This window comes from Beta vulgaris, chromosome 2 (genome assembly GCF_026745355.1).
Source record: "Beta vulgaris subsp. vulgaris cultivar EL10 chromosome 2, EL10.2, whole genome shotgun sequence".
Taxonomy (NCBI): domain Eukaryota; kingdom Viridiplantae; phylum Streptophyta; class Magnoliopsida; order Caryophyllales; family Amaranthaceae; genus Beta; species Beta vulgaris.
Window position 1 is genome coordinate 44,933,498 of NC_079203.1, and position 130,282 is coordinate 45,063,779.

The 130,282-nt window shown below is 36.5% G+C and overlaps 5 protein-coding genes and 1 long non-coding RNA gene across 6 annotated transcripts; 3 read left to right on the plus strand and 3 right to left on the minus strand.

Annotated features, from left to right (window-relative positions):
- Positions 1 to 643: 643 nt before the first annotated feature.
- On the plus strand, positions 644 to 2,647 carry LOC125495081 (uncharacterized). Its single transcript, XM_048639795.2, has 2 exons — positions 644 to 1,936; positions 2,266 to 2,647. The coding sequence occupies exons 1-2, from the start codon at positions 808 to 810 to the stop codon at positions 2,277 to 2,279; spliced, it is 1,143 nt and encodes a 380-aa protein (XP_048495752.1). The 5' UTR covers positions 644 to 807; the 3' UTR covers positions 2,280 to 2,647.
- Positions 2,648 to 26,674: 24,027 nt separating this feature from the next.
- Positions 26,675 to 33,364, plus strand: LOC104885577 (leucine-rich repeat receptor-like serine/threonine-protein kinase SKM1). Its single transcript, XM_010670252.4, has 3 exons — positions 26,675 to 26,835; positions 28,309 to 30,966; positions 32,693 to 33,364. The coding sequence occupies exons 2-3, from the start codon at positions 28,428 to 28,430 to the stop codon at positions 33,046 to 33,048; spliced, it is 2,895 nt and encodes a 964-aa protein (XP_010668554.2). The 5' UTR covers positions 26,675 to 26,835; positions 28,309 to 28,427; the 3' UTR covers positions 33,049 to 33,364.
- Positions 33,365 to 49,696: 16,332 nt separating this feature from the next.
- LOC130590383 (uncharacterized) lies at positions 49,697 to 50,328 on the minus strand. Its single transcript, XR_008968184.1, has 3 exons — positions 50,290 to 50,328; positions 49,911 to 50,209; positions 49,697 to 49,826 (listed from the first exon to the last, which is right to left on the minus strand). It is a non-coding gene; the product is annotated as an uncharacterized LOC130590383 (long non-coding RNA).
- A 7,884-nt stretch (positions 50,329 to 58,212) lies between these two features.
- Positions 58,213 to 59,970, minus strand: LOC130590530 (uncharacterized). Its single transcript, XM_057393012.1, has one exon. It carries the CDS (start codon positions 59,968 to 59,970, stop codon positions 58,213 to 58,215), a length of 1,758 nt encoding a protein of 585 aa, XP_057248995.1.
- Positions 59,971 to 76,627: 16,657 nt separating this feature from the next.
- On the plus strand, positions 76,628 to 77,801 carry LOC130590623 (uncharacterized). The gene is made up of 5 exons (XM_057393106.1): positions 76,628 to 76,691; positions 76,775 to 76,948; positions 77,046 to 77,159; positions 77,245 to 77,314; positions 77,414 to 77,801. The coding sequence occupies exons 1-5, from the start codon at positions 76,687 to 76,689 to the stop codon at positions 77,549 to 77,551; spliced, it is 501 nt and encodes a 166-aa protein (XP_057249089.1). The 5' UTR covers positions 76,628 to 76,686; the 3' UTR covers positions 77,552 to 77,801.
- A 21,912-nt stretch (positions 77,802 to 99,713) lies between these two features.
- LOC104885558 (homeobox-leucine zipper protein ATHB-8) lies at positions 99,714 to 106,768 on the minus strand. The gene is made up of 18 exons (XM_010670237.4): positions 106,610 to 106,768; positions 105,278 to 105,534; positions 105,023 to 105,182; positions 104,649 to 104,752; positions 104,465 to 104,555; positions 104,064 to 104,273; positions 103,886 to 103,969; positions 103,620 to 103,775; positions 103,465 to 103,539; positions 103,076 to 103,182; positions 102,793 to 102,985; positions 102,369 to 102,554; positions 102,188 to 102,268; positions 101,945 to 102,079; positions 101,506 to 101,828; positions 101,282 to 101,387; positions 100,974 to 101,123; positions 99,714 to 100,103 (listed from the first exon to the last, which is right to left on the minus strand). Exons 2-18 carry the CDS (start codon positions 105,493 to 105,495, stop codon positions 99,957 to 99,959), a joined length of 2,526 nt encoding a protein of 841 aa, XP_010668539.1. The 5' UTR covers positions 105,496 to 105,534; positions 106,610 to 106,768; the 3' UTR covers positions 99,714 to 99,956.
- Positions 106,769 to 130,282: the final 23,514 nt, after the last annotated feature.

Below are 130,282 nucleotides of genomic sequence, written 5' to 3' on the forward strand. Positions count from 1 at the left end.
ACGTCGGTTTCGGTTCCTCCTCTATGACATCAAAATTTCGGTGAGAATGGCATCGCGACGTCGACGAGAACGGCTTGGCTCCTTATGGCGTCACGGCTCAAATTATAGGCAATAATGGCATCCCTTCTTCATGTTGTCACCACATCGGCTCAACTCCGGGCTCCAATGGTGAGGTGGATAATTACAGAAATTGCTCCGTCAATGTATTAAAGCATGGGCAGATGGCTCGGCTTCAAGGGTTGGGTAGGTTAGTCATCATGCCAGGAGATTACAAACCTGCGCAAAACAAAAACAAAAATGGAGAACAAAGAAAATAAAGGAAGAGATAAGTGCATTCTCCATGGCTCCGCGGCGGTAAAACATCAAAACGCTTGATGGTTATTGAAGATATGTACACTTATGTGTACACCTACACTTATGTGTACACCTAGGCACCAAGATATTTCTTTCTCTTAAAATATCTTTTCTCAGTTTTATGTTCCTAGTATTTTGTACTGATCCCTAGGTGGATTCTAGTCGTTATTTTGTCTTTTCTGTTTCTTGTCTTTATGTACAGCTTGCTTTTTCACCCTAGGTTAGCAAGCTTTCTGATAAAAAAGGTAGAAGAGGTAGGATTCTAGGCAGAGCTTTGTAAGGAGAAAAGCTCCATCTTTTCCTTGAAGGAATATATACAAAAACTACTGGAAAACTGATTTTCCAGATTGAAAAGAAAGTTAGAGTCTCTGATTCTTTTCATGGTATCAGAGCAATAGGGTGTCAAGATCCTTTCTTTAAAGTTTCAGAGGCTCTATCTTCCTGTTTTGAGTAATGGCAAAAGATAAAGGAGAACAATCTGGAAATGAGAATTCCAGTGTGAACCCTTACAAGGATCCCTTGTTTATAGCTGTTAATGATAATGGTTCTACTCCATTAGGAAGCATAATTTTTGATGGAACAAATTTTATGAACTGGAGTAAAAGCATTAGGATAGCTTTAGGAGCCAAGAACAAACTAGGTTTTCTTGGAGGGAAACATCCTAAACCTACTTCAGGTGAAGAAGAAATGCAGAAATGGGAAAGATGTGATTACATGGTGAGATCATGGATGTTGGCTACCATGAAATCAGATGTGGCAGCAAGTTTGGTGAATATGCAATCCACCAGACAGCTTTGGGAAGAGATTGTTGAGAGGTATGCACAGACGAATGCACCACAACTTTTCTCTCTCAAGAAGGATCTTTGGGAGCTGCAGCAAAATAATCTTAGTGTAAGTGAGTACTTCTGTAAGCTGAAGAGCATTTGGGACCAAATTGCAGATCTGGAAGGGATACCTGAGTGCACATGTGGAGCAATGGCAAAATGCTCATGTGATCTTGCAAAGAAACTGATGGAATTACAATCCACTGAGAGACTGATAAAATTTGTGATGGGTCTTAACAATGGTTATGACCAAATGAAGTCAAATCTTCTAAGCACTGACCCTTTGGTCACAGTGAACAAAGCCTATAATCTGGTTCTTCAGATTGAGAGGCAGAAGCAGATTACAGGTGAGATGACAGCAGCCTTGGAAGCCAGTGCTTTGGCTGTTAACAGACAAAATCAAAGTAGAAGTTTGGGACCATTGAAGAATTTTCAAAAAAAGGACTACTTTAAACAAATCAAGATAGAGAAGATGGCTAGATCTTGTGATCATTGTGGGAAGAAGGGTCACTGCAAGGAAGAGTGTTTCAAGATTGTAGGATACCCAGACTGGTATAAGAAGGGTGCTGAGCAATTTAAAAGTGCAGCAAATGTGGAAATGATAACACAGGACAACCCTCTTGAGTTCTCAACTCAGAATGGAGAAGGATATGGAGTCAAGCAGGATAGCAAGTTCATGAACAACTTGGTCCAAGAAGTCATCAAAGCAATGACAGAAAAACAAGGAGAAGCAAGTAGCAGTCAAGCAAACTTTGCAGGTAAATTTAGTATTTCTAATGCTGCTGTAAATAAAATTGATACAAAATCTGGTTCATGGCTCATAGACTCTGGAGCTAGTGATCACATGACAGGTAACAGAGAGTTGCTGTTGAATAAAAGAATCCTAAAAGGTAAGATAAAGGTAGGACTTCCAGATGGAAGCATGAAATTTGTGTCTGAAATAGGAGATGTGAGTTTAGATCATGACATTATTCTGAAGAATGTGCTTTATATTCATGACTTTAAACATAATTTACTCTCTGTTGCTAAACTACTAAGAGACAGAAGATTTCAAATGATTTTTAACAATTATGGATGCATCTTACAGGACCTTTCCATTAGGAAAAATGTCTTTCTTGGGAAACAAGAGAATGATCTCTATAAGCTACACAAAGATGATGCAGAGAAGCATGATGAAGTTTTATTGAGGACTACTAATGATGAGACTATGATGCACTGTAATAATGTAGCTAATCTAGATGTTATTCATGCTAGGCTAGGGCATGTTTCTTTATCCAAGATGCAACACTTAGATTTTTGCAAATGTAAGAACCTTAAAGACTACTTTTGTGATACTTGTTCTATTGCTAAACACCACAAGCTACCTTTCTCTCCTAGCAAATCTATTGCTTCTCACATTTTTGATCTAATTCATGTGGACCTATGGGGTCCTTATAGAACAAAAGCTATTACAGGTGCTAGCTATTTTCTTACTATTGTGGATGATTACAGTAGGGTCACTTGGACTCAACTGTTATCTAACAAGGAACAGGTAAAAAGCAGTTTATTAAACTTTTTTATTCATGTTGAAAACCATTTTGAAACCAAAGTAAAAACTCTTAGGAGTGATAATGGGACTGAGATATTCCAAGATGAATGCAGACAGATATTTTGTGAAAGGGGAATCACTCATCAAAGGAGTGTAGCAGGAGTACCCCAACAAAATGCAAGGGTAGAAAGGAAGCATAGGTTCTTGCTTGAAACAGCAAGAGCCTTGAAGCTACATGCAGGTATGCCTAACTACTTGTGGGGTGAGTGTATACTTGCAGCTACACACTTGATTAATTTGTTGCCAAGTGCTGTTATCAACTGGGATACACCTTACAAAAGATTAACAAACAAAGAACCCAATTATGAACATCTTAAAATAATTGGATGTCTTTGTTATGCTAGCCCACATCAAAAGCCTAGTGATAAATTTGCTCCCAGGGGTATCAGATGTGTAATGTTAGGCTATCCATATTGCCAGAAGGGTTATAAGGTGATGAACCTAGCTACCAGGCAGATATTTGTAAGTAGAGATGTTGTTTTTAAAGAGAATTTATTTCCCTTTTTACAGAACAACTCTCCTCATACAGGTATGGAAAAATCTCCTCACCAGCACATTCATGATTATGATGATGTTACTAACAATTTACATCCAGTGGATGATGATAGAGTCAATGAAGATGATTTTGCAGATACAGAACAGCTTGAGCAGGAAATGACTTATGAAGGTGAACCAAGTGGTTTAGAAACTCAGCCACCAACTGTTGAGAGAAGAAAGTCTTCAAGACAAGCAGAAATCCCACCAAGATACAAAGATTACATCTATGATATTCCAGGGAAGAACACTACAACTTCTCATGAGGTTTCTTCCTGTGCTATTGTTAACCAGATGAGACAGACTCAAGAGTTTGCTGAGGAATATTTGAGCTACATGAATAATGTACTCAGAATCAGGGAGCCTTTACATTATGCAGAAGCAGCAAGGGATGAAGGATGGACTCAAGCTATGCAAGAGGAACTCAAGGCCCTTGATGCAAATAACACTTGGGATCTGACTCATCTTCCAGCAGGAAAGCAAGCTATTGACAGCAAGTGGGTTTATAAAATCAAATTCACACTAAATGGTGAAATTGATAGGTTGAAGGCCAGGCTTGTGGCCAGGGGTGACAAACAAATTGAGGGAAAGGACTATAAACATACTTTCTCTCCTGTTGCTAAGTTCACCTCTGTAAGGGCTTTGATTGCTTTGGCTACCATTCAAGGATGGAATTTACATCATCTAGATATCAATAATGCTTTTTTGCATGGATATCTAGATGAAGAAGTTTACATGAAACCACCAAAAGGCTATGAACAAGGTATAGAAGGGCAAGTCTGTAAACTTAAAAAGAGCTTGTATGGATTAAAACAAGCCTCAAGACAGTGGAATCTTGAACTCACTAAATTCCTGCTTGAACATGGCTATACTCAATCTAAGAAAGATTATTCCTTGTTCTCTAAGGATATAGAAGGCACCTGGGTGTTTATTCTTATCTATGTTGATGATCTTTTGATCACTGGCAATGCTCTTCCTGAAATTCAAGCTATTAAAGAAGCTTTGGATATTGCCTTCACTATTAAAGACCTTGGAGCAATGAAATACTTCTTAGGTATAGAAGTGGCAAGAAATGAGAAGGGTCTCATGTTACATCAGAGGAAATTCATCCTGGACATCTTAAAAAGCACAGGGACTGAAAGTTGTAAACCTGTTAAATGTCCTTTTCCCAAGGGCATCAAACTCTCAACTGATGAAGGAGAGCTTCTTGAAGATGCTGAGCTCTACAGGAGTATCATAGGAAAACTGCTCTACTTAAATCTCACAAGACCTGACATTTCATATTCTGTTCAACAGCTTAGCCAGTTCATGACAACTCCTAGAAAACCCCATTTTCAAGCTGCAATTCATGTTATCAAGTATCTCTCAGGCACTATTAATCAAGGATTATTTTACTCAAGTGATTCTCAGCTCAAACTCACAGGCTTTTGTGACTCAGATTGGGGCAACTGTGCCTTCAGTGCTAGATCCTTAACAGGATATTGTGTTTTCTTAGGGAATTCTCTCATCTCCTGGAAGACAAAAAAACAAAAAACAGTTTCTAAATCCTCTACAGAAGCTGAGTACAGGTGCATGTCTCAGACTACAAGTGAACTGGTTTGGTTAGAAGGGGTGCTTAATGATCTTGGGATCAATGTTCCTAAACCTATTGATCTCTTTTGTGACAACAAATCAGCACTTTATCTTGCACACAACCCTATCTTTCATGAGAGAACCAAGCATCTCAAAGTAGACTGTCATTATGTTCGTGAACATCTCACTACTGGGTTCCTAAATGTGCTTCATGTGAAGTCTTTCCTTCAACTTGCAGACATCATGACTAAATGCCTCAGTGAACAGCAACACAAGCATCTTAGTTCCAAGTTAGGACTGATTACCACCAGTCCAACTTGAGGGGAGTGTATTGAAGATATGTACACTTATGTGTACACCTACACTTATGTGTACACCTAGGCACCAAGATATTTCTTTCTCTTAAAATATCTTTTCTCAGTTTTCTGTTCCTAGTATTTTGTACTGATCCCTAGGTGGATTCTAGTCGTTATTTTGTCTTTTCTGTTTCTTGTCTTTATGTACAGCTTGCTTTTTCACCCTAGGTTAGCAAGCTTTCTGATATAAAAAGGTAGAAGAGGTAGGATTCTAGGCAGAGCTTTGTAAGGAGAAAAGCTCCATCTTTTCCTTGAAGGAATATATACAAAAACTACTGGAAAACTGATTTTCCAGATTGAAAAGAAAGTTAGAGTCTCTGATTCTTTTCAATGGTTCTTCCTTCGTCATCTAGAGGCGGCAAACGTGGTTCGTTTGAGCTCTTTTGTTATCTTCTCCTCCTTCATGGCTTCATGATTACGGGAGAGTTGTATGGCTCCTTTGTCGTACCGCGGCTTCACGTCCTGGCGTGGCTCGCCTGAATACCACCATTGAGATGAAATAAAAGCCCTTCATACCTACTGTATATATAGAAGATATAAGGCCAGGATGGAACCCTCAAAAGGATAAGATTAAAAAAAAAAAAATCTTCAGTTTGTTATGAAGATATTCTGATGGGAGATTCTAGAGATGAGCTAACAGAGAAAGAAAAAGTCAACTTATGCTTATTGGTTAAGTAAATTAATGGGTTGTTCCAAAATGTAGGAGATTTGGTTATCAAAATCTAACCGTAAGGAAGTAGCCTATTTTCTATTAATTGGGAGTAAGTGTTCGAGACTCAATCACGCTTAAATACTCAAATATCGTGTATGTGATAAAGTCTCGAGGGGGCAATTTGTAGACGTGAAAATTTTATTATATGCCACGTCATACATTTAATTGACCTATTAAAGTCTTAAAGTCAAATGTTGACTTTTATTAATGGATGATCATCAAAATTAATTAATTTGGGCTTATTTCTAAATTAGGCCCATTTTAATTAATCATCATTGTTGGGTCATTAAATGAACGATGGGCTAATGAAAAGATTATGTCCATGAGGCCCAGGAAGCAGGATAGGTGGAAACCCTAATGTTTTCCTAACTCTATAAATAAAGCTCTCCTCTTCACCTGCTAGAGGAGAAGAAATCAGACTCCAGAGCCATCAAGGAGAAAAACATAAGGCACAGACTAAACTTCTCAGGTAGTCTCTCTACCAGTGAAGTTGCATCAGATTCTCTCCGAGAAGAAGAACAAGATCAACCTTGAGCAAGATCAAGCCCGAAGGCCCTTATTCAGGAAGATCATATTGGTTCGTGAGCAGCAATAAGTCAACATCAAATCATTTCTGCAAAAGAAGAACAACAAGCATTCAACGTGCCGTTCGTTCTACCCTAGAAGTTTTCTACCTTGGACGAGATCAAGCCTCGACGGCCCTCATTCAAGAAAGTCAAGTCAATAGTTCTTGAACTCACCAAATTAGTTCATGAATTAATTAAATTCAAGTGGAGATTGAATCAGAGGAGAAACATTAGAGATTGTAACCCAAACAAAACAAAATTAATAAAATATTATTTTGTTCACATCTTTTGACTCTCTATTTTGCAGATTTAAAATTTGTGTTTACACTATCACCTCAAAGAAAAAGGCACACGACTATTATTAGAATTTCTAGTCGAGGTAATAGAATTATTAGGTGGTGTTACGTTTGGAAAATAAACCTATAATATTATTAGTAACTTGTATGTCATATAAAAGGATGTTTTAGTGGATTGCCTAGTTTTCTTTTCTTAAAAAAAGCCTATAATATATCTTTTAATTGAAAACTTTCCTTCCTAATATTAGAGGAATATAGGTAGGAAAGTCACGAGAATTTTTATTTTTTTAAAGAGAAATTTCATTAATTTAGTGTCAAACGACTAGGGATGGCAGTGGGGCGGGTCAAGTAGGAGACCCGCCCCATCCCCGCCCAAGTGGGGTGGGGATGGGTCTAGGTTTGGTGGGGATGGGGCGGGGATGGGGATTAAAATCCTACCCGCAATGGGTGGTGGAGCGGGTGTGGATTTTATGCTATCCCCGCCCCATCCCCGCCCGCCCCGCTCCACCACCGCCCGCCTCACATATATATGACTAAAATTCTACTTATATACTTATATTATTAATAATTTTATCTTTAAAAATATAAATATGTGGGTATGACGCAGGTACGAAGTGGGTGCGGATACCCATGAGGGTGGTGGGGGTGGGGATGAAGTGGGTACGATGCGGGTATGAAGCGGGTGTGGGTACCCATGCGGGTGGTGGGGTGGGGATGGGTATAAATAAATACTTGGTGGGGCGGGGATGGGTCTGGAATTTTCCCCCGCAATGGGTGGTGGGGCGGGGATGGGGATTGAAATTTTATGCGGGTGCGGGTGTGGAGGTACCATCCTCCGCACCCGCCCCGCCCAATTGCCATCCCTACAAACGACGTCTACCATAGATATTAAAGAAAAATAAAATATTACACAAGGTTAAATTAAATTTGTATTCGAAGAAACTACAATGAACTAGATCGAGCAATACAACGCATCCCCTTATATTTGCTGAATCAAGCAGCTATTGATGAGTAAGTCTATTATTCTGACATAGTTTGGGAAGAGCATTCTTGATCAAGCAATGTTAACTGCATCCGATATTACAATACCTTTATGTTGAGTCTCAAACTTTAACCAATGAGAACCAATTTCTCATATTTAAAAGCAAATAGTACCTCACTCACAATTTCTATTGGGGAGAAGGAGATCTCCACAACAGAGACTAACAACCCCATAAAAAGGTTTGAAGAAATCTCATAATTAAAGATATATTCCCTCTGTTTTTTATCTTTCTCACTTGGAATCGTGACACTATTCATACATAGAGAGAATCTTCTCATTTTTTTGTTTAATTTATAAGAAAAAATATAGTCATGTGGGATCTTGTTTGATTCTTTTCAATTAGTACATTATTAATATTCAATCGTTATAATCTTTACTAATATATAGTGAAAGATATATAAGTTCAAAGAGGTGCATTGGAAAACGTGAACATAGGAAAGTGAGAATGATAAAAAAAATAGAGGGAGTACTAATTTATTCAACAAAACTAGTTGCTAATAATGATAAGTCGGTACAAGTAGTGGTCTACATAATGGTCTATTTAGTGGGATAACAAGTAGTGAACTACATATTGGGCATGTTCCTAATTTCTCTCGTTAGGGGCTCATAGTTAAGATGTTATTTAGCGTTTTGTATGCCTATTTAAATGCTGCTTTGTTTATTCATTTATGTATGAAAAATATATAATGTAGTCTTTTTAATTTCTCCAATTAGTTTATCTGTTTTCTCCTCTAATTAAAATTTCTACACTTTTGCTGAGGATGATAGTAAGCTCAGAAAAGCCATATCAGATACCATATACTTATTATTGCAAGATTTTCCTTATTTAGAACTTTCATATAATTGTAACATTACTAAAATTATGTTTTTTCTCCATCTCTTTCCTTATCACAAGGGTCCCTTTTTTCATTTTTCTATATCTCTCTCATCTCCTTAAAAATAGACCTGGTAATCGGACCAATCGGATCGGATTCGGACCGGACCAATTCAGGTCGGACCGTTTTCGGATCAAGTTACATTCGGACTGGGATTGGACCGGATCGTACCGTTTCGGATTGGGTCATCGTTCAGACTATTATTTCGGATCGGAATCGGACCGGACCAATTCAGATCGGACCGTTTTCGGATCAAGTTACATTCGGACCGGGATTGGATCGGATCGTTTCTGATTGGGTCATCGTTCGAACTATTATTTCGGATCGGAATCGGACTATGGTGGAATGAATGGAATACTTATGCCAATGATATTTTTTTTATATAAAAAAACGGGTAAGTTTCGGGTATTTCGGATCAAAGCCTAATCGAAACCAATAATTTCGAATCGGTTTACCTTCGGGTCGGATCGGTTTTAGATCGGATCAGTTTCGGATCGTGTAAGATTATATCGGATCATTCAGATTTCGGATGAGTTTCGGATCAAGATTATTTCGGATCGGGATTCGGACCAGATCGGGATCGTTTCGGATTCGGATCAAGGTTCGGACCGTCTCGTTCGGACCCAGATTGGACCACGGATCGGATATTTCGGACCGGATTTTCGGATCAGGACCAACTTTGCCAGGTCTACTTAAAAATATACAACCCTTATATGTTGCAATTATTAAAGAATGCAGGAAGTAAACAATTAATCACAGCAAAAGTTGTATCATTTGGGGGGGGGGGGGTTTAGAATGTGAATTTTGTGGACTTAAATAGAATTGTCGAATTAGTTCCATAAAACAAGTGAAGGATATCAGCTATGGTAGAGGGGTTTTGTGGACTTTCTTCTGAAGCTGTCAAAGAGAAGTTAATGCACTTATTATCATCTTCATCACAAATAGCCATGATAGGATATACACCCGACTCTCTTCGTCTCTAAGTAGACCTCTCATTTTTTGGACTCAAGTACTAAAGAGAAGTTCTAGATGGACCTTAGTGGCATAAAATTAGAATAAAAGAATTGGAGTTGATAATTCATTAATTATTGAGAAGAGAAAATGTAAATGGATGGGTCATATGATTGATTTATGAAAAATAATATTGTAATAAGAGACCTATGTCATATAAGAAAATGAAAAATATATTTGAGACAACCATAAATGAAAGAACGAAAAATCTATTGACAGACAGTGGGAGTAGATTCTATAAGCTTGCACAACAAACTTTGTGAGGAATTTAAGTATTCAACAAAACCACAAGAGAGCTTTCTTATAGTTGTGCTTTGAAAGGCAGAGCGAAACGAAGCGCTCAATGTCGAATATAATCTAAAGGATGAGAACTTGCCATTGTTAAAGGTTGCTTGAAATGCTTGTTGTCTACAAATGATTGGTAATATGGAAAATGATATACATAACCGGATAGCCCTTAGGGCTATGAATAATGTGCTTAAAATGGAAATAAAATATTGAATCAAGCATTTATTATTTCAGTTGATGTGAAAATGTGTTTTGAATTCTTAAACTGTTTTCATTTAAAGAAATGTATTTAATGCTTATATGTAGCCTTATGTATTTAATGCTTATATAGTATTACCCTGGTAATATTAACATGAGCGAGAATCATGGCTAATGTTATTCCTTATGTCCCAAATAAACTTTCACACACATTTGTATGTCCTAACGTTGACAAATTAGTCTTTTTCCAATAAAGTTGATGTTAGTGGTGTACATAATTGCATGCATATCATTTACTCCATTTTCTCGATCAATCGATCGTTTAGAATTTATTACTATATGGACTAACCTTGATCAATTCGACCTTCTTTAAACTTGTAAGTGCTCCAATTATCCTCCATGAAAATTTAAATCTTGGCTTGATTTTTAATTTCCGATGGATGATGTTAATAGGAAAGCATGTGAGAAATAACTCATAAATAAAGGAATTAAAATTTTTAATAATACTAAAATTTAAAGAATAAAAAAAATATTATAGGGATTTGATTGAAAATTCAACTTTCAATAAGCCTCTTGTCAATATGTACACCCGCTACCTTAGTTTGTATTGTGGAAGTTGTGCAGTTATTTGTGTTGCGTTTGGCCTCCACCTAAGCTATATTTGACACTACAAAAAAAAGCTCGTATAGCAACGGAAAGTTAGGGACGGATTAAAATCCGTCCCTAAATTAGGGACGGACTGTAGGATCCGTCTCTAATTAGGGACGGATACACAAAGCCGTCCCTAACTAGCGACAGATCCTAAAATCCGTCCCTAAATTTAGGGACGGATTGTAAAATCCGTCCCTAATTTAGGGACGGATCCAGAAATCCTTCTCTAATCCGTCCCTAAACAATTAGCTCCTTAAACCTTAGGGAAAACAATTGCCTTTAATGGGAAAAATTAGGGACGGAAATGAAAAACCGTAGCTAATTTAGCTACGGAAATGAAAATCCGTAGCTAATTTAGCTACAGAAATGAAAATCAAGCTACGGATTTTCATTTCCGTAGCTAAATTAGCTACGGTTTTTCATTTCCGTCGCTAACTTTAGCAGTTTTAGGGACTTTCTGGAATCCGTCCCTAAGTTTAGCGACGAATTTTGAAATTCGTCCCTGAATTAGCGACAGATTGTCAAATCCGTGCCTAACTTAGCTACGGATTTTAGAATCCGTCGCTAATTCTTCCAGTATATATAAACAGATTTTACCGATACATATTAACAAGTTTGTATGCAGAGTAATGGGTTGGACCTTTAGCTTATGACTTTGAGGTTACGAGTTCGATTCCGGGGAAGAGCGCATCCAGTTCGATTACGAGTAGGGACGGATAACAGTTAAACCCGTCGCTAGAAATTGGTGATTAAGAGTAAAATAACCACAACATTTTTTTTAGTTTCATTTTAGGGACGGATTTGTAATTTCCGTCCCTAAATTTAGGGACGGAAATGAAAATCCGTAGCTAAATTTAGCTTGAGAGTGAAGCTGAAGTTTTTCTCTTTGAAAATGCTAATAGCTTGAGAGTGCTTACTGTTTCTGTCTAGAAATTAAGGTTAATGGTCTGTGCTGAACAAGTCCTTAGGTCCGAGCAGGGCTGGTTATCAGTTCACCGGAAACCTGCAAAACACAGAAAAACTACCCCGGGGGTTGTTCCGGGATCGCCCCTCCGACGCTCAAGTCAGTTGATGATTGAGGTAGAGAGAGAATCTAGAGTGAGAAATTCAAGTTAGTTAGGTGAGTATTCAATACCTTTGCATTGATGGGACAAGAGGTATTTATAGTGGTGAGAATTTCCATAAGGTGGTGTGCTGGACATGACAGCTCACTTGGGGATTGGTGATACCTTTTCACAGGATGATTCTGGTGGGACCCACGATCCTTAGGTGGCAGTGCCACGTGGCATGATTCCCTTGGAAGGATTTAATAGGCCCAAACATTTAGCCCCACGCCAGGAAGGGGCAGAAGGGCCGTCCGACCGGGTGAAGCCCCTTGGTGGCGTAAATTCCTCTCATGCGACCGACCTCTGCAAAAAGACTAGAGGGGGACCAGGTCGGGCATGCGCCGACCAGGTTTGCATAATCAAAAGGATCTCTTGAACCGACCTCCATGAAAGGAGATTAGGGGGAGACCAGGTCGGGCTAACGCCGACCAGGGCCAGTTCGACCGAGAACTAGGGGACTTGACTGACCGACCGGGTTACTGAGAGGAGAACCGGGTCGGCTGAGAGGTTAGGGTGCCCCTTAGCTGACCGACCAGGTCTTGGGAGCAAGAGACCAGGTCGGCTGAGGGACCAAAGAGCCCCTTGACTGACCGACCAGGTCTTAGGAGCAAGGGACCAGGTCGGCTGAGGGGTCAAAGGGCCCCTTGACTGACCGACCAGGTCTTTGAAGCAGGGACCAGGTCGGCTGAGAGGCTGAGCCCCATGATTGACCGACCAGGTCTTTGACGAGAAGACCAGGTCGGCTGGGAGGCTGAGCCCCATGAGTGACCGACCAGGTCTTAGATGGACGGGTGCTGCTCGGACAGGGGCCAATATGCCCTGGAGAGACCGACCAAGTGCTCCTTAGCACTTAGCAACATTGGCTAAGTGAAGGGAACAAGCAGAGACCTGGTCGGGCAAAGGGTGATGGAGCCCCAACTTGACCGACCGTGTTATGGATTGACGGATGCTGCTCGGACAGGGGCTAACAAGCCCTGGAGAGACCGACCAAGTGCTCCCTAGCACTCAGCAACATTGGCTAAGTGAAAGGAACAGGCAGAGACCTGGTCGGGCAAAGGGTGATGGAGCCCAACTTGACCGACCGGGTTCTGGATTGACGGGTGCTGCTCGGACAGGGGCTAACAAGCCCTGGAGAGACCGACCAAGTGCTCCCTAGCGCTCAGCAACATTGGCTAAGTGAAGGGAACAAGCAGAGACCTGGTCGGGCAAAGGGTGATGGAGCCCCAACTTGACCGACCGGGTTCTGGATTGACGGATGCTGCTCGGACAGGGGCTAACAAGCCCTGGAGAGACCGACCAAGTGCTCCCTAGCACTCAGCAACATTGGCTAAGTGAAAGGAACAGGCAGAGACCTGGTCGGGCAAAGGGTGATGGAGCCCCAACTTGACCGATCGGGTTCTGGATTGACGGGTGCTGCTCGGACAGGGGCTAACAAGCTCTGGAGAGACCGACCAAGTGTTCCCTGGCACTTAGTGAAATTTGGCTAAGTGAAGGGAACGAACAGAGATGGCCATCTTGTCCGACCGGCGCCATGAGGAGACTGGCATTACACGACCGAGTGGGTGACATTGAGCTGGAAGTCAGTAATAGCCACATGGCACTCTTTAGCTGGGCAGTTGAGCTGGATGGGACACTCTGGAAATTTTGACGTTTCGTCTTCCAGGGGCCATGTGGAGGCATTTGATAGGCTTGTGAGGGGGCGCAACCCGAGGCAAGCTTATATATTGGTACGGAGAGGAGAGAGAAATCATTTGTGCAACTTCCTTCAAAATCTTCAAACTTTCTCTCTCTAAAAGCTCTCACTTCTCTCTAAGTTTCCGAGCAATTTCTCCAGTTTCCGTCGTCCGACCAGGTACGCTCTTGCTTTTTTAGTTTATTTCGCTTTCTTTTTAATAACCTCGGCCGACTCCCTTGTCTATACAATAATGGGAGAATCGTCCGAGTCGGTTACACCTCCGACCTCACCTCCCTACAATAGATTCGAGGAGGTGAGAGGTATGGGAATAACGAACGTTGGTGTCAACCATAATAAGTTGCCCCGACCCCTCGGCCGTCCCCGACGCGGTTCTGCTCCCGAGCCCCTCATCGTCAGTGGAGGAAGAGGCCGAGGGCGCTGTTCCCTTCCCCTGGGAGGTGTCCCTGGCCTTTCCTTCAAAAGCTAGCTACTTAGATAAATATCTTGATGATGGTGTAGTGAGGGTGACCATGTCGGACGGTGAAGAAGCGTCAACCTCGGGCCGACCAGAGTTTCCGGATCCGGATCCGAAGGGAGGACCTAGATCTAAGTTCCCTCTACCGGCATTGATGAAGGCAATCCTCGATGACCCGAGAGGGCAGGCTGCGAGGTTCCACATTAGGGACCCCTATATGCTTGTCCGACCGGAGGCCCATCAAACTGTTCTCACCCCCCCTCCGGGCTGCACCGCAGTGTATTACAAGTCTATGGAGATGGGGCTCCGATTTCCATTAACTCCCTTTGTGAAGGACCTTCTCAACGCCTACAATTTGTGCATAAGTCAAATCTCTCCGAATTCCTGGGGAAGTATCATCGCTGTTCAGACCTTATGTGCTATGCTGAGCGTCCGACCAACGATCAGACTATGGCGCAATATGTTCAAGTTGGTCGAGATGTCGGCCGGAGACAACGGTCCAGGTTGGTGGTATTTTCAAGCCCGACAGGGTTATAAGGTGGTGCTCGACCTGCCTACGTCTCAAAAAGGCTTTAGGAGGGAGTTTGCCTTCGTGTTTTTTGGAGGGGACTGGGGAATCCCCACAGTCCGACCGGATGTCGAGCCCAACCACGAACTTAACTTCAGGGTTCCTGAGATGTCCGAGGAAGAAGCCGTTGCGGCCATATACATGCAGAATGAGGCCCAAATTGTTCAAGGAGGGGAGGTGTACGTGGCCAGCAATTGGATTCCGAGCTGCCGCCTATTCAAGAGCGAGCATCTTCTGTCGGCTGTTGGACTGAGCCGGACATTCCCCCGGGGTAATCGGCCGAGGGGGTTACTTTACATGTTTTTCTTGTTTATGTTTACAGCATTATAACTATGTTTCTTTTTGCAGCTTGTTCTTTGACGCGCCTCCTGGAATCCGACCCCGAAATGGCTGAGAAACTTAACTACGCGGCAATGAGGGCGGCTCAACTGAAGGCTGAGCTAAAGGCTAAGAAGATTGGCATCCCCAAGAGCCCCAAGGTAGGTTTCTGCCTCTAGCCGAATACCATTACCCAATACCTCGATCTGACTCTGGTTTTTGCAGGACCCTTCGAAGCCTAAGGTCTCGAAGAAGAGGAAGGAACGGGATCCGGAGAAGGTGGCCAAGACCGCCAAGGCCTTAGCCAAAGAGCAAGCCGAAAAGGCCAAAAAGGCCAAGTCCGTCGAGGTCAACAGTCCCAGACCAGAAGACCGGGTGGAGAAGTCCGAGGGGACTCACATTTCTGTCCATTCGGAGGATTTCCGACCAGTTCAGAGTCCTCAATACACGTCGGCCGCTCGCGGCCCTCATGACGATCCGGAGGAGCTTAGCCTTGCCCTGGCTAGGCCCTTTGGTGAACTGGATGCCCACGGGCTCGACACTCGTTGGACCAATGCAGTTGAGTGCTTGTACAGCGCTCCCGACCGGGAGTACATTGCTCAGACCAGCGGTCCGGAAGAGACAAACGACCTGTTTCGCAGCTGGGCTGAGGTGAGTTACTTTCGGCTTGACTTTGTGGATTTTGTTTTTAAGTTTTTACACTGACCATTTGTTTTGTTATTTAGTTCTCCGCTCGGTTGGTCAATGTGGCCAGGAACAAGGTCCACGTGGCCGAGAAGGTTTCTGACTTGGAAGCCAAGGGCAAGAAACACTTCACTGCGCTCCATGCTGCCGAGCAGGCTCAGAGGGTAGCCGAGGCGGATCTTGCCAACGCCAAGCGATGCATTGCTCGGGACCAGGACGATTTCAAGGCCGAGCGGGCGCAGTGGGATGTGGCCAAGCAGAAACTCATCAAGGAGAAGGATGAGGCTGTGATCGCCAAGGTGGCGGCCGAGGCCCAAGTAGCGGAGGCGCAGACCAAAATCACTGATCTGCAATTCAAGCTGGCCGAGCTGGAGAAGGCCTCTAAATCCGAAGATGAATGGTTCGCGGGCTGGAAGGAGACCAAAGCCTGTGAATCGTTTGTCAACGAGGTCGGCTCTACTGCCCAGAAGATGGGAGTGGATGATGCCCTCAAGCGGATGAGGGCGGCCTTGGGAAGATCACACCCCTCTCTTCCCTGGTCCGAGGTGAAAGAAGCTATGATGCCCTTCTGAAGGAGGAGGACCAGTCCCTGCTCGCCGAGCTGCATATTGCCTTGTCCGATGAGGACGATGATGAAGATGATGGCGAGGAGGCTGAGGTCGCTGAGGGACAAGACCAAGGGGCAGCCAAGTCCGAGGAGCATCATGGAAGCACCAATGATCAGACTGACCCCCCGCACTTAGCCCCCATTATGTTGTATTTCTATTTCCTTTTTGCTTTTAACCTTGGTAGTACCAAGGTTTTAGGATGTAATATTTTTCTAACTTTAATGGAAGTCCTCTTTCTATTTTATCCGAGCACCTTTTATGTTTGTCAATTGCAATTTGCTTCGCGTCTTGATTCTCGAACTGGTTAAGTTTTGTCTGATAACGCTGGTCGGATTTAACTCGAACAACTCACGATTGAAACTGGTTAAGTTTCGAAAGATGTAGTTGGTCGGGTTAAATTCGAATAATTAAAACTGGCTAAGTTTAATCGGAACTTGAACAAATGACTGGTTAAGTCTTTTTATAACTTAGAAAATTGACTGGTTAAGTCTTACAATTTCAGCCTGGACTGATCCGAGTGGCTACATGCCATACCCGGCCAGTATCTCGCTATATGCCCCTAATTGCAATTGACTATACATAGTATTTCTTTAGATTATCCAGTTCCATGGCCGAGCAAGTGGTATGCCTTCAGGATTCTCGAGCTGGAATGTACCAGGCTTGATGATTTGGTTACTTGTAAGGACTGTCCCAGTTGGCCCCTAGTTTGCCTTTCAGATGTGATAGCCCCGTGGCTTCGACCTTTTGGACCACCCAATCTCCGAGCTGGATTGGCCTTGACTTGACTCGACGATTGAACTGCCGAGTTACTCTTTGCTTGTAGCGGATCGACCTTAACAATGAGTTGCCCCTTGTTTCTGGCAGCAGGTCGAGGTTGACAGGCTTTTCTTCTTCATTTTGCTCGAAGTCATAGAAGGTGATCCGAGGTGATGGGATACCGACCTCTACGGGTAGTACTGCCTCACTACCTAGACTAATCCGAACGGGGAGTGCCCGTTGCTTCCTTTACGTTGTCCGAGCAGACCACAAGACTCCAGGCAGGTCGTCCACCCAAGCCCCTTTTGCTGCGTCAAGGGATTTTTTGATCCCCTTGAGCACTATCTTTTGGCCGCTTCGCTTGGCCTTGGTTTGTGGTCGGGAAACGGCGAGAACCTGGTCTGTATTCCAAAACGAGCACAGTATTCCCGAGTTGGTCCGCTATTAAATTGCCGACCATTGTCCGAGACCAGGGCTCGGGGTACTCCAAACCTTGTGATTATGTTCCTCCAAATGAAGGCTTGGACTTGTTTGTCAGTGATGGAGGCAAGGGGTTCGGCTTCAGTCCACTTGGTGAAATAGTCTATGGCCACTATCAAGAACTTCCACTGACCGATGCTGGTGGGAACGGGCCGAGCAGGTCCATGCCCCATTTGTCAAATGGCAGAACTGCTTGAATGGGAGAGGGGGGTAGCTGGGGATCTGGGAATATCCGAATGGATTTGGCAAGATGGGCATCTCTTCACCAATTCTTGTGCATCTGCCTTGAAGTAGGCCAGTATACCCAGCCCTTAGAGCTTTTCCGCTATGGTTCTCCCCCCTTGATGGCTGCTACACGCCCCTTGGTGTATTTCCCTTAGGATGTAATTTCCTTCTTCAGGGGTTACACACTTCAGCAATGGGTGCGTGTATGACTTCTTGTAGAGCTGCTCGTCATGCCATAAGAACCAACCTGCTCGGTGCTTGATCCTTTCGGCTTCTTTGGCATCTGTTGGGAGGACTCCATCCCTTAAGTATCCGACCACCTCATCCATCCAAGTGGCCGTTCGGTCTAGAATCAATTGTTCCTTGGCATTTATGCTGGGCTGGCGAAGCACCTCCCACATGATAGTCCGAGGGGCTGACCCCTCTGCCGAACTAGCCATACGAGCCAGAGCGTCGGCTTGTTGATTCTCCGACCTGGGTATGTGGCTGATGCGGAAATGGGAGAGTTTTTTGATGAACTCTTGTGCCTTGGCCAGTACATTCTCATATTGTCCTCCTTGGCCTCGTACTCTCCCGAGACCTGACCGACTATAAGCTGGGAGTCTGATCGGGCCTCAATGGCCGTGGCTCCTGCAAGAATGCACAGCTGAAGTCCGAGGATGAGAGCCTCATACTGCTTCATTGTTCGACCCCAGGAATTCGAACTTGATTGCATACTCCATTTTTCTCCGACCGGGGGCTTAAGCACTAGCCCCGCCCCACATCCTGACTTGGTGGAAGAACCATCCACGTATAGTTCCCACTCTTCATTCTGGCCGACCGGGGGCCGAGTTGTGCATTCAGTTATAAAGTCCGCCAAGGCTTGAGCTTTGATGGCCCTTCTGGGCTCATATCTCCAGGCCGAAATCAGCCAACTGGTCAGCCCAATCCGTCATCCGACTGGAGTGGTTCCTGCTCTCTATGACCTTGCGGAGAGGCTGTCCGGTAAGGACCTTGATTTGATGGGCTTGGAAGTATGGTTTCAGCTTTCTACTGCCATGACGAGGGCGAAGACCATCTTCTCCACCTCACTATATTTGCTTCTCCCCCCGAAAGGCATGGCTTATGAAGTAGACCGGGTGCTGCGTCCCTTCCCTCTCGGCTACCAGAACGGCACTTAGGGCGTATTCGGATACGGCCAAGTATACAAACAATGTTTCCCCCGGCAAGGGGGACATGAGCTTGGGAGAGTTGATAGATGAAGTTTGAGGGAGCGAAGGCTTGCTCAGCTTCTTCGTCCCATGTGAACTCTTTTCTCTTAAGGGCCTTGAAGAAGAAAGGCTCTTATCAGCGACCGTGAAGGAACCGCCGAGGGCAGCTAGACATCCTGTTAGGCGCTGCACCTCCCTGACGTTCCGAGGGGACTTCATTTCCAGAACTGCCTTGATCTTGTCGGGGTTGGCTTCAATACCCCTTTCATCCACCAGAAATCCGAGGCACTTGCCCCCTTTCACTCCGAAGACGCACTTTTTAGGATTGAGCATCATGCGATACTTCCTCAGTGTGCTCAGCGTCTCCCTAGATCGTCTGGATGATCAGAGTGGGCCTTGCTTTTGACGATCATGTCGTCAACATACACCTCATGTTCCGCCCAACTGATCACTGAAAATTTTATTAACTGTCCGCTGTAGTGGCTCCGGCATTTTTCAGTCCGAATGGCATCATTTTATAGCAGTAACCCCTTGCGGGGTGGTGAAAGCGGTATGAATCCGATCATGTTCCGCCATGGGAATTTGGTGATATCCTGCATTAGCATCCATGAAGCTTAGAAGGGCATGACCAGCTGTCGATCGACTAACCTGTCTATTTTGGGCAGAGGATGGTTGTCTTTCGGACAGGCCTTGTTCAGGTCTGTGAAATCACGCACATGCGCCAAGCCCCGCTTGGCTTTTTCACCAGTACTACATTAGCTAGCCATTCCGAGTACTGGCATTCCTCAATGAATCCCGCCTCGAGCAGTTTTTTGACCTCCACTGCGGCAGCTTTGCACCTTTCCGGACCTTGATGCCTTAGCTTTTGCTTGACCGGCTTGTATCCCTCCTTAATGTTCAGCTCATGACACATAATTTTGGGGTCAAGTCCAGGCATCTCTGAGGCCTCATAGGCGAACATCTTGGTATTCCCTGAGCACTTGCACTACTTGTGCTCTTGTTTCTGGGTTTAGGGCCTTGCCCACTCTTACAGTCCGACCGGGTTCGTCCCGATCTCTACTTCTTCGTCTTCCTCAGCTGGCTGAGGTCGTTCGTACTGTTTGGGGTTTTCTGTTATGTACACCCCCAAGTTCCTTGGTGAATTTCTTCCCTTTTTCTCTTCTTCGAGTCCTCTTGGACGTCGATTTCAGTTCTGCTCTTTAAGCTATTAACATAGCATTCTCGTCCAGCCTGCTGATCTCCCTGAATTTTTCCGACCTTCCCCTCATCTGTTTCGAACTGCATGAGGAGTTGGTTGTGGAGATAGCAGCTTTTGTTTTGTTCAGAGTGGGTCGCCCCATTATTATGTTGTATGATAGGGGGATGTCGACCACTAGAAAGTCGATCGGTAGGCTTCTGCCTTTGCCTTTCTCACCCATCCGAGTGGGAAGCTTTATCGATCCTACGGGTTGTACCGAGTTACCCCCGAAGCCTATGAGTGGCTGGTCGAGTGGATTCATCCTCTTCGCTGTACTTCAGCTTTTTCAGGCATTCTAGAGTTATGATGTCAGCGGACGACCCACTATCAACCAAGACTCGCCTCACCCGGGAGTTGGCTACCTTGAGCTCGATGACCAGGGGGTCATCGTGGGGTACACTGACTGGTCGACTGGATTCCCCGAAGGTCATTACAGGACAGTCCGACCGGCTTGGTTTGACCTCGAGTACCTGGTGCTTGAGGTTTTGGAGATGAGCTTTCCTGGCTCGGCCGGTTAGGCCTCCCGAGGCGAAGCCACCCGATGACCCCAATGTAGCCTTCTGTATCCCCACTGTTGGACTGACCGACCTTCTGCTTTCCCTTCTCTTCACTCGTGTGCTTGAGGTAGCGGTTCAGCTTCCCCTGGTCAGCTAGATTGTCCAACCCCTTCTTCAGCTCCCTGCAATCTTTCGTGGTATGACCACATTCCCGATGGTATTCGCACCACTGGCTTTTGTCCCTCCGGTAGGCTGAAGTCCGGATGGGTTGGGGATTGGGCAGCATGGACTTGTGCTTGATGTCCACGTATATTTCTCTTCTGTTTTAATTGAAACGAGGGTCGTTTCCATGATCAGTGAACCTATCCGACCTACCGCCCTTTTCTGCTGTTTGGGCTGATCTCTTTGTTTCCTTCTTCCTTTCTCTTCTTACTTCCCTCTTCCGAGTGGCGGCAAATATCCGCCGCTTGGATAAATCTTTGAGCCTTTGCCATGGCCTCTGAGAAGGTTTTGACCTCACTCTCAGCCAATGTCCATCTTAGCCGGCCAGGTTGTAATCCGGACATGAGAGCAGCGAAGGCCACAGCATCCTGCAGGTCGGATACCTTCAAGGATTCCTCATTGAATCTTTTTATGTAGTCGGCTAGACTTTCATTCTTCTCTTGCTTGACCCCCATGAGGTGTAAGCTAGTTTTCTTTTGCCTCTTTCCGGCCACGAACTGATGGGTAAACATATCCTCGAGTACGGTGAAGTCGGTGATGATTCCGGCCGGCAATTCTTGGAACCAATTTAGCGCGAGCCCTTTCAGTGTGGTAGGGAAGAACCGACACCATGTGGCCTCGCAGCTGGTCTGCACACTCATCTGGGCCTTATACGTGGCCATATGGTCTTCTGGGTCGGTTAGGCCCGCGAATGGCTCAATCAGTGGCGTTTTGACTTTCCCCTGGGTAGGGGTGTCAATAATTTCTCGGCTGAACGGGGTCATGAACTTGAGGCTCCCGTTGCCGAGCCTTAGGGGTTTGGACTGAGCGGAATCACCATGCCCCTCACGCTGAGCAGCCTTGCGATCTAGGAACTGACGAGCATCATATCCCTGACTACGGCGTTTCTCATTAAGGATATTTCGAGCATCTTCCGATTTGCGGCCAGGATTCCCTCTTGGCGATCTGGAGACATGGGTCTCCTCCCTCCGGAGAGCTGCTTCCCGAGGGGCCGACCTCTCGCCCAGAGGTGGGCGCTCATCTTGCCGGGAGGGGGGCCTTTGAGACCGAGTTCTCTCCCGAGCAGCTGACCTTTGCCGGTTAGGCTGGTCATGAATGGAGCGAGGGTTTCGCTCTTCCCTATGAGAGGGCCTCTGGACGTTGTCATCACGTGGCTGGAGGTCGAGCTGATTAGGCCCTTGCCCTTGCTGGAGGGTGGTCAGCATTTGCATGATGCTTTGCTACAAGGTTTGTTGCAGCTGAGCTGCTATTAGTGCTATGTCAGCTGTGAGCAAAGGTTGAGGGTCAACATGCTGTATTTCCCGAGAGGGAGAGGGTTGAAGTTCCTGAGAGAGATCCATGTTGGGGTCTAGTGTATGAACTGATGGGGATCTAGTCCGTGCTGTCCTCCTTGGTTGGGGTGAGGGTTCCCTCTCGGTTCGCTGAGGTTGGGTAGATCTGTTACGGGCGTTTTTGGATGGTGCCATGGCTGACTAGCACTGTGGTTAAGTCCGGCTGAGCAGCAAGTGAATTTTTCAAAGTGGTGGCGAAGTAACTTTTTGTACTATCCCCACAGACGGCGCCAAACTGTTTCTGTCTAGAAATTAAGGTTAATGGTCTGTGCTGAACAAGTCCTTAGGTCCGAGCAGGGCTGGTTATCAGTTCACCGGAAACCTGCAAAACACAGAAAAACTACCCCGGGGGTTGTTCCGGGATCGCCCCTCCGACGCTCAAGTCAGTTGATGATTGAGGTAGAGAGAGAATCTAGAGTGAGAAACTCAAGTTAGTTAGGTGAGTATTCAATACCTTTGCATTGATGGGACAAGAGGTATTTATAGTGGTGAGAATTTCCATAAGGTGGTGTGCTGGACATGACAGCTCACTTGGAGATTGGTGATACCTTTTCACAGGATGATTCTGGTGGGACCCACGATCCTTAGGTGGCAGTGCCACGTGGCATGATTCCCTTGGAAGGATTTAATAGGCCCAAACACTTACCTTGCAGCAAACATCCCAAAAAAAAAAAAGATTGTTCCTTCTTATTCTGATAAGGCACCTATTGACCAGTTGACCTATCTACTATCACCTCAAAGAAAAAGGCACACGACTATTATTAGAATTTCTAGTCGAGGTAATAGAATTATTAGGTGGTGTTACGTTTGGAAAATAAACCTATAATATTACTAGTAACTTGTATGTCATTTAAAAGGATGTTTTAGTGGGTTGCCTAGTTTTCTTTTCTTAAAAAAAGCCTATAATATATCTTTTAATTGAAAACTTTCCTTCCTAATATTAGAGGAATATAGGTAGGAAAGTCACGAGAATTTTTATTTTTTTAAAGAGAAATTTCATTAATTTAGTATCAAACGACGTCTACCATAGATATTAAAGAAAAATAAAATATTACACAAGGTTAAATTAAATTTGTATTTATATATTCAAACTCCATGCCACTTGGGAAAAAAAAACAATTATGTTACCGTTTTTTAATGTAATTATACTTCATTTTATTGCTCTATTGTTGATCTTTTTTTTATCTTCCTCTATTTAAACATCTCAATTTCTAGGTCTATGTGCTGGTGCTCTACCATAACGGCTTGTTCAATAAAAAGTTATGAATGGTGAGAATGGTAACACATTATAGTGTAAATTTGTATTAAAAATTTAATGTCATTACTTATGGTAATGCTACTTCATCCCAATATATTCATTTTCTTCCTAAAATATCATTATTATCCAATACCACTTGGAAAGGTGGTACTAGGTGGTAATGAAAATTTTTAAAGGAAAATTGATGTTTTGTGATAAAGTTTCATTTTCATGCTCATTAACATAATAACTTCTTTATAAATTTACACTAATTATCATTATCATTACCAATACTTATAACAACTAAACGGGCAATAAAAATGTTGACCACAAACCAAACGAGCCGTAAAAGTGTGATAGTGTGATAGTTCACTCTCCAGTCTCCACTATAGAATCTCAACTTGGACTAGTTGCAGAATTCTTCAAGGTAGGGCGGGCCTAAACTTTACGGTTTTCATGTCACCCAAACAAAATTGAAAATACAATACGGATAATTTTTGAGTCTTGGGCTCATCACGCTCTTATAATGATGTATTGGATTGAAGAGCTTGGCCTTTTTATTTTATTTTTGGTGAGATAAGTGGTTGGCCAGTTGGCCTATTTTGCATTGCCTGCAATTGGGCTCTGTATGTCATGAAGGCATTGCTGTTTCTTTTGTTTGAACTAGTCATAGCCCACAATTGAGCTTTTCCTTCGGTCTTGTATCATTGTTTTTATGAAAAAAGGAAATGGGAACTAAATTTTGAAACGGAGGGAATACTAAACTATGATGCATTTTAGACGAATTATGTGTTGAAATGCAATTCATTTAGCAATAAAGTTTGGGAGATAAGCTAACTCATGCATTTAGGAGCAAGGGACTTTGGGAAGGAAGCCAACACTTTTATAGTTACAGTTTGACTTTTGTTTCAAAATACTACTCCCTCTATCTCAAAAATGTTGCTACATCTGCTTTTTCACAGTTTACGAGATACAACTTCAAATATTAATATTTTGAGTTACATATATGAAAAATATAAAAATTATATATTTGAAAAATACAAATTTGGACGAATCAAATAAGATCCAACATGACTATGTTTTTTCTTATGTATATCAACTAAAAGATAGTCAAAGTTACCAAGTGAATAGTGCCAACGGTCAAAATATAGCAACATTTTTGGGACAGAGGGAGTACTTGACAATGTTTGACTTTTGCATTATCCACACATTCTCCTTTGACTGTACTTGTTTTGTCATTTCTACGTAAGGAAAATGTAGCTATATAGAATCTCGTTGGATTTACCTCAACATATAGTTTTAAAATACCAATTATACATAATTTTTATTAATAGGGAATTAGTGATATTAATGAAAAGAAATATATATTGATAAGTGTGTTGAGGGAAATCTCAAATATTTTGAAATAAAGGAAATAGTATAGATATATATCTAGTAGAGATCAAACAATAATCAACAAGTTATACAATATGATTTTTTGTGAAGTGACTCAAATTAAGTGCATGATGACACAAGCTAATTATAGCATGATCCATCTAAGGTTAAACAAAAACATAAACTAATTAAAAGTACACTTTGGCTTTGTTATGTTGATTAAAATTTAAACACATAGATTAGTGGTCTCAATCTCAAATTCCAAAAGGGAGGCCATACATTGGAGACCATGCACTAAAGAGAGATAATGGAGATGATGAAATGCAGGGTGTTAAACCCTAGACAATGGCAAAGCATGCTGGGGTGTTTGACAAAGACCCTTCACTGTATATTCCTTCGAGATATAAAAGATGGTGGGCTCTCCTCTAACTACGCACGAGCATTTTCTCACTACTTAAAGCCAAAATAAATGGATATCTATACCATATATTATACAATATACAAAAGACATTCTACTTTTTCTTTTTATTCCTTTGCTTTCCCTTACTTTTCTTTCAACTCTTTCTACTATACCCTAACAATTACATCTACTTCCTATTTTGCCTCTCTACTATCTCAGTAGTTGCTTTTGTTGTATGATTGTAGTTGTACTCTACATTCTTTTTCATCTTTTTCTCTCTCTCTTGTTTGAGAGGAAAAACCCAAGTTTATGTAATGTAACTATGTAAGGTGAACGAAGTGTATTGAAGGGACTGGTTTTTGCAATATGTTTACATTATGCATCATTTTTACTATCTTTGTAGCTTTCTGACATGAATAAGTCCTATATGCCCCTACTAGACAATTATTAACGTAGGCTAATAATTGATATCGGAGACACTGGTCCTTTAAAGAGAACATATATGATGGTCAACTTATAGTCATAGCATAGTTAATTAGTAGTCACACATCGTGACATAAATATACCGTTCCATATGCGGGTAAAGGATCGAGGAGCATGCAAAAACATGCTAGTTAGGACTTGTATTCCCCAACTTATTTTCTGTTCTGTTCAGTTTAATTTTCTTCAGTTCTGGACAATACTTTTACTCTCACATATCACTATTCATTTCAGTTCAGTTCAGTTCAGTTCAGTTCAATTCACTTCAATTCAATTCAGTTCAGTTCAGTTTTAGCTGTTTTATGTCGAATAGAACAGACCCTTAGTTACAAACACGACTTCATGAAGGTGTGATTCATTGGATATGTTTAAACTTTTATTTACAAGAAATCTGTGTGTAGATACTACTGAAGATCTTAAGTATATCTTTGGTGTATAATAAACTTTCTACTATTGTTTACCCATGCTTTGTCTTGAATTGTATATGGATGATTCAATGGAGAACAGTAGGCAAAGATAAACAGTCTTACACATGATACTTTTACTCGGTACTTTTACAAAGGTTAGTTTACGATTACATTAAAGCCAAGTACAAGATTGAAGGCTAAACCAAAATATATACTGATCATTACTTTCCTAAACTTTGAATACCTTTTCAACGGTTCAAAACATAATTACAACTAAAACAAAGAAAATCTCCCTTATCATCACACCATTTTGATCAAAAGTTGAGTCAAAGGAGGATTTTGAGCAAATCTCAATCCGACAACATCGACAGAGGGCTTTTCCAAACATATGTCCCAGCAATTTTTGCCTCTTTCAATCGTTGTAATATTTATATATTCAAACTCCATGCCACTTGGGGAAAAAAAAACAATAATGTTACCGTTTTTTTTAATGTAATTATACTTCATTTCATTGCTCTATTGTTGATCTTTTTTTTTATCTTCCTCTATTTAAACATCTCAATTTCTCACCCTGTCCTTCATCACTTCTTCACTCTTTCTTCTCTTCTTCCTTGTCTCACAAAGTTTCACCTTTATTTTATTTCTCAAATATGCTAAAACTTGTTATAAGCTTTTTGGTGGCAATACTAGCTTTCAAGGTAAAATATCTTACAAAGCTTGCACTTATACTTTGTACAAGCTTGATTTGTTTGATGTGATGTTTTATGTTCTTAAGCATGGTAGGATGTTTCTTACATGTTTACATTTCATAATCATATGTAGAATGTCAAATTCAATTCCCTCCGTCTTAAATATGCAGTCAGGTTGATGATTTAGGCTTCGTTTGGTAGGGGGCGTAAAACGTTTTTCCGAAAAATTATTTTCCTTTATTTTCAGTTTTACATTGTTTGGTTGGCAAAAGAGTGTAAAATCATTTTCCCTTGGAGTAAAATTACTCTCCTAATTATAGAAAACCATTTTCCTTTCAAAATGAAGAGAAAACTGTTTTCCTTATCTCTCTTGTACACTCCTCTCACTACCTCCTTTCCCTTTTCATTTTCCTATTCTTTCATCATTTTTCTTACATAAAACCAAACAACAATAAATTAATTTTGAAATTGTATTTTCCATTGTAAATTGTTTTTCCATGAAAATCATTTTACAATGAAAATGTTTAACGTCCTACCAAACGGAGCCTTAGTGTATATGAATTTCGAACAAAGGTAGTATTATGATCGTCTTGTATGTACCTAATAATTGATATAATAGAAAGATTATAGTGCCTATTTTCTTGTTGTGTCTAAATTATACTCTATTGTGTGTTTAGCTGATATATTTTACAATCATATATTTGTATAAGTTTATAAATGGCACCCTAATTCAAGTACATTTTGTTTTAATGCAATACATATATATATTTTGATTATTCGACAGTATTCTCTTCATTTCATAATATGTTTTTGCAAAATATAAACATTGGTGAAACAAATTATGTCACCTTAAAACCTAAAGATGACATATCTATCTATATAAATATATTAAAAGGCGTGCGAAAACAAGAAACTGTGCCACGTGGCGCTCTTCTTAGGGAATTTTAGTTCATGTAATCCATGTACAATAAAAAAAATTAAAAAATTGCATAGTATAGGATTTGATCTCAAGACCTCAAATACATATACTAAAGTTTTAATCACTAAGCTAAGTTGTATTTAGTTTTATTATCATAAAGTATTATATTAATAAATGAATTTTTTTCTTGCCCGGAATATAGTCCGGGCCTAATAACTAGTGATACTATGAAATGGTGACATGATCATACATCTTCTCATCAAATGTTAATATTACTATACTACTACCTCTTATAAATCAATCAAGTCAAAATTGGCTTATTCCCTCTTCCCCCTTTTTCCTTGAGATGATATTCTCCATTACCTTGGGATGAGAAAAAGCCCAGAGTTTCCACTATCTAGTAGTAAACCAGAACAAAACAAAAGGAGAAAAAAAAATGTACCCTCTTTCACTATATGGAGCTAATTATATGCAAATATCAATATTATTTCATCACCTTTTGCTTTTTAATGTGTTTTATGGCAAACTTTATGTCTGATATAATTTCATGTCCTTTTGATCAGATCCAAGGCATAAAGAGGATGATTACACTCATCACTTCACTCTATTGAAGCTTCTCCTCGATCTGTTTTCTCTGATCTCAAAGTCTCATTTTCTCACCCTCCAAAAGTCCAAAAAGATAATGTTGCATATGAGAATGAGAAGATTATCAGAACTTACCATTTTTTTCTTCCTTTTTGTTTTCATTTCCTTTGAACTTTCCAATGGTAATGAAATTAACCATCTTTTAGCCTTCAAATCTTTGATAAAAGACCCAACTCATTCCCTTTCAAATTGGAATGATTCCACCTCATTATGCAATTGGAATGGAATTACTTGCTCACCCAAAAAAACCCATGTCCTTAATATCAACCTGTCTAGCAAAAACATCTCCGGCGAGCTTTCGCCTTCGTTATTTCGCCTTCGAAATATTGTTTCCATTGATCTTTCAGGAAATCAACTTCATGGAAATATTCCAGAAGGTGTATTTTCATGTATGTCACTCAACATTCTCAACTTAAGTAACAACAACTTAACGGGACGTGTGCCACGCACCGTGCAATATGGGACAGTGTTTGAGACTTTGGACTTGTCCAATAATATGATTTATGGTGACATTCCGGAAAATCTTGGTTTGTTGAACAATGTAAGGTATCTTGATCTTGGCGGGAATGCCCTTGTGGGGGGAATTCCGAAATCGATTTCGAATTTGACGAATTTGGAGTACTTAACATTGGCTTCTAACCAACTTTCTGGTGGTATCCCAAATGAGTTGGGGATGTTGAAGAATTTGAAGTGGGTTTATTTGGGTTACAACAATTTTTCAGGAAAAATTCCAAGTGAAATAGGTTTGTTAAATTCTCTTTTTCACCTTGATCTTGTTTATAACAAACTTAGTGGCTCAATTCCCTTATCTTTTGGTAATCTTACCAATCTTAAATACCTTTTTCTTTACCAAAACAAGTTAAGTGGTGAAATTCCTCCATCTATTTTTAAACTTGAAAGTCTAGTTTCACTAGACTTAAGTGACAATTTTCTCACAGGAGAAATCCCTGAAGAAATTTCTCATCTTAAAAACTTGCAAGTTCTTCATCTTTTCACCAATAATTTGACAGGAAAAATCCCAAATTCTATTTCTTCATTGCCTCAACTTCAAGTTCTTCAACTATGGTCTAATAAATTTTATGGTCACATTCCTCATGACCTTGGCAAAAACAACAATCTCACAATTCTAGACCTTTCTACCAATTCCCTTTCTGGTAGAATCCCTGATTCCCTTTGCAACTCTGGCAATCTTTTTAAGCTTATCCTGTTTTCGAATTCCCTTTCCGGGGGAATCCCACAAAGCTTAGGATCATGCCATTCTCTTAAGCGAATTCGCCTTCAAAACAATTCCTTTTCCGGGGGATTACCCAAGGGATTCACCAAGCTTGCAAATGTTAACTTTATTGATATTTCAAGCAATGATCTTTCAGGGAATATCAATGAAGGAAAATGGGATATGCCAATGCTTCAAATGCTGAATTTAGCTAAGAACAAGTTTGTTGGGGAGTTACCTGATTTATCAAGTAGTATTAAGCTTGAGAATTTGGATTTATCTGAGAATCTTTTTTCAGGTAATATTCCTCCTAGTTTTGGTAAATTAAAAGAGTTGATGTTGCTAAAGTTATCTAGGAATGAGATAACTGGTGAGATTCCTGAAGAGTTAGGATCATGCAAGAAGTTGGTAACCCTAGACCTTAGCTATAATGAGCTTACTGGCCCAATTCCTCGAGGGTTGGGCCAGATGCCGGTTTTAGGCCAGTTGGACTTATCGGAGAACCAGCTTTCCGGTGAGATTCCAATGACCTTAGGCACCGCGAATTCATTAGTAGAGGTCAATGTGTCGTACAACCACCTTTCCGGGGTGTTGCCCTCCACCGGAGCATTCCTCGCTATCAACTCGAGTGCAGTGGCGGGGAATAGCCTTTGTGGTGGTCCTCACTCCACCACCGGAGGCTTACCACTATGCCAAGATGATCAGAAGGGCCCCACCATGGCAGTATGGTGGGGCCTAGCCATAACCCTTGGTGTAATCATGTTCATTGTGATTGTCATATTTTGTGTGTTTATCATCATTAAGAAAAGGAAGCAAAGGTTATTGTTGCAAGTCCAAAGGATGGAAATAAATGATAGATTATGGGAAATTCAATTCTTTGATCCTAAGGCATCTAAGCTAATATCCATCCAAGACATCATTAACAAGACAAATGATAACAATAATAACATGCAATATTTAGTGGAAGAGTTTAGTGTTAACAACTATATGATCTCAAGTAGTAACTTGTGGGAAGAGATTCTACATATTGGTAAAAATAGGCATCCAAATGTTGTGAAGCTTCTTGGAGTTTGCAAGTCTGAAAAAGGAGGGTTTTTGATATATGAGGAAGTGGAAGGGAAATGTTTGAGTGAAGTTGTACATGGTTTAAGTTGGGAACGTCGTAGGAAGATTGCTTTAGGGATTGCTAGGGCTCTCAACTTCATCCATTATCATTGCTCGCCGAGTGTCTTTGCTGGTGAAATGTCGCCGGAGCGAGTCATCATCGACCAAAAAGACGGCGAACCTCGCCTGAGCTTAGGTGTTGGTGGCTTGTTTCGTTCATGTTCCAAGAGTATTTTGTCTTCTGCCTATGTTGCTCCAGGTAATTAATTAATTACTCTTGTACTTGATTTTTGTTTTACTTCTACTATTTTCACTAGCTATATTTTGCCAATATATGCTATTTTTTTTTATTAGGAAAGATAATTGATCCAAATACCAATCCTTGTTAGGTTACTAGCTTGTTGAGCACACCAGCTCAATAAATAGATACATATTGTTAGGATGATGATTCGAACCCTAGACAATGGCCTGAAATTCGAGGTGTTACTTGACTAAGATACCACCTCTCCCACATGCAATGTTAAGAAATACATTAAGACAAATGGTGTAAAAGTGAAAAAAGAAAAAATAAATCTTGAGAAATATTATAATAGGAGTATTGATATTTATATGACCTATTATGTGTTAAAACAAAGTTAATTTATTAACTAATATGAAGTCGAGAGAGATATTATACCTTTTAATAGAGAGCATGCATGATGATTCTTTTTATTGTACAGTTAATGAAGATTGAAGATACACCAAACTGTAACCTAGTACTTTTTTCCTCGTTACACTGAGTTACACTCCTAGGAGTGTTAAAATCATATCAGCTATACCTGACTATCTGAGACAATCAGAGAATATAATACAAGGGGACAAAAGTCGTGGATTCAAGTGGCAAAAGATTTCAGAAATGTCGTATATACAATCAAACATCAATAAATTTAATCTTTGTTTAACTTAGATTAATTAGATTGGCAATATATGAAGTATTTCTCAATGTCGCCAAACTAGATTTAACTTATTCATTATCAAGTTTCTTTCTTCTTTTTTTTAAGTCTATTTCAACCACCTTTCTCTCATATCATTTAATTTTCAAGTCGTTCCTTGCTTCTTATTATCAATTTTCAAAAGATAATTGGTAATAATAGTATGAATATGACTAATTACAAGTTCCATATATCACTTAAATAGTTAGAATATATGTATTTTGAAATCTTTAAACCAAACACTGAAAGATAATCAACCGTAATATTTTGAAATAGCGTTAATATTTCTAACTTAGTATTAAAACTAGTACGTCGATTGTAGGATAACTTATATTGTTTAATTAATTGATTAAGTATTAGACCTATAACTTATACTTATATCTAATACTTTACTAGTCCTAATAAAAAATTAATTAATAATTAGTTGTGGAAACGATTCAATCGAAGGGATTATTAGTTATTTAGCTAATGAGACCCTGCAACAATAGATGTTTCAGAAAGAACACACAACAAAGTAAAATGAGGAGCACACAATTGAACTTTTCCTGTGAAAAAAAAAACAATTCTGCATGAATGCAGCATGTTTACACGATTTAAGGGATTAACACAGTTTCCCAAAGAAAAGACGACCCCATCAACAAAGTAAATTAACAGCTCAGAACATCATCATCTCATGGTACTTTCACTACTTTATTGTCATTATACTACCATACACTACCACTCACTTACCCTCCAATTATGGAGTACTATACTTGGTTTTATTCTTGCTTATTGGACATGTATTTCACATTCTCATGCTGTCCGATCTAATGTGTCATTAGTCTGCTAAAGCAGTAACATGGGAGTTATATAATTACTTTGTTCAATGTTAGCCTATCTTTATCATCCATATCTTTAGTATAAATAAAAAAATATAAAGACTTTATATTTTTGAAAGGTTTGTACTGTGACAAATCAAATAAGATTTCGCGATTGTTAGAATTATCTAATGTGATGGTTTATATAAATATGCAGAAACAAAAGAAGATAAGGAAATCACGGATAAGAATGACATATATGGATTTGGTCTAATTCTTGTTGAACTCTTGACTGGAAAGGGGCCCACCGATGCCGAGATGGGGGCCCACGATGGTATAATTGGGTGGGCCCGGTACTGCTACTCCGACTGTCATCTCGACACGTGGATCGATCCTGAGATTCAAGAGCAAAAGTTGAATAATCCTAATGAGATTGTAGAGACTATGAACTTGGCCCTTCAATGCACTGCTAGAGACCCAATGGCAAGACCTTGTTCAAGTGATGTAGTTAAAACCCTAGAGTCTATTATGAAGACTAGAAGGTGTATTTTAGGGTTGGAGATCTCAAAGTAATTAGTTTGGAGATTTATCCCCCTTTTAGGTTAAATTTTTGCCCCATCAACTCAAGGTTTTTGTTGAGCTCGCTTTTATTTCATCTTCTAAGCTTGTTTTGCCTAGATAAGGGCTTAGTTAGTTTAGGGTTTTGCTGAATATATTTTGTGTGATGTCATATATGGTGACTAATTAGTAATTATTGAGTGTAGAATAGGTAGATGATTGAATTGTATTTATCACACAATTAATGCATGTATCCCATTCCTTAACTAGGTGTGTTCCCACACAAACTACTGGCGCAAGAAAGGCAATTACCATCGTGCATTGCTTGAAACGTGCCAACCAGACACAAAATTTTTATATTTTTTCAGGTGCATGAGATAATTTTTGCCCAAACTTTGTAGACTAGTTGTATGAATTGAAATGTAACTATTAGTAGTTCTGAATACAAAGTGTAGATAAAAACTAGTTTTAGGCCCGGGCTATGTACCGGGTAGTTATATATTTTATTTTATTAATATTTTACTTTGAAATAATAACATCAAGTATCACTTGGTTTAGTGGTTACCACATTAGTATATATGCTTGTGATCTCGGAATCGAATCTTACATAATGCATTTTCTGTTTTTTTTATTGTATGTCGATTACTGAGCATAAAATACTCCAAGCGAAGGCGCCACGTGGCATCGTTCCTTGCTTCGGAACGCCTTTTAATATATTAGTATAGATGTACATCAATGATCAATCCATAGATAATGCGTCCTTATAACTGTTTAATATTTGGTATTACTAGGGGTAATATTGATTCTTATTCATGATCCGGAATTGTTATTCTAAAATGACGTACTTTTAGTGAACTATACATATGATATGAAGTTGTTGTCCTAATTACCTTCCTGTCTCTATCACAACAAGAATCTGCGCTTTTAGCGTTTGAATTTACCGTCCGGCACCGCAAGCGGACGGTGAATTCAAAATTACCGCCGGATAACAATCAGACGCAAATTAGCGTCCGTTTTTCTAAAATTAGCGTCCGTCTTTGGAAAAAACGGTAATTAACGTCCGCTATCTAAAATTTAACGTTTGTCAAACGGACGCTGAAAAAGGATTTTGTTAAAAAAAAAATTTATTTCCTAAATTACCGTCCGAATTCCATTAATTAGCGTCTGAAACAGCGGACGGTAATGAATTGACATTTTAAAATAGAATCGACCATATTGGTTAGTGAATGCTCCGTGTATATTTCCTAAAAACAGCATAACGCTACCCCTTTGCCTTTTCTCTCCTCATATAAGCCGCTCAATCCTCATCTCATCTCCTCTCTCCTCAATCCTCACCAAACACACTCTTTCTCATCTCATCCTCACTCTCCTTGGCTCCTTGCCATCCCCAACCCAAAAAAATACTCTCATCTCAATTATTTTGTTTCTTCAACTAGTTCTTCGAATAGGTACGTTTTCTAAGTTATTTCGTTAATTTTTTTCGTTTTCTTTTATCTCATTTCTGTTTTTTTTGTTGCGGGTTTTCTTTAAAATCTGGGTATGTTTTTTTCGTTTTGGTTAATCTTCAAATAGGTATTTATTGTTCGAAATTTTTGTTTTCTTTTCTTTTTTCTGTCTTTTTTTGTTGGGGATTTATTTAGGGTTTTTAGGGTGGGTCGGTGAGTTTTTTTGGTGGATCCGATGGGTTTTTTTGGTTTTTCGGTTCGCAGGGTGGGTTGGGTTGGGTTTGGGTGGGTGGGTTTTCTGGGTGGGTGGGATTTTTTCCTGGGTAATTGGGGTTTTTGGGTGGGAGGGGTAATTGGGTTTTTGGGTGGGCGATTTTTCTGGGTGGGGTTGGTTTTGCGGCGGCGGGTGGTTTGGATGGGGTGGGTTGGATGGGCGGTTTTTCCGGGTTGGTTTTTTTTTTAAATTTTTGATTTTTTTTAAAATTTTCTTCAAAATTTTGTGTTTAATTAATTTTTGGTTTTAATTTTGGTGTTGATTTTTTTTCGTTTTAATTTGGTGTTAACTAATTTTCATTTGATTTCAGTGCAGATTTGTTCGAGTACTGTATTTGTTGAAGAGATTGGTTCCAGATTGCTTTTGAAGAATTCTGAAATACTGTGTTCCTTATTTTGAAGAGATTGGTTTTGTCCCTAGTCGATGTAATTTTTGTTTTTACATTTTAGTTGAAATGATTCTATTCTAGATTTTTAGTAAGATTTCAATTGGGATGTAATATATATTGTATTTACCATTATAATTAATAAAAAGATTAATTTTTAGATTTTGATTTCATTGTTTCTTTTAAGTTTTATATTGACCAAGAAATTTACCAAAAAATTTAACTTTGACAAGATCTGACAGATCCTTACATCATCAAAAGAAAACACAAAATAAAAATAAATATTTGAATTACCTTCACATTTAGCGTCTGATTTATAGGAGTAGCGTCTGAAATTTTTAGAAGGTAATTAGTGTCCGTCTGTTCAGACGGTAATAAGCGTCCGTTTCGACGGACGCTAATTACCGTCCGAATACTGGGCGGACAGTAAATAGATAAAATCATACGCTAATTGGAGAATTAGCGACCAGGGGTCTTGCATCAGCCTTTTAAACGTCCGTTGACGGACGCTAATCTGTTTAGCGTCCGATCCCGCGTTTTTAGCATCAGATTTTGGCAAACGAAAAAGAGTGATATTCTTGTTGTGATATCACCGTCAAATTATATGATATACATGCTGTTACTAAAAGCACCTACAATTCAACATAAAAGAATATACAATTGAGAATAAATAAGATATATCATGTCACAACAAGAATGTCACTCTTTTCCGTCCGTCAAAATTGGATGCTTAAAACACGGGATCGGACGCTAAAAGGATGATGCAAAATCCATGGTCGCTAATTGTCCAATTAGCGTCAGCTAAACGGACGCTAAAATTTTAGCGTCCGAAATCTCAGAGTTAGCGTCCGACTGTAAGGTAGGACGCTAATTAGCGTCCGATTAGTGTCGGACTCTAATTAGCGTCCGATTAAAGTAGGACGCTAATTAGCGTCCGATTAAAGTCGGATGCTAATTAGCGTCCGATTAAAATCGGACGCTAAAGCGTTGAAACCAGATGATAAAACAGACCCACATCATTATCAACTTTCACTTGCCCAAGGTTTTACTTTATTATTTTTAGATAATTCATTTTATTAACTTTCAATTATAATTTCAAAATGAACAATGTTAGAATAACAAAAATTGAGAATTAAACAAATGAGAATTTTATTTAAATTAAATATATATAATTACAATCTAATACCAAAATTTAGTACTATAATTATAATAGTATAATTATATTGTAACTAAAATCTAATACAACAACTTCAATCTAATACTAGTCGGAGCCACTGCCAATGCCGAGGTACTGCACCACCGGGCCAACCACCGCACCACCAGAAACCTCACCAGCACATCAGCCACATCTCCGCCGCATCAGCCACCGCTCAGCCGCATCAACCACCTATAAATACCAAAAAATAAAAAAAAAATCAACCAAAAAAAAGAAATAAAACTAATTAATTTTAAAATCGATTACTGTTACACGGTACATCTATATCAAGCCTTCATACTGCCACAGAGACTAGATCTGATATTTTTCCCAAAAATAACCCAACCCTAAATTGATTAAAAAAAATTATACAGATTGATTCCTAAAAAACGAAAAACGAAAAAAAACGAAAAACTAATTTCCAAAAAAAAGAAAATTCATGCCCTAAAACCAGATCTGGAAACAACATTCATAAAACCAGAAACAACTCAAAATCTCGGAAAAATCAAAAGATGAAAACCGAAAAACCAAAGACAAAAAACCCAAAATCGCAAAATTGAAAAATTGAATAACCAAATCGAAATCTCATAAAACCGAAGACTCAAAAAAATAAAGAAAAATCGAAAAAAAAATAAATTAAAAAAATCTTAGGGAATTCAGATCTAGGAAAAACCGAAAAACCAAGAACAAGAAAACACAAAACGAAATTAAAAAAACAAAGAAAATCGAGAAAAGAAACTACATAATCAACAATCAAAACTAAAAAAAAAACAAATTTATTAGTTAAATCTGAGTAGAAAAACCTGATTTCGTGAGATCTGAAAGAAAGAGAGAGCACCAAAATGTGAGATGAGGCGGTAGAGAGAGAAACGTGAGATGAGAGTGAGAAAGAGAGAGAGAGGCGTGGAAAGAGTGAGGAAGATAGAGGCGTGGAAAGAGTGAGAAAGAGAGAGGCGTGGGTTAGGGTTAATAGTTTGGTCGACTGGAGGTATTTTTTTATTTATGCCTCTTATTTACCGTCCGTCATTCGGACGGTATTTTAACTTAACGGACGCTAATTAGCGTTAGTTTAAAGGAACGGACGCTAAATCTCAGAAAGCGGACGCTAATTTGCGTCTGTCATATATCGGACGCTAATTTTAAATTTTCCGACCGCTTATACCGTCGAACGCTAAATTCATACACTAAAAAGGCGGATTCTTGTTGTGATGGTCATTTAAAAGCACATACAATAAAAACATATAGTCGGTTAATAGAAGAATATGGAGGTAAAAAAAGAACTTAAACTGAGAACACACCATACGTGTATAATCTGGTCAGCATTGCCATTCCACCCCCGTTTTCGTCTACTAAATTATGAGTATATATTTTGACATAGGAAAAATTTAGGTCGTCACTAATCTCCTAAAGTCAAACAAAACCTAACTAAACCACTAACTTAAATAAGTGGCAAACAAGGGTCATTCTTTCACAAGCACTAAAGAGCATCGAAACGTGTTAATAAATCAACAAGTTAGGCCGAAAATGAGTCGGAAGGTGTCAACTACCAACTAAAATCTATTAAACTAAACTAACTACCAAATAACAAATAAATAGGATTAGGGAAATGGATCCAACACCAACCAAATCATGATTTAAGCAATTACAAGGGTGAAACATGAAGGAAAGAAAACAAAGCAACTAATTGACGTTATTGAATCTTAATTAGCTTTAATCCCTCTCTCAAAGATGCATAAAACTACCTAGGTCGCATAAATAACCCTCTCATGGTCTCAAACATGTAGCTAAGGTATAAGTACATTGTCAATCCACAAAACCCTCACTCAAATCTCACTCTCATGAGTAATTAAGCAAGATAATAGCATAAATATCAACCTTAATCTCCTCTCTCAATTAAGGTATCAATAAAACAAACATCCAAGTGGCCAACAGAATGCAAGCAAATAGTAATCATGCTATTAATAAATTGATAAGCCCAATCAAACTCGCTAATTTCATATTCCAACACCCAAATCAGTCATTGTTGGATTTTCACCCAAACCCTAACCAACAAACTACTCCATAAATACAAAAATAGGCACTTTAGAGAAATTACCAACTAAAAACATGATACTAAACATTAATTAACATTAAACTAAACAAAATAAACCACAAATAATTAAACTAAGCATGAACAATTAATTTAATGAAAACAATTAATATAAGAAATAAAAGAGAGAGAGTAAGAAATTCTCATTGACAGATGAAGAAAGATTTCAGATCCTTTTGTCACTAGATGATTATCTAAAATCCTACATTTTTCATTGATTTTATCACTTTTTCTCTCTAGGTTTTGAGGCTTTCTCGCACTTAAAATCCTAATCTAAGACTAATGGGGATTAATCCTCCCTCAACTAGGGTCTCCTCCCACAAATTAGGTAAATGTCCTATATATAGGTCCAACTATTATATTATTAAAGAGTCGCGAAAAAAACAAAGCTGCCTGGAAAATTTAAAAGGAGCGCGGGCGCTCCCAAGGAAACTGGTATTGGCATAAAGTCGGAGTGACCAGGGAGCGGGAGCTCCAAATAACAAGGAGTGGGCGCTCCTTTGAAAAATGGAGCGGGAGCTCCTAGGAAAACTAGGCAAACAAATCAACTTTAAATGACCATAACTTTCTCGTTTTTAATCCAAATCAAGCATGTGACCTACCGTTGGAAATATAACAAGGCAAATATTAATATCCTATTTGAATTACTGCAAAATGATGTGTGGTCTAGAAGATATGATTGTTAAAAAAGACCATGATGTGAAATTTAATTGCTTCTTCAACTCCCGTTTGCCTTCGCTCCTTCATTATTCATGCTCTACTCCTCATTTGTGCATTCCTTTGGCTTTTATAGCTGAAATTAAAAGTAGATTTTAATTGGACCTACAAAGAACCAAGAAAATAATGTAAAAAGCAACTCGAAAAGTAAGACAAAGACGCATATCTAAAAAGAATTAGTAAAACAAAAAAAAGGTGCAAGTTAAGTAAAACAAACATATAAAAGGGGTAAAATAGGAAAAAAAAAAAGTTAAAATATAGGAATAAATAAGGAGTTTAGAGTGATATAAATATCACTCATCATAGGTGCAAATAAAAACACTTTAACTGAGAAAAAAACGTACGTATATCATATTATTTTTTAAGGGATTGAACATCATATTGTTGGTTGTACAATCTTAGCATTGCCACCCACCCCCGTTTTCGCCTACTAAATCATGAGTTCATATGGACAATTAGACGACAAACTCATCCACTTAAGTTTTGCTTTAGTTGATTTTACACAAAGCCTTGATTAAGCACATAGAAAAATTAATTTACCCATGCATTCACCACAAGGTTAAACCAAGTGGAAAAAAGAGTTGATGCATAATTTCCTCTTACACTAGGTGCATGGTTGACAAGGACAAAAGTCATGAACAATAGTTATTTCCACATAATGACGAGCAATAACCAAAGAACTGAAATGAAGGGATGAAGTTAATTCCTTTCAGAAAAAAGAAATGAAGGGATGAAGTGCAAACTGCAAAGCACCAATTGGTTTATAGAGATGAGGTAACATTCTACCCATTGAGGGTAAAATTAAATGGTTTATTACCATGCCACAATAGTCAATATGATATTATCTTTGCCGTACCAATTACTAAATAAAAAAAACAATTCTGAAACGGTGAAAGAATAAGATTTACTAATTAAAAATAGAAAATTTTCTCCTTTCAATCATTTAAGCGCAATAATTTGACTTTTACACTATTTAATTATATACCTTGATTCAATTTTTTTTTTTACATTAAAGTAAATGTTTATGTACAAAGTATAATTTTTTTTTTATCAAGAAAGAAAGTTAGGAGATGTCAACACAAGAGATACCCCCTAAAACATCTCGAAGGATGGTTACAGGATACAACATACAAACGTCAAGATAAACGAGAAGAAGAAAATGGAGCACAAAGGAACACTTAAGGATGCTCCGCCGCGGCTAACACCTTCACCCCATGCCCAATTGAGTGAAACCCGTCATGGGGGCGAGACAAACACCATAAAAAATAAAATAGCTCCAAAACCTTCTCAAATGGACCACCATACCGTGAATCTACACGAACAACAGCCTTCATATGAAGAAGTGGAGCATCCCTCGACCCGAATCGAACCGAAATGGGGAAAAACACAACACAACATCTCCAAAAGAAAGCAAGCCTCGACTTGGATCTCCAGCAAGAGCAATCGAAACACCACCTAAGCTGCAAACACTGATTGCCAACCACGGAGACAAAAGCTGACCTGTCGCAAATGAAACACCGGCGACGAGAACACTCACGAACCACCGCAAACGAACTGAACCCGCACCACGAGCAACCATTCTCGAATTGACTGATTTTAGAAATGGCGAAAGCTAATCAAAAGGCTAGAAAAACAAGAGTACGACTAAGGACAAGAGAAACTGGGCTAGTAGACAAAGCTATGCCATAACAATGACTAGATCTACGAGGAATAGAAAAAGCATGAGGCTAGGGTTTCAATTTCTAAATAAATTGATTTGAGGGCTGGGGTTTTTAGGGTTTTCTTTTGGGGAAGCTAAGGGGGTTCTCTAGAGAGATGACAGAACCCACAGATATTAGTAATGTATAAGTATTAACAAGTATAAATGTTGTTTGATTCGTCTCAATATATATTCTTAATATAACAATTAACTTTTATATCACCTAAAAAGTAGTAACCTTATTTTGTTTGTAATAAAGGATAAGATTGTGCTTGGAGAACATAAACGTTTAACCATTATGATCCAATGGCAACTGAAGGAATCGACGACCTCCCATTGCCTTTGATCAGAAATCTACTACAAAAATAAGTGAAATTATTGTTTACTAGTGAATAAGTGTACAGTGAATGAATGGGTGGGGTGACAGCATATACTTTTTCATAATTCTTTCGTAAAATTCTTTGCGTCCTCTCCCAATCATGCACTGTAAAGTGGGCAAGTCAAAAATTGCAAACACATGTTCCTCTTTTGAACTCTTAACAAGAATAGTTTTATTATGCAAATATGAAAAGGACACAAACGGCTGAACTTTCATGATGAAGTGTTTGTGTGGGTCACTTCTAGCCACCCTTTTGTTTCTTTTTTTTTTTTTCTATCTACCCTTTTGTTTGAATCATATAATATTTATTATCTATCCTTTGATGTTAGTTCTTCCAAATGCCTTTTATTTTTGGTGGTTTCCCGCTTCCAAATCTTCTCACCGTCTTTATGAATATGATTACTTTGTTAATATTAACGACTTGTTTTGGTTTTTGATTGAACGACTACAAGAGGAAGGTGGATTGTGTCATATTTGTGTTGATCATGAGCTGATGAGCAGGCTTGTATTCACCATATATAGAGAATAGATGTTATAAACTTATAACATACTTTGTTTTGTCATAATCAAAGGGGCACCTTACAATCATGAGATAGATGGTGTAGATATTCAATTCAACAAGCATGTATAGCATCCTAATAATAAGATTCCTTTCAGCATCAATATTTTAGAAGATCTATTTCTTTTATTTTCCATCCAAAATTAACTAAACATGTTTTGAATGATGAACTGACAAAATAATTACATTTCAACCTCAAAGGAGAGAAGTTAATTTTTTTTACCAATTATAAGCATTAGGCTACGCAATCCCTATCTTACGAAGTAGCCTCAGCCAAAATGAAATTAAATCAACAACCCCAGATTCAAATTCACCCTGCCAGGGTGTGAGATAAGTTGGCAAGTCATCAACTTACCCACACTTGAATCTCAAGGGAAAGCAAATACGGAAGCAAAATAATTGGCAACAGGGTTGGAACTTGTTTTGTATGGTATTGGTATATTTTGAATCTTAACTATCTCGTTATATGTTGATTTTTATTTTGGATAGTAGTTTAAGAAAATCCTCAATCTTCACTAATAAAAAGAAGTTGTTTTGAACGTCTATTTGTTAATACTACACATGCTGCAAAGTAAAGTTGAAGAGAGGAAACTTCATGGGGCTAAGGCTAGTCGCAACGGCCTGGCTATCTCACATCTTTTTTTTTTTTTTGTAGATTATAGTCTTCTTTTTGCTCGTGCTAGCCGACAGGAATGCTTAGTTGCAGTTGATATTCTCAACCAGTATGATGCAGCATCTGGACAGAAAATTAATTATGATAAGTCGAAAGTTTTCTTTAGCACAGGAGTCGATCAGGAGCAACGGGAAGATTTGATGAATATTTTGAAGATGATACAGGTAGACAGACATGAGAAGTATCTTGGCCTTCTGACAGGTGAAAGTTGTATCACCTAATCAAAAATAATCTAAGGTCCACTAACTAGTAGTCAGGGAAGTCAGGATCGAACCCACAGTGAGAAAGTTATATTATTATATTTGAACTCTAATATTATACTAACAAAATCAGATTGAAGATGGTTGTGTTACTAAACTAAGCAAATAACAAAATTAAACACGAAGGTATAAATCAATTAAAAAGTACTAAGATTATGGATCATTATGCATACAATTCGGGAAATCAGGGACGAATTAATAACAACCACCTAATAAATCAATTTATCTAGGGCACGTGTAATTTCTCTCGAACATTACCTCCCTCAAAGATCACCAAGCCACTCTCGCATGGTCAAGGGTCACTTTGCCTAATAATTGAAAGCCTATACGGTATCTTTCCTCTCGAAGTAGATGCAGTATTGCGATATTAGAAATATAAATCAGACCTAACTTATAAATCTAGCATGAACGATTCAACCACAAGAAATAATTGAAATACAAGGCAACTAGACTAATCTATCAATCCCTCATTGCATACATAGATCCCCACAATCCTAGAAATAGAACTACTCACTCATAATTATAGAAACAATAACAAAATCAATTTAAAAAGTCCTACTTTGAAACATGGCAAATAACTAAAAAAGTAATATAATCAACAATAGAGAAATTAATAAATAAAGATTACCATATTGAAGAATTGTATTGAACTTGTGAATAATCCAAAGCTTTGATCTTGAATTCCAAGTAAAAAGCAAAAAAACTAGGGTTCTTAAATCACTCTGTAGAGAAAACTATGAATACTAATGTCAAAATCAAGATGAATAAAAGAAATTCTCCTTTTGCTATTTATATAAGCCCTAAAACAAATAGGAAAATGTCTTAAAAAGTAGCCCGGAATTCAATAAAAAGCGTGTGTTGGGTCATCGCCCGATCGGGCCAAGTATGCCCGATGCAATCGAGCTTCAAAGTACTAAAAGCAGCATGAAAAACACAGGAGCCCGATGCAATCGGGCCAACCCGTCCGATGCCATCGGGACGCCTATTACTCCAACAAAGTGTGCATCAGCAGCTCCGTGGGCGTCCGACTCCATCGGGTCAAACCGCCCAATCGGGAGTCAACAGCGATCTACGACAACACGTGAGTGCCCGATCGGGCCCGCAACAAAGATGCTAGTGTCTCTTGGGCTTCCGATTGGATCGGGCTTAGCCTCTTTTCCTCGTTTCTTGGCTCCAAGTGCCAAACTTTCAGCTCTTATTTTGCTCAAGGGTCCCGAAAAGTGTCCTCGGGACTCGGCATCAAACCTCTCCAATCCAGTGTAGCGGTCATATAACAGATAGAAAGTAGGGAATAGTTCCCTAAAACGTGCAATTCGACACAAAACAGCACACCACATCTAGATGGAGAAAGTTGGTGCAAAATGGCTCCTAAGAGCACCATAAGCATCCCTTTTAGCATATAAGTAGGGGGGAAAACTTTATTTAAAATCATAACATCACATTCCGACAATCATTGGAAGATCGAAGAAATCCGAACAGAAAAAATTAATTATGATAAGTTGGAAGTTTCTTTTAGCACAGGAGTCGGTCAGGAGCAACGGGAAGATTTGATGAATATTTTGAAGATGCGATAGGTAGACAAACATGAGAAGTATCTTGGCATTCCGCCAATCATTGGAAGATCGAAGAAGATAGTTTTTGAAGCTCTTATTGATAGAATCTGGAAGAAATTGCAAGGATAAAATTAAAAGAAAAGTTCCTTTCTCGAGCCGGGAAGGAAATTCTCTTAAAGTCAGTTATCCAAGCTACTCCAACTCATCTCATGGGGGTCTATAAATTGCCAGTTTCGGTCATCCAAAGAATTCACTCTTTTATGGTGAGATTTTGGTTGGGACAAAAAGGTGACAAGCAAGATTCATTGGAAGAGTTGAGAAAGTTTGTGCACACCAAGATGCTTAGGAAGGATTTCGAGACTTAGCGGTGTTCGATGAGGCTTTCCTTTGGAGAAAAATAAGGCGCCTTCTAAGGGTCTCGAATTCCTTACTACGACGTGTCATGAAGGCCAAATAGTACCCTAACCACGATTTCCTCGATTCCTATCTTGGTTATGCTTGTCGTTATATGTGGAAGAGTATTTGGGGCTCGAAAGCACTGATCAAAGAAGGGGTGATCGATTTGGCGAGTTGGTGATGGAAAGAAAATTGATATATGGAGTGATCTGTGGTTGGTGAAGGATGAGGGGCGATTTTTTTCTAGTGACGTAGTAGATGGTCTTAGTTCACAGGTGGCTAACTTATTGACACGAGGAGAGGAGAATGGCGTGCTGAAATTATTGAAAACAGCTTCAATGCACTAGTGGAAAAAACCTTATATGTCACTTATTATCAGATGCAATTTTTGTAAAACTGCATCCGAAAATCAACTAAAATATGGGAGGGACATTTGGCCAAAAAAATATGATGCGGCCCTCAGAAAACCAGATCAGATTAAAAAACCGATGCGGTTTTTTTTGAAATCTGATGCGGTTTGGTCGACCACATCAATTTTGTGTGATTTTTTCAATTTGGCCCAGCACAATAAAGGCCCAGCTCGCTGATTTTAAGGCTCCTCTCAACGCGTTTCTCTGAGTAATTCTCTCTAACCTATAACCCTAACTCCCTCTCATCTCTCTCTCTCTCCTTTAACCCTCCTTCCTCCTCCCTCCTCCCTCCTTCCTCATCCCTTAGAGCTTTTATCCTTCGACGATAATTTCTATCAAGAGTCTCGGAGCTTCTCGCCGTCGTCGTTCTTCCATCTCGGAGCTATCAAGCGTCATCGTCTCGGAGCTTCGACGGACTGCACCTCTCATCTTCACGAACTCGCCGTCGTTCTTACATCTCTCGTCTTCACCAGTCGTTCGTCCGTCTCTCGTTTTCACCAGTCGTTCGTCCATCTCTCGTTTTCACCAGTCGTTCGACCATCTCTCGTCTGCACCTCTCGTCTTCACGAACTCGCCGGAGCTTTCATCCTTTGATAGATTCCAGATCTAGTTAGAGTTTTTTGTTTTATAATTTTCGTTTTTTTTTTATTTTTTTTTTATATTTTTTGTTCATTTTCTGTAATTTATGTTTTTGTTAGATTTAGTTCGTTTTTTCTCAATTTTCTTTCATTTTCTGTAATTTATGTTTTTAGTTATATTAAGTTCGTTTTTTAAAATTTTCTTTCATTTTTTTTCAATTTCCATTCATTTTTTTCAATTTTCGTTCATGTTCTGTAATTTATATTTTTTAGTTAGATCTATTTTGGTTTTTACTGTCTTTTTCAATTTTTGTTCATTTTACTGTCATTTTTTTCGTTTTTTTGTAATTTTTGTTTGTTTTCATTGTTGAATTGGAATTGTGTATGCATTTTTAGAAGTATATATATATATATATATATATATATTGTTATGGTATAGATATGTATAAAAGATTTTTTTATACACAAATATGTTTTTCATTATATATATATATATATTGTTATTGTTTGCTGGGTATGAAAGTGAGCGTGAGAGATGAGTGTTGTGATATGAAAAAGGTTGCAGACTTGCAGGTGGCAGGTCTGCAAATTTATTTTGGCAAAATTTTTGGCAATCTGATGCGGTTTTACTTTAAAATCGCATCAGTAAATGTGATGCGGTTTTACCTTAAAATCGCATCAGTAAATAATTTACTGATCCGATTTTGGACCGGATCAGTAGATAAATGGATCTGATGTGAGTCCATTTGATGCGGACCAAAACCGCATCCGTAAGGCCGATTTTGACCTCATCAAATGGACTTTTTTCTACTAGTGATGAGATCGATACTAGAAGCATTCTTTCTTTACCATAAACAACAGTGGGCTAAGTGATGAAATTACTTGGGCCTTTTCCAAAGATGGATGTTATTCTGTCAAAACATCATACTTCTTAGGACAATGTTGCAATCTTTATCACTTCCACCAAGCATGGGTCGAGCTATGGAAGTCGGAAACAAGTCCCAATGTCTGACAATTTTTCTGGAGGGTATGCACTAATACCCCGCCAGTGCGCGAGTTTCTTCAGTGTCGTCATTTAATCACTGCTGCCCAGTGCCCTTGGTGTGATTCGGAAACATAATCATTGGCCACGCTTTGTTCGATTGTGTGCGGGTTAAAGATCTTTAGGAGGGGTTGGAGTGTACGAAAATGGCTCATTGGTCAGATATGGAGTCGATGCAGGACTTACTTTAGAGCTAGCCGGAAATCACTAGATCCCAAGTTGGTTCAATGGGGAATATTTCTTGCTTGGTGTATTTGGAGAAAGCGCAACTTGATGGTTTTTGAAAACAAAATCACCCCAAACCATATCCTAATTGAAAGAGTGAAAAGGTGGGTTGATGAGCAAGGAAAATATGTGAATCGCATCTATACTCCCATGGCCAATTCTCTTGTTGCTGCTTCGTGTTCTTGGTCCCCTCGCCTCCTGGAATCATCAAAATTAATGACGATGCATCAGTGAAGGATAAGGGCTGGATTGGGATGGGCATCGTTGCAAGATATCATGAAGGGCGTGTGATCTTTGCTGCCACTAGAAGAGTCAAAGCATATTGGCCACTTGAAGTTGCGAAAGCCAAAGCCCTCGCCATGGCCTTATGCTTGGGGCACACATACAACATAGCTGATGCTGTGTTTGAGTCGGATTGCAATTCCTTGATTAACAAGTTAATAAAGGGTAATATGTAAACGTCTGATCTTTAAGTGCTATATACGCCGCTATATCATGGAACCATGTAAAACGGAAAGGCAACTTTGTCGCTCACCATCTTGCAAAACTTGTTCCTTTTGGCATTGAGCAGATATGAGAAAATCATTATCCCCATAACATTAATTGCTCCTTATGTACTCATGGACAACCTTGTCTCATCTAGTCATCTTTATACAAGTCTTCCCTTTTTCTCTCAAAAAAAAATACTACACAAAGAGAGATCGAAGGCAAGATGATGGGTCGTCCAGAGTAAGTGAAATTAACAAAATGTCTCTCTCTCTACTATATACTCGTTTTTCTTAAATATATGTGATTTAAGTACAAAACTTAGTAAGTTAAACTTATTACAAGGCATCTTTGATATATAATTTTTTTTTTGGGGGGGGGGACATATATGACAAACGAGTCCAATTCAAATGAATAATGTTTCATACAAAAGTCAATAAATATTAACTAATATAGAAATTAGTATTGGTCCCTAAATTTTAGAAGACACTATACAGTTAGTTATGTCGCACATGTTCAGCTCAGTGTCACCCCTGGTATAATATAACTAGTTATTAGGCTATATATATACAGTTGCACAATTTTAGATATCTAAGAATAACCCTAATATATCTCATGTTCAAGTCATTAACCTAGCTGATATTTGCATATATGATTTTCGAAACCTTAGCAATTTACTACTAACGAAAACATCAAAACACTGTATTTTTTTTTTTTTCTTTGAAGCCAATGGAACCACCACTACTACAATAAAGCCTAAAGAGACCCCCTAAAATCCCATTTAGAGACCACATGAGAGGTGGTCTTCAGCTCACTGGTCTCTCAGGGTAAATAACCACTTATTGTGGGTGGTTTCTTAATTTGATAAAAGAGACCACTTCCTTAAAATAAGTGGTTATTTAGAAATTTAAATAGGGAAAAAAAAGAAAGGATAAGACGCCACATTTTACAGATAGGTGGTCTTTTTTATCTTACAAAGAAATCATTTTTAATATGTAGGTGTCTTTTTAGTCATTCCTTAAAATACCACCTGAAAGAAAAAGGTGGTCTCTTTAACCTTTTTTTTTTTTAAAAAAAAAAACGATAATAAAAATATTTTAATCTCTATTATAAGCGTGCGCTTCTCCAATCTACTCCACTTGCTCCTAATTTACATATATATAGAACATTCACTTGTATTGAAATAATTCAAATGACTTTAAAATTTGAATACTTTTTCATTCATTTAATATCATTCACTACAATTAAAATCACATATAATGTTTAAAAGATTCCAAAAATTCAACTAAGTTATAAAAAAATAATAGAACACCTAGGCCTGTCATTTCTTCCAATTCATGTGCACAAAAATAGAAGCACCTCCCTAATCCTGCTCAAAAAGAAAATATACACATCCTAATTAAAATGGTCATTATCTTCCAATTCTTCTTCATCCACTTGTTTATACTCATCCACATATTTGATCCACAAGTCTCTGAGCTCATCAATCTTATTTTGAGAAAATTCAGTTGTAAATCCGCCAAAGTACTGCAAAATATAAAATATTAAAAAAAAAAACATACAAGCTAAATATGCTATAACAAAACAATTTATCGACACATAACAAATACATTCATAAATATAATATTAGTGTTCTTAAGAATGATACCTTATCAGGAATTGCTTGTCGCCTTTTCTCTACAGTCTCGAGCATATATCGGCACACATAATATCCACAGTCATGAGATTCTTGGTGTTGACGAGGACACTAATTCATAGATTTTTTAGTGAAGGAGAATACCAAAAGCAGTAAACAATTAGTACATTGATATTTTCCACTTGATTGACATAGTATAAACACAAGTTGCCATAAAAAAAGAATGACATAGTATACCTCAGGTTTTTTCCACTTGATTGTTGGATTCTTTTTTATTTTCTTAATGTCCATTCGAAATGTGTGGCTGAATCTTATGATTCCGCTAACAAAAATGACAAGGAATAGTTAGGTAATTACTTTGATATTATGATTCAAATATATGTAAATCATTTTGGGTACTTTACTACATACTCATTGATGGTCTTTGAGCAAATTCACGAATATCATTTTCTGCTCCAGCGGGATCAAGCCAAAATACCACTCCATTCCATGGACTGATGACCGCTAACATCCAATGTCGACTGTACGTACCACAATTTTGGTAAAAGCATAGCCACTTATTAATATATTTATCAAAAATGATTGCGTAGCCTAGAAACTAAGTACTTACTTGTCATGATAAGGTGCAAAGAAAGTTGATTAACATTCTTCCCTTCGTTTTGGCCAAAGATACGAGCTAGATAGTCGGTTCGCTCTTCTTCACTTATTCGTGTCAAAGGAGATATATAATTTGGATCGCAAAATCCATACATCCCAGATACACTATCTTCTTGACATTTTTCGCTCAAGTATCTTGCACATTAATTTGCAAATATATTTCAAATACTATACTGTGATAAAATTTGGAAAGAAAAACTAAAATACAATTTTACTTACTTCATGAAAATTGACAAGTGAGTCACTCCAATCGCTCTTTGGAAGCACCAATCAAGCATGTCTTCATAATCAATGATAGTTGTCTGCTCATGACCGTACACGGTTGTTGGTATTGTAACAGATATGCTATCACCACTTGATTTCATTTTCATTGCTTGAGTCTTGAATTTTCGTAAATAACTAGTTGTCAACTTGGCAAGATCCTTATTAGTGATAATGTAGTTTCGAGTGTTTGATGCTTGTGATGATGGCGTTTGCGGGGATGGAGTGGTATATGATTTTGTCGCTTGTTTATCGGCCTTAAAGAAAATAAGAGAAGATATCGTCAAAGTTGATAATAAATACGGGTGCATGAAATTTGAACTTATGTGGAGTGGACCTCCACTTATAATACAAGTAACAAACTGCCTCACTGACAACATTAATAGAAATACAAGCAGTAACACTAAATTTAGAAATTGAGTAGTTACCTAGTGTAATTGGGAGAGATCTTGTTCTTCTGAAATCAATATATTATAAGCTACTGCTGTTAAGAGTGGGTCAATCGCCCTTCACAGTTACAATTTGGGCCAAAATTATGGAAGTTATTCATAATATAGCCAATCCCGACACTTGGATATGTGTCCCTGTTCAAATTGAGCATTTGAGTCTGAGCAACACAGATATTATGTGCTGCTTCATTTTTTTTTCCTTGGTCTTGTCTTCAGGCTGCTTTTGCCTGTGGCTACAGTTTCTCTTAGATTTCTGCACCGAATCTGACGTTTTTTTTCTTTTGTTTTTGTGCATTGAAAAGTTATTATATACTTCAAATCATACAAGATGATAAGAGTTCAGAGTGCTATGTTTTCCGGAAGTGGGGTCGAGTTGGCAATGACAAAATTGGAGGTAACAAAATTGAGGAGATGTCAAAATCAGATGCTATTCAAGAATTCAAACGTCTATTTCTGGAGAAAACTGGGAATCCTTGGGAAGCTTGGGTCCACAAACAGAATTTCCAGAAGCATCCTGGCCGATTTTTTCCATTGGACATTGTACTACTATTATGCCTTCCCTCTTAATAATTTTCTTAAAACTATAGTTTTCCTCTGCAACAATTTCTTATAGTGTCTTTTTGCTTGTCTTGTCTCAGGATTATGGGGTGAGTAAGCAGGCCCCAGAGAAAAATATAGACGATAAGAATAGCACACTAGCCCCTGCCTTAAAAGATTTGATTAAGATGCTCTTCAATGTCGAAACTTACAGGTTTGTTTTGAGATCCTAAAGAGTTGTGTATCTGTGGCATTTCCTCCCTTCAGGATTCATCAGTATGTACTTCAAGCTCTTTCCAGGTCTCCAGTAATGGAGACGGTAAAAAGTGTAGCCAAATCGCAAAAGAGTCAGTTGAGTTTGAAGCGAAGGACAAAAGATGAAGGGATAAAAGAAGAGGTAGTTAACATGGAGAAACTTCAGCAAATAAAGCAGGAGGAAGTCTGTGCATGGACCATGAAAAGATTGGTTAATGTCATAAGGAGAACAAAGCTGTCTACTATTTTCGACAATCTTGAATTTGGTGAAGATGCTGAAATGGGTGAGCAAAACAACGAGATCAAGGATATATGGGAAGCGAAAGGTGCTGCTGTTAAGATCTTCAACAATGTTGCAAAACCTGGTTCTGAGTAAAATTATCCAACTGCCACCTATTCTCTGTCTCTTTGAGTATATCTTATGGGACTCTCTATACTTGAACAAATTCGTTTATCTGACACGAAGTCTATTAGTTGGACAAAAGATAAAAATAAAAACTAAAAACACGTTAAGACTTAGTCTCAAGGTGATCTATGAAAAGGTTCTACTACACAGAGTATAATCTAGAACAGAATGTGCAAAATGTTATAGAAACAATGAAACATGCATTTAGCAGATGACGGTTTCTATACATATTTATACTGGATGATTGATTGCTTATGGAAAACATTAGATGAACTCAGTATGTTAGAGATATAGAATTACTGAGAGAGATAGAAGAGAAAAATAAAACAATCAAAACAGTAATAGAATCTTGTTTATCTATTTGTTTGGGATAGTATTTACCTGTGCTTTTGGAAAAATCAAGTGAACTGGCCACGGAACAAAACTATGCTTAGCCTGACAAACGTAAGTGAATTCATCCGTAGGACATGGCAAAGGTGCAGACGCCACTAAGTCATGAAGAACCTTGACTCGACGAAGATCATTTGTCAAACGAACATTATGTACGCGTATAACTTCTGATGGATCTGTTTCCTGAACCTCTCCATTTGCCACAATTTGGATTTCTTTGTTTATTTCAACTGCCAAAGCGCATTCACTCCAACCCTAATCAAATACTTTCGAAGTGTTACGAGTGGAACTTATAAGATCAGCATAACAATTCAAAATAAAGCAACAATGAATGCATCTAGTACATACCTTGGGGAAAATACCATTATTAACGTTGGGCTCATGGTCTTTGTGAGGCACAATATCAAAATTTTTCTCGCGCAGTTGATCATGGTGAGGATGGGATTGCTCGGGCCAAGCAACATGGTATGGCTTAATCACCTCATGAAGTGGCTCTGAATGAACATTTAAATGGACATCCCCCTTGTCTAGGCCACTAAAATTAGAAGACTTAGTACCACGAAACTCATGGCCATCAAAACCACCATTTTGGCCACTATGTTGACTTGAATTGCCACATGAACCACCAAGCCCTCCATTAAAACCACTCAACACGGCACCACTAGACCCTTCGCCACCATTTCCACAAAGTAGGCGAGTGAAGCTATGAAAGGGGGCATTTCCAAGCCCTTCAAATTGGGCACCAGTACCTAACCCTTGGCCATTAGAACCACCAAATTGGCCACCATCTAACCCCTGACTAATAGAGCCACCAAAGTGGCCACCAGATGACATCATATAAGACATCATAAGATTTTGGTTGTTTCTCATGTTTTCCATCTCTATTGTCATACGAACCATTTGTGCTTGCAATTGGTTGGGAGGCGTTGGTTTGTTGAACCCGAAATAATCCTTGTTAGTGATTCCCGAGCCAACACCCCTAACACGACCACCTTGTTCAGGTTTTTCTATAACTTTTGCTAGTATATCATCCCGACCATTAGCCATGACTTCGTCTCTTTGTGATTTAGCATCCAATGCTTTCTAACAGCAAACAAAGAAACAACACAAGTAACAATAAATAACAGATTTTTGGGTTGCAAAATAAACATCATCTCTCTCTGTAGTCTCTCTACTCTATTTCTGTTGTTAGAAGATTTTCAGTAAGCTTACTCTAAGTTTTATTTAAGCTTAATGAAATTTCACAAAGGACAGCAATATATGACATGGTTTATGGACTTTATTTTATTTTCATTTCATAGAAAAGGACTGCTAATTTAAACTTTAAAGCAAAATATTACAGAACGGAAACCACTACTTCAGTTCTATCTAATTTAGTTCACAAAAACAAAGGTTTGCTTACTGCATTAGGAACACAAAGCCTCTGTCCTTCAGGATCACCCATAACTACACTTGTTGCAACTGCTTGATTAACATTTCTCTTACTTATTTATAGTGAACTTACAGCATTTTCAGTCTTGGACCGAATTTGCAAATCCTGCCCGAACTGCAGGCATAATGTTATGCAAGCATTATGATCAATTGTAATAATCATTTAGTGATCAAAGCATTAGGAACTTACACCCCAATAGCATGTTGCAGCCATGAACTTCAATTCAACAATCGATAATACTCAGAACCTACAAGCTAATAAATTCACAGCTAATAAATTCACAAATAATAAATTCACAGATAATAAATTGATCAAAATAGATGTGTTAAGCGTCGCTTTTATTATTATCAATATTAAAAAATGTTAACAGCTCTCCAAAAACTTATAAACATTTGATGTCGAAAGTACAAGGATGCGCTCATCTCAAACCTACAGTGAGGTAATACACCTTTAGGAACTTTTCATGCAAATATCATACATAATATATACCACAGTTCTACACTCTTGGCACCCTTACAGTGATCTTCTTCAAACTACAAATATTAAGGAGCCTAAAAGAATTGGTCATTTAAGTACGAGGATTGAAAGAGCCTTTAACTTTTCTGGATACTGCAGATGACGCCACTACTACTAGTCAATTGATGATTCTGCTCCATAATACCACAATAACTCATATTATCTAATAAATCTGATCTATGTCTTATTATATTTCAATCTTCAACACTAATGTCTGTTGGAGTGTTTTCCAGCCTGATAGGTTATCTTTGCTTGCTCACACGAAAATGACAGAAAGCTAAAGTGAATAGCAAAGGCAACAAAATCAAAGCCTCCAACACACATTAATAATAATAACTTGCTCTCAATACCCTCAAACACATAATCGAGCATATATGGGAGTTGACAAAAGAATGATGAAGGTGAATTCTTGAATAATATGGTGATGGAAGTAGTTATAAACAGCAAAGAGGAGTGCCAAAACTGGAGTGTAAAAGTCTGAAAACCTATTTCTTAGATAGGGACAAATCCATTAAAAATCATCTCATAACAAAGAGGATAACAACATGGAAAATTGTGGTCTAGAGCATCAATCTTACAATTAGTCAATTATGATTGTCTTTCTCAGGAATATGACTGCATCCGAAACCTGCTGGTTTTACCACAATTTTTGAATCGCAATGCCAGACCAGCTGCACGCACATCATTTATCCAAACCACTTTGACTGTCTTACTGACAAAGATTAGAAAACAGAAATTGCTAATAAACAACTGAAACAAGGGAGATTCTATCACTAACAGTCTGCAGCTACCATGCTACTGGACACTCCATTTCTGCAGAGAAGAAAGTAGAAAATGCTAAGGAGTCTAATTATTTATCTCCCAAAAGCTCTGAAAAACTGTATTTGATGTTCAAAACATTCTCTCATAACAATTTTAGAACTGAAAACTTGAACTACTACTTAGACTGACGGAAATCATGTTGAAAAGTCCAAAATTAATTCAGATCAGTCAATAAACATTGGATCCATTTGATAGAAAACGAGCCATCATAAAGATGCTCCAGAAGCAAACAACCACAGTCCACATGTACCAAAGACTAAAGAACTAGGCAGCAAATAAAGGGACAAGAACGTGTGCAAGCCAGCAAATAGGAGAACAAGGGACTACACACTAACTCCATCCAAATCCTAAGCACCAGAGGAAATCCCCAAAAAGAAAAAAAAAATTAACAATATGCACATTGTTCCATGCCTCCCTAAAACCAGCAAATATATGCTGGATCAATAAAGCCAAGCAAAGCCACCATTCTCGCTGCACTTAAATCAATTGTTTTCAGACAGAAGTCGCAAAAATCACTACACAAAATCAGATGACTTCTGAATTTTGCTCTTACTCCATATGTCCACACACAAACAGCACCAGAGAGAGCTTTATTTGGCATCTGTACTCCAGACATGCATCCTATCCTCAGCATTAACTCTGCTTAGAGCAGTAGAGTAATAGAGTTACAGAAGTATTTTCCTCGTGTAATATTCCTTGTTCGGCAAAAGAAAGCGAAAGCAGGTTTGACAGGAAATGATAGGGTTCGGAGGCTCAGGCTAACAGAACAGAAAGAACTGAAAGTAAAATCACTAAAGGGAAACCCACTCAGTACTAACGGATTTAGTGAAGAGAATTAAGTGCTTGATAGTTGATACAGCAAGGACCCAACAGGCCATCACAGTAGGACTATGTAGGGAAAATAAGCGAGGAGGAGAGACAGTTCACAGGTAGAGCACTCTTTTCCACTGATATTTTACTAATTCTACAAGTGATAATCATGTAAATACTTACAATTGCTTCTGCGATTTCCAGATCAGTAGGATTCTTAAACATCATCACTCCATCCTTTTCAGTTGCATGAGCTTTGAGCCAAACTAAATGTCGAGGGACTTGTGTACATGAATCCCTTTCTTCTCAAGTTCCTTTTTCTGAAATTATACCATAGCATTTCAGAAACCAATATTAAATAGTCATAAATATCATTCTTAGTTAATCTAATTCAATTCGTCAAGACTTACAATCTCTTCTTCAAATATATATATCCTCGTCGTCCGCCTCGATAGCTCGTATTCTTTTTCAATGACTTCTCTTGATTTATTTTACTTTGCTCCTTCACATGACATTGCTCATTCTTTGTTAGTACAAAAAATTATTAATTTATAAAAATGGCCAAAACAGTATAATACTACCTGAAACTCGGGACTAGTACAATATTTTGTGAAATTCTCCCAATCATCTTGAGTTATCCAAGGATATTTCCATGGTCTTGTTTGCCTTAACTTTCCAGGTGATTTGTACAGCCACACCTTTCTCATTCTAGTCTTGAAAGCTCTCCATCGATTAGAGGCCCTCCCTAAGATCCATGCTTTACGTTTATCTGGTATTTCAAATCCTTTCTACATATTTACATAATTAGTACAGCATATATACATAAGCTCATAGTCAATTAGTTTTTTCGTAGCATTAGTTTAAGTTCAAATTTGTTTACCGTGATGAACTCGTACACCTCATTCTTCAATTCCTTTGGAACATCACTCCACTTCCTGTAATTTATGCCTACACGTTCTCGAACCATTACACCAATGTAAGTGGAAAGAGGAGTGCGATTTTCCCCTACTGGTACTTTATGTGTAGGATGCCATTCAACCGGAATTTTGGTTCCATCTTGAATTGCCTTTCCCACCTTTGCAAGTACAGTGCGACCTCTCTCATTTTCACGTCTAATCTTTTCAGCATCAGATGCTTCATCTTCTGGATCCGAGGCTAAGTTGTCTTCAGATGGACTTGGTTCCTTTCTTTTTTTGGCCATTACCTATAAAACACAAGAGCAACACAACAAGACCCACATTAAGAGAACATATGAAGAGAATATTTGTATTATATGTGCTAAACATAAAGCACAACTGTATTATATGAACATATGAAGAGAATATTTGTAAAAGCAATAGTGTAATCAACAAATTAATATTACATAAGAAGTAACTCCTTAAGAAATGCAAAGTCTCATACAAACTTTCTATATTATTAACATATTTGACAAAACCACACCTCATTTATGTCAAAGACTTTGTTTTACGACGACGCTTCCGCGAGATCCCCTCATCAATGTTTTCGTCCGCATACATTCCTTCGTCATGGTCATTTCGTACATATGTCGAAGATTCACCATTGTCATCAGTCTCAAATTGTACCTTATTCATGAAAGACCCGTCCTCCATCACAATATCTCCTTCGTAGTCATCAATTATATGTCGAGAACGTGGTGATATAACTACAGAATTTCTCTTATCAGATGGATCAGTCACATAAAACACTTGTTTAGCTTGACTAGCTAATATGAAAGGATCTTCCTTATGGCCAATTTTGTTAAGATTGACTACAGTAAATCCTAAGTCATCAATAAGAACACCAGTGTTGTTGTCAACCCACTTGCAACCAAAAAGAGGAACGGAGAAACCATTATAATGCAGCTCACATATCTCTTCAATGACACCATAATAACGCATTTTATAATAAACGGGATGCTTATCTTTAACACTAGCAAAATGCAAAGCTTCGGCTTCCAAAGTTACTCCACTATTCTGCATGGTGCTATGTTCATCTTGGTTCTTTCTGTAAAATGTACAACCATTAATGGCAAATCCAGAGTATAAAGAGGATTGAAATTCGGTCCATAGGCTAAACTCTTAAGTCGATCAGAAATGTCTTTTTTTGAATTTTTGAGTTCTTCCATTACTTGTTTCTTGAACCAAGCACTGAATGAATTCTTATGTTCATTTGCTAGAGACTTCTCATGGGCCTTTCGATTTTTTTGTCTCAAGTAAGTCATGTGTTGCTTAACATAAGGTGCAACTTCTTCCACATTATGCAGAACATAGGTGTGTGCCGAAATCCACTTGTCATAAGATAAGTCAACTTGTTTATGACCAATGGTGCCCTTTCCGTCCATTCTGTCACTATGACGAGATGTGGGAAGCCCTATCATCTTCACATCTCCTAGGTACTCACTACAAAATGCCATAACATCCTCATATAGGGCTCGTTCAGCTATACAACCTTCGGGCCGCCTATGATTCTTCACATAACCCTTATATGTTTTCATTTGTCTCTCGAAAGGGTATTGATTTCTTAAATACACCGCCCACAAAATCTAACCTCTCTCACTAAATTACGGTCAGATGAATCATGACATCAAAAAATGATGGAGGAAGTACATTTCCAATTGGCACAAAATCACAACAATTTGACTTTCTAAATCATCCAAGTCTTTAGGATCAATGACTTTGCTGTAGATTGCATTAAAAAAGAACATAACCTAGTTATGACAACTCGAACATTTTTAGGCAGAATACCACGAATTGCCACTGGTAACAATTGTTGCATTAAAACATGGCAATCATGAGATTTTAGGCCCATAAGTTTCAAGTTTTGCATAGAAACAAGACTACTGAAGTTTGAAGAGTAACCCTGAGGCACTTTCACTCCAGCCAAACACTCACAAAACTGAATTTTCTCCTTTCTTGACAGTGTATAAGCAGCTGGGGGTAAAAAATTTCTAGATCCTTTCAAAATGGGATGAAGTTCAGTTCTAATATTCATTTCCTTCAAGTCATCTCTAGCATTAGGGCCGTCCTTTGTCTTTCCAGGGATATTCAGTAAGGTACCAATAAGACTATCACATACATTCTTTTCGATATGCATTATATCTAAAGAATGTCTAACAAACAAGAGTCTCCAATAAGGCAAGCTCCACAAATTAGAACACTTCTTATAGCCCTGTGCTGGCAGTTCTTTTTTGTTTCCTTTCCCAAATGTGATCTGCATATCTTTTATCTTTGCAAACACATCTTCACTCGTTGACACCTTTGGACGTCTTTCAAACATTTGTTTCCCATCAAATGCCTTCTTTCTCCATCGATAAATATGATCAAATGGCAAAAATGGACGATGTCCAAAAAAAACATTCTTTTTTGATGCTTTTAGTCGTATTCCCTTGAAACCATCCTCGCATAGGGGACAAGGTGCCTTCCCTTTCACGGTATACCCCGAAAGATTTCCATATGCTGGATAATCTTGAATAGTGCAGAATAACATTGCCCTCAAATTGAACTTTTCCTGGCGATGTGCATCAAAAACCTCAACACCTCTCTCCCACAGAATCTTCAAATCATCAATAAGAGGTTGCAAGTAAATGTCAATGTCATTTCCAGGCTGTTTTGGTCCAGAAATTAGCAATGATAACATCATGTACTTTTTTTTCATGCACAAGGAAGGAGACAAGTTATAAGTAACCAAAATAACTGGCCAAGTACTATATGTGCTACTAAGGGAGCCGAATGGGTTCATACCATCTGTAGATAGTGCAAGGCGTAGGTTACGTTCATCTTTCTTAAAATCAGGAAACGTTTCATCAATAAACCTCCACTGCGGGGAATCAGCTGGGTGTCTCATTAACCCATCCTTCGTACGACCATTATGATGCCATGTTAACTTCTCTGCATCCCCTGGATTTGAAAACATACGTCGAAACCTTGGTATTATTGGGAAATACCATAAAACCTTAGCCGGTATTCCTACCTTTTTCTTATATCGTGATGTATTGCACACGGGACAATCGTCTAATGATTCATACTCATTACGATATAGAATGCAATCATTAGGGCAAGCATGGATCTTCTCGTAGCGCAATCCCATAGTAGATAATATCTTTTTTGCCTCATAAGTACAACCTGGAAGAACATTATCCTCTGGAAGCATGTCTTTCACCGCTTCAAGTAACAGAGTAAAACTTGCATCACTCCAACCACCACCTACTTTCAAGTTATACAACTTGAGTACAGATGATAATCTTGTGTACTTGGTGCAACCGTTGTACAAAGGCCTCTCAGAATCACTTAACAAGGTCTCAAACATAGCAGGATTACCATCAAAATTTTCCTCAACAACATGTATCATGTCCTCCAACCTATCACCCTCATTACTATCATAACCTTCACTAACATCATCCATAAATAGAGTTTTTTCCTTAGCTTCACCATGAAAAATCCAACGGGTATGTTCTATCAAAGGCCCATTTACTCAAATGATTTAGTATCTCATCAACTCTCTTATGCAACAAATTATGGCACATAAAACAAGGACAAGGAAATCTATCATTTCCTCCACCATTCTTCACAGCAAAATTTATAAATTCCTTCACTCCAGCAATATACATCGGGTCACCGGGTTTTGTCGTGGTAATCCAACTACGATCCATTTCTACATATCACATGTGCAGATAAACATGTATTTACATGATTACGAAATAAGAAGTTGCACTCAACAATCCATATCTTTAGTCTTTCTCATCCAAAAAAAAACACGTGCTAGAAAGCAATATAAAACACAGTTCAATATAATAATAACCTAAACTTTAAACAAGATATCCTCTTCTCAGTTTGGTTATTCTGTATACTTATCAATACTCCTTCGTGAATTCCTAAAGACAGAAAGGAGACTGCAAGGTGACCTAGGAGTTGTGACTGGTTGTTCAAGGGACTCCAGTACTTGACCAATGTATCTTTACAAATCATAGGATTATTATTACTGATGTGAACTTATTGTAATAATAGTGAAATTACCAATGTATCACTGCCGCCTTTGTAAATCTGGTGCTCTTCCTGTTAATGTTATAAGCTCTCACAGCAGTCTCCCTACCACAACTCGTAATTGTTTTATTGAAACGGCGAAGAGTAGACAGGGTTCATGCCTTGAGATACTCGCATTACTCTCTAAAACTTTACTATATTTTTTCCATATTAGTTCAAACACTTATCATGGATGATAGAACATAACTTTAACTTCTAAGAGATGAGTTGTTGAGTGGTTACTTAGTTATTTTCTTAAAACAAATTAGATGTGTTAATCGATAGCAGAGTAATTATCATCACAGCTCTTGGAATCTTTTCATGTTGTATATGTAAATATTTTTAATTCAGGATACAATTTAATTTATAATGAAAATCTATAAACAAATTAAACAAGAATTTCGATCAAAACATATATATTTCAATTACCCTAACAAAACAAATTGGAGGGCGAGATGAATTGGGTTCAACTAGTTTAATACCTGGATACTGGCGGACGAATTACGTCGCTATGGCGTGGTGGCGTCGCTGGGGCGTGGTGGTGGTAATCGAACAAGACTCCCCTGGCAGACGAAATCAAGAGACCGGCGAAGACGTAATTGGACGACAAACCCGACTCCACTGGCAGACGAATTGGCCGGCAAGGTTACGCGACGGTTTCCGGCGATTGAATTTTGGCGCAATTTTCAGGCGGGTGGTGCAGTACTGTTCTATCGGTAGTGCGTGTTTGCTGAGGAAGATGACGCACGCTTTTGGCTTTTTTTTTTTACTGGCTTTCAATGCAAATTAAAATGATGGAGTAAGTAAATTAAAGGTAAGTTAAGTAATTAAAGAATAGTATATTTAGGGTTTTACTTTTTTAAAATAGAGATATAAGAGGTAACTAACTTTTAGTGGATATAGATGTGGGTGTGTTGATTTTTTTTTTTTATTATTAGTAATTAGTAATATTAGTTATTATATACCTGAAATTACGTACAGGAATATATGAAAAAAAAAATTAAAAAAATAAAATCAAAATGACCACTTAATAGGAATAAGTGGTTTCTTTAATATTAAATTTTTTACAAGGTTCAAAAAGACCACCTTTTTAAAGGAGAGGTCTCATTTATCATGTCATAACAGACCACCTATAGAACAAATTAGGTTTTTTTGGCTAAATAATCACCCATGTCATTAAAGAGGTCTCTCAAAGGTGATACTTTTGCCCATATTTGTAGTAGTGCACTGTAGCTGTCTAGTTGATACACTCATATAGAAGTATTTGTCAACTTTCTTCCCCTGCCACTCATTACTGTTTAACTAAAGACATTCAAAGTGAAACTGGTCCCTGCATTTAAAAAACTAAAAAGAAAAACAAAATCCAAAAAAAAAAAAGTTGATCGATCAGGTCAAATAATAATAGTAAGGTTCCATGCATTATGCATATATACTAAAGTTGTAATCGTTTATAGTAGTATTAAGAGGGGGACCATGCTTGTGATATGGACCTCAGTCCCAAATCAGTCCCCACTGATGAAGATTGATCATTCATACAACATTTGTAGCTATTCATCAAACAGTCTTCTGCAATATGAATAAAAAGAGCAGAGAATATATTATGTGTAGTACATTACATTTACAGGCCCCTAAAAGCTGCATTTCATGAAATTATGAGGATATATGGATGGTCCTTCTGATCTTATGAATGGCTTACAGGCTTAGGACGGACTTTAGTGAAAATGTGTGTGCCTTTATATATGCCTTTTGCTCTTACACTATAGACAATCATCAGTAATCACGGAGCTCTAGGACATATGAATGCAATTATTCCAATTTTTTTTTTGAAGCGGACCATGCCTAATTGTAAAAGTATCTATAGTGAAATTCATCATTAGTTTTATTTCCATTAATTATCATTTTGTGTAATTTGTATGTATAATTCGGCATGAATGATCGTATTGGATCAAGACATTTAGATAGGTAAAGAACATAAAAAAAAAAAAAAACTAGCTAGCTTTTTTAGTTAGAAAAGATAATTAGTCCGAATATCAATCCCTACTAAGCTACTAGTTTCAGAGCACATCAACTCAAAGGCTGGGTACAAGACTAAATAGCCTAACAAGTCTAAAGGTTCATTGCCCCCATAAGTAAATGTCCCAACATATTGTTGGGATGAGAATTTTAACCTTGGACAATACCCTAAAATTTGAAATAGTACTCCACTAACGTACCACTTATCCCTTCGTAATTCATCCTCTATGTAACAACTATAGTGCAAAACTTGTAGATTTAGTTGTTACAAATTGAAACCATATTAGAATCATCGCGGACGCTTTTAACTGAAGCTCCTTATGATGAATGTAAGGCACCAAAGCGTTTTTATCAAATCATAAATTCATAAGCATGTTATTTCGTCAGCACCAACTTCTTATAGAATGTTGAGCAAATAAATGTGAAGTGTTCATGAATCATGTAGTGGTGCTCTTGATCATTTTCCTGACCCTAGCTAAATTGCTAGAAGTACTATACGTCAAACCTACAAACTTAGGCTATGTTTAGTTCACCTGAAATTTTCTGATCTGAACTTATCTGATCTGATCTGAACTTATTTCTTCTGATCTGATCTGATCTGATCTGAATTTTTTTTTTCTGATTACAAGATCTTATCTTTTAGATTTTTCTCAATATATAAGAAAAAATATAGTCATGTGGGGTCTTGTTTGATTCGTCTCAATGAGTACATTATTAATATTCAATTATTATAATTTTTACTAATATGTAATGAAAGATATAATGATTTTTAAATATAAGCATGATCTGAACTGATCTGATCTGATTAAATCTGATCTGATTAGATCTGAAATAAGCAAAAATAAGGTGAATTGAACATAGCCTTAGTAATGCATGTCGCATTCTAGTCAAAGTGTAGAATATTTTTCAACCGGACATGCGAAGGTCGCAAAACCCTTTTTCTTTCTCAACTCAACTTCTTTTTAATACATATAATGATGACAGAAATATAATCTGTTTGTCCTCAAGTAAAAATCATGATTAATTGTTTTGGTCAAATTTGTATATTTGAAAATTTTGTCATAAACTATATATGCAAACATAATTTTTTTTGAAACTATCTTATGATAAAAAAAAAGTGAAATATTGCAGAAAGTTATATTTGTCTAGATTTTGGACATTGACCACCATTTTCGATGATGACCTTTCTTTTCTTTCTTTTTTTGCTTTTCCCCCTTCAGTTTCCCTCCTATTTCACCCAAAATATCCATTTCCCTTTGAAAAATTAAATTAGGTATAAAGATGCGGTAATTTAGCAAATTTTAATAATAATGGTTAAGTTTAAAATAAAGGTAAAAGAAAAGGTTAGCGACTTAGAGCCAGAAAAAAGTGGTCAAGGGTCGAAAACTGGCTAAAAGTAGCTTTTTACAATATTTTTCCTTTAGAATGTAGTTTCTTACAACTTTTTATTTTGATTAAGAAGTTTTTCGCAAACACGAGTCTTAATAAGATAGTTTTTGACAAATTTTCCTATATTTGTTTTTTTATTGTAACTACTAATGTAATTATCAAAATAACATAAACTAATTGTTATTAGTTGCTATTCATCTCATATTCATCAAAATGGGATACCTCTAATTGTTGCATTGGCCTTGTTTTGTAAATAGGAGATTGGGCATAAAGTAGAGATTTTGACTCTTTTTAAAGGATTAACTAGTCAAATCCCTCTAATATTGGTGTTTGGTAAATAGGAAACTCAAAGAGTTTTTTGAACCCAAATCTCTAATTAGAAAGGGCTAGTGGGAGAAGCTTTTTGTGAGAGAGGACTGGAAACATGGAAATCTCAAGACAAACAAATGTCATGTTATCACATCTACTCTCCCTTCCTCCACACAATCAAATGAGACATTAAACCATAAAAATGTATGTTTGAAGACTCGAACACATGACCTCTCATTTGATATGCTAATATGCACTAACCAACTACACTATAATGTTCATGTTGGTCTTTATGGGGGAAAAATCATTTCAAGACATATATTTCTATTTATGAAGATTTCAAACATACCTCATTAAATAATCTAGGACGTATGGCCCGGGACAAAAACTAATTATAATACAATCACTAATTAACAGTTAACAGCTATTCGTATATTCTCGAATAGGACTACACTTTAATTAAAGACATTAATAATCAAACATGGAATTGGATATCATGAATGTCAAACAAACTATTTAAGGATGGAGATAGTATGTATGAGTTCGTTTTTTGTGCACCAGGATAAATGTGCACCATCTTAGACCCACCCATCCTTCGACAACAAGACATGCATCCACATTAATTTTCGTGGTACCTGCAGGGGGAGGAAACCAATGATGTGGACTGTTGCATGGAGCATTCATGCTCACGTTTTAAATGTGTCCAGCATACTTTGCATTTTCTTCCACCAACCGTGAGACCCGAGCTAATTGAACAACATGAGGGGTAATTTTGTTCTTGAAAATCAAGCTATATTTCTCTCCCCACAAAACCCATGCCAAGTAAGCTCCTTTAATCTTCATTTTGTTATCAAGGCCACACCACGTAGCTATAATATATACACATAGAAGCTGCAGGGGCAATATCGAGCAACATCTCACACCCACTGTTAGTCCAAATATCCGCAAGAATAGGACAATAAAAAATAGCATGGTTCTGCGTTTCTGTCATACCACATCCCCAGGGACAACAATCATCATTCGTCATGTGACGGTATTAAAGCAGACTACGAACAAAAAGAGAATTGGTGCAAAGTCGTCAAAGAAAGTGAAGAACCTTTGGGCTAACCTCCATTATACACCAAATATCCACCCAAGATTGGTGAAAATTATCAAGATTTCCACCTTTTCCGATCATGTAGGCCGTCTTCACCGAGTAATTAGCATCCTTTGTAAAGGCCCATGTAAGTTCATCTTTCATCGGAATCGAACTAAGAGGTGTACCGAGAATACACCTAGTATCCCGCTCATCAAAGAAAGAATCAAGAGCATCAGTCCTCCACTCCATACTCAGATCACTATATCGATCAAATCACTCACCACAAATAAGTTAGGATTTTTCTCACTCGTAAGAAAACGACCATTTTCATCAACTACCCATGGATCATCCCACAACTTGATTTTTGTCCCATTTCCAACTCTCCACAGCACTCCCTCTTTAACAAGAGCTTTTGAACTCCAAATACTGCTCCATGAATAACTACTTGAATAACCAAGAGGGGCATCTAAGAAATCACAATTTGAAAATTATTTAGCTTTCATCACTCTACCAAAAAGTGAGCCAGGTTCACGAATTAATCTCCAGGCCTGCCTTCCTAATAAAGCATCATTGAAAACTTTGAGATCTTTAAAACCCATACCTCCCAAACATTTCAAGGAACACATAGAATCCCAACTCTTCCAATGAACCTTTCTTTGAGAAATTGAGTTGCCCCACCAAAAACGTGTCATAGCTGACTAAATCTTCTGGATAATCATACAAAGAATTTTGTAAACCCCATGAGATAAGTAGGAATGGCCCGGATAACATACTTTGGCAAAATTTCTTTCCCAGCTCCAGATAACAACTTCTCTTTCCAGCCTTGGAGTTTCTTCCGAATTCTATCTATTAGTTAGTCAAAAATAGCTTTCTTTGACCTACCAGAGATAGAGGGGATACCAAGATACTTCTCGTGCATGTCGACTTGCTGCATGTTCAAAATGTTTGTCAACTCTTCTCTTTGAGCGATGCTAACTCTACTGAAAAAGATTTCCGACTTTTCATAATTAATTTTCTGCCCAGATGCTAACTCATAATGGTTGAGAATATCAACAATAACAGTGCATTCCTGTCGGGTAGCTCTAGTGAAAGAGTAAATTGTCATCAGCGAAGAAAAGATGAGAGATTACCGGATCACTGCGACTGGCTTTAGTTCCATGAATCTGCTTTTCCTAAACTTTTCTATGAAGCATTTTTTAGAAAGCATCAGCAATCATAATAAAAAGACAAGGAGAAAGAGGGTCGGCCTGGCGAAAGCCAGAGCAGGAACAATAGAACCACAGACACATCCATTAATAATGAAGGAATACGTGACCGAAGAAACACAATTCATGATCAGATTCATCCATCTCCCATCAAATCCCATAGTAAGCAAAAGCTTCCTGAGAAATCCCCATTCTACCCTGTCATAGGCTTTACTCATATCCAACTTCATAGTAATAGTACCTCTCTGACTAAGACTCATGTTCTTCATAGAATGGAAGACTTCCATAGCAATAAGAGCATTATCAGTGATGAGTCGTCATCCAGGAACAAAAGCACTTTGTTGTTCAAAAATCATGTGGGGAAGAAATTCTTTCATTTGAATCACAATATCTTTAAAGACCAGCTTATAAAGAACGTTACACAGAGCAATAGGCCTAAAATCTGCAGCCTTCGTGGGATTTTACACTTTGGGGATCAAGACAATGTTAGTATTATTAACACAACTAGGAGAAGAGGAGCCATGTAAAATATTAGTAACAAATAATGTTACATAATCGTCAATAATATGCCAGAATTGCTAGTAAAATATAGCATGCATACCATCGGGGCCAGGAGCTTTGCATGGATGCATTTGCTGGAAGGCTGCAAAGATCTCATCTTTTGTAAAAGGCCTCATAAGCTGTAGATTACAAGCATTGGACACTACAGGATCAATAAACTTCAACACATCACAAAAATTTGAATCACAAGGATTCAAAGAAGTGAATATCGAATTGAAATATGATGTAAAATTATTTTCAATATTATCTACATCATCACACCAAGCCCCCTGACCATCAAATAAGCCCTTGACATAGTTTCGTTTCAGACGTTGAGAGGCTTTATGATGAAAATTATCCTTCACCTCCGCCACTCTAGATCTCAAACACCAGTATGCTTCATATTTCGCATGAAATCATCAAGTTTTTTCTCAAGCTCCACACAATTTTGCAATTCACATCTGAAACGAGTTGTTGTTGGGCCGACAATAATTTCTTTTCTACATTCTTAATTTGCTTCCCGAGCTTCTTAAAAGTTTCAGCACTCCAAGTCAACGAAGTCTGGGCCATGGACTCCATTCAACACGTAATGGGGGACCCAACAGTTTTTTCCCAAGCTTCACGAACTAGATCTTCACAATGACCATCCAAAAGCCAACATTTTTTTTTTGCTAAATCAAAGAAATCTATGTTTCGAATGATAAGTGAACGTTCAAATTTGTGAAGCATTTCCATTGTTTGTTTTTGACGACATGATTTCAAGGATATGTTGAGAGAAATTACAACCCGAACCCGAAATCGAATACGGAAACACGAACACGAACACGAAAATACGAATACGAATATAATAATAATAATAATAATAAATAATAATAATAATAATATAATAATAATAATAATAATATAATAATAATAATAATAATAATAATAATAATAATAATAATAATAATAATAATAATAATAATAATAATAATAATAACAATAATAATAATTATTATTATTATTATCATTATTATTATTATAACGATAACATTAGCAATAATAATAATAATAATATTAAATAGATAAGTTGCAATCAAGTCCTAAGTGCACTCTACTAAGGGTGCGTTCTCTTCAACTTAAAAAATTAAGTTTCAGGTCCAATAAGTTCAGATAAGTTCAGATAAGTTGCAATCAAGTCCAATCAAGGAAAAAGTTCCAATCAGGGCAATAAGTTGCAAACTTGCAATCACCCTCTTCAATCAATACGGAATACGAATATGAATAGGAAACCAAAAACGAAACCAAATACAAATACCAATACGAATAGGAATACAAAAGCGAACCAGAAACGGAAACCGAAAATGAACCCCAACCTGAAACTGAAAAAAAACGAATACGAAAACGAAAAGTGAAAACGAATACGAATACGAATAGGGAATACAGAATACGAAATACAAATACTAATACTAATACGAATAGAAATAGGAATAGGAATACGATTACGAAACCGAATACAAATACGAATACGAAGTACGAATACGGATAGGAATACGAATACGAATACGAATATGAATACGAATACGAATGCGAATACGAATACGAATACGAATACGAATAGGAATAGGAATAGGAATAAGAATAGGAATAGGAATAGGAATAGGAATAGGAATAGGAATAGGAATAGGAATAGGAATAGGGATACGAAATTGAAACTGAAAACGAAACCAAAACCGAAAACGAAACGGATACAGAAATCGAATACGAATAGGAACATGAATACGAATACAGAATACGATTATGAAACCGAATACGAATATATAGGAATACAAATAGGAATTCGAATACGAATCGAACCGGAAATGGAAACCGAACTCGAAACGGAAAACGAACCCGAAACCTAAAACGTAAATGAAAACGAAAATACGAACATGAAAATACAAATACGAATACAAACACGAATATGAATACGAAAATAAACACGAAAACGGATACGAATATGGATACGAATACAAATACGAAAACTAATACGAATATGAATACAAATACGAACACTAATACGAATATGAATACAAATACGATTACTAATACCAATACAAATACGGATACGAATACGAAATCGAAATTAAAAACGAATACGAATATGGAATACAAATACTGATACGAATTCGAATATGGTTATGAATAGGAAAACAAATACGATTACGAATACGGATACGGATACGAATATGAATACGAAATAAAGAACCAAACTGAAATCCAAAAAACCAAACCGATACCGAATAGGAATACGAATATGAAGCCGAATGCAAAATCGATCTGGAAACTGAACCAAAACGAATACAAATAGAAATACGAATATGAATACGAATACGAACAAGAATACGAATACGAATACGAATACGCATACAAATAGGAATAGGCATACGAAACCGAAATCGAAATCGAATACGAACAGGAACAGGAATACGAAAATGAATACAAATACGAATACGAAAACGAATACGAAATGAATACGAAAACAGAACCGAATACGAATTTAAATACGAATACGAATACGATTACTAATACAAATACAAATACGGATACAAAAACGAATACGAAAACTAAACCGAAACTGAAAATTAATACGAATACGAAGACGAATATATATACGAATAGGAATAGGAATATGAATCTGGAATACAAATACGGATACGAATATGAATTCGAATACGGATATGTATACGAAAAAGAAAACAAAAACAAATACGAATATGATTAGGAATACGATTACGAAAACGAATACGAATACGATTACGAATACGAAAACCAATACGGATATGGATACGAATACGAATACAAATACGAAGAGGAAAACGAAATCGAAAACGAATACGAATAGGAATACGAATACGAAATCGAATACGAAACTGATCCAAAAATCGAACCGGGAACGAAATCGAAAACGAAAACGAATACAAATACAAATACGAATACGAATACGAATAGGAATAGGAATAGGGATACGAAACCGAAATCGAAACCGAATACGAAACTGAATATGAATACGAAACCGAAAATGAAACTGATACCGAAATCGAATACGAATAGGAACGGGAATACGATTACGAAACCGAAAATGAAACTAATACCGAAATCGAATACGAATGGGATACGGGAATACGAATATGAAATCGAATACGAATAGGAATACAAATAGGAATTCGTATTCGAAACTGAACCAGAAGTGGAACCGAAAACCGAAAAAGAAATCGAAATCGAAAACGTAAACGAAAATGAAAACAAAAACGAATACGAATAAGAATATGAATACAAATACGAATACGAAAATGAAAACGAAAACACGAACACAAAAATACAAATACAAATACAAATACGGAAAACGAATACGAAAATGAAAACGAATATGAATATGAAAACGGATACGGATACGAATACGAATACGAATATGAATACGAATATGCATACGAATACTAATACGAATACGATTACTAATACGAATAGCAAACGAATACTAAATCGAAAACGAAACTGAAAACGAATACGAATACATATACGAATAGGAATACGATTACAAGTATGGAAGAAGAATACAGATACGAATACGAAAACAATTACGAATACAATTACGAATACGGAAACGAATACGAAAACCAAACCGAAAACAAAACCGAAACAAATAGGAATAGGAAACCGAAATCGATCCGAAAACCGAACAAAACCAAAACCGAAAACGAATACGAATAGGAATACGAATACGCATACGAATAATAATAGCAATATGAATAATAAGAATAGGAATACGAATACGAATAGAAATAGGAATAGGAAAAGGAATAGGAATAGGAATAGGAATAGGAATAGGAATAGGAATCGGAATAGGAATAGGATTAGGAATAGCCGAATATGAATAGGAATAGGAATACGAAACCAAAATCGAAGACGAATAGGAACAGGTTTATGAAAACGAATACGAATACAAAAACGAATACGAAAAAAATACGAAAAAAAACCCGAAAACGGATACGAATACGGATACGATTACTAATACGAATACAAATACGGATACAAATACGAAAACAAAACCAAAAACGAAACTGAAAACGAATACGATTACGAATACGAATATGGAGTACGAATACAGATACAAATACAAATTAGAATATGGATATGAATACGAAAAAGAAAACGAATACCGATACGAAAACGAATAAGAATACAGATACAGATACGAGTACGAATCAGAAAACAAAACCGAAACCGAATAGGAATACGATTACGAAACCGAATACAAAACCTATCCAGGAATCGAACCGCAACGAAAACGAAATAGAAAACGAATACTCAAACGAATGAATACAGGTACGAATAGGAATACGAATAGGAATAGGACTAGGAACCGAAATAGGAATATGAAAACCTCAATATAAATATAAATATAAATATAAATATAAATATAAATATAAATATAAATATAAATATAAATATAAATATAAATATAAATATAAATATAAATATAAATATAAATATAAATATAAATATAAATATAATATAAATATAAATATAAATATAAAAATAAATAAAATATAAATATAAATATAAATATAATATAAATATAAATATAAATATAATATAAATATAAATATAAATATAAATATAAATATAAATATAAATATAAATATAAATATAATAAATATAAATATAATATAAATATAAATATAAATATAAAATATATATAAATATAAATATAAATATAAATATAATATAATATAAATATAAATAATAAATATAAATATAAATATAAATATAAATATAAATATAATATAAAATAAATATAAATATAAATATAAATATAAATATAAATATAAATATAAATATAAATTAAATATAAATATAAATATAAATATAAATATAAAATTAATAAATATAAATATAAATATAAATATATATATAAATATAAATATAAATATAAATATAAATATAAATATAAATATAAATATAAATATAAATATAAATATAAATAAAAATATAAATAAAAATATAAATATAATAAATATAAATATAAATATAAATATAAATATCAAAATATAAATATAAATATCAAAATAAATATAAATATAAATATAAATATAAACCCTAAACCCTAAACCGTAAACCCTAAACCCTAAACCATATACCCTAAACCTTATACCCTAAACCCTAAACCCTAAACCCTAAACCCTATACCCAAAACCTTAAACCCTATACCCTAAACCCTATACCCTATACCCTATACCCTAAACCCTAAACCCCAAACCCTAAATCCTAAACCCTATACCCTATACCCTATACGCTAAACCCTAAACCCTATACCTTATACCCAAAACCTTAAACCCTATACCCTAAACCCTGAACCCTATACCCAAAACCTTATACCCTAAAACCTAATCCCTAAAACCTAAACCCTATACCCTATACCCTAGACCCTTAACCCTAAACCCTATACCCTAAACCTTAAACCCTAAACCCGAAACCATAAACCCTATACCTTATAGGCCTATACCCTAAACCCTAAACCCTAAATCCTAAACCCTATACCCTAAACCCTAAACCTTAAACCCTAAACCCTAAACCCTAAGCCCCAAACCCTAAACCCTATACCCTATACCCTAAACCCTAAACCTAAACCCTATACCCTAAACCCTATACGCTATACCCTATACCCTACACCCTAAACCCTAAATCATAAACCCTATACCCTATACCCTATACCCTAAATCCTAAACCCTAAACTCTAAACCCTAAACCATAAACCTTATACCCTGAACCTTATACCCTATACCCTAAACCCTATACCCTAAACAATATACCTTAAACCATAAACCCTAAACCCTAAACCCTAAACCCTAAACCTTAAACCGTAATCCCTAAACCCTAAGCCCTAAATCCTTAACCTTAAATCCTAAGCCCTAAACCCTAAACCCTATACCCTAAATCCTAAACCCTATACCCTAAACCCTATACCCTAAACCCGAAAGCCTAAACCCAAAACCCTATACCCTATCCTCTAAACCCTAAACCCTATACCCTATACTCTATACCTTATACTTTATACCCTATACCCTAAACCCTAAAACCTACCCTAAACTAGACACTAAACCCTATATTCTAACTCCTATACCCTAAACCCTAAATCCTAAAACCTATACCCTAAACCCTATACCCTATACCCTAAACGATATACCTTAAACCCTAATCCTTAAACCCTAAACCCGAAACCCTAAACTCTAAATCCTAAACCTTAAACCCTAAATCGTATACCCTAAACCCTAAATCGTAAATCCAATATTTATATTTATATTTATATTTATATTTATATTTATATTTATATTTATATTTATATTTATATTATATTTATATTTATATTTATATTTATATTTATATTTTATTTATATTTATATTTATATTTATATTTATATTATATTTATATTTATATTTATATTTATATTTATATTTATATTTATATTTATATTTATATTTATATTTATATTTATATTTATATTTATATTTATATTTATATTTATATTTATATTATATTTATATTTATATTTATATTTATATTTATATTTATATTTAATTTATATTTTATATTTATATTTATATTTATATTTATTTATATTTATATTTTATATTTATATTTATATTTTATTTATATTTATATTTAATTTATATTTATATTTATATTTATATTTATATTATATTATTTTATATTTATATTATATTTATATTTATATTTATATTATATTATATTTATATTATATTTATATTTATATTATATTTAATTTATATTTATATTTATATTTATATTATATTTATATTTATATTTATATTTATATTTATATTTATATTTATATTTATATTTATATTTATATTTATATTTATATTTATATTTATATTTATATTTATATTTATATTTATTTATATTTATATTTATATATTTATATTTATTTATATTTAATTGATATTTATATTGATATTTATATTTATATTATATTTATATTTATATTTATATTTATATTTATATTTATATTTATATTTATATTTATATTTATATTTATATTTATATTTATATTTATATTTATATTTATATTTATATTTATATTTTTATTTATATTTTTATTTATATTTTTTTTTTTATTTATATTATATTTTATATTTATATTTATATTTATATTTATATTTATATTTATATTTATTTTATATATATTTATATTTATATTATATTTATTTATATTTATATTTATATTTATATTTATATTTATATTTATATTTATATTTATATTTATATTTATATTTATATTTATATTTATATTTATATTTATATTTATATTTATATTTATTTTTATATTTATATTTATATTTATATTTTATTTATATTTATATTTATATTTATATTTATATTTATATTTATATTTATATTTATATTTATATTTATATTTATATTTATATTTATATTTATATTTATATTTATATTTATATTTATATTTATATTTATATTTATATTTATATTCGTATTCGTATTCGTTTTTAGTTTCGATTTCGTATTCGTATATGTATTTGTATTAGTAATTGTATTCGTATTCGTATTCGTATTAGTATTCGTATTCGTATCCGTATTCATATTCCTTTCTGTATTCGTGTTCGTATTTGTATTCGTATTTTCGTTTTCGGTTTTGGGTTCGTTTTCGAGTTCGGGTTCCGTTTCCGGTTCGATTTTGTATTCGAATTCCGATTTGTATTCCTATTCGTATACGGTTTCATAATCGTATTTCGTATTCCTATTTCTGTTCCTATTCATATTCGATTTTGGTATTAGTTTCGTTTTGAGTTTCAATTTTGTATTTTTATTCCTATTCCGATTCGTATTCGTATTCGTATTTCTATTCGTATTCAAATGTATTTATATTTATATTTATATTTATATTTTTCTATTTGAATTTATATTTATATTTGTATTTATATTTATGTTTATATTTAGTTTATTATTATTATTGTTGACAAGCGTAAAAGTCAAGTGGTCGGGGTCTTGTGTCTTGGGTTTTGTTGTGAGAATCATCTTGAGTAGTTTGCCGAAGACTAATTATTCTTAATAACGACCAAACACGTGTGTTGACAAGCGTAAAAGTCAAGTGGCTGCATATACCAAGAAACTGTGTAGGTATATTATGTGTAATAACGGATGTGAGAAGGAACAAATATTGAATGCAAAACAACAACTATGTATTGGCTACGTCCACGGGCAGAGAGAGAGAAAATTTTATTACTCTTGAGGAATTCCAGATTACAGATGTGTATAACACTAAAGACGACTTTTAAACAAATTAGATTAAGTATATATATATAAGCAGCTACAAAATCGCCAACCTGCGTCGAAAACACCACCGCCCGATTGCTCGAGCCAAACCGCCTGGTCGGACGCGCAAGCTATTTTGACAGAACTTTGTCCGGTCACTCGCCCGGTCTCACAAACCGCCTGGGCTGGCGACCCCGTCGGTCGGGCGAGACTTGCACAATTGACTGGGCAAGCACTCGAACTCGCCCGTTTCTTCGCATCTTTAACCTGACTCATGGCATTATCTTTACAAATCTCCACCTTGACTTAAATCCTCTCACAACAAACTAGATAACCAGATAACAGATGCATTAAGCAACACCTAGAGTCTCCCTGCAACTAGATTTTTCCCAAAAGACAACCAGACCAGATTTGTCCTTTAAGGACACCAGATTAGCCCCTAAGGACCCCAAACTTTCCCCAAAGGACAATTAAAAACCTCAAACATTAAGCAAGTCCAAACAATGCTAAAACTTGCTCTGCGGAACCGGCTTGGTGAACATATCAACGGTATTATCAACTGTACTTACCTTCTTCACCTTAATTATCGTCTCACTTCTTAGAAAATGATACTCGGTATCAATGTGTTTATTTGTCTCATGATGAACTTGATCCATGGCCAGGCATATCGCACTTAAGCTGTCACAATACATTATTGCCTGATCATGATGTAGACCCAAATCACCGACTAGCCCCTTTAACCAGATTTCCTCCTTAGTTGCTTCTGTCAAGGTCATATACTCTGCTTCAGTAGTAGACAAAGTCACTGTAGGCTGAAAAGTAGCTTTCCAACTCACAACAAAACCACCAAGAGTGAAAACATAACCAATCATAGCTAACGTCCACATCCCCAGCATAATCAAAATCAGAGAAACCTGTAACTAAACATGTCACATAACCTCCATATATAAATAAGACCAACATCTGACGTAACTCTAAGATACCAAAATATCCTCTTGACTGCCTGCCAATAATCCTTACCAGGATCACCCATGAACTTACTAACAACACTGACTGTATGTGCAAGATCCGGCCTAATTGAAAGTGGCCAAATGTATTTTTTTTACAATATGTATGCAACATATATGCCATTTTTTCTTATTGACTTATTTGTTTTTTGACATCAAATATTGACTTTTTTTAATATTCTGACAAGATGTTTTCCAACTTCTGACGGGAGAATGGCTTAATGTATCCATTTTGCAAGTATTTATGATGTGAGATTTCTCAAACTCTAAACTAATCAAAATTGATATTTATTATTATTATTGGCATCTAACTATAAATATTTGGAGTGTAGGTACTTGTCAGATGATAATGAGGTGAATGGAGATTCAAATATTGGTTTCATATGTCCTAGTATGATTTTGGAGACCATGCTACGCCATGAACCAGATGTCGCGATCAACTACATGCAAAGGACAATGAAAGTCAATCGAGAGATGACATACATCATGCTTCCGTACATTGAAAAGTATGTTGGTTACACTAATTTTTACCTTGTTTTATCTTTATATATGAACTTATAGTTAAAGTATATGTTGAACATCACATTTTGTTGCATGCTTTAGGCAACATTGGATTCTTCTCGTCCTTTCTCTATCCAAAAAAAAAACCGTATATGTATTTGATGATTCGCTTAAGAGATCAGATAGATCCTTGACTATCAAGGAACCGATGCATACGTAAGTTAATAATTCTTATAATTCTTACATGTATTTTATGATATTTTAAATACTTTATAAATAGTAATTCTTTTATTGTACTTAGTGCATATACATCATTCCTGCGCCTTGAAGGTATCAAAAAAGCAACAAAATTGTCTTGGATATCTATGAAGGTAAAGCTCTTATGGTTTTGTATTTGATACGCATTTTATAGTTCTATTTAATATTTCTTAATTTTTCGATTCTAATATGTGTATTTAAATGTGGTGTAGTGTGCTCAACAAACGGGAGGAGATGAATGCGGCTATTTCGTTATGAAATACATGTTGCTAATCGCCCGCTTTCTCCATGAGTCAAATGATTTGAAGAAGGTATATATATGTTGTAAATTCGTTACTTTACTTATATAATTTTAAAGTTTATTAACTAAGTTAACATATTTATAGGATTTTCCTCCAAGCGTTGAGCCATACACCATAGAAGATATCAACGAACTCAAAGACCATTTTGCGCAATACTTTAAACATCTCGTGGGGGAAGAAAAGGCCAAGTAACTTGTTAGTGTAGTAAGTGTAGTAGTTGTACATTATTGGTTGACTATTGCAACATTGGTTGAGTATTGCAACATTGGTTGCTTGCTTGAGATCATTTGAGATGTATTGAAACAGGTTTTGATATATATATAACTTTTTCCCAACGATTTTCTTGGGTTATCCATATTACAAAGGAGACTCTACAGAATTTTCCCCTCACAATTATTAATATGAATGCTTTTGAATAATCAAATTTTAGCAATATGTAAACAAACCAACAAAAAAGCTGAAAAAAACGAAAAAAAAGATTAATCAAACATTTGCGTCGCACATGGCACAAAGTGCGACGCAGGTGCGCACAATGTGTGTCGCACATTGCCCTCCCCAGGTTAGCCTGGGATGGCAGGGAAATGTGTGTCGCACCAAGGCAAGGTGCGACGCACATTGCGTGGGCTGCTGGGGATGGAATTGTGCGTCGCACGTTGTCTCATGTGCAACACATTGCTAATCCTATTGGGGGCTGAGAAGACCAATTTGCGTCGCACCGTATACAAGGTGCGATGCAAATAGCTCAACCATCTGCGTCGTTTCCGCATACGACGCAGATCAGTTCAGGGTCATTTGTGTCGAGACCTTTGTCGTCGGACCAAAGTCCGACGCAAATAGGGGTCCAGGGTCCGATGCAAATCGACCTTTTCCTACTAGTGAACATGTGGGTTATAGTAAAAATAACAACAAATAAAATTTACTCATTTGTCACATACGGAAAGGACATCACACTAAGATCATAATCTTAAAACAAAACACAAAACGGGATATGGCGAAATCCGTAGAGACGCGGTCATAAGGGTCTTTATGATAAAATCAACAATTTGCTTCATTTTCAATTAGGACTTGCCCTAGCCTCTTTAGGTGTTATAACTTCCTTGATAATCCAGCACATGTATTAATTCTTTACCTGCTTATGCGTTCATAGCACAAGATTTTACTACTCAAGTTGCGTTATATACGCATCACCAATATATCGCAGGATTCATTATGACAGGAGCATTTGCTTATAGAGCTATATTTTTCATTCGAGAATACAACCCGGAACATAATGAAGGTAATGTATTGGCAAAAATGTTAGACCGTAAAGAAGCTATCATCCCTCATCAAAGTTGGGCCAGCCTCTTTTTAGAGTTCTATTCTAAAAAATTTCTCTCATATATGATTGTGGATTGTCGATCGAACATAACAAAAAAAAACTAAATATTTCATATATTATCCATTTCTAAATTAATTCATCTGATCAAGCCAATATTCTCTCTGTTTTATCTTATTATTCTTTTTGTGGGAAATATGCCCATTGGTAACCTCGTACTTTTGCTGAATCTCACTAGTAACCTCGAATTTTTTTTTTTCCCATTGGTAACCCTGTACAATATAGACATTCTCAACCATGACTTTGATGAGGAATATTCCATTAAAAAGGGAATCTTCCGTTAGATTAACTCCTTAAACCATAATTAATCATCATAATTAAACCCTAAACTCAATATAGGCAAATCAGATCGTTTTTTGCAAATTTCGACCTCAAAACCGCCCCTATCAAGGGCAAAATTGACCCCCAAAAAATTTGAATACCACTTTTTTTAATTTTTTTCATCATTTCGTTTTTGCATGCAAATCGAGGTACTTTCGGTATGTAAATACAGGAAAATCGGATCGTTTTTTGCAAATTTCGACCTTGAAACCGATTTTATCAAGGGCAAAACTGACCCCTAAAATATTTGAATACCACTTTTTATTTAATTTTTTCATCATTTCGTATCAGCACGCAAATCGAGACACTTTCGGTACGAAAATACACGCAAACGGATTGTTTTTTGCAAATTCCAACCTCGAAACCGACCCTATTGAGAGCAAAATTGACCCCTAAAATATTTGAATACCACTTTTTAAATTTTTTTTCATCATTTCATTTTTGCATGCAAATCGAGGTACTTTCGGTATGTAAATACAGGAAAATCGGATCGTTTTTTGCAAATTCCGACCTTGAAACCGATTTTATCAAGGGCAAAACTGACCCCTAAAATATTTGAATACCACTTTTTAAATTTTTTTCATCATTTCATTTTTGCACGCAAATCGAGGTACTTTCGGTATATAAATACAGGAAAATCGGATCGTTTTTTGCAAATTTCAGCCTCGTAACCGACCATATCAAGGGCATAACTGACCCCTAAAATATTTGAATACCACTTTTTAAATTTCTTTTACATCATTTCGTTTTTGCATGCAAATCGAGGTACTTTCGATATGAAAATACATGCAAATTTGAAAAATTATTCATTAGTTAAAAACAAAATAAATTGTTAAAAATTGATATTAAAATATTTTAGGGGTAAGTTTTGCCTCTATTTACATACCGAAAGTACCTCGATTTGCGTGCAAAAACGAAATGATTAAATAAAAATTAAAAAGTGGTGTTCAAATATTTTAGGGTCAATTTTACCCTTGATAGGGTCGGTTTCGAGATCGGAATTTGCAAAAAACGATCTGATTTGCGTGTATTTGAGTACCGAAAGTGCCTCGATTTGCGTGGAAAAACGAAGTGATGTAAACAAAATTTTAAAAGTGGTATTCAAATATTATAGGAGGCATTTTTGCCCTTGATAGGGTCGGTTTCGAGGTCGGAATTTGCAAAAAAGATCCAATTTGCCTATATTGAGTTTAGGGTTTAATGGTTTAAGGTGTTAATCTAACGGAATATTCCCTTTTTAATGGAATATTCCTCATCAAAGTCATGGTTGAGAATGTTTATATTGTATAGGGTTACCAATGGGATTTAAAAAAATTCGAGGTTATCAGTAAGAATCAGCAAAAGTACAAGTGTTATCAATGAGAATTTCCTTTTTTTTTTCTGTACAACATCTAAGCAATGATGATGGGTGGACTAAATCTCGTGGGGTGGAGGGCCGGGGTTACGTACGTGGTTAGAAGATTCCACCACAAAACATTAGTCTCTTCATATAATTCTAAGAAACCACTCCTATCAAATAACCTTCTGACATTCACCAACAACAACTCAGTTTTGCTGGCAAAAGATTGATACTGTTTTGCCAAAGTAAATTCGTTTTCTTCTCAAAAGCCTCAACAATAGATAGATTACCATTATACTCCTTGAAGACCATGCAAAAGGGTTCAAAAGTACCTTTTTCATTTTGAAAATTTTAAAGGCAGTTCTTTTGATAGATAAGCTCTCAACATGCATCATACTTCTATTAAATAATTCAATTTTAAATCGCATACATATTTTCCTCGCTCTATCAACATTTAGAGATGAAAATCAACCAGAGCTGACTCAAGTAATAAGCAGTTTGATGCCGCTTAAGAAAGATGTCACCTTATACAAAAATTCTTATTGAGAGACTCATCTATCCAAAGCAGGGGTACGACACGAGTCGATCTGAGTATAGTCAGAACTAAACTCCGATGAACCGAGTATACTATAAGTTAAAAAGATTTAGAGACGAAATCTTGATGTTATATTTTTTAAGTAGGTTTTGCCATTATCTTCGCCAATAATATTTTATGGAATCATTGTATATTCTTTGTGGTATAATAAAATAATACCTATTTTTATCTTATTCAATCAATTTCTCACAATCTTCTATTTTTCCAAGAGTATGGTAAAATGGATGCACTGCCACTCGTCGACTCGTCGTATAACCATTGTATAAGAAATCTTCTATCTTTGCCGCGGCGCATTTAATTGTATACATATAAACGTTAAGCACTATTTGATACTTTATTTCAACTCTAATTAATTCAAATTTTCAGATACCTAGCTTAAACAATTATTTCAACCAAACAACTCATAAATTAAAATATTCTTACTTATCTGCAAGACTGCAATCCAAGACTTTTGTGGAAAATTCCTTAAATCTACTGTCTCTAGCCAAACGACGAGCAATTTGTTTGTAGTTCTTGAAGCAAATTGAGAGGTAAGACGTAAGAATATTGGACATGCTGCATCACACCTTGCAGCTCATGACTTTTACTCCAAGCACAACACGAAGCTCATGACTTGATGATTCCTAAATTTACTTTCATTTTCTCTTCCATTCTTAATAAGTCCAGCTTTCAACTACAAAGAGTTGCAACCCTCACTGAGAAAGTGAGAATGGTCCCGGATAAAGCACTTATCACGAGTAAAAATAAATTAAGGCTATGTTCAGTTCACCTGAAATTTTCTGATCTGAACTTATCTGATCTGATCTGATCTGATCTGAACTTATTTTTTCTGATCTGATCTGATCTGAACTTATTTTTTCTGATCTGATCTGATCTGAACTTATTTTTTCTGATCTGATCTGATCTGATCTGATCTGATCTGATCTGATCTGATCTGATCTGATCTGAACTTATTTTTTCAACAAGATCTTATCTTTTATAAAATATATTATTACTATTATATTATTACTTTGTAAATCATTATTATGCAATACATTATAAGATATTCTTTATAGTGTTACTATTATTATCATTTTATTTCTATTACAACTTTTATACAACTTTTATTATTAATAATAATTATTATTATCATTATTATAAGAACAACAATAATAATTATAATCATAATTATTATTATTACTAAAAAAATTATATAACTCAAGTCATTATTTTATAAGAGCACTTATACAATGTTTCACACTTTCCCTTAAAAAAAAGTTTCACACTTGAGAAGTCGGCAAACTGAACTCTTTTTTTTTCCATATAAAATAGAACAAGATATACAAACAACTATGACTTGAGCAAAAAATAAATAAATATCGTGCAACTTCAAATAGCTAGAGAGATTTGAAATTCGGTAGGAAGAGGTATACCGAATCTAAATTTATAATTTGTATCTCACACTTAGCTTATTTTGAGATGTAATCCGAACATAGTAGTTTCGTTATCATGAATTTGAGATATTATATTTTATATATTTCTTATTTTTGCGTCAATCTTATGTTCTTAATACGTGGCTTTTAATTTTCTATTATTTAATAACAACAAAATAACTTAATATAATAATAACAATGACATTTATAATGGTAACAACAAGATTAATAATAATTATCAATATTAATAATTAATAAGTACAACAACAACAATAATAATAATTTTTTTGAACAAATGTACTAGTAAATAATAATACCCCTTTGTATTTTTTTATCTTTGTCACTTAGAATCTTGACACTATTCACAATAAGAGATAATCTTTTAGATTTTTCTCAATATATAAGAAAAAATATAGTCATGTTGGGTCTTGTTTGATTCGTCTCAATGAGTACTTTATTAATATTCAATTATTATAATTTTTATTAATATGTAGTGAAAGATATTTAATAATAATAAGTTTTTAAATATAAGCATGATATGATCTGAACTGATCTGATCTGATCTGATCTGAACTGATCTGATCTGATCTGATCTGGTCTGATCTGATCTGATCTGATCTGATCTGATCTGATCTGAACTTATTTTTTCTGATCTGATCTGATCTGAACTTATTTTTTCTGATCTGATCTGATCTGATCTGATCTGATCTGATTAGATCTGAAATAAGCAAAAATAAGGTGAACTGAACATAGCCTAACTCACACTTACTAAGGTCTTTTGCACAACTCATGCGCAGATCTAAGACATCTTGAAGGGTGATTGTGATTTTTATCTCCGTTCTATTACGTATAGTATTCATCCATGATATATACTTCCTCCGTTTCTTTTTACTCGCTACACTTTCTATTATGGGAAGTTTCACATTACTTGCTACACTTCTTTTTTTGGGCAATAAACTTTCTCTATCTCTCTCCTCCCACATGGGTCCCTTTTCTTTTTACTCTCTACCTCTCTCTTCTCCAAAAATTGCCTAGGAGTCCGTGAAATGAGAAGTGTAGCGAGTAAAAAGAAACGGATGAAGTATTAGGAATTACAACGATAGTTGGAAACAATCAGAGAGGTATTAATATAATCAAGATATACAAGATATATGGCCCGTTATTGGGAATATGTATATGGAGTTTTTTTTTTTTGGTTGAGTATCTTCATTCATTGAGTAACCATGTTCACATCATCTACCAATGGCATTGTTTGAGAATTATTAGTGCTTGTTGCAAAACTTAGCACAATCCTTGGGAGGTTTTTGCAAAATACATCCCATAATTAGGTTGTTGGACATATAGTCGATATGGGGCTCAATGTGGTGGTGTGGCGATGAAGTTGCGTGAAGAAAGAATTGTGTCATAATTGTTGTTCGAAGACTTCTCCCGATCGGGTCCAGCAGTGCCGCCCGATCAGGCCCGAGGGGGAGTGTACATCAGACTAGTTTGTAGGACGCCCGATGGCATCGAACGTGTTCGCCCAATCAGGCGCAGTAGCGAACTACGACCGGGTGATCACGCCCGATTGGACCCGTGTCTGGAATTGGTTTGGCGAATTGGTCACCCGATCGGGTGATGTCACCCGACCCGATCGGGCGGTGGTTAATATGATGCGGAAACACGTTTATTCAATTGGGATTATAAATAGATTTAACCTAATGCGTTTATAAGTGTATTATTTATTATTATTCTCATATTCAAGAGAAAAAAAGCTAGAGAGAGATCTTGGAGAGCTTTTGTAATCTTTTCTTGAGCATTCATCAATTCCGAGTGTATATTCGTGGTTTTTCTCCCAGTTATTGGGTTTCCACTTAAAAGTTCTCTTGTGTCTTTTATTGCTTTTTATTGTTTCATTGTTCTATTATTGTTTGATATTACTTACTAGATCGATATTTAATAGAACTTACTGAGACATGGCCTCGTTCTTCTTTGCTCACTTGGCCACTGCGTCTCCAAACTTGTTGGATTCCCTATCTTCATCCTCTAGTATGTTTTCTTGTAGTTGGCCTCGGAGTTCGCTACATTGAGTTGCCAAACTTGTTGAAATTGATTTGGCCGAAGCATGTGAATTGATTTCTTCTAGTGCTTGTTTACAAAGACAAGGAGCAATAATAGTTTTTATTTTTGTCAAGTGTTGGAGTTAAGGCTTGGAAAAGCCTTGGCTCATTTTCTTGTTTGTCCCACATTGCTTGTGGGAGGGAATTTCTTCATGTTTATATACTTCCTCCCTCCTTCCATCTATTGAGTTGTGACTAGAGATGCTTTTGTGGTTGGATGATATGTTTGGTTTGGGCTTGCTATCACACACGCGCGCGCCGCCCGCCCGGACCGGGCCAGGGCCATGGGCCTTGGGCTTTGGGCCTTGGGCCTTGGGCTTTGGGGAATAAACTTAACTTAACTAAAGTTTTGGACCCGGGAGCTACGCGTATGTGGCCGTTGGAATTCTGTAACGTTTTACCGTTACAGTATTCATGGCAATCCCTAATTATCCGCCCATTGATTTCTGTCTTGATTACTATCCGTTTTTTGGCTTGATTCTTCCCTATAAAATCAGGGCCATTCTGTTCAGTCATAGACACACAAAAACAAACACTCTTCTCTCTTCTCTTCTCTCTTCCTGGGTTTTCGTGCTATTCTCTAAAGCTTAGTTTGCTAGTGGTGGCATTCTAAGCTACTGTGTTAACATTGGGGAGCATTCCGGCCAAGATCGATAACCACCAGTGTCGGGCCGTAATTGCTTTCAAGTCAGTGATCTCCTATCACGGCACAGTTTTTGAAAGCTTATTTTCTGCCTTTGCGAACCGATTATTCCAACAATTTGAAAGCAATTATTAATATTTGCAATGGCAGAAAGTTCAACCAAATCAATGGCTCACCTGTCCAAACTTGAGTCCCTTGATGGAAATAACTACAAACGCTGGGCTCAAAAACTTCTTATGTTTTTCGAGCAACTGGATATTGACTATGTCTTGTTCAGTGACTGTCCCACTTCCATTACGGCTTCTGCTGATTCATCTTCTCCTTCTGCTGCTGTCATTAAGCAGAATGAGGATACACTAGTACAGAAAAGACAATTTGCGTCGGATGTGAGGCGCCTATTTGCGTCGGACTCCGGTGCGACGCCAAAGGCCTCGACGCAAATGACCCAGAATTGATCTGCGTCGTATGCGGAAACGACGCAGATGGTTGAGCTATTTGCGTCGCACATTTATACGGTACGACGCAGATGGCTCTCCCGAGCCCACTTCAAAGGATAATGTGCGTCGCACATCACCTAGGGTGCGACGCGAATGAGTGATTTGCGTCGCACCTTTGGGATACGTGCGACGCAAATTAATTTTTTTTTTTTAAAAAAAATAATTTTTTTTGAAAGGAAAAAGAAAATTAATTTTATGAACAGAATGAGACTCTGTTGCAAACGCCATTGAAGAATCTACAAAATCAGTAAGTTTGAACACAAAAATCTGCTCTAACACAAAAAAAAACTAAACATTAATATCCAATCATTACTATACATCAAATTATGAGAAAAAAATTTACAATTACAACTTGAATTACATAGATCCAAAAAAATTAAAAAAACCCGAAGGCTAATACAATCTAAAATTAAAATCTGAATCTAATACTTGCGGTCTTCAATCTGAATCTGAATCTAATAACCTCAATGTTCTTCAATCTTCAACCAACTACAGCCGCCCTTCACTTTCGCCCTTAAAAAAAATTAAAATTAAAAAAACGAAAGGCTAAACAAATCAGATCTAAAATTAAAAAAAAAAAAAAACGAAAGGCCAAACAAATCAGATCTAAAATTAAAAAAAACGAAAGGCCAAACAAATCAGATCAAAAATTTAAAAAAACGAAAGGCCAAACAAATCAGATCTAAAATTTAAAAAATGAACCTGTAAGTTGATGAACATCGACGGCCACCATGTGAAGCATCGGCAGCAGCAACTACCATGAGAAGCATCGGCGAGTTTGTTTGATACTAACCGGTAGTGAGGCGACGAAATATGAAGTTAGAAATCGAGAATTTAGGGTGAATGACGCCAAGAATCGAGAATTAAGTTACCCACTCTGCCTCTCCTTCAGCTTTCTTGATCTGTAATATCTTCTCTGCTTCAGCTTTGTCATTTGTCGAGAATTTTGGCTATTAAATTTGTTGGCTGGTGAGTGAGAGTGAGGAACGAATGATTTCTGCAGAGAATTTGGAAGGAACGAGAATTAAGGGGCGTTAAGAGTGAAATTGAGAGAGAAGAATTTGAGAGTGAGAGTTAAGAGTGAGAAGCGGCGTGGGTAGAAGTTAGAGTGAGGAGCGAGAATTTAGGTTAAAGATGTTAAGGGGCGTGCGTGGGTAGGGTAAGTGGGCCGCGAATCTGCGTCGGACCTCATGGTTCATCCGACGCACATTGGGCTTTTGCAACGCACTAAAATACAGTGCGACGCAGATAATGGAATTTTCCTTTTTCAAGGAGAACATGATTTGCGTCGTATGTGCCAGGTGGTCCGACGCACATTAGGCTTTTGCAACGCACCTATGGTACGTGCGACGCATATAGCTCGTATTGGTGCTCATTTACCCATGATGTGCGTCGCACTCTTCTTTGCGTGCGACGCAAATTACCCTTTTGCGTCATTTCCGTTTCAGTGCGACGCAAATCAGGGGACGCAAATGGTCGTTTTTCTACTAGTGATAAAATTCTGAAATATGAAAAAGATAATAAAACAGTTCGTTTCCATCTCCTTAATCTGATGACTAATAATTTGTTTGATTTGTTCATGGTTCATAAGTCATCTAAACTGATTTGGGAGGCCCTTGAGAAAAAATATGGGGCTGATGATGCTGGGAAACATAAATACGTTGTAGGAAAGTGGCTGCTTTCCAAATGGTTGATGACAAACCTGTCATGGACCAAGTTCATGTCTATGAGAATCTGTGTGCTGATGTTTTAAATGAGGACATGAAAATTTGTGAGGTTTTCAGGCCAATGTTCTGCTGGAAAAGTTTCCTCCTTCCTGGAGGGAGTTCCGTAACAATCTGAAACATAGGAAAGAGTTCCTGTCTCTTCAGGATCTAATCAGTCATATGAGGATCGAAGAGGCCAACCGAATTAAGGATAATCAGGACTCGGTTCTTGTCAATGTTACCAAAGCAATCTGGTGGAATCTGTGCTGCGCCAGGTTCTGACAAGTTCAAGGGTAAGGGTAAGAAGGTGTTCAACAAGGGTAAGAAGCAAGGAAAAGTGAACAAACCAAGTGGTAAGATTCAAAAGAAGACTTTTGTATGCTATGTGTGTGGAAAGCCTGATCATAAGGCTTACCAATGCCTCAACGCCAAGGTTCTGTCCAAAAAGAAACTCCTCAAGCTAACCTTGCTGTTTCGGATGAAGTTATTGCTGCTGTGGTTGTTGAAGCAAATCTGGTCGAAAATCGTTCTGACTGGATTCTGGACACCGGGGCTTCAAGGCATTTCTGTTCGAACAAGGAGCTGCTCCATGACTTCCAGGATGCAACAGAAGGTGAGTGCGTCTACATGGGGAACGCAGCAACTGCTGGAGTGCTTGGACATGGAAAGGTCACTCTAAAACTTACCTCTGGAAAAACCCTCTCCCTTTCAAATGTCTTGTATGTTCCTACTATGCGTCGTAACCTAGTGTCTGGTGCCTTGTTAAACAAAGCTGGTTTGAAAATTGTTTTTGAGGCTGACAAGGTTGTAATGACTCGTGGGGGGGAATTTGTGGGGAAAGGGTATCTGAGTGGGGGTTTGTTTATTTTAAATGTTGCTTCTTCTGTATCTGCTATTAATAAAACTGTTTGTGGTTCTGCTTATATTGCTGAGTCTTTAAATTTATGGCAGGTAGATTAGGACATGTGAATGTTGCTTCTATTAAGAGACTAAGGACCTTAGAATTGATTCCTAATCTGTCCTCAACCGAGTTTTCTAAGTGTCCTATTTGTGTTGAAGCAAAATTTACCAAGAAACCTTGCAAAACGTGACTCAAAGGACCACCCAACTTCTAGAATTGGTTCATACAGACTTAGCTGACTTTCAGAACACTAGAAGTAGAGGAGGAAAATTCTGGTATATTTCCTTTGTTGATGATTACTCGAGGTTCACTAAGTTATACCTTCTTAAGACCAAAAGTGAGGCAGGGGAAGCTTTTTTGAAGTATAAGGCCGAGGTAGAAAACCAACTTGATAGGAAAATCAAGAGGGTTAGGTCTGATAGGGGTAGAGAATATGAGAACTTCTCTTGGAATGACCATTGTGAGAAATTGGGAATCATTCATGAACTTAGTGCTCCTTATGTACCCCAACAAAATGGTATAGCTGAAAGGAAAAATAGGTCCTTGAAAAATATGATGAATGCTATGCTTGTAAGTTCTGGGTTGCCTGATGAAATGTGGGGGAAGCTGTTCTTTCAGCCTGTCATGTTCTTAACCGAGTACCTCACAAAAAAGCTAGATAAGACCCCCTATGAGCTATGGAAGGGTTATCCTCCAAACTTAAGTTTCTTGAGAGTGTGGGGGTGTCTAGCCAAAGTTGGGCTACCTGACTATAAAAGTCAAACTGGACCTAAGACTTTTGATGCTGTTTCATTGGTTATGCTCATGCTGCTATAGATTCATGTCTTTGAGTGATAGGTCTATCTGTGAGTACAGAGATGCTGAGTTTTTTGAACATGTTTTTCCTTTGAAAAAAGGTGATGTTGCATCTGTGCCTTCTTGTTCTTCTCCTGCTGTTGATTTATCTACTTGTTCTACGCATGATGTTGTTTTCTGCTATGTATCCTGATTTGACTTTGAGTAGTAGTTCAGTTGACATGCATGCTAGTAGTTCTTCTGTCGTAGATGAGCCTAGGAGAAGTAAGAGACCTAGAGTAGCAAAAGACTTCGGTTCTGATTTTGTTACTGCTTTTCTATCTGAAAGTTCTTGTGTTGACTTGTTGAGTGATGAACTAGTTTATGCTTTCATGATAGAAGAGGACCCAAAGACCTTTGATGAGGCAATGAGATCTGTGGATGCCAGTTTTTGGAAAGAGGCCATTAAGAGCGAGTTAGATTCCATAGTGTCTAACTCTACTTGGGAGTTGACTGACTTACCTAAGGGATCAAAGACCATAGATAGTAAATGGATCTTTAAAAAGAATTGAGACCTGATGGAACTATGAGAGGTTTAAAGCTAGGCTTGTCATCAGGGGCTTCACTCAGAGGAAAGGACTAGATTACTTTGACACTTATTCTCCTGTGACTAAGATAGCCACTATTAGGACCCTGCTTGCTCTTGCTGCTATTCATGACTTAGTTATACATCAGATGGATGTTAAGACTGCTTTCCTGAATGGTGACTTAGAGGAGGAGATTTACATGTCTCAACCTGAGGGTTTCGTGGTGTTAGGTCAAGAAGATAAAGTGTGCAAATTGAGGAAGTCCTTATATGGTCTCAAACAAGCACCAAAACAATGGTATGAAAAATTTGATAGTACTGTGGTGTCAAATGGTTTCATTGTAAACAATTCTGATTCTTGTGTTTATTCAAAATTGATAGGATCAGATTGTGTGATTATATGTCTTTATGTGGATGACATGCTGATTTTTGGTAACAACTTAAAGGTGGTTAATGATACTAAACTTTTCTGTCTTCAAAATTTGAGATGAAAGATTTGGGGGAAGCTGATGTGATTTTAGGAGTCAGACTTAAGAGAGTCTCCGGTCGCATTTCCCTTAGCCAGTCTCATTATGTGGAAAAGGTGCTTAAAAAGTTTAATTCCTTTGATGTTGTTCCAGTGAGTTCTCCCTATGATTCTAGTATTCATTTGACCAAGAACTTAGGTGAAAGTGTCTCTCAAAGTGAATATGCGAAAATCATAGGTAGTTTGATGTACCTCATGAACTGTACTCGACCTGACATAGCTTATGCAGTGAGTAGACTTAGTAGATATACACATAACCCTAGTAATGAACACTGGAGTGCTCTTCATCGTCTTCTCAGATACCTAAAAGGAACTGTTGATTTTTGTTTGCACTATTCTAAATTTCCTGCTGTTCTTGAAGGATTTTGTGATGCAAACTGGGTATCTGGTAATGATGAGATTAGTTCAACTAGTGGCTATGTGTTTACCCTTGGTGGTGGTGCTATATCGTGGAAGTCTTCGAAACAGACTTGTATAGCACGTTCCACCATGGAGTCTGAGTTCATTGCCCTCGAGTTGGCAGGGCAAGAAGCTGAATGGTTGAGAAACTTGTTGTCTGATGTTCCTTATGGGGTGGACAGGGTTCACCTGTCTCTCTTCATTGTGATTCTCAAGCAGCCATTGGTGTTGCTAAGAACAGTGTCTACAATGGTAAGAAGAGACACATACGGATCAGACATGGAGTCGTCAAACAACTCCTGAAAAATGGGGTGATTTCTTTGGACTATGTGAGGTCCGAAAGAAATCTTGCAGACCCCTTTACTAAGGGGTTATCTAGGAGAGTTGTCCTAGAGTCGTCGAGGGGGATGGGGCTAAAGCCCATTAGTTGAGATCTTATGGTGGATACCCGTTTGTGGTCAAACGAAGCCATGAAATCTTAACTTGCACTACATTTCCCATCCCTATGACACATGGTAGTGCTTTTATCCATAGCCTATTGGTGGTGCTTCTGAGACGCACTTGATGGATATACATTGAGAGGTTGAGCATTTTGCTCTTAATAGTTCCATATCCCTCGGGGTGGTGTTATTGAGAAACACTTGATGGACTACCTACGTAAGTGTGGAGGTTAAGCCGCCTTCTATGAAAGACTGGGCTGTCTTTCTAGAGCACTTATTAGACCCAAGGAATGCGCATGGCTATAAAGCGCTTGTGATGTATCGCGGAGATTGCACGATCTTAAGGTAGGTATGTGTTGTGGGGTCTCAACGGAACTCTGGTGAGTTCAAGAGTAATTCACTCACTAGATAGTAAGTTGTTGCCTCATTTCACTATGCATCAATTCAAATCGAAAGATATTGGTGCTTAAGTACTTTCCTTTCCTTACCCAGGAATTTCTTTTGCTTTTCTGAGCCTTTGTGGGGGATTGTTGGAGTTAAGGCTTGGAAAAGCCTTGGCTCATTTTCTTGTTTGTCCCACATTGCTTGTGGGAGGGAATTTCTTCATGTTTATATACTTCCTCCCTCCTTCCATCTATTGAGTTGTGACTAGAGATGCTTTTGTGGTTGGATGATATGTTTGGTTTGGGCTTGCTATCACACACGCGCGCCCGCCGCCCGGCCGGGCCAGGGCCTGGCCTGGGCCTTGGGCCTTGGGCTTTGGGCTTTGGGGAATAAACTTAACTTAACTAAAGTTTTGGACCCGGGAGCTACGCGTTGTGGCGTTTGGAATTCTGTAACGTTTTACCGTTACAGTATTCATGGCAATCCCTAATTATCCGCCCATTGATTTCTGTCTTGATTCTATCCGTTTTTGGCTTGATTCTTCCCTATAAAATCAGGCCATTCTGTTCAGTCAAGACACACAAAAACAAAACACTCTTTCTCTTCTCTTCTCTTCTCTCTTCCTGGGTTTTCGTGCTATTCTCTAAAGCTAGTTTGCTAGTGGTGGCATTCTAAGCTACTGTGTTAACCTTGGGGAGCATTCCGGCCAAGATCGATAACCACCAGTGTCGGGCCGTAATTGCTTTCAAGTCAGTGATCTCCTATCACGGCACAGTTTTTGAAAGCTTATTTTCTGCCTTTGCTAACCGATTATTCCAACATCAAGCATAAAAACAGCGTTGTAGAGTTCAAGCTGAAGCCTTGAAGGTTCATCATAGGGGGTTGCTAAACGCAACCTCACTTTACTAACGCAGCCTTTAAAAAACCCCAAAAAACCCTTATTATCATATTCTTTCTAAAAAAACCCTTTCTCTTTCTCTAAATATTCTCTCCTCCTCTGTAACTGTTAGATATAAAAAAAACTTCATTGAAGATCTACAAATTTTAATTTGATATTCAATGGACCATAATTTTTACCCAATCGAATTTCAATCTGATGTAAGTTGTGAATTTTTTTTCGTAATTATGATTTAAGTTGTGAATTTTTTTTCGTAATTATGATTCGTAATGCATGATTAGTCTGTTTCGTGTAGGCTACACGAAACAATTGATTCCGTTTCGTGTAGACTACACGAAACAATTGATTCCGTTTCGTGTAGACTACACGAAACAGTTGATTCCGTTTCGTGCAATCTGCATGAAATACAATTGATTCCGTTTCATGTAGACTATTTTTGTTTCGTGAAAAATTTACGAGACTATATCATCTGTTTCATACAGATCGAGCTTATTAGAGAATAGTGAGATGACGACCATCAAGCAACAGATCAGGGACATGTTGTATGAGAGGAAAGTCTTCTCTTAAAGTTACTGCACATCAACCTGACAACTGGGACAATTCTCAATACTCAGTTCCTGAGTATTGCAAATAAAAAATGTATGGAGAAAGAGAGAGAACGGAGAATTATGGAGAGATGGATAGAGAATTATGAATAATCTATGGAAATCGCCCCAATTTGTTCAAATCTATGGAAATCTGAAGAGGAAAGTGAGGTTAAAATCTATGGAAATCTGAAGAGAACGAAGAGGAAGATGGAGAGAGAGGAGTGGAGAGAGTAGTTAGAGAGAGAAATGGGTTTTGAGGCAAAGGGTATTTTAGATATTTTGTAGGGTTGTATTAGTAAAGGAAGGTTGTATTTAGCAACCATGTTCATCATATCACCTTTTGCTTACTCAAGCGCTCACGCCCCTTTGCAAATTACATTTTTAATATCATACTTAAGAGCATTGCCGGTGCATGTACGTATAATATAAAGTGGCACGCAAATGATATACAAATTAGACCTGGGTTAAAAGATTTTGATTTTAGCTAATACATAGTCTAAAATAGGGCACACACGAGCTAAAATAAACCATATAGTTCATGCCTGTGTCACCAAGCTAAGCTTGGCCTAGCGATTTTGATTGTGTCTTTCAACCTCAAGGTTGGGGGTTCAATTCTCACTAGGAGGACTTTAAGGGTAGAGATCTCCATTACACTTCCTTAAGGGTGTCTAGCCTGCTAAACCGGGCCAAAAAATTCATGCCCGTTTCAATTCACTCCAAATCGATAGGTTAAAAAGGTTTAATTATTGTTTGACGTTTGAGCTCCTTTTTTCAGATCCAAAAGAAAAGTTATTGGAACAAAAGAACTTTCATGACAATGAAAATGATGATAATCTAATTGGGAGAGGTTCTAACTAGTGGGTGAATAATTATAAACATAGGCTTAGACATCATTGAGTTAGGTGTTCTTTCATTTCATCTATTTGATAACTTGATAAGGGATCTGATATGATCAATTAGGGACGATCTAATTGCAAACTTAACAAGGTGTGGACCCTTAATTTAGCATACACTCACAGTTTCCAGGCTGTTTCAACTTTCGATATTGGAAACATGGGTGCATAATATGCGATTCCATGGCGGAGCCGGCCTACATCGTCAATCATCTAAGAGTTAGGTTAAAGAATAGTAATATGGTTTGAATAAAATTTGGGAAGCTACTTTATGAACTCTTTGCTTTATTTTATTTTATCAGCCAAACTCTTACACTTGTAGATAATAAGATTTAGCGCAAGCAATTATTAACAAAAATATAATGTAAATACATGATCTTATGTGTGCATGGTAAACACCAATATCATTAAATACGAATGGATTAAATGATTTTAGCTATCCACCTAACGTCCATAATGTAATTTGGACTGCGCAAGTAACTCCCGTCTGCCATTGCTATTAACAACAAAATATATTACAAGTGATCGTATTACTTTGTAGGGGTCCCACCATAAAAAAAAGAATGGAGCGTAATAAAAGTCGCACATGAATTTCAGCCCATGCACGTAGAAAATGGCTCATATGTCAAACAGCATATATTCTGTTTTTGGCTAAGCATAAGAAAATTTTGACGATATATAACTCATAAGTCATAATAGTTTACATAAAAAAAGTCATAATAGTTTACATAAAAAAAAAACCACCAATAATCACCACGCATCAAAATCAAAAACCGTAAATTATGGCCATAAGATAATAAATAATGAAAAAGGATTTTTCAATCAAAATTATTAGAAGATGGCTTTAGTTAGACAATATGTCACATATGGATGACTTATATTAATTATTATTTTTTTGTTAAGGATGGTATCAAAATACAACCTTCAATAAGGAGGCTGAACTTCTATTTTTCGCCCTAAAATTATTTAAAATCGTCCTAAAAAATTGAAATTACATTTCTAACCTTTTCTTTTTTCCTAAACCACCAACCCCATCACCAAGCACCTCACTCTACCACCATCCACCTCTTGCACCACCACCTCATTACCATAGCCACCCACCAGCCACCCCTCACCTCCTGTTTCCCTTATCACTGCCCCTTTCTTACCTCATTCTTTCTCTTTCATCCTCAATATCAAACCCCAACCCCTCGTTTCTTCTTCCTCAATATCAAACCCCAACCCCCATTTACCTTCTTCCTCTTCTCTTCTATAGTTGCGCGCAAAGTTGACGAAATTTTTTAAGGCCGTGGGTGAACGTCCGGCCTAGACGTTCCATCCATGGCCCGAACGTCCAGGTCAGACGTTCGGGCCATGGGTGGAACGTCCAGGCTGGACGTTCGCCCACGGCCCTAAAAAAATTTCGCCAGCTTTGCGCGCGAGTGGGTGGTGGAGAAGGTCGCGGGTGGGTTGTGGAGGTAGGTGATGGCGGTGGAGATTGCAAGTGGCAATGGGGAGGTAGGTGGTAGTGGTGAGGAGTGGGTGGTGTGGAAAAGAGGAAAGATAAAATGGTCTATAAAAATAAACTTGGGGCGATTTAAAGTAATTTTTAGGCGACTTTAATAATTCTTTTGGTCAAAAATCTTAATGGAAGTTTCAGAACATGCATCAAATACTGAAGGAGGCTAAATATGGCTAATCAGTAACTGTAAGTTGGGCCTCTTTCATCAAAAGATGTCAAAAAGAGGATTAATTGATTACACACTAATGTGGGTTCAGCAGAATCTCCTAAAACGCGGATCAAGTATCAAAAATAATCAAATAGTCTGGCCTACATAAATTACAGGACCAAAAAATAAGAGCAATCTTCTTCTTCTTCTTTTTTCTTCCTTTTAGGGTCTTCAGTCACCATGCAATCTTGAAATAAAATTAGTTATGCACGTTTTTAAACAATGGAATGAGAACTGGTAAAAAAAATCTGAAAGAATGAGAAAAATCATTAGGAGTACAGATATAAAAAATATACACTTCTTTATTAATATAATTTGAGTAAATTTGTCTGTTACGTCATATATCAATGCAACCTACTCACAATTACTTAGAAAACAAGCAGAATAGCAGATAGTTAATGGGAAACAATAAAATCATGTAACAAGCTAAAAATTTCGATTGGTTAAGCCACTTATGTTTGTACATGGGAGAGATCATGTAGGTTGTCTTTGTTACCCCCTGTGATTAGAGATGGCCAACAGTGCGGGCCAGTCCAGCCCATCCAACCCAGCCCACCTCGTGGCCCGTGTGGGCCGGGCTCGCAAAAAGTCCGGTCCAGCCCAGCTCGAACCGTGAAATTGGTGGGTGGGTCGTGGCCAGATTTCTTGAGCCCAACCCACTAAAGCCCGCTACTAAAATCGTCCAGCCCGGACCACGAAACCGGCCCAGCCCAACCCATGAACCAGACCAGCCCGGTCCAAGTTATTATTGAACCAAATTGTGTATATTTTAATCAAATTATTGTATATATTTTAATCAAATTGCATATATTATAATTCAATCAAATTTTAAAATAATGAAATTATTCATTAATTTTAATAATTGTATATATTTTTACTCATTTTAAAGATTTCATATAACAATAATGAATAATTTCAATGATTAAATAATTTTGAAAAAAAATATCTCATGCCAGCCCGGTCCAGCCCACTAGACCCTCGAACCGTGAAAACCGGTAACAGACCGGTGTGGGCCAAGACATTTCAGCCCGCGGACCAGCCCACCCAACCCATCAATTTCAGGGTCCGGTCCTGGGCCGTAAAATCTCAGCCCATCCCGCTACGGCCCATGGTCCGGCCCGTCCAGCCCGCACCAGTGGCCATCACTACCTGTGATTAAGAATAAAGTAGTTTAAGGTCCTATTCTTTTGAACTTATTTTGGTGAAATTGAATTGAAATTAAATGAATAGAACCTGAAATTAAGTGAACTGAGCAGAAACTAACTAATAATATTATTATTAATAATAAAAATAACAAATAATAATAATAATAACAATAATAATAATAAATAAATAAATAAATAATACTCCCTCCATTCTCTTTTGTTCTTCTTGTATTCCTTATCAGGAAATTTTAAAATGTTCTTCCTATTTTGAATCTTTTTCATTGTAGGCATGTGGATTTTACCAAAATACCCGCCTGGCCGCCTATGATTTTGTTATTCCACTATTACCTTCGGGTTTTGCTATTGTGGGTCCCTAACATTGATTATATTCACCTTTCCAACACAACAATTATCTCTCTTCGGTAAATTCGCTCCCTCTCTTCAATTCTCACCAAGTCACTATGAAAAACTCGGCCTTCACATTTAAAATTCTTCACATGTATCCTTCCTCTCATCTCAACTCCATAATATTTTTGTATAATCACAATTTGCTTTAAGCTCGATGTTTATGAAAGTTTATTCCTATAAATAATCTACCAAAGTTACTTCCTTTGTCCAACAACCTAACAACCTGCCGGCTGCCACAACCGCACATCCACCACCCACACCACCTCCTCCTCTACAATTCGTATTCATTTTTTCTTGTGTTTTTTATTTTGACAAATTGTACCATGAAAGGCGATGGTCCATGGTCGTCTCAAATCTGGAAATTTTGGCCAATTTAGACCACCGTGGGCTTCAACGTCGTCATTTTCTATGAGACTTTTAATAAGGTTGAGTGATGGATTTTAGTATAGGTGATGAGTTCTACTAAGAGGAAGGTTTAAGGTTTAATCAAAGACAAAAGATAGGTTCACCAAAAAAATAGAGAGGGAGAGGAGAGATGTAGTTTGGAGTTCGCGCAAATACGCAAGTGGACAAGTGGGTAGGTAAAGGAATGAGATCTCTACTCTTATTCATTTCTCTCTCATGGAATCTTAGCCCAATTTAAATTTGCATCCTCCCCTGACTCCAAATAGGAACAAAAGAGAACGGAGGAAGTAATAATAATAATAATAATAATAATAATAATAATAATAATAATATAAATAACTAAATGAATGAATAATATAAATAACAAAATAATAAATTATAATTATAATTATAATAATAACAATAACAATAATAATAACTATACTGAATTTAACTGAACTGAATTGAACTGAAATTAACTAAACTTAAATTAACTAAACTGCAATTAACTGAAAATAAGTCACGGCACAAGCGTTTATTTGCATAAAAAAAAGTTTATAAAACAAAGGAAGGTTACAAAGTATTATAAAACATCTCAAAAGAAGATATATACCATGCATCAAGAAACATAAAGAGAATAGAGTAATCGAGTATGATGCACACTTGTTTGCAAATGTGAACCAGTACTGATTGTGTGTCTTAACTGCTCTATGAATCAAGACACAGTAGACACTGATAATAAATTACAAGTTAATTCAGGATTATAAAGAACATTGTGCACAGTAAGATAATCATACAATTTCTTGCCGTTCCGTAGACGCTGAGGAGAGTGCACGACAATGGTCAGACTGTAACTTTATATTACCAGTCATATGGTTTGAGGCCACTGTATTAATGATCCAAGTATCATAAATTTGCATACTGAAAAGCTAATGGTTAGAGGGTATCAGGGATGGATTTGGCATTGCTTTGAAGATTCACTAAGGATGTTCACTTATTAGAAATTTTCGGTGGAGAACGAACCACGATCCCATCTTAGACATGCAGTAAGCAATCGTCGAATACGAGTGGTGGCAACTTTAGCAACAACATGACGCCCCTGGCTTCCGTTTTTCCAGTCCTCCTCGATGACCCGAGTCATGCCTTGTAGAGCTAGAACCAACAGTCACTCGGTTGGTGCAGTAGAAGATTCTCTTAGAGGTAAGGCTGAATCAATAGCTATCTAGATGACAGCTATCAGAAAGCTGTTGAAAATAAAGATGGTAGTACTAGAGATACCTGACCTGTACTCTGTCTACTTAATCTTACTCAACCTGGCCCCCTTTGGAACTTCTTAAGAAAGGAATTTCGCTGCTAGATTCTTTAACGTGTTTTCGTTCAAACATGCGAGCGATTCCCTTGATTTTCGGACATTGATCCGAAATGAGCCCTTGTAAATGGACAGAGCCAGGTGAACTTATTTTACAACAAGACAGGATTCAGACCTGTAATCTTCAGAGCATGAGCCTGATGAGATTCCCAAGTACTATACATATTTTCAGCAGCTGATCATTTGCGCTGTTCAACTAGGGACAGTAGAGCAACTCGCTAGTTCATCGGATTATTCGAGTCATGCAAGTACTAGGAAGAAGAAAACTGATGAATCACGATAGTTTTATCTGTTATACATTACTTCATAATATTGCGCTAGCAAGAATCAGACTTATGGAAGATGCAATAGTTATCTCACTAGTTCCGCATGTTGCTGCAGAACTCACCACAAAGCAGAAATTTTTTTTGCACATATCTGATGCTACGTGATTCAATTACCGAGAATCACACAAATAAAAGAGAATGCTCGTTGATGAGTTCCGTGAACCAAACAAAAGCCAAAAATATTGGTTAATATGATTCGATAATCGAGAATCATTGTTTCCGAATTTGTGAAGAAAAAAATGCAGTAACAAGATTCAGATGTTCTGCTTCATTGATGTTTAAGGTTTTGCATTGTGGCTCCGATACCATGCTAAAGGTCAGTCACTATATTAGAGAAGACTCGTGCGATCAAGCCTTCCGAGTTCTGATCTTAGCTTAGGCTGTCTCATGAAAATATTTCATCTACTACATTCTGTCATCTATAAAACCAGCATTTGATAATCATACGAATTTTAATTTTTAAGTTGGTTCTCAATCTCTCGTCTGCATAAATATACCTAAAAACATGATACATAAATTAGGTGGGTCAAAGTGTTGAAGTATCTGAGAAAAAGGAAAATGTAACAGCCTACATAATTTAGGGCACAGCTCAAAATCAGCCATTCCAAAGGTATACAAAACCCTCTTCATTGCTTCCCCTAAGGCTTTCCTAAGTAATAATATTACAAAAAAGCAAAAATAAAATCTAACTTTTCTAAAGTGTTGATTTTATCCCTGAAACTACTTGAGCAGAATTTTCATACAAAAGACCAGTTGATAAACATAAAGCACATGCATTGAGCATCTTCGGCATCGTTGAACACCTTCCAAGCAACTGCTCGCTCATAGGAAATCGGCCTTCCCATGCTTGACATGCAGATACCTCCTTGAAGACAAATGAAACCCTAAAAACAGCACAAGAAATCAGATGGTAAATACATATATAAGGAACAAAACAAAATTGAATTTGTAAATGAAAGATATAAGTTTCCTATATAGATGGAAATCAATGGGAGATTGAAAATTCACTCAAAGGACCATTGGGCTTTTAATAATATACAAAGTTCATTCCATCATTTTAATTTGGGTTTTTGCTCAAAGATGAACAATAGACTTTCAAGAAATCTCTCGTCGGGTTCGTCCGACCTCTTAGGGCATAAAGTAAGAAAAATCATACATGGCCGACTTTTGTGTGCTTTTTTTTGGAAGAAATGGCTTACTAGTTCTCTCAATTATAATACGCAACCACCGTTGTAAATCGTACAATACCGGCCTTGTATACGTAACCAAATTTGGGTTCAGTCAAGAAACTGACATCAATACACAAGGTGTTAAATGCAGAACTTCTTGGCCAATGTTTTAAGATTCTTTTTTTTTTTCCAGATAGGTACATTGAACTCCGTTGTGGGGGGGGGGGTTGGGATCCCTCTTGCAAGGGGAAGAATGAAACCATAATTATTACCTTTATTAGTTATTTGTTTTCACCGCGGAAAGGAAACACTTATAAATGTGGGAAGAAGAGGTAACATAGTGTGTTACCATAGGATTGAGATGGGTAAGAAATGGGTGGAAAACTGGAAAAGTTTACCCTAGTAAAGGGATATAACATACCATTACCCCGAGTCTGCATATCAAACATGTAATGGGATATTTTCTTCTTTCCATTTCCAGCACTTATAGATCTCATACTAAACATGCTACAAAAAAAAAAGTGGGGAAAGGGGGGGGGGGGGGGGGGGGGAATAAATGAATATGAGATTTGCATATCTTCTGACCTGCTGCATTATCTGAGGCATCTCAGTGAAGAGGGCTTTCCGGCCTTGTTCATCAAAAATCTTTTCTAACGTAATATCTTGCAGAGCAACAAGAGTAGTCTCAAGCATATCGAGTCCTGCTTGATTTGCAAACGTGAAAACTGGCAGCGCCTGCATAAATTTCATAAGATTAGTGTACTGAGTAGACAAAGGAAATTACTTAATAACTTTGATAAGGCAATATAGTGTATTCTCACATCATGCATATTAAACTCATATTAGGAACGAAGAAATGAACAGGGATTATTCAAGGATATGCAAAATGGTACCTTCAAAGAGCAGCATAAAATGGCATCTGAATGTTGCCAAAGAGTTTTAAGTATGGATTCTCCTCCCTCGTTACTGGGTTTAAGCAACTCCACACCTAGATAGCACCTGTCAATGAGAAGAGGAATGTTAGTTATCTATATACCGCAAAATAAAAAGACAAGGAGTTGAAGGATAAAGTAGAATAGCTTTAAACATGTTAAAGAAAGAGAAATCTGGTTAAAACCTGTAGCTTTGACAAATCCAACGTGCAAGCGTCTGAGCTTCGGGAGTTCCCGGAGATAAAGGAGAGCCACTAAGAGATCCAAAACGAGAAGGGGATAGCGCAGATGCTACCCTTTGAACGGAGGATATAATACTCCTAACATACTGCCGTGCCATCGAAGCAACATTCTCCTGAAGATGAATTTCGAAAGCGAACTGAAAAGCTATAGTCATCACAGATTTCCCACCTCCAGACCCACTATTATCAGCAAGTGTTTTATTTCCAGCTGGGCCAACCTCAAGGGCAGAGGTAAGGTCAAGAGTGCACTTTGGACTTGAAACGTCCTGCAACATATCACAAAATCCAAGTCAAGGACATACCAAAAAATCAAAAACAGATAAATTCAACTATATATAATAAAGAAAAAGGGATATGAACTAAAGTTGAAGAAAACAGTCACCTTGGAAGAGTCGACTGGAATGATACGGAAACCAGAAGGAAGAAGCGGAGCGTCATCTGAGAAAGATGCGTCTATTGGAGCAAATACGAGTTCTGCGCATGCACCTACAGCGTTTTCATCTACTCCACTACAAAGCTGAAAATCAAACAAAACCAAAATTTAGGACAGTTTCTAACCACTGCATATCACATATTCATCAGGAGAAGCAGGTAATAAGTTACATGATCAGAAAGGTATCCTTACCTGCAGTAGAAATATGTCTCCTGGCATAAACATGTCTTCTCGATAGTGGCCAAGATTTTCAAGCCTGACAACCTCCATGAACTATTGGAAAAAATCATTATGTCAATATCATCTATTCTATGAATGACCGAATGACATAAAGCAAGAGTAAAAGAAAAAATTATATAAGGTGATCACTTACCTCTTCATTTTCGATTGTGTGGGCAAGAGGAAGAATGACCTGACCCCCAACACATCCAGTACGAGAAACTGGTATGGTGCAAGGAGCAGCTTTGACAGCAGCTGCTGCATAAGCATCAATGCCGCTGTCTGCCCATTCAGATCGATGTTCTCGCAAGAACCTAAGGAGCACGGCAGGAGGCACGTTCTGCAACACGTTGATCAAACAGAAAATTAGTTCAGAATATGGAGGCAAACAGAAAGATTTAAACAATACGACCATAATTAGAAAGAAAGTAAAATATAGGCAGAAAAAATCCATAGGCGACCAAAACTAACATTTTTGATTCAATAGTTTTATACTTTTACTTGTATATTGCTTTTACTTCAATTATTTTTCTTTGTTTTCTTGGTCAAGTTCTTCAGTCAAATATCAGTTCACCCACCTGTAAGAGCATGGAGGCTCTAGCACATAACACTGCAGTGCCCACGGATGGAAATCCATTGCTGTAGAATTGATTTTCACCCATCATTTTGCTTGGGGATGAATTCACTAGAAGAGTTACATCATCAATTCCATCACTGTCCATCATAGACCACCCTTCATCCATAAATCCATTGACGGCTTCATTAAAACCCCTGTGCAACAAAGTAGTAGATAATAAACATTAAGCATTTATATTGAGCAAAATAAACCCTTAGGGAATTCAAAAAAGTTCAGGAACCTACTTGCTTAACCTCTGGCTCAGAGCACGTAAGGCTGCTGGACGTCGTCCAAAACCAGTGACATTTGGTTGAGAAATCTCCTGAGATATCTGCCTCAACTGCCTTAGAGCCTGAAAAGAAGTCGGATAAGAGGGTGAGATGATTACAACCCCAGAGTTCATAGAATTCTCACTAGCTATGTAGCACAAAAACGACTAGGCATTCAGGAAACGAGGAAACCTTAGGTCTCAACCATCTTCGGGCATCATTAGCACGGGAACAGGGAGACCTTAGGTTCCAAAGTTCTCCGTGCTTCATAGCTTTCTGGGCCTAAATATTGCCTAGACCCACAGGTTTTCTTAAACTCATCACAATAAAGTACGAGTTCCAATGAGCAAGGATGAGAATCTTACCGCCATAGTTGTTCTTTGAGAAAGCAAAGTAGATGACTCGTATAGTGGGCGCAACACTTCAGGTACCCTCCATGGCTAAATCAACAATCAAGAAGTAAGATAAGCGCTTCATCTTATGACACAAAGAACGCACGCAGCAAATGGAATTCACATACCTCAAGGTCCATATGATCAACAATGTGAATGATAGACCCACCCCCTTCACAGGGTCTAATTAGATACCCACTTGGCAAAATTTCTGCTCTCACAAAATGCTGTACTGATGGCATACTGGGTCCATTCTGAGTGTTGTTCAGTGATCTCTCGCAGATCTAACACAATGAAAATGAAAAGGCCTCTTCAGAGATAAAAGCACAAGATGAAGAAAAATTCACATAACAACAAGGATATCGATGCTTATAGAAGTTCGAGAATAACTCACCACAACACTACCATCTTCTAGAAGAGATGTGTAGCGCATCAACCAGAAGTCACGTGCTGGAGCCAAAGTTGTGAGTGCATAGAGCTGCAGCCAGATAATCAAACATTAGACTTTTGTTCATCATCGCACATTGAGCCCACAACGAGATCCCTGAAATAAGAAAGTTCTTGGATTTTACCTGCATATATAACAGTTCGATTGTTCCCCCATTTCCAGTTGACATCACATTCATGACATCCACAGCTCGGCAATCACGATACCATGAAAGTCGATCTTTCAGGATCTCAGCAACTCTTGTGGGTTCTAGACTCACAAGACCGCATGCACGAGCTGCAACTCCAGTGCATCCATGAGAAATAGCAATGATTCCAATGGAATCCGGACCAGGCTGAAAAAACCAAAACGAGGATAAGTCACTTCCTTAGCAAAACAGATGTATCAGATCTAACTTTTGAACTCTTCATTCATACATATAAAAGTCTGTCTGCCAAAACTAAGACAACTAGACAGATATTTCTTCTATTCAATAAAATTTCCTCTGCCCCTAAAATTTGAAATAACTTTATGATTGATATTCACCTTCATTCCAGGCATTTGGATCCACTCAACAGCGGTTCCAGTTGCCTTCGAAAGAAACTCTGTTAAAGTTTCCTCTGCAATAGACACAAGTCTGAAACGGAAAATAAAAAATGGTAGTAAATACACAAGCAATGAGCTCATATTTAACCAATTGACCAACAACATATTAGAAATTTCCAATTACCCTGCAGGGCTAGCATCCTTTGGAGGACGCTGAGAAGTCGCTTGTTGTTGGCCGCTTGTCACCACTGACTCACAACTGTTGTCTGTGGTGGCTAGTGTTGCCGCCTGTACAAGAACAGTGACAAAGCTTAATATCATATCAGAAGGTTTATAAAACCATTAATTACCTATCAAAAACCATATATTCCAGTCAAGGAAAACAGCAACCTAATAGCAGATAAGGAGCTTTGAAGTATATAAAACTCCACCAAGATTTATGCAATGTAAATTTTTTTTAGGGGAGGTAAGGTGAAATTAATATAACACACTTCCAAGCAAGTAATTAACTAGGAATATAAAAATAAATAAAAAAAATCACAAAGAGAAAGTTCATACATTTGGTGTATGTTGGCGAAAATAACTATTTTCGTAAACCAAATGAGCCACTTGCTTTTGCAACCTATCATTTTCCTCCATTAACAGCTTGTTCATTGCTGTCAACTTCCGGTTCACCCCTTGTAATCTTGATGATTCTTTTCTCTGCTTCTCTCTACATCTGTTATAAGACCACCAACAAAAAAACATATATCATCATCACAACCCTTGTAAACATAGAGACAAACTTTTAAAGCCAATGAACAACTATGATACCTTCGGTTCTGAAACCAAACTTTAATTTGTTTAGGCTCAATGTTGGAGAGAATAGGACATTCCCTAATAAGTTGTTGGCGGCGAAGGGAACTGGGTTTTGGGCAGTCATGGTAGAGCCTCTCAAGGGCTTCAACCTGCTCAGGAGTATACCGGACATATTTTCCAGCATCTGCCCCCATTTTGTTAGCATCCCTGCAGGCCGAGCTCACAGCCATCATCCCTTAAGATTTTTTTTACTCACTTCAATCTTGAAATCCCTATAGAAAATAATTTTAGTCCAACCAAAAACTCATCACCTAAATACCCTCAATTTCTAACACCATATAGACTACTTAACATATGAGAAAATATAAAAGAGAAATCTTTTATTAAAAATTAAAACATTCAACAATCTTAAAGATCCCTAAGATATGAAATACTCCATATTCCAACCTAAAAGTACTAGTTTCTACAATGCTTTCATTTCTAACAGCAAACAAACAGAAATTCTAAGTGAAAATATAAGGAGGGATTTTGAGATAAGGACTAGATGATTTCAAGTTCCAACCAATATTTCTGAATAGGTGAATCAGTCAATGAGTCAAACATAATAACCTACCCAAGAAAAAGAAAAAGAACATCTCACCCTTTAACATTGATTCCATTTTTAAAAACCCAGAAAAAGGATTAAGTTTTGTGACAGAACAAACACCTAGAAGTTTCACCTTTCTACTTTTCCTTTTTCCAACCATCATATTCAAATGGTTAACATAAAATTCAAAGAAATTACAGAATCTTACAGGCTTTACAAAACTAAGAGTAAGTTTCACTCTTCTTAAAATCCCTAAAATCTATAAAAACAAACAAGTTCATGAAATACCATCATATCTTCTTCCAACTATCATTATTTCCAACATCAACATATTACACTACAAACATCCAAAGTAGGCTAAAATTATTTAATAGAACTCAGAAATGTTCAATGGCTAACTAGGGCAAGATTAGCATTTGACAGTAGAAAAAAAAAAAAGAGGTTGAAAAAATATTACAACAAGCTAATAATTTATACCCATATTACATAATACATACAAACATCCAAATTATGCTTTTTTCACTTTGTTCTCAACCAATATTTGTAAAAACACTCAAAAACAAAGAATTTTTCATCTTTTTGACATAAAGATTGAATCTTTCAGCTACAAACAGATAAATTAAGGTATTTCCCACTTCATTTAAGAGATTACACAACAATACAACCAACCCAGAAATTATTTATGATGAAAGATCCAAGCTTTTTGCATAATAGAAGTAATGTCAACAAACCCATATCAAATTTGAAGTTTTTTTTTTTACCTCAAAGGACTTCAATTCCTTGAACATTGCTGTGCAAACCAAAGAAATTTTGTTGAAGGAAATTCAAGGAGATGAACAGAAAATGAAATGAGTAAGGTGAAGTAATGGGTTTGTTGTTTTATATGGGAATTCTTTTCAATTTGTCATGGAATAGGAAGAGGGGGTAAAAGTAAAACCCCTCAAATACCGGACAAAATGGCAACTTTCTCTCTCCTCTTTTTTTTTATTTTTTTTTTTTTTTTTTTTTTTTTTTTTTTGGTTGGGTATGGTGGGGTGGGGATGTTTGCTTTTTCTGAATTTGGTCTTGGCACTTCCGACAGTTTGGACTGAAGTGCCCTGTTATTTTGCGAAATTTGAGGATTTTTTTTTAACTTCATTTTTTAATACCCACTTTCTGCTGAGGCGCGTGATTTATCTCCTTTATAAAATGCACATTAGAGTTTTAACATAAATTTAGTGCCCACTTAAGAATTAAGATGATGTCATTAGTACTTAAGGTGATATCATCAATTTAGTTTAGTTTAGGTCCCCTCAAAAAAAAAAAAAGTTTAGTTTAAGTGAGAGTTTGGTTAACACGTATAAAATTTTATTGATTGAAAGATAAAAATAGATATGGGAGAATTTAGGGATTTGATTTTATTTAATTTATAGACAGTAAAGCTTGCATTATCTTTTAGTTGATTTCTTAAGGCTCCGAAAAGTGTAAAACATTAATGTGACAAATAAATATGTTTGAGAGTTTGTAAAATGTTTATAGATGGATACATGTATTATATAACCAAGTGATTTTATGTGCTACCAAATACTTTATACGTTTGTCTGATATGTCATTTTGTCAATTATATACTTTGGTTTATAAGTATACACTATTCTTAGATAATAATACAACTTTTGATAAATCATTGTGGTATTTACCCGCAGCAACCTATAGATTTTATCATCGTTTCAGAAACTTAATTTTATTCTAAATTAATTCCTCTATTTCGTATGAAGTAGAACTACGTTTAATTTTATGTCAGCCAAAAACTACTAAAGTTTTCCATGAATTTCTACTTCTTATGTTATTTATATCAGCCAAACAAACACTAAGTGTTATCGTCGGTGTTCCGAACCTTATAAGCTAAGTTTTTAATGTTGTATATAACTGTCCTCGATTATGTAAGTGATCCTTCAATTTCTTTTCTCGAATAGAGCTTAACAATAAAAAGGCTTAAGGAGAGGCCTTGCATTTGTTCAAAATGATGAGCAAAGAAATGGACTTTTTTGTCGTTATCACTGAAATTATGTTAAATATGTACTTCTTCGTTTGGATTTTTATATTCAGACGCTCTATTAAGAGATTGTTCTCTTCATCTTATTTTTGCTTATTTAAAACAAAAAAATCACACAAAATAAAAAAAAAATAGAAAAGTTACGAAAAACCGGTCAAGAAAACAGACCAAATGACAAATCTAGACATGTCTATATTATTACATCCTAATGAATTTTGATCCTTCTTTTAAACCACGCATGCACTGTATGCATTGTTGGTTGAGGCTTTACTGAATCATTAGTTCTTGTATCAGATAAATCGATCAACAAATAATGGTTAGATACAAGATCTATTATAATAGCACTAATTTTTGCAATTTCATTTTCATGTGTGTAGCTCGCTCAAAGTTAGTTACGTTGTTATTTTAGATTGATTCGATCAATTAGTTGTATTGTTTTATTATCAACCAATTAACTTCACAGCATTGACGAATATTATAGAGTACTAGAGAGTACGTTTTGCAACATGCATATTCCAATTCTATAAATTTGTAGTAGTAGTATATTTATCTTTGATGGTAAGTAAGCAATTTCTAGTGCAACCACTTGTCATTTAGTAAGTGGGAAGGCGTGATTTGGAACCTTCGCCATTGAATTGGTAATTATGCATATGTTTTCCTCAATATGGAAGGAAAATAACTACTTCTAACCCCCCCATGCACGAATTTGAGAAAAAGACAACTTCAAGCTGTATTGCTGATGTCGATCTTTTCTTGCATCAAAGAAGAGTAATAAATTAATTCAAGTACACTTCATTTATACGATTCTATTGCATCTATCTTAATGCAGGAAAAGAAAATCATCCGTTCAAAATTTATACTCCTTATTAAAGGGTATGTGTAATAACTTCCTCCGTTCTGTTTTAAATGAAACATTGTGTAAAATGACACTATTCGTTGATCAATTTTGACTCTAATTTATCGCCATTATAAAAAAAAAACATAGTCAAGTGGGATCTTGTTATATTCGTCTCGATGCATACTATCAAATTATAACTTTTTTATATTTTTTACGTGTGCACAACTAAAGATATTAATGATTAAAGAAGCGTGTTGGGTTGCGTGAAAAAGCAAACGTTTCATTTAAACAGAACGGAGGAAGTATATATATTTCATCTGTTTGAGTGCATCATTTTAATTTTTACATTTAAACACTTCGCTTTATCTGCATTTATTAATAATACGATCTTTCACCAAATACCTCCGACAAATTGAAAAATTCACCTTATACCTTCAATGTTTCAGATATTCACCAAATGCTCTTTTCGTAACTGTCGTGAACTTATCGTCTGCATTATTTACGATATTACTACAATTAACCCCTAACCCTAAAATCTAAACCCTAATCTAACCCACCCCTCCACCCCAGCCCAAGTCCCCACCCCCTCCCCTCCCATCCACCCCAACCAGCCCCTTCCCCCTTTATCCCCCTCCCCTCCTCCTCGAATTCTGCGGCAATGGAGGGGAGGGGGAGGGGGAGGGAGAGGGGTGGGGGGGGATCTAGTAGAAGGGAGTAAGAGGGATGGGTTAGGGTTTAGATTTTAGGGTTAGTGTTTTGATTTTAGGGTTAGGGTGGGATTAGGGTTTAGATTAGGGTTAGGAATTTGGGTTTAGATTTTAGGGTTAGGGGTTAATAATGGTAAATAAAGCTAACAGTGAGTTCATGACGGTTAGAAAAAGGATATTTGGTGAACGTTTTCGAAAAGTCATTGGTATAGGTGAATATCTGAAACATTGAGAATATATGGTGAATTTCATGATTTGTTTGTTAAACCTGATTGGACGTGATTCAACTTATTAGGCTTGATTGAACCTGATTGGAACTTATTGGACCTGATTGGAACTTATTGACCTGATTGAAACTTATTAGACCTTATTGGCCCTGATTAAAACTTATTACACCTTATTGGACCTGAGTGAAACTTATTAGACCTTATTGGACCTAATTAACGCTTATTTGACCTTATTAGACAAAAAAAATTGACAATTAATAACATAAATATTACCCCTAACGTACATACTACCCCTCAAAATTTATTATGAAGTAATAATTATTAAAATTCGTCATTTCAAAAAATTATTATTATTAATTATCTCTTATGATAATTAATTTAACAAAAAAAATTTACTATTTATATATTTTTCTATATATAACTTTCACCACTAATATATCCAATAGTCTTGTTTTGATTTTATAAAGCACTAGTAGAAAATCAAAAGTTGATTAACATTTATTGCTAACAAGTTAAAATTGGCACATATGAAAAATTCTCACTCCACTTTCATTTACTTGAAGGTAGTAGAATGCATTAGCTCCTTATCTCTCACTCTACTTTCATCTCTCACTTGTTACTTGTACCCAATTATATATTATGCATTATTATAAAGGAGGGAGAAAATAAAAAGATACTCTGATGAAGAAAGATACTCGATCCGGTGATGATAATGAAGCAATCAATTGATAACACTTATATCTTTCATTATTGTTATTAGTAACAAAAACATGTTATCTCTAGTTATTTAAAGACGAATTGCAAAATATTGTAATTATAATGATTATTATTGTTAACCTTAATTATTTGACCATGATTATAATATTATTTAATGATAATATAATTAGCTAATAGTAATATGAATAATCAAGTAATAGACAATAATACAAGTATAATACTATACATTGTGGTACTTTAATATAAAAAAATTAATAATGACATAATCAGCTAATAGTAATATGAACAATAAAATTATAGACAATAATACAAATATTTAATCAAAAAATAGACACTAATACAAGTATAATACTATATAATCATTGTGGTACTTTAATTAAAATTGTAATAATAACATAATCAGCTAATATTAATATGAAATTATGAATGATAAAATAATGGACAATAATACAAATGTTTATTGAACATTGACTATTTGGACCTTATTGGACCTGATTAGACTTGATTGGAACTTATTGGACCTTATTAAACTTGATTGGAACTTATTGCACCTAATTGGAACTTATTACACCTGATTGGAACTTATTGGACCTTATTAGACCTGATTGGAACTTATTGCCTTGATTGGACCTTATTGCAACTTATCTGAACTTATCTGAACTTATTGGATCTGAAAGTTATTTTTTTAAGTTGAGGAGAACACACCCTTGTTCATTAACTAAAACTAGGCGGGACACAATTTTCCACTATTATCTTGAGTTTGAGATCACATGAAAAAACTTTACTCATTGAAACAAATATACTTCCTCCGTTTCTTTTTACTCGCTACACTTCTCATTTCACGGACTCCTAGGCAATTTTTGGAGAAGAGAGAGGTAGAGAGTAAAAAGAAAAGGGACCCATGTGGGAGGAGAGAGATAGAGAGAGTTTATTGCCCAAAAAAGAAGTGTAATAAGTAATGTGAAACTTCCCATAACGAAAAGTGTAGCGAGTAAAAAGAAACGGAGGAAGTATAATTGTATAAGAAAACTTGTTCCTATTTGCATTTTCGTCTATTCAAACAAAGATTTAATGCCAAAGTCATACATATACATTCAAAAACCTTGAGGATGGATATGATCATCAACACCAATAAATAGTTATACCACTAATAATAGGCTAATAAGAGTATGAAAATGAAATTTGGATAAATTACTCTAGTTGACTTGGTAGAAGAAAATAAAAATATAAAGGGAAATAACATAATTGCAAGATTATTGTAGAGGACCACTCCAGCAAAAACTCAAAAGACAAATATAAAAGCTTGTCACGCGTAAGGCAAAAGTGAATCCTTTGTTTTATTTTAGTCGCTTTTTTTCGATTAATTGTATTTAACAAATTTATTATTTAAAGAAGAGGAATCTCAAACTATGAAAAAGGCAAATATGAGGAGAGAGAAAGGAAGGATGAAGGACAGAATAATGCGGCCTCCTGCATGCGCTTCGATGTTTCATGTTCAATTTGGTTGATATCATCGTATCTTATTATCTTATGCTTAACTTGTACTACATTATTCTCAAATCTATTCATTAGTAAATCATCCTCTTTTGCTATATTTTTGTGATCTACTTTTTCTTACTTTAAACATATGCATACATGTCTGTAGAGGACTAGATAGAGTCCATTATGGTAAATGTATGAATATATTATATAGGTACATACCTTTATTCAATTTTCTGTTATCCATTGAGTATTATTGATTTTCGTCGAAATCTAAATTGTAAATTTTGGATATTCCTATTTCGTTATATAATGATATAATTAGATAAATATTATTAGATGTTAGTTACTTTATCGTTGTTATATTAATAATAATTAACAAAAAGTCATTATAAGTTATTATTGCTAATGTCGTTGTTGCTAATAATTACACCAAGAACTAAATTGTTCGTTAAAAATATTAATTGTCAAATTTGTGTGCATCAATAATGTGAAAGTCGAGGTTGTTGACGAAGGGAATACATAATTTATTTCATCCATAAAAAATTTTGATCATGTTAATAAATAAAGGAGGAGGTATGTAGTCTAGTTGTTGTATTAATTGCAATATATGTGTTCAAAAATATCAATGTAATTTTCATTATCGATTGGCCAATTTGTTTATCATAAATTATGTAATTTTTTTTAAAAAAGTAGAAAGAACGACAAAGGTTTTAGATATCTTTACATGTTAGAAAAGTACATAAAAATTATAAAATTATACGTGGTAGTAATTATAGAAACTAAAACTGAAATATGTCCAAAACTTCATGAAACTATAGACTAATTGAACAGTTGTGAAGAGGTGAAATGTCATTGATTCAGGAATATAGCATACTAATAATGATTTGGTAATTATATAGAGAAATGTTTACTTTAAATTATAATTATCTCCATTGACAAAGAAGATAGTCATTTTCATGAAATAATGCTCTACTTGGTAGTTAAATAAAAACAAAAAAGTGAGGTGACATATGACATTTTTGACTTATCTCCAAACTTATTTTACCCTAACAACAAAGTATAAGTTTTGAAATTCAGATCTAGAGTTTGAGCTTAATACTTTTACGAGACAAATATCAACTTCATGTAAGATTGAAAATCTCAATATATAGTCGATCTTCAAGCCTTGAAAGTAACCACTTTGTCATTAGGCCTAATGAATTGCTGTTTGAAAGAAAAAAATTCAATAAATGCGCAAGAGATAAACCTCTATATAGATATTTCTATAGCCGTGGATGTGCATGTGTATCCTGTCAATATTAAGCAACATAATACTAGCGTCCATAAAATCAAAAATACTCATAAAATGATTCTGCTTTATATACGAATTTTTATGCTGAAAGATGATTGTGGAGGTTTTGGTTAGTTGATAAAGGAATCGACATTGTGACCGACTTTGTGACATGCCTTATAGCAAGAATTCTCCAAATCATTCAAAATTGAAGAATCTTGATCAAAATAGAGTAATCGATCAACCAATAAAAACAACCTTGAAAACCACATAATGCATATCCAACAACCATATAAACCAAGCAACGCTTGGTCTAGTGGTGAAGATTTGGCCTCATGATTTCAAAATAATGGGATGAAATCCCACTAGGGGGCGAGGTTTCCCTTACCATACTCCTCCTTCCAAGGAGTCTGGCCTGCAAACCTGACTGCTTGTACCGATACATGTGCGAGGTGTCAGTTCAGTAGGGTCCCTTCATCTTACCAACTTAAAAATAAAAATTATCCAACAACTATAAATACTACACAAACTTTATTTGTCACCTAATATACACACTTGTGGATTTGACATCTTGTTTACTCATACACTAGCTAAATTCATTTGCATCCACACACACACATATTGACATATACATATTCATTGATGTTTTCATATTAGTACGAGCCTTGAAAAGTAAAACGCTACTATGTGATTCCATCTCTTTAAGCATGCCAATAGCTATAGGACTCCCTAAAAACCAAAAAATGAGCCTGAGGGAGACACTTCATTTTCACAGTAAAAAGCAAAGAGTATAAGTTAAGGGATCGGACTTTTCCATCAAAACTTTTTAGGTGGTTGATAACATGTGAGAACAAAGGTAATAGTAGATCCATCATTCTAAAACATCAAAATTCTTTTTTCTTACTTGATATAACATCGTATGTAGTATGATTTGTCAAATATGGTCAACTCAAAGAATATTTCATATTGCTCCTAATTTTTTCAACCTCAACAACAAAAAAAAAGTCTTATGTTATTAGAAGAACAGAAAATAATTCATGAGTCAATACTTAGTCATCATCCAAGCAATCAGAAAATTCAATGATTTTGCCACCATTTATATTATGTGTGGAAAAAGGAGTATTTTGATATTATTACTATATTATATTATTATTATGTCTTCCTTCAAAGGTATGAAATTGAATAAAGTTAGTAATTGGCCAATTGAAGTTGCATTTCATTGGCAGACAAACGTTAGTGGTTTTGGATTCTTTACCTTTCAAAGATAACCTTATATATTTATTTTTATATCAAAACACGTTCCTAGCTACTTTTTTACATTATTGAAATTTAACTTCTTTTATTTAATTAAACAAAGAAAATTACATAGATTAAAGTTTCTACTTGTAAGATAAGATTAGATATCTTACAATATAATATTAATTAGAGAAAAGTAGAAGCAGTAATCTTTAAGTTTCATTTGGTTTTTTTTTTTTTTTTTTTTTTTTTTTTTACCTTTGGTTAAAATAAAACATCTTTTTCTATTGACTTCTAATTTGATCATGACAATATAACCCATCTTTTTAGATACGTAATTTTATTTTAGATGATTTAAAAATTATTCAAATCTAAAAATGCACTTTATGAAGAAGATGATCCATGACATCAATTGCCTAATATATTAGGTCAAAATGACAGCAATTGATCAATGGATAAATAAATAAATAAATGGATATACTTTACAAGAAGTTAATTTGGAAATTCTTCTTTTCTTTGTCAACTTGATCTTATCTCTAATGGCTAGCTATTAGAGGCCACTCATAAAGTGAGCTTATTGCTTTGTCAATTTTAAAATTAATTAGCATCACTATAAAGAATTAGTTTATATTATTTCTTTCTTTTACTAAAAAAAAGGCTTTAATTATCTTATTTCTTTAGCTAGCATCAATGATCAAGATATTAATAAGCTATGGAAGATCAATCAACAATGATCTTGTTTTAATTAAAGCGATGACTTCATTCCAATATGATCTTCTCTTTTGGATGAACATGTATGTATATATATAGGCATTATATCCATCTGCTAGATCCCCTTGTTTCTATTTATTTACCTTCAATATTTAGCAACTAACTCACATATATAAGTTTTATTTCAGTTTTCCATACAATTTTTTCTATTTCAAAAATATTATCAAAGATATTAGTGAACATAACAGTCAAAATACAGCATTTACAAAAAAAAAGGAAGTAGAAATACTATATAAAAAATAGATCATCAAAGTGTTGAAAGAAAAATTGAATTTTAATCTGATTTTGAGCCTTCTCCAATTAAGTTTTATGCTATATATACACATATTGGTAATCGTATATTTGTAATCTATAATTTTATGGCTTACAAAATCCCCATCCACCATTAAAGTGAGAAGATCAAACTGTATTAACTGATACGAGAGTTATTTACATAAACACAATTTTTTGAATCTCAAGATCGTGAAAACACTATTCTGACCACCAATAAATAATAATCCAACAACATCTCACATATACGAGTTGTTATATAAAAATTATTCCATATAAATTGTCGAGAAGTCAAAATATTATCATATAAATTGTTCTCATCATCTTATTTATTTTCTGAACTTTCTTTATGTTTTTTGAAATATTCTTACTTTTCTAAACTTTTGGTATATTTTCTAGAAATATGGCTTATTATAATTTTATGTTGCTTTAAAAATGAAAAAATAGGGTTCTCATAGTATATTTGTAATGTTCCCTTGTAAATACTCCAAGTAAGAAAAAAAAGAGGCCCACGGTGGAGGGGCCTTGCGTGCGGTTGACGACAGCGGAAAGATGAGGAAAGGTGGGTCCGCACGCGTGAGACATTTGTATTTCACATGGGATTAATGGGAAGCCTTCTGCTTTCCTTTTCCTCCTTATTCTTTTTCATTGGCCCCACTGGCCACTACCCACCCGCCACCTAAGCACATTTTATCTTTCTCTTTCCATTTTTTCACTAGACATTCCTATTTCTTTTCCACTATGAAGAGGATACCTTTTTCGTTTGCTTTTTTATTTTTTCCAAATTGAAATTGTAGTTCACGTTAACAATTTAACTACTTCTTAGAATGGAGACATATGGACTATGGTACTCCTATGTGGGATAAAGTGAGCTTATTTTGTTAAACCTGGTTGTAATAGTAACTGTTATCAATAAATTTGTTAGTGCTTTCATTAACTATTTGGTAAAGATGGGTCTTATAAATCAAATAAGTTATGAACAAATCAGTTTATCGCGTGTTATTTATTGTATTAATTGCGTTTTTCATCAGAATTAAGGTTATATATTGGATTAGGTAATTTAGTTTTTCCAAGTTTAACTTTATTTCTACTTCCTTTTTCATTTTTTAATATGCATGGTAAGTTAAAGTCTTGTAGTTTACTTTAGTTGTGTATAAAATATTACCCTAAATAATAATTTATCTCAACCATGTTAACATTTGGAAATAGTAGTTTCTTATCACATCATATCGTATTGTAAGACTGATGAAGATATTGTTTATCGTCTTATTAATTGATGGCTTAAATCTATGGGAAAGTACTAAATAGAGCTTTTAAGTCTTAGGTATTGTATGTGTATCCTAATTATTTGCTCTGAATTAGAAATACTAATTATTTGCTTACAAGGATGACACATAATTTTCTTATACATTTCTCAACTTAATAGAATTACTATATATTTTGAAAATTATATTAATTTGTATATACATACACAACTCAATTAACACTATAAATAACAAATCTAATTTAATCAATTTGTTATTAATGTTAAACGACCCGAAGCCTATATAAATGTAAGATGGAGTAGATGAAAATTTGTAAATCTATCACATTGCTATTGCATATCCAACAATACTAGAAAAGATAAATCAAAAGTGTTGAGGTAATAAATAAAGATTAGTAGGAGAACTTCCATTCAAGGTAAGTTGTGTAAAACAAGATTTAGATGGTTTAAGCATTTGTCAAAAAAGAGACACCAAAAACTGCATTACTTTTCTTGAATTTCAAGAAACCATATTGTAGTATAGAAAGTAGGTTTTATTAGACACTAACTACAAACGATTGCATGGGGGTTGAAGAATGAAGATATCTAGTGAATAAATTAAGTCTTTTTTGGCTACAAAATTCATTTTAAAACTATTAAAAGAAAGGAAAATAGAAAAATGGGAAGAGTGGGTGTTTCGGCGTGGATGGAAAGAAGACATTCTCCTAGGAAGGAGAGAGAATGAGGTGTCGTCAGTGTAACGGACTCTACTCATTGGTCCTCCTTTGCCACGACAATCAACTCCATCATCTCATGCCCTCATTTTCTTGCTTCTTCATGCGCTTTCCTCCACTTTCACTTCCATTAATTTATTTGTATGATGTGCTCTAGGGTCGTGAGAAAGAATTTGAGAGTTTTTCCAGACTTTGTTCGTGTCAACAAATAATTCGAAATACTTCTTTTCAATTTAGTTAAGTTTTGTTTAATTAGTTTTGTTCAATTTTGTGTAATTAGTTTCTTTTCACAATTTTAATTCTACGCAGTTTAATTTAATTTAGTTCAGCCTAATGAATAGACCCTACAGATGATTCTAGAGTGGTTATACAAAAATGGCCATCAAAATCTAACGATTGCAAAATGATTTTGAAAACTGTTTCAGATTACTAGTTTTTTCATAGTTATATTAATATGACTACGAGAATTTTCCAATGCTTCAAAAATGATCAAGCGTATTTCCATTTAAATTGAGATATAATTTAGCTTAGATTTTTAATCTTTTTCATTGCTTCACAAAAGAATATGTATGGACAAGATAGTTTTTTAGAGTACTGTTTAATGTTAATGCTTTTAAGAAAGAGTGAATCTTGGATATAACATGTAACACCATAATTTATTGGAAACTTTGTTAATAAATACCACACTTTTAGCATTTTTTCTGAATTAAATACTTAGCGTAGGTTGTTTGAAAATTTATATAAATACCAACTTTCTGCTATTTCTTTTGGAATTACTACCACTTCATAGATTTTCGAAAAACCTTTAATTTTGCTACGTTAGGGTATGCTGTGAAATTACCTTCTTACCTTCCATTAATCTCCTCCACCACCACTACCACCAAACCCCCCACAAAACTCACTATCCTTGCGATCCCCTTCTCTCTCCTGACCATCATTGCGAGGTGTGGTGGTTTTGTAGTTGGTTAGTATCGTGGGGTGGGTCGATTTTTTGATGGCTAGAGGTGGTGGTGGTTTCATAGCTGGTTAGGATGTTGGGGTGGGATGATTTTTGAGTGGTTTGATTTGGCGTTGGTGGTAGTTTGTTGTGGTTGTGGGTTGGTCGATTTTTGGGTAACTGGGGGTGGCGGCGGCAATGGTGGCAAGCATGGTTGTTGCATGGAGGCGGCGGCGGTGGTGGAGAAAGGGCAAAATCGTAATTTCACTTGCCACTAACGGAACGAAAGTAACGTTTTTTGCAAGATTCCGTTAAGTGTTAGTCATTCCAAGACAAATTAGTCAACCTTGGTATTTTATGAAATTTCAGACAACTAGATATTTATTTCAAAAAATTAAAGTGCCTAAAGCATGGTATTTACGGACAAATTTTCTTTAACTTAATGTATAGTGACACAGACTCCAATAATTATGTGGACTACACAGATAATTACATGAATATGATGTCATTTTATTTATATCATGTCATATGATTTCTTTTAAAAAAAAGAATTAAACATTGATTTATGGGTTATTACACCATAAGTTATGGTGTAACAGTTACACCTAAGAATTTATGTTTAAGAAATCAATGAAAAAGTGAGGAAGTTAAACCTGGACGCGAATAATTTATTTCAAATGATAAGGATAGGAGTTAGCTGAAGTGGGTAGAGCACTCCCCCTTGGCCCCTGAGGTCAGGGATTCGATTCTTACCCCAGCATTATGCTGGAGTATTTCCTTAGCATGCTATGCATGCCTTACCAACCAATGTGTTGGTGTTTCTTACAGGCTAGTAGCCTTGTAGGGGTTAGCCCTTGGGCTGACTTAATTTCCTAATAAAAAAAATTATTTCAAATGATTTCATTGAGAATTTGAGTGATTTTCAGTAGGTCTGCAATAAATTTTAGATATATTTAAATCGTCTCAAAATAATCATTTTATTTGATACGGCTTTCTATGTGAGTTGTTCAAATTCATATACCATATTTCTCATATATTTCATCCATGCATGGCATAAATTATATGCGTGTGCATGCCTAGAGTGCACTTGTTATATATAGGATGTATTATACGAAAAATGCCTTGTTTAAGATAAGTTAGAAATGAATTATGACGATGAATTGAATTTAGTAAGGACATATGTTTGGGATATATTTTAATTACTTTAAATAAGGTGTTAACATATTTTAGGTAATAAAATGATTAGTAGTGTTTGAAAAGTATCTAAAATTTTATATTTCAAATTGTTAAAATGACTGAAATAATTGAAAAGTTAAAATTTTTAACAGGTCATAATCAGGTGACTGATATTTTGGAAAATCTTGATAACAATTGGTTTGCCAAAATAATGCATCAACTTTAGCAACTAACTTTGTCTCAAATAGTTAAGCTAATCATCTAACCTTATCAATTCATGCACCTTATCGGTTACAACTTTACATTATATTATCAGTTTCGGCTAACTTATAAATTTCAGTTTATTTTCATACAATATTTGGAAACAAAATATGTGAGGAATGTATTGACCCTTATGTTACAAACCAAGATTTAATTAATGTGAATAACAATTCTAATGAATATTACACGATGGTTAGAAAAGATGATGTAAATTTTTAAGTCGGTTTAAATACATATATTTATTTGTCACATGAAATAATGCAGTTCACGCCGGTTTGATCTCTGTTGGTTTCCCCAAGTTGGTTGGATTAATGTAACACTAATTGCTGAAGCCTAGTTATGCTGGGTGTGAGGTTGAGGATGTGCTTTCAGTTGATTTGAATATGTCTGCAACTCGTAAAGAAATTATAAAAAGCTTTATGGAGTTTCATTATTTACTGAAACAGCATCGAATAGTTATTTTCTTAATTAAGTAGCTGTCATTTGGATCATGAGATAATGTTGAAAATAAGCTTGCAATATTTATATCAATCATGAATAATTAGGTAGTAGCATAATTGTGAGGTGGATCATTAGCTAGCAAAGAAGTAGTTTGCGTGCATGGGGCCATCACTGCATATGGATAGGGCTAAAGTCTCCCCCCCCCCCAGGCATTCGGATTTGATTAACATGCCATGTTCTTGTCGATACAGTTTCATTTCAGTTCAATTCAGTTCAGCGTAAAAAAACGGTGCTTTGAAAGGGGTGTATAATATATGTACATATCATTTGTTGAGCGTTTGAGACTGAGATACGACACTTCTTCACATGTGTGCGATTTACAAACATATGACACATGACCAATAGGCCATAACACTATTTTACTCTTGGGTGCACCATGCATAGTATAAGTGATAATTAGCATACTCTAGCGTAGCCTTGTTGCTATTATTGAAAAGATTCAATATATAGTAGCTGTTATTCTCAAAAAAACTGGGTATATTGACAAACAATATGACCCATTAATTTTAGGGAAAATTCCTCAGGTACTCCTAAGGTTTGGCGTAATTCCCAAATTACCCCCCACATTTGGGGAATTCCTCAGATACCCCTGAGGTTTGTGTTTGTGCTCAAGATACCCTTACTATGGATGGAAACCTAACGCCGTTATCCTCCATTGATGAACATGGAAACTTTCTCTCTCCTCCCAACCCACTCTAAAGCCCTAACCACCCAACCCCCACCACCTACCCTTCCACCCACCCCTTCCCCACCCCACAGCCCCCCACCCCTGCCAGCCGCAACCCCCATTTTCGCAATCTCTCTCTCTCCTCTGTTTTTCGACTGAGCATTGATTTCGACTGGGTGGGGAAGGGGTGGGATCGATGTCGATTGGGGTCTGGGAGTCGATTTTGACGGGGTTGGGTGGGGGAGGGGGGCAGGCTGCGGGCTGGGGCTAATCTGGTGGGGGGGGGTTGCTAGTGGTGGTAGGGTGGGGGAGGGGTGGGCGCGGGGTAGGGGAGGGGTGGGGGAAGGGGAAGTAGTGGGGGGGGTTGGTGGTTAGGGCTTTAGAGTGGGGTAGGAGGAGAGAGAAAGCTTCCATGTTCATCAATGGAGGATGATGGGTGGAGAGAGAAAAGAAAATTGGGGAGAAAGAGAGGAAAACCTAACGGTGCTAGGTTTCCATCCATAGTAAGGGTATCTTGAGCACAAACACAAACCTCAGGGGTATCTGAGGAATTCCCCAAATGTAGGGGGTAATTTGGGAATTACGCCAAACTTCAGGGGCACCTGAGGAATTTTCCCTTAATTTTATGAAGCATCAAGCATGATATGGTAGAGTTAATAAAACTAAAAATGCTAGTATATAGTCTACTGATTTACAGATTTAGAACATAAAGATCATATTATGATCTTTGTTTCTATCAAGAAATTAAGAGATTGTAATAGGTTGAGAGACTTGATGTGGTCCAAGAAGGTAAGTCTGAGCTCCATGGTCCGCAAGTCATAATCCTGTAAAACAAGATGAGCCTACCCTGCAGTGGTTCAGGATCGCCCCTCCGACGCTCAAGTCAATATACTATATAGAGAGGATGCTCTAGGTAGAGGATCAAACCTCCAAGGTATTTTAGTCAGTTCCAGTTGGTGGAAAATTGTCTTTCCTAAATGTGGGAGTATTTCAATAACTTCGCCATAGGTGGGGTGGTCCAAGAAATGGGCCGAAACAATCTTTAATTTCTCTATATGTTTGATTATGCAGACTTCAAGGTCAATCTGCTTATTATCTGCATACTTCTCTCAGCTAGGGGTACGACGAGTCTTTCACAAAAAAGAGCTTCGTTGCATATCGTTTGATTATCCGTCGAATAACAATTCCAATGATTTTGAAAGACAAAATCTTACATACTCTAATTAAAGTTAACAAATGTTCTCAAAACTTGTAGAACATTAACCAGTAGGCAGTAGCTAGCAACTTTTGGCTCCATAAAGCGCTACAATACCCTTGGTATTGTTGAATGATACAAAATTTATTGCTAAACCTAATCAAGTACGACATGCAATAGTACTTGATGAAAACTACTCTTTTGTATACATCGTACATGATGAGTTATAGCGCCTGATGACCAAGATATGAAAATCTTAAATACTACATACTCAGCTCCTATCCATTAGATTTTAGAAGTTCGAGATGAGCTCAAACTCCAAGCTAAGATACGAGATTTGCAAATTCTTCAGATGTTAGTTTATGATCATTTAGGCAGCACAAAAGTTATTATTCCCATACAGTGACAGATTCAGGATTTTCAACAAGTGATAGCGTAATATTGTGATAATATTGAATACGAAAAAGAAATGCATACTATTATCAAAACATAGCAAAAATCCAATAACAACTTTATAGTTCTTTAATAAAGCAAAATTACAATTGTTCATGACGAGTTCTTACATTTTCACACAGATTTTGAGATAAAGTCATATGACTTGATGGAGAAGAATTTTGTTAGCTTTGGTTGTTGAATAAAAGGAAAAATTTAATATTTCCTTCATTTTTATTACTCGCAAGGTTGAAATGTGCACAAAAATATAAGTGAAGAGAAAGATAGAGAGCGATCACATATATATTAATTATATCACATTTTGTATATTACTCATTAGTTTCAAGGTCGTCGAATAGGGCGTGAAAACGACCAAAACAGAATCCCGCTTTTTAGAGGAACAAATGGCATTACTCAAGGGACAAATTGTCCATCAACACATAAGGAGCCACCTCCAAAGGATAGTGGTTCTCCCAAATCTGTTCTACTCCAAAGGGAGTAAGTTTAGCTAAATGATGTGCCACATAGTTTTCGTCACGTCTCACATGAGACCAATGAAAAGATGAAAAACTAGAACAAGAAGATATAATGCTAGATAAAATGTTATCTAAATCCGAAAGATAGATGGCGTTCTTCGACAAGCGTGTAATAACAGACTGACAATCCGATTCAAGGATGATGTGTTGGAGCCCAAATCGTCGACACAACCGCACACCCCATTCCAACCCTTTTGCTTCAGCAACTTCAGGGGCCCAACGAGCACGAACCTTGCGAGTAGCGGTGAAAACCACCCTCCCTTCATCGTCTCTCGCTATGGCTCCAAGCCCAACCCAGCCATCCTCCGCCAAAGATGCATCCACATTAATTTTGTGCGTGCCTGCAGGAGGTAAACACCAAGTTCTCGAGCTAGCTGCAGCCTCTCGGGTTGGGCGCTTGTATAAAGCCTTGGCGTACTTGCCCCCTTCAGCGTAGCGTGTAATCCTCTGCATCAATACGTGGTTTGGTGTGTGCTTGGCATTGAAAACCATATTGTTCCTCTCACCCCACATACACCACAAAAGGAAGGCCCCTTTCACTCTCACTTTCCCATCGATACTCTGCCAGCTTTCCAAGATCTCGCACATGGTGCGATTAGCGTCCGCATCACAGCACATCCACTATCCATCCATAACCAATCCCACCGAGGACACCCAAATAGAGCATGATAAGGTGTTTCGGCCATTCCACAACCCCATGGGCATGTTGAGTCTTCCATCAGGTGGCGGTGGTGCAAGAGAGCCCGAACTGGAAGAGTATTGGTGCATACTCTCAAAGAAAGTGCCTAACTTTTGGGCTAACATCCAACCTCCAGATATCAACCCAAGCTCTATGAAAATTACCCAAATTACCTCCTTTCCCCAACATATATGCTGTTTTTACAGAATAATGCCCATCTTTCGAAAATCCCCAAGTGAGAACATCTTTAGGTGCTGGAGAGGTGAGAGGAATAGACATGATACATCTGATATCTCTCTCATTAAAAACAGATTCTATAAGCTCATGATTCCATTCCATGCACCGTTCATCGATCAAACTACTCACTTTTGGATACAAGGCATTCGACACTGTTGTGATGTGCCGTCCCTCATCGTCCAACACCCACGGCATCCCCCATGTGTCAACATCTCGGCCATCCCATATACGCCATAAACAACCTTCTTTAATCAAAGCTTTAGAGCTCCAAATACTTTTCCAAGAGAAACTACAAGAGTGACCAAGAAAAGAGTCAAGAAAGTCACAATTTTGATAGTATTTAGCCTTCATCACTCGCCCAAGAAGAGAGTTAGGATAGTGAATAAGACGCCAAGCTTGACGTCCCAATAGCGCATCATTAAACACAGCTAAATCTTTAAACCCCATACCTCCCAGACACTTCAATGTGCATCACATATCTGCCCAGTTCTTCCAATGTATCTTCCGTTTGCCACTTTCACTGCCCCACCAAAAACGAGCCATAGCTGCATGAATTTTCTGGATAATTAAACTTGGGAACTTGTAGACCCCCATCAGATAGGTCGGAATAGCCTGTATAACTGCCTTCAGTAACACTTCTTTCCCTGCTCTAGAAGACAATTTTTCTTTCCACCCTTGGAGTTTCTTCCAAATTCTATCCAGAAGAGAATCAAAAATTGCTTTTTTCGATCGTCCTGCAATAGAAGGGATACCAAGATACTTTTCATGTTTATCCACCCTGCGCATTTTAAGGATTCCCATAATAACTCCCTGCTGCTCTGAACTTACACCTTTACTAAAAGATACTTCCGACTTTTCATAATTAATTTTCTGTCCGGATGCTAATTCATAGAGGTTGAGAATATCAACTATTTCTGTGCATTCCTGTCGGGTAGCTCTAGTAAATAATAAGCTATCATCTGCAAAAAGAAGGTGGGAAATTTCTGGCCCACTGCGGCTTGCTCTAGCTCCATGAAGTACTTTCTCCTGAACTTTCAACTGAATCATCTTAGAAAAAACATCTGCAATCAGGATGAATAAATACGGGGAGAGAGGGTCCCCTTGTCGTAGCCCTCTAGCAGGAGAGACATCACCACAAACACCGCCATTGATAATGAAAGAATAAGTAACAGTAGACACACAGTTCATTATGAGATTCACCCACCTACCATCGAAGCCCATTGTGAGAAGCATTTTGCGAAGAAAGCCCCACTCCACTCTATCATACGCCTTGCTCATATCCAGCTTCATAGCAACAACCCCCTTCTTACTTTTATTGCGATGTTTCATAGAATGAAAAATTTCCAGAGCAATGAGAGCATTATCTGTAATAAGGCGCCCTGGAACAAAAGCACTTTGGTTCTCAGTAACCAAATCAGGGAGAAAATTTTTCAGACGCATAAGAATAGCTTTCGACACCAATTTGTAGAGAACATTGCATAATGTAATAGGCCGAAATTCCGAGGCAAGTTTTGGATCTTTCACTTTCGGAATGAGAGCGATATTTGTCTTGTTCAGCATAGCGGGAAAATGGGTTCCCTGCAGGATATTGCACACAAATGCAGTCACATCATCACCAATAATATGCCAAAATCGTTGATAGAAAATGGCATGCATTCCGTCTGGGCCAGGGGCTTTACAGGGGTGCATCTGTTGTAGAGCTGAATAAATTTCATCCTTATTAGTTGCTAATTACTTCCTCCACCAATGTTCGTCTGTTCCCGTGTCATCTCTATTATATAAAGGAAGGGGGAGCTATGGTGTCCCCCAATACATTTACTTAGTTACCCCATAGTAAATCAACTACTTTACCAAAAAAAAATGAAAGAAAATCAAACTCAAACATAACATAAAAAAATTAACAAAGAAAATTACATCAATCAAATATCTGATCAATCAATACACAATCAAGTAGTGAATCAAAAAGAAAAATATAATATATCAACAAAGTAAAATAATTTAATTAAAACAAAATACTTTGTTGATAAAAATATAAAAAATCCTTAATAAATCTGTTAACATTCTTCTATCGCTCAAGAGTTTTAATTTTAAAAATCTTGAAGAAAGTATAAATAAAATAAATAATAAAAGACAGGTTTGGTTAAGTGATATAGGCTAAATCAACAAAATTAGCTAGCCCAAAAAACATGTTTAATGTTCAAATTTTACCTTTATTTATGCCAAAAAAATTATAAATTATGTTCTAAAAAAAAGTGAAGCACGCATCGCGTGCATAAATTGTTACACTACATAGGGGAAGGGAGGAGGCTATGGGGCGTCCTCTATTAAATCTCTAAATTGTCCTTATAATGTTGAAATTTTAAAATCTATCGTTCAATATTCATACATACATAAATATCTTAATAAAATTAAAATTGTCCTTAGTTTTTTCTACAAACTCAATACAAAAGTCAAAATATTACACAATTATAAAAGACATCTCACAAGTATAACTGACAAAAATATTTATAATAAATTTTAATTTGTAATGAAAATAAAGAAATACAGAGTAAATAATTAACTAAATTGAGAAATTAGACGATTAATCCGGTAAAAGATAAAAAAGTTAAACAAAATAAAAGAAAATAAATATTTTATTATACTCAATATAATCATGATATTTTATTTTATAAAGGTAAGTAAAAAGAAGGTTAGGAGACCCTCCGCACGAGGGGAGCTCCAACCCGATCGTTTACAAAAATAGAATTAAGGGCGGAGTGAGTACAATCATCTATAGAAAACTGGGAATCAACTAGATGCCCGACATTAGCAATCCAATCTGCTGCTTTGTTTGCTTCACGGTAGACATGCCGAATAGTCGAAACTGACAGAGAACGCATGGGAGCTTGGATATCACGGATAATATGCGCAATCTGCTAAGGAGGAGACCACAGACACTTCACGGAGGTGATGACTAAAATATTATCGCCTTCAATGTGGAGGTGATGAAACTTGTGTTGGAGAGCTATGCGAAGACCTTGTTGAAGAGCAGTAGCCTCGACGACGAAAACAGAAGAGGAGCCTAGGTTGAAAGCGGAGCCAGTAATGAGGTGGCCACCGTCATCTCGAATGATAATACCTGCTGTTGCCGATGTTCCACTAACCGAACCATCAAAGTTGAGCTTGAAGAAGGAGGGGGGAGGCGGCTCCCAGGAGACCAGGATGGAAGAGGGATACACCGGAGGGTGGGGGTTGATGGAGCTGAGGAAGCAAATGGAGAAAGGGGAGCCAGCGGAATCGCAGAGATCCACCGCATTCGGCAAAGTCCATTCTGAAAATAGAAACTTAGCTTTATGCAGAATCCTGTAGAAATTAAGGGAATCGTTATGAAAGATAATAGCATTTCATTCCTTCCAGATACTCCAAAGGAGGAAAACAAATTTAATAGTGGAAGACCTATCACTTCTAATTTTGGATAAAGTAAGGTGCAGGGTAGGTAGAGGTAGTGAATGCGGGATCCACTCCTTTAAGTCTGACAGTTGCCAGAGGGGGAGGAGGGAAGGGCATCCCCCAAACAGGTGGTCGAGGGATTCAGTATAAGTAGTGCAAATAGCGCAGTGGGAGGAGGGAACAATATAATATTACGGTGGGCGAGAATAATACCTCTAACCCCAAGACTATTATGACAAATTTGCCACAGAAAAAGTTTCATTTGGGGGGAACGTCAAGGTTCCAGATCCACCGATGAGGCCATTTCTCAGCCGATAATGGCAATTTGTGGGCTAACCAGTTAGCGGTTTTAACCGTGAAGAGACCTGAGGAACTAGGACCATATCTGACATGGAATTGAGCGGTAAAGGAATGCCTTTAATCAAGGAGATAATGGAGTCTGGTAGCAGAATTTTAAGTTTGGCGATATCCCAAGTTCTATTAGGGAGGATGAAATCCTTCAAGCGAAGAGTGAGATCAACCTGGTGCTCTGATAGATTTAACTGTGTCATTAGGTTCTCTGTAGTACACCAGTTGTGAAGCCAAAACAGGATTTGACAGCCATCACCTATTTTCCATCTAATACCTTGTTGGAGAAGACTTTTTTGAATGAGAAATTTTTTCCATACAGGGGAGTCGTTCGGTTTTGGTTTGCAAGTGAAGAAAGATTGTCCCCTTAGATACTTTTGAGTTACCAGTTGCACCCAAAAATTATTTGGTTTCGTAATAATTTTCCAACCCAATTTAGCTATAAAGGCTTTATTCATGGGTAATGTCTGGCGGAGACCAAGGCCACCTTGTGATTTAGGCATGCAAATTTTATCCCAGGCAATGAGAGGAATAACGTTCTTATCCTTGTGCTGGCGCCAGAAGAAATTCCTGTGCAGAGCATCAAGTGATTTTGCAAGTTTGGAAGGAAGCATGGTGGAGGCACAAGTGTAAGCAGGGAGGGTTTCCAGATTACTCTGAATGAGGGTAAACCTCCCAGCTTTGGACAAAAAACCTGATTCCCAGAGGTTAATTCTTTGGCTTGTTTTCTGAATAATATGAGAAAGATCAGCTTTAGATGGGTAATGGCTACTAAAAAAAAGGCCCAAATATCGTTCGAGAGAAGAGTGAGGTAACATATTAAAATGGCTTGCGAGAGCCGTCTTTCGATTTGAAGGAACCTTGCGAGAGAAAATGACAGTAGATTTATGATAGTTTACTAATTGACCAGAAAGACCGTAGAATTCATCCAGGATAGCTTTAAGATTCCTACAGGCCGAGGTAGTTGCTTTACAAAAGAGTAGACTATCATCAGCAAACATCAAGCAGTGTATATTTGCCGTTCGGGGATGAAGTTTGAACCCGATACCTGAATTGCGAGAATGGCTCTGAATAGTTAGTTTGCGGATGAGTACTTCCATATAAAGAATAAAAAGGTAGGGATACAGCGGATCACCTTGACGGAGACCCCGTGAAGGCTTAAACCAAGGAGAAGGTTGGCCATCGACTTTGATGGAATAAGGGCCTATTCTCCCCAGCTTATTTTCAGTTCAGTTCAGTTCAGCTCCAATAAGTTCAGATCAGTTCAGTTCAGTTCAGCTCCAATAAGTTCAGTTCAGATCAGTTCAGTTCAGCTCCATTCTTTTATAATTATTTTGTTAAATATTACTTTTATGTTGGTATAATTTATTTTACTAATTACTCTTATTATTATTATTATTATTATTATTATTATTATTATTATTATTATTATTATTATTATTATTATTATTATTATTATTATTATTATTATTATTATTATTATTGTTGTTGTTGTTGTTGTTGTTGTTGTTTATATATTATTTTGTTTATTATAGCTTTACTCATTATTATTACTATTATTATTAGGAGGAACATGATTTAGGTCAAAGCACAAATAAACCCACTTTTTTTAGCCCATAAACCAATCAATCGCGTCAAGACGGTTTATGATGTAATTTTTGCGGTACAACCCAATCATTATTTTTATTACTAAATATTTATATATTATTAAATCTAATTATTAAAATAGTAATATTAATTTACTTCTTAGATATTATTGTTATTATATATCATCATCAAGTATTAATATATTAATACAAATAATATAAAATTATTATTATTATTAATTATCATTATTATCATTAATTATTATTATTAATAATTTATGATTATTAATATTATTTATTTATAACTATCATTTAAAAATATCCAAATTATTATTATTATTATTATTCATTATTATTACTTATCTTTATAATTATTATTTAATATTCATATTATTCTTGTTTAAAATATTATTTATATATTTATTACATTCAATTCAATTCAATTCAATTCAATTCAATTCAGTTCAGTTCAGTTCAGTTCAGCTCCAATAAGTTCAGTTCAGTTCAGTTCAGCTGTTTAATGCCGAAGAGAACAGACCCTAAGAAACAGAACTAACACATTACAACGCTGTTAATTGATATACAACCTTGACCGACAAAATTTATACTTCTTTGTTACAGTATAGTCTTGAACAATAACTAACATAAAGTACATACTTCATTACTTCCATAAACAAATCAGTGAGTACTAGTGTACTACTAGTAGATAACAAAAGCTCAAGACGTAGCTTGTGCTCAACTCTAGCAGTAGCGCAGTATTAGAACACCTGAATAGCTGACCCGAGTAGTCAATAGTAGACTTGTCAATAAAATGATCCTTCACTTCTTCAATGTTTAGGTTAACTTTTATCATAGAAGAATACTAAATGCATCAGTAATAAGTCAAATCACATAAATATTTACTCCACTAAAACTGGTTTTAC

Bases quoted from the DNA above. Each gene is read 5' to 3' on its own strand.
- LOC104885558 (XM_010670237.4), bottom strand. From the start codon at position 105,495: ATGATGGCTGTGAGCTCGGCCTGCAGGGATGCTAACAAAATGGGGGCA. The intron at 105,183-105,277 runs GTATCATAGTTG...GTCTTATAACAG, and splicing joins GTTTGGTTTCAGAACCGAAG to ATGTAGAGAGAAGCAGAGAA. The intron at 104,274-104,464 runs GTGAATATCAAT...TGGTTTTTTCAG, and splicing joins TCCAAATGCCTGGAATGAAG to CCTGGTCCGGATTCCATTGG.
- LOC104885577 (XM_010670252.4), top strand. From the start codon at position 28,428: ATGTTGCATATGAGAATGAGAAGATTATCAGAACTTACCATTTTTTTC. The intron at 30,967-32,692 runs GTAATTAATTAA...ATAAATATGCAG, and splicing joins TTCTGCCTATGTTGCTCCAG to AAACAAAAGAAGATAAGGAA.
- LOC125495081 (XM_048639795.2), top strand. From the start codon at position 808: ATGGCAAAAGATAAAGGAGAACAATCTGGAAATGAGAATTCCAGTGTG.
- LOC130590623 (XM_057393106.1), top strand. The intron at 77,160-77,244 runs GTAAGTTAATAA...TATTGTACTTAG, and splicing joins ATCAAGGAACCGATGCATAC to TGCATATACATCATTCCTGC. The intron at 77,315-77,413 runs GTAAAGCTCTTA...AATGTGGTGTAG, and splicing joins TGTCTTGGATATCTATGAAG to TGTGCTCAACAAACGGGAGG.
- LOC130590530 (XM_057393012.1), bottom strand. From the start codon at position 59,970: ATGGATGATGTTAGTGAAGGTTATGATAGTAATGAGGGTGATAGGTTG.